At 41.0% G+C, this 106,414-nt stretch overlaps 2 protein-coding genes across 2 annotated transcripts; one reads left to right on the top strand and one right to left on the bottom strand.

Annotated features, from left to right (window-relative positions):
• The first annotated feature begins 18,450 nt into the window (after window positions 1-18,450).
• fbn2b (fibrillin 2b) lies at window positions 18,451-82,983 on the top strand. The gene is made up of 64 exons (XM_080506021.1): window positions 18,451-18,650; window positions 25,977-26,059; window positions 26,243-26,344; window positions 33,750-33,845; window positions 34,176-34,271; window positions 44,111-44,308; window positions 47,052-47,177; window positions 51,858-51,983; window positions 55,406-55,558; window positions 56,705-56,914; window positions 57,054-57,197; window positions 57,463-57,582; window positions 57,774-57,899; window positions 57,975-58,097; window positions 59,399-59,674; window positions 59,810-59,863; window positions 59,959-60,084; window positions 61,581-61,706; window positions 62,079-62,198; window positions 63,285-63,422; window positions 63,621-63,671; window positions 63,835-63,960; window positions 64,087-64,314; window positions 64,462-64,587; window positions 64,704-64,832; window positions 65,003-65,128; window positions 65,271-65,396; window positions 65,534-65,656; window positions 65,813-65,938; window positions 66,202-66,327; window positions 66,691-66,813; window positions 66,964-67,086; window positions 67,173-67,298; window positions 67,394-67,516; window positions 67,987-68,109; window positions 68,768-68,929; window positions 69,113-69,181; window positions 69,352-69,477; window positions 69,608-69,733; window positions 71,113-71,262; window positions 71,361-71,432; window positions 71,546-71,671; window positions 72,558-72,683; window positions 73,007-73,132; window positions 73,254-73,370; window positions 73,674-73,802; window positions 73,914-74,033; window positions 74,202-74,327; window positions 74,441-74,593; window positions 74,686-74,751; window positions 74,831-74,956; window positions 75,329-75,448; window positions 75,565-75,687; window positions 75,982-76,113; window positions 76,521-76,646; window positions 76,829-77,035; window positions 77,157-77,282; window positions 77,461-77,583; window positions 77,836-77,952; window positions 78,123-78,251; window positions 78,445-78,564; window positions 79,363-79,594; window positions 79,763-79,916; window positions 80,024-82,983. The coding sequence occupies exons 1-64, from the start codon at window positions 18,472-18,474 to the stop codon at window positions 80,399-80,401; spliced, it is 8,634 nt and encodes a 2,877-aa protein (XP_080362147.1). The 5' UTR covers window positions 18,451-18,471; the 3' UTR covers window positions 80,402-82,983.
• Window positions 82,984-83,582: 599 nt separating this feature from the next.
• ctxn1 (cortexin 1) lies at window positions 83,583-86,021 on the bottom strand. Its single transcript, XM_080506847.1, has 2 exons — window positions 85,963-86,021; window positions 83,583-85,097 (listed from the first exon to the last, which is right to left on the bottom strand). Exon 2 carries the CDS (start codon window positions 85,084-85,086, stop codon window positions 84,706-84,708), a length of 381 nt encoding a protein of 126 aa, XP_080362973.1. The 5' UTR covers window positions 85,087-85,097; window positions 85,963-86,021; the 3' UTR covers window positions 83,583-84,705.
• Window positions 86,022-106,414: the final 20,393 nt, after the last annotated feature.

Here is a 106,414-nt window from a genome sequence, read left to right as displayed (position 1 = left end):
GCCCTGGTATTTAGAATCGTGCCCTGGATTTCCGCCCGTTACTGAGTAATTAAAGAATGCAGGTCTTTATTTTTTTCTTTTCTTCGTCCGCTCCAATTCCAGCTTGTTACCACCTCATCTCCTCTCTCCTGTTATTACAACATCCCTCCTCTTTTCAAGGCTCCTGACCCCTGCTGGGTATGAAACTTGACTGATCCCAGTCAGGAATTTGCCCTATATCACCAGCTTTGGGGCCCGTGGCTGTAAATCACATGACCAGTATGTCGGTGTAGCCATAATGAAGATGGACAGGCTTGAAAGAGCGCTGACAGTGGGAGCTGCATTCCTCAAGCCAGTCCTCCAATTATGGTGATCGCATACACACATGTACGTGCGCACACACACACACACGAGGATCTGCATATCACCGTGCCATGCACTGTCTAACACTAAACCTATTAACCTTCATACGAATTCAAACCAAATCACAATTTACTGTAATGTGGGCTTTAAATATAACTCCCAAACCATTTCCCCATAAAATAGCGTCCGCACAAAAACCAGTCACTATGGTGGGTGTGCAATCAAAAAGATCTAAAATGTAGGGAAATGAGCTGGCACACATTTTTACACTTAGTGGGGAAATTTCCTCCTAAAGCCAAAAGGTGGCTGTGCTGTCGACAAATATGGGCTGAAATATGGGCTCACTCTCTACTAATTAGACCTCCGATATCTCTGTTGTAGCAACACTTACAGCTTTTTTGTGTTATTTGGTGACACAAAATAGGGTAAAGTATTAAGTCAAGCACTGTAATGCTGCGGCGGAGGTTTTCAAAAACTGCAGCACGCACTCAAACCGCCAGCCTTCAAGTAATACCAGATGCTGGAGACTATGATGCAGAAAGCCTTTCACACACTTCCTTGGTGAGACCACACACCTCCACTGTCATGTCTCAAGCTTTTGTTTTGTTTCTTGAAATTTTAATTGACATCATAGGGCATTTTGTGGGGAAACGCAAAACCCATATAAAAAAAGAAAAAAAAAAGAAATGTTTTTCACAGAGGATGAAGCAAGGAATTCTTGAAACTGCAAAAAAAAAAAAAAAAAGATGAACTTTCAACCAAGCGACCTCACAGACTCTGTCAGAAGTTCACCGAGTCAACCACCAACTAAACCAGATACACAAAGTGCCAAATATTGACTCTTCCAGATCCTGTGTCTCCCTTTAGTGTTGGGCTGGCAGAGCAAACAGCTGGACTGCCACAGCACCGTCTTTCATCCTCACAGCCCCTCCTCTCCCACCCCAGGCCTCTGCTGCTTGTACACCTACAGTAATGCTCCCTCCACGTGGGGGGCCCCCCAGCACTTCAAAGTCCTGCAGCGTCAGAGCTGCAAAGGGGTGGCAAGCAGCCTGAGCCACAGCTGAGCAGGACTGCACTTGTCAATGCAAAGGAAACATGTTGGAGACACCGCGTGAGAGGTTTGACTGAATGAATGACTTGCTAAAACAACTATATTATCATAAACACACTATAAATAAAGACTGTTGTGTTTACAGTCAGACCGAGGCAGAGCATGCATATACATGCGCTGTGGGTGTATTTAAGTTTTTTTTCTGGAAAGAATTATCTTCTTTGTTGTGTTATTTTCAATTACAGGCCCAATGAGGAAGCAGTGATTTGGCTGATTTGTGAACGAAGACCTGCTGACTTTTGTTGCTTTGTTGTTTTTTTAAGATAGTCGGGCTACATGCAAAAGGATTGCTAAAGATTGCTAAAATACTTACTCTCTTTGGATTAAAAAACAAAACAAAAACACTTTGGTCTTCATGTGCTTGGATGCAAGGACCTAAAATACAAAATTAAAGTTAAAAGCAGGTATTTACTTTATATAACCTAAACATAGTAAATGACAATAAAAGGTCACAAACTCTTGTAACACTACGAGTTGTAAACCAAACAAATGGCCACCTGAAAGCATAGTGATGAACCACAATAATTGGCAACATGGACTTGTACTTTTCTCTGAAAAAGCTACATTTTAAAAGTAAAACTAATAGCACATTTGTGTAAATGAGGCCATAAACACTGCCAATATAACATCACTGTGACTGACCGTGAGTGACCAATTTCGATCAATAGTGCAAGCGTGTGTCACACGTGCGACAAGCTAAAAGAGGGCAAGAAATACAGCCACAGATCTGAGGGTTTTTTCTTTTCTTCATGATGTAGAAACACAGCTGGTAGCCCGATGCTGAAGCTCTGCTTCAAAGATGCTTGAGATGCTCACTCAAGCTTTGTGTATAGGCTCGCAAATACATGTTGTGGAAACATTTGTGTACATTAACAGTTCACAGTGTGAAAATTGACTCATCTTTCCTTCAGATCTCTCTCCTTGTGACTATAAATGCTTCACTCAGTGTTTCTTGACTTAACCCTCCCCTTCCATTTTTTTGGGGGGGTTTGTGTAAAACTCCTGGGTGGTCCATTGATACCCGACTTTAATAGGCCTCACAGCATTCGCATGTCTTACACCAATGGAAGTTTGACCCTAAACAAATGTGTCACAGACAGTCGCAGGGAACAACAAGGTCTGTTTGTGTTGATAGAAATATGACGTCAGTTTCTCATAAAGAGGATAAGTGAGGCATTTCTTGATTTGTTTTATTAGAATTACAGTATGTGTTTTCTTGTAGCACAAACTAATGAGTTCATCCTCTTCGCATATCGTTGTCACCATCCCTCCTCCATTTTTCCAACCCTTGTTTTTGTTGTCTCTTCCTGTGCACATATTTAGATTACCGATGTGCCCCTCCACTGCTTTCGTCCTCACCTCTGTCACTCACAAATGAAAACAGCTGCAGTGAGCTGTGTGATGAGCAAGAGAAAGCAAATGGAAGGCCGAGAGGGTTCAGTGAACGGAGGAAGGAAGGTTGATTGGCAGCTAAGTAAGAAGGATTGTCCAAGAGTTGTTTTTTCTTTTTCTTTTTTTAAACCTTTGATGATGAAGAAAAGAGTGGGCCAGTCAGCAGGAAGGCTGCAAGCAAGCAAAGGTCCTGCTCTCGCCATTTGTCCAGTACACCTGGTTTACTAGAGTAAAGAGTTCACGAGAGTTTCACGCTCATAAAAGGATTTTTGTGGCGTTTCCAACACAGAAACGGGCAACAGTCGGGCACACATTTAGACTTGTAGTATGTACGTGTGTGTGTGTGTGTGTGTGTGTGTGTGTGTGTGTGTGTGTGTGTGTGTGTGCGTGTGTATATGCATGCACAAGTGGATGCTTGAGAGGTGAAGTATAGCAGTCCTGCTGTTAAGGTTGATTATAAGTTATAAATTGGCGCTGTGGGTGGAGGCGATGCTAAAAATGAGAACAGGCTTGTGGTGAAATCACCCAATGTTCAGTCCTTCGGCTTTAATGATCACATTTCCTGCTGCGATCTTCACCTGTACTGCAGACCCCAGGCAAACATTTATAGATAAACATTTATTTTCAGCGGACAGAGATTGAAACGTGTTTGTAATGGGAGGCGTCCAGACTCCAGATGGAGCAAATGGGTCCCTTGCAGCAGAACTTGACATAAAGGATAGCATGGTTGGAATTCAGGTTTTTTTGTTGTTTTTTTTACATTTTGATACAGTGTTTTCCTATCACTTGAGTCAAGAGTTTAAATTTTAATCAGGCAAAGACTACCTCACCGCTTCTCATTTGTTTATGATATGAATATCACAATGAGGATGCAAATAAACCAGTTCTTGCTGTGCACCACAGGCTGCATGATCTCATTGGTTAATTTTCTTTTCTCCTCTGTGTTTGTGATGACATTATGCAATATGCAACTGATTTTAAGTGATTATGTTTTTCTTTTGTTGTTGTTGTTTGTTTTTGTTTTCTGAGAGACAGAGTGAATCAGCACATGAAAACAATCTGTAAAGAGAACTCATGACGCCACTGCATCTTAAGAAGAGATGTTGCTCTGATTCATTCACTGAAGACATCACTTCACCTCGAAAAAGACGTATAAAGCAGGATATAAAATAGAAGAAACATTTTGAAGTGTGAGTGATTTCTTTTCATATCTTGTAATAAAGAAACTTTTATGGAGACTCTTTTTGTGACTATTTAGCTGACAGATACATGTCTATTGTGCAACTTTTTGTTTGAGAAGGGGAAAAGTATTGCATATCATTTATTGAGAGGTTTAGGATTCCTGATAATGTATCAGTCACAAAAGCTCCTCCCCGCCCACCCAAACAAAAATAGGCTTGTTGCCTCTGAGCAACAATATGCTAAGATAGTACAAAAATAACAAGGCTTTTCTTATTAATATGATGAAAAGTAAACAAGACAAATATCTTTAATACTAAAAGATAAACAAAAATAACGTTAAAAAAAACAAAAACAACAACCCACAAATGGATTATCACTTATATACACAAACTGGTATTTTGTATAGACCCTCAGGAAACAGTTGTTTTTAGATTTTAAGAGACTCCACAGTTCAGGCACTTGGATTTTGGTGTCCCTCTTCATCCTGGTATTTTGCATCACACTTCATCGTCAGCCACGACTATCCAGTACGCTGTGGCGCACCTCAGGGACTGGAATAGTTGTTGTTTGTCCACTTCTTTTCCTGTCTTCGTATCAAATGACTGCTCTGTTCTTTCCACTTTAACACAGAGTTTCTGTGATGTGTGACTTTAATGTGTGAACCTTCAGCTTTTCATTGTCATTGCAATATCTTCTGTACAACAACCAGACAGTCACCGTCATCGTGCCAATAAGCTGGAATGTAAGCCGATGGTACCACTTCTTTCATCTGATTGTTGCAGTACAGTGCACTGAGGGAGTCCAGAACATCCACCCCATCCATATTTTCATTGTACTTTCTCACTACGTCAGGTTAGGGGACATGGGTAGCTTTTATCTTTTTGTGTTCCCATCCATCTGCCTCACTGGCTGCATGGATATACACCAATGTAGCTACTGATTGAGAGGTTATCATACCGTTTCACCACATCCAAGTAGTTTCTCCAACCACAGCAGTCTTCCCTGCAACAGATCCTTGTCCATTTTTCTTCAGCTCAGCAACACACATCAGATTGACTCCTGGTAGTCTGTTATCACGGACAGGGAATTATTTTCTGCAAGGATGAGAGGGACACTTGTAAACCCGTTGTCAAACAACTTATAATTCTGTTGCCATAAATATACCCTGTGACATGTTAAAGAGATACAAAGACAAAAAAAAGAAATAACCTGAAATGGATAGTGTCAGGGCCAGAAAGGTTGTTTGTTGCTGGAAATCAATGCTGCGCTTTAGAGGGATAATCGAGGAAGAAAAGGCTCATCACTGACGGTTTAGATTTTTATAAAGTGTTTACATTGATTTGTGTCACACCAGCGTCAAACCCACAATATTTGTGGTGTGTATCCGGGTGAAGGTAATGTGAAATAATGCATCTGTCTATGTTGTTTGTCTGAACAATCTGGACTCCACTGCAGTCCAACAAAGCTTCACTGGGTTTATTCAAAGTACACATCACATTACGACACAGCCACTTGACGTGCCACTTTTGGACAATGGGGAGTGATTCACATTGGCTTTGTTATTGCAAGTGTTTCTCCTCTATTGGAGTGGATGGTCCTGCCTAAAACCTAAGATCCTCAGTTTGAGTCAGGGTTTTGGGGCAGTTCTAAATGTTCTTCCAGTGTGTGTGTGACTTTTTTTGGGGGGTAGCTAAAAAGGGGGTAAAGATAATTGAGCTTCATCTGTAACCTTTTTCTTTTTTTGGCATATGTCACTTGGAAGGACCACACCTCAGTGTGGGGCTGCCTGATATTAATCACAGGGAAACTGAAATTTTGCATACATTTGAAGGTGCTGGTTTTTAGATTTAATGTAGGTCTACTGTGCAAAATTGTAAATTAGTTGTTAAAATATGCTTTAAAGTAAGAACATTTAATATAGAGGCATTAATATGTTTGGATCAAAAAACAAAAGATGATTGAACATGAGTAACTTCAGTATTTGGTGGCCGTTTGCAGACAAAGATTTTATTTTTCTCAGCACATTTTCACACAGTTTCGTAGGAATCCTGCAGGAAGCACAAACATCCTGGAGAATGAACTGCAGACATTCTGTGGATGTAGGTCGACTTTCTCTTCCTGTGAACCCCAGACAGACTCCACCCTGTTGAGAAAGACCCTGTGTGGGAGGCGACACTTCCAGCACCCAATGATCTTCACACTGAAAGGTAATCCTTGATGACACTGGTTCTATGCTTGAAGATAGTGTCCTTCATTGAAGAAATGTTTTTTTAAGTCTATTGGATGTATTGCTGAGTGTTTTGCTTGGTGGATAAGTGGTACCTTTTTCCTAAACCTGCCTCAAAGTTTCATATATCACAGTATATGTATTGTTTATCTGCACCACTTTTGCATGCATAATGTTATAACTTAAAAACCGAATGGAAATGCTTTGTGGCACAGACAGGTTGAAAAGGGAATGTTATAAGGGGGAAAAAAAACAACAACTTTTTTGAAGAAATACATCTCTATGCCATAAATACAAGAAACTTGACCCTCCTGAAAATGTTATATATATATATATATATATATATATAGTTAATTAGTTTTTTTTTTTTTGAGTGAAATAAATATAGACATTTGCATTTCCACATCAATGATGCTACATTTTTCTATGTAGGTCAATGACTGTTTGAAAGGGATTTGGGAGAGACGATTGATACAGCTTACATGCCAGGGTAAATAAATATGTATCATATCTCACAGCTGGCACTGAAATAAAGCCTTTCTGTCTCCTGCTCAAACTTTGTAGGAGTTGGGACTCTGACAAGGTGAGGTCATTTCTCAGTTCCCTGGCAACGAGCAGAGATTCCAGGAAGTTCACTACTCCTAGAGAGACAAATGCTGCACTTAAATCCAAGAGAAAATAAGTTGTGATTACATTTTCATTCTTGAAGCCATCTTTTTTTCCTGCTTCATCCACACTGGGTAGTGGTGGTTGGATAGATAGCGGAGAAGCCCACACAGCATCTTGAAGCCAACAGTTGGGGGATCCTGAGTGATTTCCAGTTCTACTTTGAAGCCCCGTTTACACAACACCATTTTGAAATAATGGAAAACGGTTTGTTGTGTTTTGGGACTCTGTTTACATGACTACGGTGAAAACCACTGAATGGAGAACATTTTGAAAACGCTCCATGTTTGTCTCCATGCAAATAGGGAAAATTAAACTTTTCCACCACTGTTTCTGACCATGCAAATTACAGCTGTAGTAAATAATTATACGCATGTGCAAGATGGATTAATTCATGACAATGATCCCTTCAATTTTGAATTTAGCAGCACTTCTCCAATAAAGTGTACATTTACAACACCATCAGAGTGGGCTAAAAACAATGAAGAAAGACTTTTTCGAGGAGCTCCAAAGTTTATAGCGTACTGTTCACTGCATGCATACATAGGAGGTTTTAATACATAAAAACGGCACCGATTAGTGGCCCTGCAGCATAGTTTTCATCATTTCTGCCTTTTCCAAGTAAATTAACATAGTTTTCAAAATGTTACAGTCTAAATGTGGAACATTTCTGAAACACAAACACAAAGGCTATGCATTTTCATTGAAATGTTGTTGTTTAACTGGGGCCTGAGTCTCGAGTAATCGAGTACCTCATATTAACAGCGATTTAGTTTTTAGACTTCCCTATTCAAATCGGTCATATTTCTGAGTCACCCCTGGATTTTCTATGCACACTTATCCACTTGACATCCCATGATACACTCTGCACAAATCCACAAAGATGAAGTGCAGCTTCCTCCTGTGCTTCTCTCTATCAGCTATATTTATCTATATTTAAGCAAGCCTCCATGACACTTTCCTAAAAAATGCATCTTATAATTGATCAACTTAATTCCGCTCTAATATCTACAGCTTCTCTCTTGACGATGAGAATGACCTCACATTTTCCTCCACTCTGTCATCCTCTCACTTTCCAAGGGTTGAATAAAACACTTGTGTCAGAAACTGTACTGTGTCATCCAGGCTGACAGCCTTCACCTCCAATCACTGACGACCTCATCATTGACTCTTTTCTCCGTCTTTGTTAATCTCCTTGTTCATAAGCTCCTTGTACTTCTTCCTCAGTGTCAACACTCAACTTTAATAGCTCTCCATGACTACGCAGTCTCAATGATCTCCTGAACTCCACACAACACTTTTGCATGTTCCAGGATAACTACTTCATTTTTGGCCCTGCTTGCACTCTTTTCCTGTTTTTGGACAACGGCCTCCCGTTGTGTAGCATCTGATGCTGTATAGTCACACTATCCTCAACCACCATCATTGATCTCTTTCAGATTGCACCTCTTTCTGCATTCATCAGCTTGACACACAACTCTGGTTCACATCCTTATCACCTTCATTCCTTTCAACATGTCCGTTACATGTGTTCCAATCATGACTCTTCCTCGTGAACTCAGTGAAGAGCTGCACTTTCTCTTCTATTTCACACTCAATTTAAGAGGCATGGGCACTCGCCACATTGACTACAATACCGACCTCCAGCTACATGATTATTAATCCATTTAAAACCCTCTTCATCTTAAAAAAAAAAACAAAACTCCTTGACAAGTTCATTCTTCAGACTAATCCCAATCCCATTTCTCTTGCTGACCATTCAATGATCGTCAAGCTTATACCCACATACATTGTTCCTAGTTTTACTTCCTTCCACCAGGTAATATGAATGCACAGTAACTCTACCTTTCTTTGCTCCATCAGTTCAGCCAGCACTCTGCCTTTTCCATTCATAGCACTACATTTCAGAGTTTTACTCTCACCTCAACTTTCTTTTTCTTCTTCCTCTCCTGTTATCTCTTGACTCACTTTGCTTTCCTGGTTTGGCCTGGTTTCCATCCTGTTCTCAAAACTAATCTTTATACAGTATAACACAGACACTGCTGACTTTAGCCTCGTATCTGATTGCGAGAAGAGACAATCACTCATTTTATAGAACTCTTGGTGAGAAAGTGAAAATAGATGATTGTTGAAGTCTTAACCTTTACTGTGGTTCTCCTTCAAGTTTTGAAAGGTTTGACCTATTTCTTCATGGTACAATCATTTAAAAAAACTTGCCTGCAATACAACAATGGTGACATAAAAAGTCTGTAATTGTGCCCCTGGTCCATCACATAGCTCCCACATACTGCATGTGGATTACAACTATCACCCCTCCTTACCCTGCCCCTTTAGCAGTCTGCTTTACAGTTGGAACAAGAAATGACCTCACCTCATCCAATTCCCAGCTCCCCCAGGGATTGAACAGGAAATAAGGAGAACACCACTCCCGCTTAGCCCGCTGTACCCATTAAAGCACTCCCAAGGAGAAAGCATCAACATTTTGAAACCCCAAAATGAAAGATGATTTCAGGAAAACTAGAGGCCTGCCGGTTCTTGTAAAACATATAATACTTGAAACTTGAGCTAACATGAAATAAACATTTCGTTATAACTGCCGTTGTGAGTTTTCAGGCTGCGAATTCCAGCCGTTGTTTGGATTCCTCTGAGAGGGAATGTTTTATGCTCCTTTGAAAATACAAAAGACGCTACACACATCTGAAAGCCATTATCCCCTCAAACTGTTAGCAAGCAGTCTGAGGATTCTTTCCGCTCTCTTGGAATCTCGCTACATTTCTCTCTTTACCTCTTTTCTCTTTTCATTTTCTTCCCTTTTTCAGGGTTGAAACTTCTGTCTTTTGCCAATAAAAGGGTTATGGAATTTCACATCTCTTATCCAGAAAGTTTTACTCGATGGCCCACTGAAACCCAACCCTCAGACATTTTAGCCATATCTTACACATTGACCTTTCTCCCTTCCTCTCCCCACTATATGTTTTAACAGTCATTTAAGCGTGGCCAAGCGAGCGCTGCAGTTACAGTGTGATGTACCGCTGGGCAGCCACATCACGTGTATACCCGCCTCTTCCTCCCCTGATTCCCACAAAGCTGGCTGGGGACATGTGAGGCAGGTCTTCCCTCTTTCTCATCTTCCTCTGTACCTTCACCTTGTATAAATGGACCAATGTGTTTGTGCACTGCTTTATGAGATCACATATTCTCAACCCCCTTGAACACTGACATCTTTTGTCTGTGCCCATGCAATACTTTGAAGTTCACATTCCTCTCCCACTGCATCACTGGGGCAGCACAGCTGCACAAGGCCAGCTCTTCATGGAGACGAGAAAAGCAACGCTCCAGGTATAGTGAGGCAAGAAATGCCTGCCTTCTAAGCAAATGATGGAAACAATGACAGAACTGAAGGTGGAACGAAAGGTATAGGGGTGAAAGGGAAGGGAGACATCTGTCTTCCTATCTGTCTCGCTGTGTAACGGTTTCACTCTTTGAATGTGTTTGTGCATGTTTGTTTGTCTTCCTGTGTGTGCAGGGCAGCGATCATATTTTTCACCCACATCAGGGAAAAACCACCAATGCACCACAGAATTCCCAGCTGGGATCGTCTCTCTACAGTCCGTCACACTCCACCCTGACCCCACAGACTCCAACCACAAACCCCAACTGATGACACTCTGAAACCAACCTCGAAACCCTCGTACCTCACGTCATCTCACCTCACCTCACCTCACCTCACCGCACGCACGCACGCACGCACGCACGCACGCACGCACGCACGCACGCACGCACGCACGCACGCACGCACGCACGAACGCACCCACATCCATGCTCCCATGACCTTACAGCTGCCCTCTGCCAAAACATACAAAGAGTTGAAGAAACAGAGAAAATACATCCAGCGTGGAAAATGGGAACTATGACAATCAGTAATGCAGACAAACAAAAAGGGTTCTGGGTTCTTTGGGGGCTTTGAAAGTCAAGTGAGCTTCACCGTCGCCTCATTTGACTTTCTAAAGAAACAAAAAAAAAACTTGAATAGAAACCGTCAAAACAATCCGGTGTCTTCCCATTTTTCTTCCTTCTTCTGGGCAAATTCAAGTAACTCAAACTTTGAAGCTCTTCTCTTTTACATTTAGGTCAGTCAAAAGCATGAAGCCCTGCAAATGCTTTGCCTAGTGAACTGCCAACCTCAGAAACAGATCCAGTTCATTGACAGCTTTCCTCAAAGTCAAGCACAAAATCAAGCAGGCCCTATGCCAGATGAGGATCCATTTTGTTCCCATTTTTACTCTTCTGTAGGTAAAGACGTCAGAGCAACAAAATAATAAGGAATATGTTTCAAGCCTGAGGCATGTTCAAGTTACCGCACATTTGAACGCCTCATAAAAGTCCTATTCTATGCATTTATAGCATCGTACATCTTTTTTTCTAAAGCAGTCAAACTTCTGGTTGAATGTGTTTTCATGTGTTTGTCCAGACCGTTCCAATGGATTAAAATGCATTACACCTCTGGGAACCTCTATAAACGATGAATAATGGCTGTTTGTTATGTTTTATTCAGTCATGGAGAATATAGTCAGTATAATTCATGTTTGCTGGCCACAGAGAGACATATAGAATAACAATTACATAATATGTATATATATATATATATATATATATATATATATATATATTAAAAAAAAGTGAACAACAACGTATGGAAAGAAATTATAATCCTTTATTGCGATCTCCCCCGGCCCATCCTGCCTCCAATGACCCATGTGTGCACTGGCTAACCCCTCTGGGCAGCAGTACAGTATGACTAATTCTGGCCAGGAACCTCTCTCCTCTGAGAGGCTGTCATGAATGTGATTTGCCTCAGTGATGGATTTCCTGGCTAAGCTAAAGACAATTTGAAAACCCCCATCAAGCACTGGTGGTCTCCTCGGTACTTTTTTTTTCAGCACCAGGAGAGATCAGGCATTGCTTTAATTATTCAGCTCGAGCGATCACACGTCAGCTGCCATGTGATCACACCAGGAAAAGAAAGAAGTGCATTACAACTGACCACTTATTGATGTGTGATATTGATAAAGGAGACTTATATGGGATATGAGTTTGGGTGCGGTCTTAGGGCGAGAGAGGCTTTACGTGTGTGAATGTAAACGACTGCAACTATGTGTTCATGTGAGGACAATCCGATCCTCATCTGGTTTTTGTACCGGCTTGTCATCTTTCATACCCCAACTTCTGCACCACTGCAGTGACGGAGCCTTCTCAATCTGCCCTGATTTCGAGCCAGGCATATGTAATAACTAGGCAGTCTGCTCATTGTAAAACAAACAGCTTACTTTTGTCAACACAGGCCCATTTAGTCACCATAAAGTTCAGCGCAAATGCCAACAGGACCCTTTATTCTTTCATTCAAATTTGAAACGACAGCTCACAATCATGGATGGACATGTACTTGTTTCCTGTTTGCATCATGCAAAGTCACATCTTCGAGACTCTCATGAGCTCGATGAGAAAGATCAGTGACATCATGGGAATAGACGTATGTGGGTATTTGTGACTTTACGTGTTTATGTATGACTGTTCAAATGTATGTACTTTAGAGGAAAGAGGTAGGAAACAAGCGAGAGAGCAAGAGACTGCGAAGAGAAAGAGGGGAAGGGAGGGCAAGTAAAAGTATTTCCCTGGGCTGTGAAAGTACAATAGACTCTAGACAGTGGTGTGTTTTCACTGTAGCCAGATCACTGCTTGGCAAAATGTGGTTCTGTTTAGAGGAGAGAGAGAGGGAGGGAGAGGGAGGGAAATGAGAGAAGACACACCACACACACACACACACACACACACACACACACACACACACACACACACACACACACACACACACACACACACACACACACACACACACACACACACACACACACACACACACACACGCACGCACACACACAACTGAGATTCAAACTCCTTGTGGGTCTAATTCTTTGTTTCTATCCATCCTCGTCTTTCATGGTATCTGCGTGCGACTCAGTCTCCCTAAAAACTCCTGCCGCACTTCACAAATCATCCTGCAGAAGTCTGTTGCACGTGAATAGCTGGTCGGACATCATGTTGGATGTAAAGAGTGTTTGACTGCACTATTCGTTGTGTGTATGTTTATGTTCAAGTGCAAGGTTTAGGCTCCCAAAACTAAAACTCAAACTAATATCACCTTTAATTAAATTTTAATTACATTTTTTCCTCATTATCTGCACTGTTCTTTGACGCATCTGGTGGTAAACAAGCTCAATACCGATCTATGAACGAGCACAATCTGCACACAAGACGATTTACTACATCATCTCCTCCACGGAAATCATTGTTCCCTGTATTTAGATGGTAAATTTAGATCATGTGAAGTCCTGCAGAGACACAAAGCCCTGTGGACATGATTATCTAACTTTGTTAATCTCTTGTCTAGAAAGCTGGCCAAGGATATTGAGGAAAACAATCCACATAATGCCCCATTGTATAAAAAAAAAAACTGTCGATGACTCCGACAAAGACAAAACCTGTGTGCATGTGTTTGTGGTGCGTGCCCCTGAAATCCACAGTTAAAGGAAGCACAAAGGTGCATAATTAAACTGATATGTGATCACGTGAGCTCATGTAGGTGTTGAGGAATGATTCCCATTTATGAACACAGGGATGAACACATATATGCAAATGATTGACAAATCACTTGGAATTATGTTGAATGCACAAGTGTCCCATGAACAATTTTTTTTTTCGCAATTCACCTGTTCATTTGCATGTTCCACATCACATGCTCAATGTTTACACAATATTTGTTATGGATTCATACTTACATTTCCCCCATAATGTTATGTGTTTTTGGGGATTCACAACTACCTTGCAATGGATGCACAGAAGCCACACAACAGGTATGCGAAGTAGTCAAGACTTCATGTCCATTTATATTTGGAGTCCCAACTTGTTCAAGCCTTAATGGTCGTTTCAACACTTGAGCCATTTTAAACATGAAGGCGACACAATCAGTGCAGCAGATAGCAACATTTGAGATGTGCTCAGCTGTCCTCACTAATATACCACCCAGATGGCCAGTCTCTCAATGTTAACTTCCTATCAGCACTTGTGGCAACAAAGCACAAGGATGTGTCAATCACAAGCACCGGTGGGCTGGGGCAGTAAATAGCAGCACTATTTGAATAGCAAGCGTAGATTTGACGTGGCAGGACAAATTGTTTTTATGCTTTGGTGTTGATAAAAGCATGAGGCTGTAAAAATTGATTTTGCACAGTATAAAAAAAAAGAAAAAGAAATCAATCTATTTTCTAGTTTCTGATTGATTTTAACTCATGTTTCAGTTTCTCCAACAGTCCTGACAGATCATCAATACAAGCAAACCTCAAGTACCACTAACAAGACACACATCGACATGAGAGAATATGAAAATGCACAACTCTTTTCAAACTTTACTTGAAAACTCAGTTTTGATGCCTTCACCCTCCAGTGCATATTTATAGTTTCTGATTAAAGAGTGTTGACTTCTATTTGCTGTTGGGGTTTAATGTTGCTCCTGGGGTCTCTTATCTCATCACTGAGATGACCCGAGGCAGTGATTTGCTGCAGACTGATGATAGTGAAGCAGTGTGAAGCTGGAGCTGCTTGGCCCCTGTTATAACAACTCCAGGAGTCTTGAGGAATGTGGGTTTGTCCTGCAGTCCGTTACTACCCCCTCTTTCTCTCTCCTTCTCCCTCTCTCTCTCTCTCTCTCACTGTCCCCTCCCCTCTTCCAAACAGGGCAATTCCCTAACTTTTCTCTTTTTTCTCACAAGGCTATAGTTCAATATTGCATTCTGGGGCACATATTCTGTGTCAAACTGGGCTCCTCGACGTCAAGGCACTCCAATCGTTGCAAGGTATAGTGCGCTTTACCGATCTCCTGACAGTAAAACAGTTCAATGAAGTTATCAATGGCTTTGATCGCTACTATTGTTCCAGAGATCCCGTCGTTTCACGGAAATTAAGTGCTTTTGCATGGCTGTTGAAGGAAAATGGACAAATCCCTCGTTTCATGTGCAGATAGTCAGACAGATAGATGGATGTGAGGTAGATATAAAGTTTTTGTTGATGGATGAAGCGCGGAAGTTGTACTCTTTAAGCAAACCGGCTTCTGGGGAAACTGCCATTTGGGGGCAAATGAAGCAAGTCACGTTTTTTTAATTTTTTTTTTTATTGTTTGATTGCTTGTTTGTTTGGAAGCTTCAGCAGTTTGAGCTTCCCTGCAGGAATTAAACACGAGTGCACGGATCTGTTCTCCCATCGGGGTAATGACTGGTGTGTGAGTGAGCAGCAGGGCTGATGTTGCGTTTTTCCTCCATTCATAAAGTTGCGGTGACACGCACAGACACAATATATCGTGGAAAGAAGAAAAAAAATGCGCTTCTGTGTCAAGTCTGCTGCAAATGGCTCAAATGGCTCGGTTGCATTTTGGAACAGTTGCAGAAGAACACGTATCATCAGTTACATTTTTTTTTAAAAAGAAGAAAAAGTGCAGTTTTCATCGCTGACCTGTGTAACGGACATCTCTCTTAATATCCAGCCATTGTTGTAAAGTTGTGCTTGATGGAATTTTTTTTTTTTCTTCAATCTCGGCGCGAGTATCGTTTCCGTTTTCTCACGCAAATGATGCGTTTTCTGTGACTACAAGTTAGATTGCCCAGACACAAAGTATGTCTTACCTGTTTTAACTTTGACAGCACAGTTGGAGAAGTATTCAGCAGAGCCCCCACTTGGTTATTGATCACACACTTCTTTTGTTCGCCATTGATCCCGCCTCCATTCACTTTAGTTTAACAGCTAAAGCCATATTCTTTCTGTGGCGTCAGAATAGATAGAAGAAAATATTTCTTTAAACATACTTATTCGGTCATAGAAGTGACAGATCAGAACGTGTATCAATTCTGCTTGCATAAAAGAAACGGTAAAAATACAAGCTATGCAACTATGCACCATACTATCAATGGGATACTGGACCATCAGATATAAATCTGTTTTCTGCTCTTGTGTCCAGCCCGAATATGTAATGCAGTAGGAGACATGACTATATGGCAGGAGGTTGTGTCTGCTGAGGTTGTATATCACCAGTGACCCCTCGTTAAGCTTTTGGTGAATGCCAGAGTAAAGAGAAGAATTGAGTTGGTGGCTGACTAATGCAGTTTAACCTCTGAATGTTTTCCATTGTGATTGGAATCAATACATTTAAGACAACTTTGTACTGTTGTAGTCGTGTTTAGGCTTAGCAGAGCCAAAATAATGGCATTTTTGATTATATAAATCACTCTATGAATGAGATTAATTTAAACTGACGACTTTATGTTCTTTGAGTAATTGATCCTTGCAACAAAAAACAAAAACGTTACCAATCTTTTTTATCTGGTGGTGTAACGAGTGTGAGAAAATAAATCGTATTTGAGACCTTTTCCTATTTCTATACTCATCTTTGCATTCTCTCGAGCTCCCTCTAATCATTAGGGGGCGCTATCAATCAATCGGTCGTTGATTGATTGAATGATTTATGGTCATGCTTATCATTGCTTAACATGTTTCAGTAAAACATTAATGTATGCAACAATCACAAACATTATTTGTAACAGGATAACGTGTCATGATGTGACATGTTACCAGTGACGCCTTTTTCTTGTTTGATTCTGTGGCCTCTATTGGCCGTTGACCCATATTTTCAAATAGTCTGTATTTGGAAAAAAAATAAATCAAATTAACTAATTAGAGCGTTAGAAATAAGACACTTGATAGAGAGACAATAGGTTCCAAACATTGCTGGTGTGAGGTAGTATGTTGATGTCACAGGGTTTTTTTTTTCTGGTTGTGCAGTGGTCTAAAGAAAACTCAAAGCAAACTGAATCAGGTCAGCTGGACTTGGTCCGATGTCTTGGAAGATGTGTCGTCTATTATCCAAGTGGCTTCATCATTTCATGCTGTTCCCTGTACGAGGCCGTCTAATCTCTATAGCAAACAAATCACACCATTTTAACATGCTTAATTTTCTCACAGGTCTTTGAACTGTGTTTGTTCAAAGTCTTTGCTCCTCTTCATAATACTATTAAACCTTCTTATTGAACGTCACTTGGATTTTGTCACTAAACATGTCTTTTTAATCAGTTTGTGGCTTTGGCCTCTGTCCTCTGTAGTGCATAGAGTATTTGGTGTCTGTTGAGTGATAAGCCACTTATAAAACCGCTTTGAAGTGCTGTCTAGTGAAAACAGATTGCGAAAAGTCACGATTTTAGCCTCTTCTGTTTTCTCGAATTCACTACTTTATTCATTCTTGGACTCATATGTTTTCTCTTTTCTCTTTAATGTAACCACAAAGCATCTCACAAAAACAAAACAAAAACCCCAACACAAAAAGAAAATCAAATCAGAGACTAATTAAATTGCAAATCGTTTTACAATGTTGGAAAATATATGAGATTTACAAAAATATTTAAACTATTGGGGCAATGATCTTTAGTAGAGCTGTTTTTCAGATTACAGTGTTACACTTGCCAGAAGGTAGAATTCCAATAAATTAACAAACTGCAATCAGGAAAAGTTATACCTTCATGTGAAAGTAACACAACATGGGCTATAAATTACTTCAGATGTGTATTGATAAGGGAAGTTTAACAATAAAAAGTTATGCTAAATATTTCAGTGAGTTGATATTTCAGCTATTAAACTTAACCGTTTAACAGCCAGAGTCATTTCCTAATCCAAGAACAACCTCAATGATGAATCCATTAGGATGCGATATCTAACGAAATCTCAGCAATAGGAAAAATGTTTTTAAAAAGACCTTACCTGAGTATTTCATTGGTAAATGTTTCTGTTGATTAAAGTAACGTTTAACAAACTAAAACTATTTGCTAACATATTGAATTGGCAAAAGTGACAAAAGAGCTGGCTCAATATTTCATAGTGTCTACAGCTTATACAAGACATTGAAAAACATTGAGAAAAAAAACCCGAAAGATATTTTTACAAGGTCACAGTGTGACAGGTCATGAAAATTGATGATCAGGAGGCGATGTTCCTTCAAATAACGTCGCCTGACATTGAACGGCTCATCTCACAGACATCCTGCACAAAAAAGCATCAAAACGTGGAACATAAACCAGCAAACATTGTTGGCGACATTGATTCAGTTTTATGGGAAAAACAAAATGTTACCAAAATCCACTTCCTCATCTTGAATCATGCTGAAAACGTTTGGTTTATGATTCGTTCAAAGAAGCCATGAGGGCATATGAGGTCCCTCGTCTTGCAGAAACATTTGATTAAAAGTCTGTGCTTTGTTGGATCAATGGGAGTGACGTGTTTTATATCTTTGCTCTTTGTTCTCTTTCTGTCCAGCTCCTGCTCTGGGGTGCACGTCAAGACTTGGTCTGACTCCAGCTCCAGATCCTTCTGCTCAGTCTGGGTCCACGGGTGAACGGAGAGTCCGAGAGTGAGCGGTGGCACCGGGTGGATTCGGTTGGAGGGAAAGGAAGGCCGACCAATGGGATCAAGGAAACTGGCTCAGGTCCTACTGGGATGGGCGGCGGTGTGTCTTGGGGCAGTTCACGTTGCTTGCGCTCAAACCGGGAATGGACAATACCAAGCTAGCCGCTTCACTGGCAGTGTGGACCAGAGAGAGGTGCAGCGGGTTCGACGCCGAGGCCAGGAGACGCTGAGAGGGTGAGACTCTTTGTGTGTGTGTCTCTGTCTGTGTAAAATCTCTATGACGCAACACTCTATTTAACACGTTTTCATACTTAACTATCCATATTGTACCATACAAATATGTACATGAAGCCTGCTGAAACTCAAAAGTGTATGAAGTTTGTTTTTCATAAACAAACCTGTACTTGTATCTGGAGAAGGTTTGAAATATAAATGGCTTTCCCCGTCTGTTTTCCTGGCAGCTCTCTTTCAACTGCTGTGCTTTCTGGTCAGAGGCCAAGCTCGCCTTATACCAAATTATGCTGCTGAATACTACCACATTGTTTTCTCAAAAACAGCACATATTCGACCTTAACAGGCTGCTCACCACACCGAAATATACCCACGTTACAGTGAATTGACATTTTCATGGGAATGGGAGGGAAAGCGGCTTTCTATAGACGCCGTCTCATGAGGGGATGATGAGCGGAAAGCATGACCCAAATTCCCTCATGTGTGTTAGTTAAGCTGGACAAAGTAGTTCAGGACCGCTGTGGAGAGATGGCAGGCCCTGATCTTTTAGGTTGAGGCAGCCAGTGGGGGTGTATTTCTCTGTGTGGGGAAATACTCATGCACATGAGCGTATGTGTGTGTGTGCATGTTTTCAAAGGTGTTGTTTATGTATCTATATGTGGGGAGTATCCAGTGAAAGGAACTTCAGGGATCACATCACCTCTTGCCAGCTGCAACCACCCTCCTGCGTCTCTCGTCCGCGGCACCTCTCTTTTGCTTGGTTTCCCAAACACCATGAGTCTGGGTGTGCAATATATGTCAGTGCAGCAAAGAGTTTTCATTGTAAATTCTACCTCTTCTTAAAAAACAAAGGATGTTCTGTTGGAGGCCGTTTGCGGAGTCTGCATCAGTTATTCCAATCAGACTCCCATCTGTCCCAGCTTATAGTTCCCCCAGTGCCAAGCCACAGGAAATGAGGTATTCGTATCACCCGAGTGGGGTATGAAAAGGGGCATTTGTTTCACTGCTGTAGGTGACAAAGCAGCAGAAGAAATAAAAGTGGGCGGAAAATGGTTGCAATAGCGATTGAGAGATAAAATGATGAAGAACGTGAGAGTAATAGTGACAAAGATAGAGAGAATGGCTAAAGACTGGAGTAGAATTTATTCAATTGTAGCCTATTACTTGTGCCTGGTAAAGCTCACAACCAGTCACAAAACCGGTGTTTTCTCTGAAAACATGTCTCGCAAGAGTTTCTGCCGCATAATAATATTAGATGTGTCTGCCTTGTCACTCATTTTGCTGGATTTAGAGGGAACCTGTCCATGTTAAATAAAGAAAATCATTCTCATCTTGCATTTAGACACATTTTATAAAGAATGTTCTATGCCAGAGTTTGATCTATTTACAAGCTCTATGACAGCGTCTGACACACCAAGTGTTTACAGAGCCCCGGATTCAACCACAGGATTGGCATCAAACCAAAAACATGAAATGTGCGACATAGCTGAACAATAAATCACATTCACAGTTTGTCTAACAAGCAGTGAGCAGCCAGAGGAGGGAGTCAAAGAATCACGAGGTTCTTCACAATAGTGGATTATTTCCATCAAATCGTCTGTGGTTTCATGAGAACAAGTAACACAAGCCCGCAGACGTTTTCCATTACATGGCTAAGTTTTGGAAACTCTGCTGTCGTAGCAATGAAATGCTCACACAGTGATAGTTTTGTATGGAGAATTAAGTAGGTGATGTGATTATACAGGACATCTCTAAAACTCGGGGTAGGTTAAGGTGAAATGCTCTGTTTGCATGCTGGGCTTTGGGCTACCACAAACTCTTCATTATTTTTATGGGATTTTATAGGATTACAAGGTGTTTCCTGGTAACTGTTACTCAATATAACTTTGAAGTACGTTCAGCAGTTTGGCCTCGTGTGTTGAATCTTGTTTCCAGTTACGGTTCCAGTCGTCGACGAAAATAGATCACACGTCCTGTGAAATCCGGTAAAATTAGTCACCTACGTGTGGGCCTGTTTCATCTAACTGCCTCTGGAATGGAGCTTTGAGGATAAATGAAGCACAGTTGTGATGAATAAGTCCTTTGGATGTTTATTGCGTTGGTGTGGGCCAAAAGTTCCTCTCATAGGAGTTGTTGAATTTTATTGTAACTCATTCACGTCAGTTAACTATAATATGTGCAAAGTCACGCTTGTTTCTTACACCCGTCATGGGGAACTGTCAGCAACTCAGCGTGGGTTTTCACAGATTTTGTGGGTGGGAGATGGAGTTAGTTTAATGACGGTCATTATGCTGGCCTTGGGCTGGGGTGCAGTGTTTATTTGCTGGCTCGAACTTCATATCCCCTGGTCTGTCTTTAGTAGCATTGGGTCTGATACTGACTGACTGATTTATTGGCTACAACAGCGCACTGCCCCTGGCATTGGTCCACTCACAGGCGGTATCTGATCAGGCCTCAGGCGAGCTGGTTGGCCGTCTTGCTCACTTTACTCAATTAGTGATTGACTATCTAGTCGGTAGACGGAGAGAGGTAAAGTATGAGGCAAGGACTGGGTATTTTCCGTTCTAATGCATAGCCAACTAAAAGAGTTGACTATTTATTGTCTGATGAGATTTCATGTACATGAGAGTAAAAGAATCTTTCTTTTTTTTCTTTTCAAATAATTGAGACCTGTTTGGCACACATTTACCCACTTCTGCAAAATACATGAATGCTGGTGAACTTGGCAGACATTCAGTCTCAAATTAGGGAATTACACTCAGTCCAGACCATTCCAGGATAATGTTAGTACCACCCTTATTGTCTGGATTTGGTTCTTTATTTATAGTAGGCCTTGAAGGTTGCCTAAATTTCAAATGGAATAAAAAGGAAATTCCCCACATTGAATCCCATTGGAGAAATGGCTTCACATCAGACCTAAAGGAGCTGAGATTTGGGTAAAAGCCCATAAAATAAACCTCAGAAAGAATTTACATCAGTGGACATGTGCCAGCTTTCCTCCGTGTTTTATATGCATTGACTGCCATTTCAGGGTTTCATGGGTTTTCGCATTTTGCGTTTACTCCGTATACAGGCTAAGAGTGAAATTCACTGACGAGATTATCTGGGACAGCTGATTTACATGTTTAACATTTTTGCTCTCTCTGGCAACAAATGTTATCAGCTGTGTAACAAATCAGCTTGGTTGAGAAAGACATTTATTTCTATTCAAGTAGAAAGAAAAAAAACCTAAACAAATATCCTCTCTGGGGTTTATGTGGTAAACCACAGTACAAGTCACTTTGCTACAACTTTGTCTGTCTGTCTTGTCAGAACAGTAAGACAATCCATGTGCACACGTCACCATAATCTTTCCTGATTCTCTGTACGTCTCAATTTGACTTCATGTCAGTCGCTCACTTCACCTCAATTTCAAATCTGGTACACGAGTGCTATGGACTGCTTAAATTGTCTAACTTGTGTTCTTTGTAAAGCTCTCCCATCCATCCATCCATCCATCCATCCATCCATCTGAAAAACACATGACATTCTTGCTCTGAAGCGAAAGTACCTGTAATAAATCTTCCATCAATGATCTACATAATCTGCCTTATCTGGAAGTGCAGCTGAATTATTTATTTTTTTATACTCTACATTCCTGTATCATCTCTTCTCCTGTATTTATGGAGAGCAGGAGGCCCAGGTGTTGCTCAAGGCTTCTAACATATGAAGGCTTTATTTTGAGCAGTGGTCACGTATTGGGGAGATGATTTGTGACTTGTGCTCAGACTGAAACACACACGGGCACAGACACCTGACCTGGAGCTCCACCAACTGCAGGTTTCTAGAGGGTTAATGGAAACAAACCATAGTTGTTTTCCATGTTTTCCCAGTGCTCCACACAGGTCGGTCAAGACTGGCTGCTTTGAACTGCCTTAACCTTTGACCTTGCTTTATTCCCATGTAAAAAAAGACCTTCTGGCCAAAACTTCTCTCAAAAATCTCTCACAAAACACACATTCATCATTTGTTTCTTGGATTATTATATATTTTTGTCTGTAGACTGTTAAGGCAAGGCAAGACAAGGCAAATGTATTTATAGAGCACCATTCAAACACAAGGCAACTCACAGTGCTTTACAAAGAAATACAGAATAAAATAAATGCTTTAACTTAAAACAATCCATCGTTTCATGAACAAATATTGGTCATATAGTATCTGTTTGTTGTGGTTAGATGTATAATGTATTTTGTTAGCGCCCTACCTGATTGGAGTTTGGAGGACCCAGTTTTAAATGTGTGGTATAAGAGCAGTTTGAAGGTCAGTATGACTGGGGGATGTTGGACTTTTCTCTCTGAACAATGCAGATTGTTTCAATTCTGAACACAATACAACCAGCAGGCCTTGTCGTGCAGTATGTAAAATGCTGTTTCACTATTTTTTGTTACAGTAATTTCTTCTACTGTATTCACTTCAAATGGTAATTTCAGTGTCATTTCTCTCCCAATACTTACAGATAAGTTGGCAGCTGCTTTCCTTTTATTAGTATTAATGGGAATTATTGAGCAATCGCAGGCTGACGGAAACTTCAAAGGTTGCAACATAGCCACAAAGACCTAATCTCCTTTAGATTGAGCACTGAGAACAGTTGGACATTTCAATATTAAAGAAAGCCCTGGGGCCTAAACTCCTTCCTTATGTCTGCTTTTCATTCAGTTTGTCTTTGTTTCACTCTTCGAAGCCCCCTCTCTGTGATGGAGACCAAGAACTACCCTGAGAAAGACTGAGAGAGAAGCACCAGTGGAAGAAAAACAAACCTGGGTTTCTGACCTCAGGGTCAGACCCTTATAATCTTTCATATATTGACATCCGCAGGTATTTAGCTGGAAAATCTTCTCTGCTGCATGTAGAAATAGATCAGTGTGGATTTCGCCATTGCCTGCTCATTAAGTTTTGGAATGTCAATTTCTCAAGTTAAATTTATATTTTTTTAAACCTTTTTAAATTTGAGCGTTTTGTCCCCCAAAATCCAACCCCCTCCAAGGGTCTGGCCTCATTTCACTTGTGCGGCTTTCTGCCTCGTTTCCTTATCTCTGTTTTCCGCTCCCACTCCTCCTTCTGCTTCCGCTTTTTCGCAACATAAACTTGTCTTTGCTTTCTCTCCCACTGATCTCTAGTTCCTTTCCCACCCCACCTCCCCACCCCCACCCCCTAATCGCCTCTCACTCTTTTCACACTTTCGCTCTAAAACCAACATTCACATTTTACTGTCTGCGAGGACTCGAAAGAAGCCCCGTCTTCTCCTGTTTGCACCTTTTCTTTTTCTTTTAATCTCCCTTATATTTCTGTCTACGTGAGCACCTTCTGCCTGCCTGCCCACCTGTTTGTCTGCCCCTCCTCCCCATGCCATCTGTTAATGTGATTGGAGGTGTGCTCTGCTCTCCATCCATCAGAGATTCAAACCTCAGCTGTCATCTCGTGGGGTGGGTGACGGCCCGGGGTTACCACAGACACTTTCTAGCGAGGAGGGTCATCTGTTTCACAGGAAGAAGTTCATCTGGCAGAACACTAAAGTCCCAACTTCATGTCTTGACCTTTATTCCTAATGTTGTGCTTGAATATTCTCCCTGTGATCTACATTTGTTTTGTGTTTTGTTGGCAGAAGCAAATACAGTCATATATTATGTCAATAGCTATGTTTTCAAGACACTGGTATTTAAGTTTTAGACCAAGCCAAGCCAGCTGGTTCCTTCATTTCCTGTCTTGGTGCTAAACTAAACTTGTAGCCTTGTTCTTGTCCAACACTGAAAGACAACAAAAAACCTTTAAAAAAAAAAAAAAGTACTATTGCCTTTGAAAAAATGTTATTCAAAGAGTAAAAACGTGTAATTAGTGTTGATTCTCAATTATGCAGAACTGCTTCTTCACCTCCTTTACCTCCTTCTCCCTTGTAAATAGAAGATTGTTTTCTTTATTCTTTTTATGTGATGAGTATAATTCTCCATTTATATGTACATTTTTAGAAAAGTCATGGGACATCTATTTTTGTAAAGAAATTATCTGGTTTAGAGCAGCTGAGTAAAAGTTCCGAACATTGTAAAAGACTTTAAATTAAAGAGCCACACCACCAATATATAGTTAACTTTCTGGGCGGTGTACTTTTCTATGTGTGAGGACATTTATAAAATCACTTAGATAACCCTCATGGATCACTGAGAATAAGATCTTAGAAGGTTTTCACATGAAGACTGAATTACTGTCAGAATGTAGAAAATTATGTTGACGAGGTAGATAAAGTCTAATAATAGGTGCTGTTGAACTGCATTATGTGTTATGTAGGTATGATATTTATGATCAAGGTGTTAAAGCTCAGTTATTTTATTTTGTTTACTTTTTCTAATGAGGTTGACTTACCAGTCATTGACCACAATGAGAAAACAGCGATTTTCTAAAATGTATCATTGGAGTTTCTGTCTCCAATCCTAACATGATGAGATCCATTGACAAATTACCATGAGCACTGTGATCAGGCTGTATTCCAATTTATTCAATTGTGGTCCAACAATTGTTTGTCATGGCCTCAGAAAATACAAACATCTAAACACCAGAGTCCACATGCCATTGTTGTTATAATGCAAGAGTGTGGCACTGATATATGTTGGAGTTTTTTTCAAATAAACCCAAAGAAAATATTGGCTTGTAATTATTCATGGATGCCAAAAAAATGCAGTTTTTCATGTCAGCTTCTAAAGTAGCTGCAGACTCCAGTCCTGCTGCATGAGCCTGAGTGTGTTTGTGCATGTGTGAGCACAGTCAGTCATCTCTAGATGTGGTTTAGCCATTTCCTCTGAGGGAAACTTTGTGGCTAACCTGTCTGGCCATCGGAGCTCTCCGTACGCTGTGATGACTCTTACATCTGTCAGCCAGGGTCAAAGTTTGCTGCCAGCTTCCCACCAGTGAGCTGGCTGAGAGGACTGGGTTGTGTTGGAGTGCAATATTGGGTACTTTCCAGAAAACAGGACAGCCACAGGGGAGAACGCGAGAGTAAAGACGACTTTACGCATTCTGTAACCCCCTGAGATTAAGATTGCGCATTAAAAGAAAACAAAATGTTGTAGCCCCCCCGAGGTTTCCTCTCCTCCACTGATAATATCTCGATCCATCATCGGAAGAAGCTTTGTATCAAAGCTTGTTGTGTTTTTTTCTGAATCCATAGACCATGCATCTTGAGCAGTTCAGAAAATATCTCATACCCGTGTCTATTTGTTTAGGGATTCCACTGAATTATGTTTGGGAGGTCTGGGTGAGTTAGTGACTTTCTTTGCTCTTTCTGTTCTTCTCTTCTGTTAGGCCCAATGTGTGTGGTTCTCGCTTCCATTCATACTGCTGTCCAGGCTGGAAGACTCTGCCTGGAGGGAACCAGTGTATTGTTCGTAAGTTTCTCCATTCTTAAAGCCTCTCTTATACTTTAGTACAAAGCTCAGCGGAGGAGATAAAAAAAAAAAAAAATCATGGTGTCACATTGTGTTTGTGTAAGGTATCGATAAAAACATAGAAAAATCAAGTAAGAATATAGAATAAATTGCTCCTCTCCTCCTTCTACTTTCTCTCTTCAGCAATTTGCAGGAACTCGTGTGGCGATGGCTTCTGCTCCAGACCCAACATGTGTACCTGTTCCAATGGACAACTCTCTCCCAGCTGTGGAGCAGGAGCAGGAGGTCAGTAAGATCATTTATCAAATATCATCCCCCAACAAAAGATACTGGCACTTGAAGTCGAATTAAAGTGGTGGGGGCTGCTTGACTCTATTCAAACCATTATATTGCATTATTTTCAGTTCCCACTCAAATCAAGGACAAGTTGTGACTGTTTCCTGCACAGAGACTGTTTGATGTTTGCCTTTTGGGACCGAAACCTAACTGGTATTGAAAATTAATGAGGTCTGATCTTCCATGTCTCATTTGTTCTTATATCTTACATTTTTTCAGAGTAAATTTTCTGGCCTTAACCCCAATCATGTCTGTTCATGTGTGTACCTGTGTAGCAGAATGTGAACACAGCTTGACGACTGAAAGCGACTGAGAAAGTTGGCCTAAATCTGTCAGAACATAACAAAGGTGCTTATCAACACCTCTTTCCAAGTAAAAGTTGGAATTTCCAAACTTTCTTCTGTTTCTAGAAATAGTTCAGCATGTAACACCTGAAAAATGACAAATTACCTTTTTTCCCCCCACATTTCAGTTTCTGTGTCAATTTGGTACACAATGTAGAAAAAGTCCTTGGGGAACTTTGAGCTAGAAAGACAACAATGTGTCAAATAGCATGAAAAGGTGCAAATCAAATCCACAAAATGTTTTACCAAAATATATATATAACCTGATAGAGAAATTGATCAGAAATTCCAAAACATACTTTCTTTTTTTACTGTCACTGTAAAAGGATGATGCCGACCTGCAGTGTTGGCAAAGTTCCGTTTCAACATGAACTAGTTCAAAGTTCAGTTCACAAGTTTTAAAATGAACTCATTCAGTTCATATTTCATAATTCAGTTCCAAAGATTAACGAGTTCATCGTTCTTTTTTTTTTCTTCCAATATTCATGTTCATGTCGAGTTCATTGAACTCGTTCAGGCACAACACTGCCTACTTGAGCAGTAGCAATGGTTTGAGAGGTACATTAGAAAAAAACAAGAAACCTGAAACAAAATGACTGTACAGTGGATCAAATGAGTTCTCTTCAGATTTAAGCTTTTTTTGTTGGAGGACATTTGGCCTATTAACACCTCATTTGATTATTTTCTGTACATGAGCATTATCCACTAAGTCCAATATATTAATGTCAACATATGTTTTTCCTTCAAAAACACTTTGAGCTTTACTTCCCTCAACTCTGATCTTGCCAAGCAGCTCAAACTACTGATGACATGTTGTCTGCTACACTGAGCAGGTTCAGTGTCTTTGCCTCCAACTGCGAGGCTGTTATCCAAAAGTTGTCCCGCCTTTCTCCTCCGACAGCCAGAAAAGTACTGTAGCCATTGTAATAGTAGTGTAGTAAGTCCCAGGCCTCCGGCACAGCCGTCGGGTCACAGGGTTTGTCAGGATTAAAGTCAAGAGTCTGGCTGCCACAGCTCAGTCTACTGGGCTTAGTTGCAGAACACTCAGGATGTGTGTGTTTGGAGTGGAGCAAAGTGTTTTAGTGAGTATACACAGTGTGTGAAATCGCATTTATGTTTGTGGAGATTACTGCAGTGTGTGCAGGGTTTAAATATGCAGTTAATGTGTACAGGGCATACCAAAACCATTGTTGTTAAGCACCACTTTGAGGGCATACACTGTGAATGTCAATGTGTGTGTTAAGTAGCGTGCAATGTGTTCAGCTTCACTGCTTTAGTAGGCCAATGTCAGCTCATCAGTAACGCTTGGCCCCTGCCAGACCCTTTACACATGCTCACATTCCTCTAAATCCGCTAACACACAGATATGTTCACTTGAAGAGAGGTGTACACACACACACACACACACACACACACACACACACACACACACACACACACACACACACACACACACACACACACACACACACACACACACACACACACACACACACACACACACACACAGCGAGTATCATTTGTCGATGACCTGGAGGTGTAAAACAGGATCTGTTCCAGCCATACGTAGGACCATGGAGGTGAGGTGGGGAGAAGCTGCCTCCCCTGCAGGACACACTGAGACGTCCTGCAGAGTCAGAGCTTTGGAGAAAGCTATGAAGTCATGTTCCTTTGGGGCTTAAATGACCCCTGAAAGTGAAGTGATAAATTATTGTGAGAGCTCAGCAGAGCAAGGCTGAAGTGGTGACCACGCTCTGCAATTCTCAGCTTTCCTCAGCTGGTATTCACTTTTGCAAGTGTATAAATGGCACGGGAGCTCGAACTATGTCTGTTCATTCAGATATGATGTTAAAGTGCTACAATTGGTACTTTTATGTTTCTCTGTCGACTCTAATAAATATCTGAATGTTTACGTAAATCAATGTTGCTTTAGGATGCTCTCAGAGCTCTCATGTCGTTTCACTATTTGGTTGAATGTCCTCTATGAGTTATTGGCTTTCAACATGCAATTAAACCCTTTTGATCTGTTTGAAGTGTCTGTAAAGCGTCTCATCCTGCCAAATCTGAATATTCCCAAACTTTCATAGATGTGACTGCATGTGAATTGTCTTTGCTGCACTGGTGTTTTGTAATAAAACTTTGTTTTGAATAGAATTCCCTGAGAGTAAAATACACAATTTTAGGTGGTTTTAAACAAATTAGTTAGGCAAAAACTGTTTTCACAACATCATCAGTCTCAGAGGCTTCAAGTCCTGCCAAGGGAAGGCAAACACCACTATTGTAGATCTTGTGTTTTCAAATGCTATTACCTCCCAAAATCCGCTTTTGGCAATCCTCCACTATTTAACAGGATGATTCATTGCAGTTGGAAACAAATTGCTGCTCCATGGTGATCCATTCTGAAACACCAATTTCCTGGCCTAATTATAGAGCCTGATTTTAACACCCGGGTATGCTGGGTTATAGACAGCATCTTTATGTCTCACATCTTGCCTGTGCAATGCAGAGTTGATATAAATCACCAACAAATTTGCAACTTTCTGTATGTAATCAGTAAGCCAGTGATTATTGTTGTGTCCACACAGATGGTGGACTGATTTTTTTTTTAATGACTCGTCCTGGAATCTTTACTTTATGCCAATGAACAATTCAAGCACATGTTTCTGTTGAAAGCCTGGTGGGCTTTTGGAAGTGAACACACCCCCCCCCCCAAAAAAAAAAAGATAAACCTTTCTGTAAGCCACCTGAGTCATACTTGCTGATAAGCTGACGTTTTCCTGTCACTTCCCAGACCAAAAGGTTCACTCTGTAAGCCACCCTTGTAATAAACCACAGTTTAGGGCAGAGCAGCTGTGCTGAGAATTGTGCAGGGTCGTCTTTATTACCTTGTCTTCCCATAACCATAATTAAGAAATCATTACCAGGGATGTTCTCTCCCTAATGCCGAGAAACAGCTGTCTGTCGACTGACAGGCTTCCACTGGTGAGTGACCAGCAGCAGTAGTGAGCCCTGGGAAAGCCAGACAGGGGTCCTTTTAATTAGAAACCATGCTGCCTCAACAAAGCTCTACTCTGTCCTGTTAAGTATGAGGTAAGCAAACAAGCTAATCAAATTAATTGGTCTCATTAATCTGGAAAACAGATGATGTGAGTTATTCGTATAATTATCTTCGCTGAAAGCAGGGTAGAGGACTAACTTTCCTTGAATTAAATGTGGAGATGGGAAATAATAAAATGTATTTTCTAGTATCAATTTTGAACATTGGTCTAATTTATCAATTACCCAACAAAGCTCTGTATAGTCGACACAATGCTTGGCTTGAATACAATTCCAGCATCAGCTTAGCTGTTTCACTGTCTCCCAGTTTAAATATAATGTTGAATGTTTGGCTCATATCCTCTCAATTTCTTTCAATATATTCCCCGAGTGCTCCTTTCACTTTGAAACACAGACAAAAATGTCTACTTCTTTTTAATACATGTTTCACATAGGAGGGAAGCCTTGTGTGTGTCATATACATGGAGTTTCTGGAATGATTCCTGGAATTTAATCCCTGTTGTATGGAAAGACATTTCAAATGCAGTTTCCATCTTTTCCCCTACACAATATAAGTTCCACAGATATTTTTCTCATTTGTGAAATCAAGCCACATTTTGAGTGCATTGTCCTTCCCAAGAACCTTTACTTGTGGCATCTTTATATCTATGTAGGTGCAGAGTTTGATGTCAGGAGCTTATGATTTTGTGATTCACCACTGCCAAGAAAACATTCCAGCACAACCACTAGTTATGTTCACATCCCCTCTAGAGCCTAATGCTTGTAGCAGGTAATGCCACAATTCTGAAATCTTTTTGACTAATGAACGAATTGCGATTTGTTGAAATACCCACTGAACATTTTTGAAAATGGATTTCCACTTGAATTAAAGGATGCCTTAGAACATAGGTCTTAATTTGTTATATTTATGCAGCTTTTATTTCACCCATCCTTCCCAATCGAGGCTGAAATTGGGACCGACTTGTTACAGGTCTCTGCAGCATGTAGAAGTCAGGACAAAATACAACTATAAAGCACCTCAGTTTTCCATGAGACGCACATGCTCCGACACACTCACTCACACACACAAGCCGGCACTTCCTGTGTTTCACTCTTTCTCATAAAAAAAAAAAAAAAAAAAAAAACCCAGATGTGAACAGCTCACCGACGACACTACCAGAGTACAGAGGAGCATTGTGCTGCCACAACGCTACACCCAACTCCTTTTACTGCGGGTCTGGAAGATACCTTCAGTCAGATGCCTTTGGGAGACATTACGTTGACTTGCATTCATTTCCCTACTGACTTATTCAGACCTTAGCTGTCCTTATGTTTACTTCAATGTAACACAAGGCCTAAAACATGTTTTCCTTATGGCGACTTGTTCATTTCATATATTTATTCAAAAGGGACCGTGTACAATTTAAACATAAATGTTGCCATTTGATACATCGTACCAGATGTAGCCGGAGGCTAATTTGCATCTGCAGTCCTTTGGCACCTTAAAGACAATCCAGACATAACAAAGACATTCATAGAACAATGTTTAACACACGGAGATGCATACTAAGACATGAAACAACAGCAAAACATAAAATTACCCCAACTTATTCCTGCCCACCTCGTGGCCTTTAGGATGACAGGTCCACATTATATGAGGAACAGTAGTAAATACAGGTCGACACACACATTTGCTTCACTTGTCGACGTTGTTCTGAGTCATCCTGGGTCATCCATGAGAGAGAGAGAGAGAGAGAGAGAGAGAGAGAGAGAGAGAGAGAGAGAGAGAGAGAGAGAGAGAGAGAGAGAGAGAGAGAGAGAGAGAGAGAGAGAGAGAGAGAGAGAGAGAGAGAGAGAGAGAGAGAGAGAGAGAGAGAGATGCATATTCCCCCTACCTGTTGCTTTACTCATGCAGCTTTCCAGGCATAGGTCGCCGAGGCAAAATGTCTCTCTCCACCTGAAGGTGATGGAGTGTCATTGGGGGGCGGGGGTGGAGAAGAGGGAGGAGATCGAGTGAGCTCATCTTCTTCCTCTCTGTCTAAATGTGCCTGTTTTCTTCTTTATCCTCGTCTTTCTTCCTTCAAAATACTTCATGTCAGAGAGAAACCACGACATTCAATAAATCTCAGTGACTTTCACCCTCAATGTCTTTCTATCCGTCTTTTCTCACCTGACTCTTCATCCTCCGGTTTTGTTTCAGAGAACTCGCTGCCGTGTTTCTCATCTCTCGCCAAAGCCTTTTGCCTTGACCTATTTAGAAATAGTTTTCTGGGGAGGGGGTATTTGTTGAAATATGGTTGAGCTAACTCAAGTTGCCCTCTTTGTGGGAGTGTTAGTTGTAGCTGCCTGGAATAGCTTTTTTTTTTCTTAGGAAAAAATAATCATTCACTGCAGTCCTTCGCCGTGTTTCACACCACAGCTCGTATTATTGGCTTATGTGAAAAAAAGAAAGTAAAGAGTGTGCTGCGTGGACCTTTTTCTCACTCAAAGCTTCATTTGAAATTGCCTGACGCATGTCTCCTCGGAGTGAGCTGGAAATAGTGAGAAGAGTGAGACGAACTTGTAAACCCAATTGCCCTCGAGACCAAAACGTTTTTCTTTTAATTTATGACCATATGTCGCCAGGAGGCACAATCCAGACCAAAGCATTTTCTGCCAAATCTGTAGCTGTGGACTTGCCAAGTGTTGCTGCAGAATGAGAAAGTTAACTGGAATTCCTTCTAGACTTCTAGATGCAATAAATATGTGGAAGAAATCAAAGCTTGGTTGACCATTTTAGTCAATTTCACCTTTGCCTTGCATTCATTAAACAACACTAGATTAAGTTCCAAGATAAATGTAAGTCAGTTTTTGTGCAATCGTCCTGTAAGACAGACGTGGATAATCACAATGAAAGCTAACTTCTCGTACTTTCACTCAAGATGACTCACACAAGTTGTATTTAGTGTGTTTATGTACAGTCAAAATTAGTGAGTGGATTACAGTGACTGAAATGCCTCCTGTTGGCAAGTGTGCAAACTCAGAAAGTCTCGTTAAACAAACTCAGCTACAGGGAAGCGCAGTCATTTCCCCTGTGCTGCACAGTCCTGCATGCCATAAATGTTAAATAGAGAAAGAGACATAAACAGGCAGATGGAGAAGAAAGAGACAGGCAGCTATAGAGGAAATTAATATTGAACTTGCGATTAAGATATAGACAGAAGAGCTGGAAGGGTACAGAGGTTAGAGGAAAAAGTGGAAGAAGGAAGCGATGAAAGCAGGAGACCCAAGGTCAATAACAAAAACTTTTAAGCTGCAGTGAAAAAAAAAAAATACGCGTATAGATCTTTCACACCAAGTTCTGTAGGGTCTTTTGTTCCTCTAATGTGTAGTTTAAAGCTGGCTCGGCTGAAAGTCACCTGACTGCCAGGAAGGTCACTTAGCCAGTCAGAAGATGCATCTACACGTTTAAGATCATCATATTGACTCTGTCATTGTCACAAAACAGTCTTCCAGGCAATGAATGCCTTGCTTCTCATGACAGAGGTTTCACTCCTTCAGCTCGACACTTCAATGAAAAATGACTCACCTTCCTCCTCCGTGCACCTTATTATATATCACTTTTATTTTTCCTGTTGTACCTGGCTTCTATTCTTCCTCGTCCTCAGACTTCCTCACCCAGCTTTCCTCTACTTTCAGCAAATTCCTGACTGATTAACTGTAGCATACAGCTGGCTCAACTTATTGTCTGCCTCTAGTCTGCACGATTAACCCTCGCTCTGTGGCCTGTGGGCTCCAGTTCTGTCTGTCGGGCTCAAATTTAGAAAAATGAATAAATAAATAAATAAATAAATAAAGACATTGTACAAACCCTGGAAGAAGCACACAAAGTACCACTTTAGGAGTGAGGCTGCTTTTACTCATTTAAATGTTATGACTTCTAATGTTCTTTCTGAGTCATCATGAACTGAACAATGTTCTTGTCTTTTTTACAGTTCAGTCCTGCAACGTCAGGTGTATGAATGGAGGCAGCTGTGCAGAGGATGCCTGCTCGTGTACGAAGGGATACACTGGCAGCCACTGTGGACAACGTGAGTAAAAACTACAGGGAAATGGACTTAAAATCAGCGACAATACCATATTCAAACATTGAGGGAAAAAAAAATTCACACTGCATCCATATAACACTCCTACTCTGGAACCATGAGAAAAAAAAAGTTATTTAAAAAACAAAAAACAAAAAAAAAGTCAAAGTTTCATTGAGCTTAGTTACACGATTAGACTATTCAAGGTGTTTTGCTATTTCAATCTCTAAGTGACTAATAGAGGAGTTTAATAACACATTTTGAGTGACTCATGTTCTTTTTCTTTTTCTCTCTCTCTCTCTTTCTCTCTCTCTTCCTCCAATCTTTCTCTGATAGCTGTGTGTGAGAACGGCTGCCAGAACGGTGGGCGCTGCATCGGCCCGAACAGATGTGCCTGTGTCTATGGTTTCACTGGCCCGCAGTGCGAGAGAGGTGAGAGCTCTTCCACGTTATGATGCCTCTACTGCCTGTTAAGATGCGGCACAAGATTTTGTGCACAGGTGTACAAAATGCCCTCTGGTACAAGTCACAGAGCAGAATATCAGAAGTAAAACTGAAAATGCTTGAGTCATTGTACTGATAAAAAAACAAAACAAAAAAAAAACCACAACTGTGAGTCGTGTTTTTGTCATTTTGACTTGACAGGAATTAGTACGGGACTGTTTATTCCTGCAGGTGGAAGTTTTACTCCCCCGCTAGCTGTTGAGTGTGGCTCATCATTAATCATAGTGTTGAATCAGTATCGAGTCCAACAAGGAGATGATATGAGTCACAAGATCAAAGTCCACTTTGGTAATTTAATTATTATGCTTTTTAAAACACTCACTTTGGTTTTGCAAACCAGTTTCACAATTCAACTTTGACCTGCTATTGATTTTAGGGTTTATATTTGATATGTCATACTTAATTGGTCTTTCTCTGAGAAATTGAACCCATCTTATTCATAGTTAACTTTAACCACACATACCAGGAACTTTGGGCTGACACAGTGTGGCACCCAGGGAGCTGCAAATATTTTGCACTCTGAAATGAGAGCAGAGAACAAACAAAACAATTTGAGTTAAAAAAAAAACAAAAACCAAAAAGAAATCATGGAATCAATTTATGAATCACAGTGCACTCTATTCTTTTGAGTCATCAAAGTAGCTACTTGGCAGATATAACAGCTGGATATACTCAAGGCTTTCTTTCTCCAATAGAAATAAGATATTCTTTATATCGTTCTTCACAACTCTGTTGGAGAGCTTTGCTAAATTGTGTGGCATTTGGAGGTTGATTTCCATTCACTCTTCTTCATCCCAGAGCAGCTCGATGGGGTTTCAGTCTGGAGACTGTTCTGGCAGCTCCATATTTTCAAACTTACCATCCGACTTTTTTCTTTCCAGATGTTCTTTTGGCATAGCTTGGACTTGTGTTCTGGGTCATTGTCTTGCTTTAAGACAAACACTTGACCAACTCGGCTCATACCAGAGGGTATTGCATGGCTGTTTTGGTTCAGGGTGCCTCTCACCCTGTTCAAATCGGTGACTTGTACAGGGAGAGACAAAACAGCCACAGACCATCACACTTCCTCCTCAGTGTTTGACACTGTTTGTCATAACCCCTTCTTCCAGTCATCACTTGTTCGATTGAGATGTCTCGTGGCCCAGACAAGCTGCCGTGTTTTATTCTGACATCTTAGCAATGCATTTCCTGCTGCAACTCCTCTGTCAAACTAGCAGCTCCAACTGTGACTTGCTTACTACATCTACAGTGTAGCTCCGCTTGAGGCTTTTCTGTGAGACGTCTATCACACAGGCTGCTAACTTTCAGGCATTTGTCTTCTGATTCCATCATGTCCTTGTGTCTGTCAGACCTCTTCATGTCAGAGTTTCAGTTTCTGAATGCCTCTCAATGGTGAAGGAAATTGTATTCTCTGACACCTTAACAATTTCTCTGTAGGAGAATTGTTTTATTTTGATGATGATCTGTCTCTCTTCTATTATTATGTTCCCTTTTCTTACTATTTTCAGAGGAACACACTACTTTCCGCAGTACAATGCGGTTCATGTGATACTCATGAGGGTCTGGTACCACAGTGTGTTCCAACACTGCTTTTATGCAAACGGAAGGGGTTATAAGTAATCCAGAAAAGCCGGAACAACTGTAGGAATTAGTAGCACCAACTTTCAAAGGCTTGTTGCTCCAGAATTAGTTGTTTACACATTTCTTTAACCTAAACTCTCCAACCACTGGCAGTTCACCACTTACGTTTGTAACATTCCAAGCTATTTGTTGGACTTTAAAAAAAAACTTGAATTGCAAAAAAGAACTGGAAAGATTGAGGTGCTTTAAAACTTTTGATAATGTGTGTCCATATCGAATCTGATGCTGGAAATATGCTTTATTTCAAAATGATGTTTATTTTCACTTTTGTTTTTCTGAATGGCGTGGCCTAGATTACAGTGTTGACGTGAGAGTTGCTTAGCGTGTCCGTCCTCACCAATGACTAAATCATAGTGAAGGAAATGTTGTGTTAACTCACTTTGTTTATATTGTGACTAAAATACTTAAGTATTATATTGGTGGGGAGTCAACCCAGATAAGACCAGATTAGATAGGAGATGGACACCAAGCGGTCAGACTGGGGGAGTGGTAGACTGTGACGTGACCTTGCCTTATATCAGTGGACGACCCACCCACACAGTCACTTTCATGTCAGGAAAGATATCGAACCGGGGAAGCTTTGATGCTGTTGTGTGGTTAGAAGTGTTGTTTCTGTCAGGCGAGACAAGCTCCTGATTCAGTATTTCAGCACTTGGTGAGGATTCAGAGTGTGCAGGCTCCTCTAATGCTGATGACTTCATACACTTAGCTCAGACAGACAGTGGGTGGTTGTCTCCTGCACTTTGAACAGTAGTCTGTGGTATGTGTGTGGTGGGAAGTGATGGCAGGGTGTTGGAAATAGGATGGGCCAGTCCCCTGGTAAATAAGAAATGCCTGAATCTTTGATGGAACTAAAAAGAACGAAACTTAATATTTACAGATACTTTTATCAACTTTGCCTTTACTTGACCGCTGCCTTCAGCTCCCATCCTCTCTTTCTTTCTCTGCCCTGCTGTTACCCTCACCAAGGTAACCTTGTTGGCCTAGCTCTTTATGTTAACCTCTTTACTGATGTGCATTTATATCAGTGTATCTGTGTAAATAAACACCATATGCACTCACGTTCACAATGAACACAACTCCTGATGTCAGTTACGACAGCTAGTCCCACAAGATTGACCAAATAGACTTTCTTTGTGGAGTTGTTGTGGACATTTCCTGATGAGGAGTGGAACAAGGTAAAGAAGCAGAAGAAGGCAGAGAGAGTGACAGAGGGGGATGGAAAGGAGGAAGATGGGAGGGCCAGGCCAGGCTAAAAATGAAAATGGACTCCCCAGCTGTGCACACAAAGACTCTCAGAGGGGTGTGCAAATTCTCCATGTTAGATGAGCAGAGGGACCTAAGTACTTCTGAGGTTTTCACAAGCGAAATGGATCTAAACTTTTTTGTTTGTAGTGGACAAGATAGATTATGTGCAAAGGCTTAAGCTTTGGGACCAAATGTTGGTCCTTGAACTATTTAGTTTTTGGCTTGTGACAAAGTATTTCTACTAATTTTGGTGACCAGAACGATAGCTATCTCGCAAGCCAATTATCCGATTAGCTTCAGAGATGTCAAGAACTGAAAATTACCAGTAACTTTTTTAAATTTTTTTTAATAGGGGGATTCAGTTTACAGTATTCCCAGTGTAACTGTTGGCGCTCTTGCTGTATTTTGTGGTTTCAGAGTTTGTGCAATTGAGGTCATGATTCAATAAATTTATTGTGTGATTCAGCCAGAAGAATGCTGATGGACTGTGATTATGAAGGCAGTGAAAGTCAACCAGCAAAGCTGGGCTAGATATGTGAGATGAGGGTTTGGGAAACCCCTAGTGTGTTTGCATGTGCTATGATGGCTGAAAAAGTAATGACACTGCCATCAGACATGTGCAAATCTGTTCTCGCAATATATGAGAGTATGACATGATGGAAACACAAACATGTTGACACAGATCAGTCTCTCACCTAAAGTATCGTGGCAATGCCAACTTGGCTTGAAGCCCCACAGACTTGTGAACATCCCTGCTGGCTATATTTGGATGATATACAAAGTTAACTGTGTGTTTCATGCATCTGTATAGTTCTTTTTTGTGCTTTTGTGTTGGCATGGCTTTTCAACATCTCACATGCATCGTTGGGGTTTTCTCTTTTCTCTGTTAAAAGCACCAAGAGATGACTGTGTTGTATTTGGTGCTATATACATAAATAAAGTTGAATTGAATTGAATTGAATTGAATGCACAAACAAAATTAGGGAGCCTTATTGAAGTCTGTCTGCAGAGCTATGGTTTATAAAGCCAACTATGTTCTTGAACAGCCCAGTTTAGTGTGTCTCAGTTGACTAATACAGTCAATGGGGCCAATTGCAGTTTCAGTCCAGAACAAATAAATCAAAACTCGCAAAGGAACAGTTTTGGACCCCAGCAAGCAGTGACGTCAAAGGTATTTCGAGTTGCTGGAAGAATAGGAAGTTGTGCTATTTTTGCTCTCTTTACTCTGGATAAGACTGGACAGAACATGGCTGGACAGGATGGCTACACAAGTGAGTGGGTGGGACTCCTGGGCAGGCAAAGGTCACTTGGTGGAAAAAATTGCCTGTGACAATTTAGTTAGAGTCAGTGAATCTGGAGCCACATTAATGGGATTTACAGCATCTTTGTATTGCTTTTTAATGGTGACCACATATGTGTCTTTTCCATATGCAGACATTTCTGAAGAGAGATATGCAATAAACCCAATTGAGCCATAAAGAAGTGAATATTAACTGAAAATCTTGAGACTGGCTGAGGGTCTTTAAATACCTGCAGTACTGTACTTCTAATCCATGTCTGAAAATGTGTCTCTCGAGACTCTGTTAACATAATGAGACCAATGCTTCATCCAGATACTGTGTCTGATTTTGTGTCCTGAATTAAATCATTGTGTTCGGCATTAAGTGTAATTTGGAGAGCATATTTTCTCAAACTGTTCTTAGTGTCTGCTTTTCACTGGAGTACAACATTTGGTGATCCATCTCTAACAAAGAGTGGAGGACCACAGCCACCACCTCACTGGCAGAATTGCAGGCTTTGGTTCATATATATATTTATTTTTAATTATTCAAGTATCCTCAGGGGATGGTGATGTAAGTCTTTGTTCTAACTTGATGAAAAATGAACCAAATGACAGCTTCATCAGTTAACAAGGAACTACAAAGACTTCCCCTCTATGCAGTAAGTAAAATGTCCCGTGACTGGTAGTTGTTGATGGAAACTGGAGCCCACTTGCCCAACTGTGTTTTTTATTTTTTTTGCTTGGTATTGTCTGCGGTCAGCAGAGTTTACATTATTGTTTCACAGTTGAACAGTGTTGAGGAAGTTTCCCTAAACAGACAAATATAGCTGCAGAAGTCAACACAGTACAATAGATGGCATAAAGAAACAATGACCCAGGGGGATCCAGCCTGATAGCCATAAATCCCAGTATTGATAAGCAAAATGATTGAAAATTTGTCATATACATATAACTGAAGCTTTGTTTGCAAGTAGTTATTTGTGTGTTCAGAAAGAGCTTGGATCTTTTTGCTTATCTCCTCCCAACCCAGTTCTCACACAGTTATTGTCCCTGGATGTGTCTGTTTGTGCTGCTTGTAGTGTTTTGAACAGTTATTCATAGTTGAGTGACTGCGTTTGGTGTGGCAGAAATGAAAAGAGCAGACTGTTTCAGGACTGATTAGAGCTAAAGGAAAAGAGTGATTTCAAGCCTCTTGATAATGGTGGCTGATAAGACTAACAGAGCCTGCTATGGTCGTATGGTTGGGTAGTGTGCAGATAAACTTTCTCTCTCTCTACACACACACACACACACACACACACACACACACACACACACACACACACACACACACACACACACACACACACACACACACACACACACACACACACACACGCAAGGAGGCCCACACATGTGATTCATTTATTTATATCCACATAAGCAGAAATACACGTGGACACAAACATTTCACTGTAATCCGTAATTCCACATGTCTCGCCAGGCATGTGCTCAGTCTCTGCGCGGTCGCATGCTCGCACGCACGCACGCACGCACGCACGCACGCACGCACGCACGCACGCGATAACTGTTGAATTTCTCAACAGGTGAGCAACAGCATTACATTGGGTCTCAGAGTAAATCTTCCAGCTGTGTAAATGTCTAGAAACAACATCTGGTTCAAAGCACATGCATGTTCACACAAACACTCAGTCACAAGCCGAGGGACACATACAACCAAGGGACTTTCATATATATATATACACATATATATATATGTATACATATATATACATATATATATATATATATATATATATATATATATATATATATATATATATATATATATATATATATATATATATATATATATATATATATATAAAATTTGACTTATTCAACTCTTGTCATACTAAACTGTTTATCAATACAAAGTGCCTGATTACTTTGGAATAAAGTCATATTTCAGGCCTCTTATCTTCACAGACCTTTCCTCATGGGAGTTTTTATAAATACTTCAACAGTTATTAATGAGCCTGAAATGAGATTTCTCCTCTTCCGCTCTGTCATTTCTCTTCCCTTGTTTTTAACTCCCAGTGCTCAGGTCAGAGCCCCGTCCCACCACTGTGATCCAAAAGCTGAATAGAGTTGATGGGAAAATGTTTTTCCACTTAGGCTCCAGACAGGATGGAATATTTTCTTACATTAGCCTTTGACATGTCTTACTTCATCCAACTTTGAATGGATCAAAGACTAATAGTGTTGATGAAGAGTTCAGATTTGTTTTTTTCTTAACATGTATTTCACATGAGTATTTAACTTTACAGTAAAACCACCATCTAATCTGAAACGCTAGTGGAGCCTTTCAAAATTGTCCGGTCGACTTATCGAGGGGGGCTGATCTGGGTGAAAGTGCATCTGTGACTTTAAGCAAACCCTGAGCTGAGTTACAACTGGCAGCACTTCCTTGGAACCTTTATCAAAAGCCCTGGTGTTTATGAAATTGAAGTATTATGAACATAAATTAGCCAGTTGTCATTATCAGAGAAAAATGACCTCATTCATTCATTGAGATGTGGACAATGCAGATGGAGTCTGCAGCATTGGGGTTATGAATGAAACTGGAGATGTCTGGAGGAGAGGCATGGGAGAGGTCATGAGCAGTGGATTCAGTGCGAAGGATCTGAGCAGGAATAGCTGGATGTCTTTGAAGTTTTGAACAATTTGAGCTCTAATTAGACCAAATTACTTCCGAATGTTGTCAGTCACACCAAGTCAGGATGTTGAATTGCTCTCCTGTTCTGGACCGCTAGTGCTTGTGCTTCCATATGTCCAGCAAATTTATATGTGTAGCACACAGATGTGATTACTGTTGTGTTCTGACACCTTGGACTGAAACCTATCTGCATGAAACTTTCTTTATTTCCACTCTCAAAATCAAATCAAAATCAGCAACACAAACACACACAAAAAAAAAGAACACATGTGGCACACAGACTCATATATTTATTAGAGGCAAAGAGGCTTCATTCACTGTTTGTTATTTTTTTGCTTTTATAGAAAGCCGTGCTTTCTGCTCCAATCTTTTGTTTGGCCCTTCTCTGGAGCTCAAACAGATGTAGAGTTTTCCTTCAGGCATGTGTACGTACACAGACAAGTATGTGCATTCTTGTGTGTACATGTGTGTATAACATACTGACAAGAGCGGGGCAGCATTTGAGAAAAATGGCTATGCATATATATTTAATTTAGCCCACATGGACACGCTGCTGAACTTGGCTGCTCTGAGGGGCTGTGTAGTGATGTTAGACAAGCCGAGCGTGGGAGAGTTCATAAATTCCTGGTAATGGGACAAAACGCGATGCGAGAACAGTCATGTTTTTCTGTCACTTTTTCCTACTCATTATTACATTGTCTCTTTTTCCTTTACTCGTTACACGATTTTGTTTTAAACTATAAAAACACTTTGGGTTTTGTCTCGCTGTCAACAAAATCCCATTTGTCTTTCATTAAAAGTCCAAACCACGAACGGGGTGGCCAAAAGGCATTTCCAGTTTGTAACTGATTCCTCGCAATTCCTCCTGTCCAAAAACCACTCGTAACACATCAATAAGCCTTTTGTTGCACGGAGTGACAAGTCCTAGCATCCTAATGAAAGAAAGCATTGTTCATTACCACAACAATGTGCTGCTGCAAAAACTCACTATTCTACAAAATGTTTCTTAACAGGGACATGCCAAACTTTGTTTTTTTCTAAAAGTATATATATTCAACCAAAGACTTTACTTTGAATGCAACATCTATTAAGGAAAGTTTATTAAGGTTATTTGAACCCCATTGTCTTTTCTTTTGTACTACTAATAGATACTAGATACTAGGCTTATTGTTTTAAATGTAAAACAAGTCAATATAAATTAGTTTGACAGTGCACAAGCTTTTTGTGTGTTTGTGAACAGATGAGTTTGGAGGTCTTGTGTTGTTTGGGGGCTCAGAACATGAATAAATGCATGCGGGGTTGTAGTCCGAGCCAAACAGGTCACATGAAGATGAGAGATCAAAGAGCAGCTGATAGGCAGGCAAGGACAGACTGAAGGAGAGACTGACAGGAGGACTTAAAGTGGGCAAAGAGAAATGAAGCCAGATGGAGGAGAGCAGAGAACTGGCTTGAGCCCCGACCTGCACACGGCATGCTCAGTTTGACCTACTTTTTTTCTCTCTCTTTTTTATTTTTTTTTTCCTCCTTTGGTTTGTTCTCCTCTTTGCCCCAATCTCACTGAGACTCTTTCATGTTGCACAAGGAACTAATAAGGGCAGTACTTCTAGAGAGTGACTCCCAACAGCCACCAGTGCTGATTCCTATCTTTCCATCTCATTCTGTCCTTCAGAGCGAAGCCATCTCCGTATCTCCCAGTCACGGCCTTGGCTGGCCAGCCATGCAGTTTACCTTTCATCTCCACTGTGACAATCTAACAATCTACTTTTTTTTTTTTTAATGAATGCTTTATTAAGTTTGGCGCCACTGCATAGAACTTAATAAGGGTTTCTTCCACAAGGGAAACCATCATTAGGCTGCGTGTGATTGAGAGGTCGAACATCGTGTTGCTGTTGTGGTTTCAGCATGAGGTCATTGTGTCTGATTTGTGAAGTGCATTTAACAAGATTATGATTTTTTTTTCTTTTTAGTAAAAAGGCAGTATGGAGCCAAGGGTGCTTTCGTCCTAGATTATATCTATTTGAGTGAATTTTGAGTTTTATTTTCACGGCTGTTACGATGTTCTTTCAAATGATGACGATGCATCGTGTCCCAGGACATACTTGTGTCATGTTACATTGATGAGTTTGTCATTGGCTAATATGCCGTTGCAAAGTCAGCAAAAAGTTAATAGTGAAAAAAGTCAATATACAATGCATTTTTATAATCGTATTCATTTACCAGATGATTATCACACAGCATCATGAAGGTGTAACACAAACTAGGGCTGGTAAACACACTATTTACTTCATTTAAAAGATTGGCGTGAACCTCAGCATGTGAACTCACTGGATTAACGACACTTAATAAGTACGATAATTTCCTCTTGAAAGAAATAGATTTGTTTTGAGGTTTAACCTGAGCATATTTAAAAGGATGTCTGCAATCAAATGTCTGAAATTTTAATTCTATATTTTTTTCATGAACCTCAGCAAAACATAGTACTTGTAAGTACTCTTTTTTTTTTTTGTTTTTTTTTTTGGAAGCTGGTTGTTTAACGAAAGACGTAAGTCAGTCAAATTACACATTACAGTGTTTCATGGCCAAATGAGTCATCTCTCTAAATATATAATCTAATCTTAAGCCAGTCTTTTTTAATGACATCTTTTCTTCCTTTTGTTTGTTGTAAAAAATTTGGTAAATTTAAATTAGAAAGCAACCCTCGCTGGCTTATTTACACCGTGCTGTAAATATGCTTTCACCAATTAAAAGAAACCTGTCATCTCTGCTTTTGATCTGGTTTCATTTACTGCTACACCAGATGTGCTTGAGGAAATGAATCACCACTGGAAAATGTATTCAATCAAAATGTTAAATCGGTCACTGACTAACGAGAGGTTCGTGTCATTGCTTCAACAACAGACTACAGGACGGGGCCGTGCTTCACCCAGGTGAACAACCAGATGTGTCAGGGCCAGCTTAGTGGAATCGTCTGCACCAAAACCCTCTGCTGCGCAACCATTGGCCGAGCCTGGGGCCACCCCTGTGAGCAGTGTCCCGCCCAGCCACACCCCTGCAGACGAGGCTTCATCCCCAACATCCGCACCGGAGCTTGCCAAGGTGAGATTGTTGTAATTCTCTTCTTGTGTACACACCTGGTGAAGCTTTGTTTCAACTTTATTTTAACCTTGACGAAGAACTCCGCAGGTTCAGGTCCCACAAGCGTACACACACAGCTACAGCAGTAAACAGTATAACCATTACTTAATCCATCATCAGCTCAGCTGCAGTTCCTGCAAACAACTTCCTCAAACTAGTGTTAACAACTACCAGAGTATTTACATGTACATAGCAGGCCAGATACACACTTGTATATTCCTGTTGAGGCTTATTTAGCAGAAGCTCTACACATGAGTTGATAGTCTGTATAGATACATATTTAAAAGGGATTTAAAAAAACCCAATGGTATTTCAAATCAACCAGACTAACAATAAAGTCTTTATAGGAGCTAAAGGACGTATTTGCACATCTGTAAGTGCATACTAGTCAGCTTTATGTTGCTTTGAGACAATATGTATATTTTTCTTCCCCAGATAATTATTGACAGCACTTGAAGGGCACAAAAACACTCATTGTACAGCAAAAATCCATCTACAGAGCAGCTTTTTAATTTGTAGCCCAGCATAAAAGCACCAGTGCTCCTCCAGCTTTGCCTCACTTCACTTTAGGGGCTTCCTCACTTTGGCAGTTGATGCAAATGAAGCCAAGGTTTAGAGGGCGTGGTCAGCGCTGCAGCCAGACTCGCTGTAACTTCCATTGCGACACTTACCATGGGTGGATGGGCAATCTTCCAGTGCACACAGAAACTTCCAGCATATCCCCAGGGTTTGTGAGTGGTTAATGACATCTGTGCCTCACTTTGATTTTGGGCACTCATTTTTAGGTCGCCATTCCAAGTTTGTGAACCTTATGAAAAGGCTATTATAAATCCTTGTAAGTATCTAAATACACACAGTCTTCCCTCACAGAATACGTCATGCTTTTGTGAATTTAAAGGGTGTAGACATAACAGATCCCAGAAATTGGACCTCAGAAAATGAGGTAAATATAAACAAAACTTCACCTCACTTTATCAACATCCCTGCTGCTGGTGTCCCACAAACCCCTCAGACTAGACCAGACTCCCCCTGCATACCTCTCCAATAACCTGTGGCTGTGAGCAGACTAAGCAATAAGCTTGCATCAATATATGACACATGTTGAGGTCATGTCCCCTATTAACTGGGCCCAGCCAGTTCCCCCATTTCTGCATAACCCTCTCACTTGGTTACGCCCAACCATCACCTCAGGCAGACCAAGATGGCTGACGTCTTTATGTAGTCATGGAGGAATACGCTTTTTGTCTGTGGCTTTTATGTTACATACCTCTGCCTGTTGTAGCGGATTATTATTATTGTTATTATTATTATTATTATTATTAGTAGTAGTAGTAGTAGTAGTAGTATCATCATCATCATTATCATCATCATCAATTCCTTCTTTATGTACCTGATACTTGCCGAGTGTTGTTGCAGTTAACATGTGTGTTGTTTGTGGCATTAATCGTGGTAACGCTGCACATGTGTGAAAATCAACTGCCTATTTTATCCCAGTGATGTTTTTCTCTACTGAAATCTATTAATGATATATATTGAGAACAATTATGGATTGTAATAGTGACAAATATAACAAAAGCATTCATTTATAAAGCTCAATGTTTGGCAACCACCGCATGTCTCAGAAATAAACATATGCTCTTACAAATTGCCAAAATATAAACGAGTCGGCGTTCTAGGGATTACCCACAATCTATGCTGCTCCTTGTATGAGTCTCCATACATTATTTATAGAGGAAAATTAATAATAATAAAAAAAATACATCTGGGTTCAGTAAATGTTATGGGTTTGATTCCAAAACTTCCTCTCTTTTTGTTGCTGCTGCCAGTTTGCTCATATGTTTAACTGTAAGTGTGTCGGTGTGAGACAGTAACTCATCCTTATGTATCTCACATCCCTCCTCTCCCATTCTCTTTTTTGTCTGTGCTGCTCCTTTTTGAATATCTGTTTCCCTCTTATCTTCAAGTCTCTCTCTCTCTCTCTCTCTCTCTCTCTCTCTCTCTCTCTCTCTCTCTCTCTCTCTCTCTCCATCCACACACACACACACACACTGAAAACACTTAATAGTCAGGAAGCCTAGAGCAACGTCTAGTTGGCAGTAGTACAAAGCACACATGACCGTGAATCTAAATGTAAGGACTGCACTCCAGGCTCCACATCAGGATGTTGGCCAGTAGTTCCCTTTTTTTCCTTCTCTCTGCCTTCCTCAGAACCAACCTCAATGCTATTCACGAAGCTTTAGCTTTTTACTAAACAGAGCAGCAATTGCACGTTTACAGATCCTCAAGAAACTCTAATATAAGTATTACAGGTATTATTATTAAATATACAGGTATCTGCCTACAAACATATTCACAATACTGGTATAAGTTACTCATTTGGAATTCTGGGGGGTGGGGGGGTACATTTTGAGAGTAATTTCCTGTCAAAGCAAGAACTTAAGTTGGTCTAAGCACATGGTGCTAATTTCCTGCTCATTTTCACCTCATTACAATTGCAAATATATGAGGAGTACAAAAGACAAACAAAGGTGAATGAAGGATAACATTGTTTCAGCAACAAATTATGTACCAAAAATAAACTGAGTTGCCTTGAAGCATTTTAAACTAATATTAATGCGAAGATTAATAAAGTTGTTTAGGCTCAGAGGATTTTTGTTTTGATGACAAGAATGTGAAGCTCTAATGCCTTTCTTTCCTCTCCTAGATGTGGATGAGTGCCAGGCAGTGCCAGGTCTGTGCGCTGGAGGAAACTGTATCAACACTGTGGGATCCTATGAATGTAAATGTCCCGCTGGTCACCGTCAGAGTGAAACCAATCACAAATGTGAAGGTGAGTCTGATCAGAAGAAAAACAAAAATGCTATAAACCACAGATAAGCTCTCGTAATGAAGACTGACAAATGAATGGACACCATGATGATAATGCAGTCCTGCTATCTTATACAGAGGCCATCTTTGTCTTGTGTTTGTCATATTGCTGTCAGTAATAAAGTGGGCAAAAGCAGTGCAGCAGGAGCTTCAAACACACTCCTTACAAAAACAGATTCCTTTAGAGAAAGTCACAGGTCGCTTCCCACGTCTCTCCGCTAACGTGTCTTTGAACAAGACATTAATTTTCTGCTCACTTCAGTCGCTTATCTGCACCTCATGTTTTAATGTTCGCACAGACAGAGAAGGAAAAAATAAAAGTCACCCAGATTCAAGAAAAAAATTGTGTCCAACTGTCACAATAGTATTTTCCAGACCAGATCGCAATTTACTACATGTTTATGTTGCATTGAATATTCCAATTGCAATAATTGTATTAAGAAATTCTTGTTTCAATCTGCTCTTTTTCTTTATTCAAAGTTAGATTTGGGTTTTTAAGAGTAATGAGCAGACAAACCCACATTACAACCATTGATGCGAGGCAAAGTGAGAAAAACTTTAACAGGCTTTCAATATTCTGGACAGAGAAGCTTTATTTTATTGTATTGAAATAATGATTACTTTAAGTGATTTTCATGTATTTGCTTCATACAAATAGACTCACTGTGACTCCAGAAGAATTCAGACAGAATTTAATCACACATTCCCGAATCAATAAACTATAGGTTTGCCACTGTCAGTCTGATATACGTCAACGGTCGCTTAAAGAGCAGCGATGTGTTCGTAGTTAAACTGGTCTGGACATGTGCACATGAACACAAACATGCACATGACAGAGGGGACTCACATTACCATGTGTTGATTGGGTGGAATTTAAACAATTCCCGAGCTAAACAGTTGGATAATTTACCAGGCAGGGCTTGTTTCTCTGAGACTGGAGCCGATGTGTTCCCTGTCTTCTGAGGCCATTAAAGAAACCTCTTAAAGTGTTTCTGCCGGATGACATTTATTTTATTGAACAAAAGCTCCACTGCACAGTCTGTTATGGTGCATCAGTGTGTGAATTATTATCTAAATCCCACTTCTATTAGCTTGTAACAGGGTTAACAGCCGCACAAGATACAGTGAGGCGACAGCAGTTTATATTTGTTAAAAGTTGCTTTTATCACTTCAGATTTATGAGTAACAATCACAACGATAAGACACCAGAGTATGATTTATATGTCTCAGAATAACAGAGGAAATCGGGGGAACACTTCACTAAATTCACCAGAATCTATGTTTCTGTTGTGGGTTTTTTTTTTGGTGAAGTGCCACCTCAGTCCAGGATTTGCAGTTCAGTGAGGAAAGAGCCTTTCCAGAGATGCTGGCCTCTGCTTGCAGAGATTTAGGTGGGGATTGTGGTACAGCCCAGCAGACAGACGGCGAACCAGTTACTACACAACCCCAAGGACACACTGAGGTTCAAGAAAAATAAACAGTTAATGGAATTGGGGTTGACTGAGCAACAAAGAAATATCTTCTGTAATAAACAAATCAGTGTCAGGAATACCTTGTAAAATATGATATTACAAATTTACTACATGATCATTTGACTATGATTGTAATAAACCTATAAAAATCCAGTTATCCTGGCCAGCAATCAGCTATTATGCTAGATATGAAAATATATCCTGATTTTGATGTGATGTCAATGTCAAAATATTATACAGGCAACAATAAATCAATAGTCGACCTCATGATGTTTAATTTAATCATGAAATTGACATTTTCTCCTCTCGTTGGGGAACTATAGAAACCCCATAATTTTGGGGGGAAGCATCTTTGCTTTCTTTTTAGTTTGTGCAGTAGAAAGAGGAATTCATGTTCGCTCTGGTGTTGATGATTTTAAGATGGTATTTACTCATTTGACTCTTGCGGCGCATGCAGTGAAACACCACATTGTTTGTAAGGCTCGTAAAAACAGAAGAGCAATTGTGACGTGCATCTTGAGTCATGGACCTGCAGGAAACCCATGTTTAGTGAAACATTACAAACAATCACAGAAAGTCCTTTGGGGACATTCTTTTTTAGTTTTCTTTTTCTTTTTCTTTTTTCCTGAAACGTCGTCCTTGCTAACACAAAGAGCCTCACAGAGAGCTTTCAGAGTAAAAGTACTGAGGTTTTGGAGCAGTTAAGATTATGTGCACTTAAGATATTATCAGTGTCTGATCATTTTGGGAACAACAAGGCACCTGGTTGTATGTCTGGCTTTTACTTCAAACTATCCTTAACGGTCTTTCCTTTTTTTTTTTTTTTACCCGCCTCCTCCTCCTCCTGTTTCAGCTTTTTCTGCATCGCCTTCCATTTTCCTTCCATAAATACAGTGCTTATGCTCCAAACCAGCTGTGTGTGTGTGTGTGTGTGTGTGTGTGTGTGTGTGTGTGTGTGTGTGTGTGTGTGTGTGTGTGTGTGTGTGTGTGTGTGTGTGTGCGTGCGCGCGTGTACACACACACACACACACACACGCACACACACACACACACACACACACACACACACCGGTTGAATTATATCCATAATCATTTTTATAAAAAAATAAATAAAACTTTCCCAGAGTGATGAGTGTTATGTGTGCACAGTTTTAAACGAGGGAGATTTGATGCTCGATTGTAGACATTTATCCAGGTGACACACATTTCCCCTCCACACTTACAGGCGGTCCCTCAGCGCTCCATCTGTGTGGAGTAATGTCTGGCATGCTGCTGCCGCTGCTGACACAAGGTTTATTTGGCTGGGCTTTTAACAGCCTCACCTAGGCCTTCTGCCACTGCTGTCAGACAGGAGTCAGCAGGAAAAGAACAGCCCCTCTTAACTCGCAACGCTGGGTGTTACTACCACTGAGGTGCAGACACATACAGGCAGACACTGGATATAAGTTACACACTCTTGATTCTGAGAAAGACACAAGCCTTAAACTATCCCAGCTAAGCATACAAGCACATGCACCTCACACACACACGCGCACATCAGCGCCTGTGCCATGCCGGCCCTAATGCCGTAATTATACCCCGAAGTGGTGCAGTAATTACATGAACGTATAAATAAGTGTGACACATCATAAAAAACGGAATACCTTCTGGTACTCTACTTTGGGCTACCCCTGTCATGGAGCTGAGAGGCCCCCTTCTCACAAAATGATATGACTTAATGCCGTCATAAAGTGGACCGCACTGAGGTGGGCCCTGCCAAGCACCATGCCCAACTCCTCTCGGGCCTCAGTGACGTGTGTGATTTACGCCACGGGAAGCTTGAGTCAGGTCGGCCTATTACCCTCCACCTCTTAAGATATCCGGGTACACTTGTAGATTAGAAGAAATCTCTAACATCTTGATTAAACTTTGTCCTTTTAGCTCAAAGGTTAAAGACGAAGGCTTGGATCGGAAGTTCACAGGTTTGAATCCCATAACTGATGTGCCTCCAGTGTAGCTCCTCTGCAGCCTAGAAATAGGAACGACTTTGATCACAACAGTAAAAACTGCTGCTTTATTTCTTCAAGCTGTTTTTCAAGCACACAGTCAGTTCACGGTTTTCAAATGAAAAATGCAATGGATCTCTTTATGTATTTCTGTGAAATATTGTCGTCTGACTCTCATGTCTTAATGTTCCTCGATGTGATGTTTGCAGCAAATGATATAAATATGACTAACAAGATGCGTTGAATGTTTTAAAGTCAATTTGCTAGTCTATAATACCAAAGCAGTTAAGAGAGTAGTAAACATAATAGTATAAAAGTACAAGTTAAAGATAATGAGCAACATAAAATACATTTTGTTTTTATTGAAAGGCAAACAGAAAAGTCTTCAATGTGGTTGGAAAAATAAAAAAGAACTCACTCAGCATTTAAGCCAGCCTGCAGTTTGTTGTGTCCTGCGGTACGTTAAATCCAGATGACCTCAGAGGTGTGGACGGCTCATGAGATAGCAGAAGACGTGAGGTATATTTTATAACTATTCAGAGATTGGTAGACAAGTAGTAATGTTTTTAAATCTATTGTTTGTATGACAGGAAACCAGTGCAACGACCTGACATTTGGACAGGTGTGGTAAACTTTCTTGGTGTTTGTCGGGACTTCAGCAGCAGTGCTTTGAATCAGTTGCAGCTGCCTGACAGATTGTTTAGGAAGTCCAGTGAAGACAATCAAGTCAATTGAAGACAAATGCATAGATTAATCTCTATAAATCCTGCTGCGACGTCAGTCCTTTAACCCTTGCTATATTCTTAAGCTGTCTCTTTGATCGTTTTAGTATCACTAGTCAGACTCAGGTCAGAGCATGTAGATGTAGAAGTGGGCCCAGGATGGAGCCTTGAGGAACTCCACATGTCCTTTTGTTGAGCTTAGACTTGAAATTACCTGTTGACACATAGAAGTTCCTGCCCATTAAATAGGATTTAAACCAGTTGTTGTGCCGGAGTGAAGCAATTCCATTTTAGTGAGCTGCTGATTCATTTGGTTTGTTTATTTTTGACTTGAGGGCGAACTGTTCAGCCAGTGCAATAAACTTTTACTGCGGCGCGCTACTGTATGTTTCAAAACAAAGAAATATGGAGCATTTGTATCCAATGACGCGACGTACGGAACTATTTATGATGTGTGTTTCAGATATCGACGAATGCAGCACCATTCCAGGTGTGTGCGACGGAGGAGAGTGCACCAACACTGCCGGGAGCTACGTCTGCACCTGTCCACGAGGATACATCTCCAGCACAGACGGCTCCAGATGTGTGGGTGAGTCATACACACGTTTTCTCTCGTTCAGTTGTGTGTTTCCTTACCCCATGGCTAGCCGAAAGCTTCACATCTGGCTGGTAACTCCTTTCTTTCCATCACCGTTTCCTGTTCCTGGAGTTCTGATGAGTCAACCTGGCCTGCAGATCTTTGGTCACCATGTGCAGGGAAAGAAACTTGCACGCACTATTTGGTCTTGACAGCATTAATCTACTGTAGTGTTAGTGACCCCGTGACCCATTGAGCACAAATAGACACAAATACAGTGCATGCCAAACTGACATGTCCAATGAGACGTTGCCAGCTGTTATTGCGTTGCTGAAACCTTGTCTTTTTCCCTCCTCATGACAATCACAGTCAAACACAGCCAGGTGTTAATATGTCATTTCAATATATGAATCCAAAATGTGTGGCCCATCATATGCTTTATCTTTTCAGTATACATACATATCATTCTCAAGTAAACACATGTATCTTTGGTCATCTGTTAAAAGTAACACAAATTCATTCACACATGCAATTTAGTGACACCAAATTCACTTTATGCACGTGTCTTTCGACCGCGGGAGGAAGCTATGGCACCCAGAGAAAACATACACTGGCTCCAGTTAAGTCATGCAAACTCCACGTAAATTCCCAATCCGTGAACTATTCCCCCCAATTTTTTTTTTTGCTGTAAGGCAAGATACACTGAGTATACCACATGAAGAGATTGAGCAGATTTCACAGTCAAGTCGATTCATCCATCCATATATCTGGCATATGGTGATGTTTAATTGGAAAATGGTGAAGAAAGAAGAACAACCAAATTTGGAACCCATTTTAAAAATATCTTGCATTTACAATGTGCAGCCAAAATTACGAATAACATATATGAAGAATACACATGTATGGAACCAGGTGTGCTTCAATACATTCAGCCAAAGGGGAAAAAAATGACATAGTTGATGCAAATGGATGACTGAACAAAAAAAAAAAAAAAATAATAATAATAATAATGTCAAAAACTAAAGTAGGATGAGTGAAGATGCTAATGATCTGCTTTGTATTTTCTTTCAATAATGTGAGGCAATGCTGTAAAGAGTAGTAAAAGACAAAAGAGCATAAAAGAGTGTCTGTCTATCATGTTTGCTTGTGCTGGTGAGTTTTAGAGAACCTGGATTAAAAGCTGATGCAATACTCCAGTTACTAAAGTCGAAGCCTCTCCTTCTGTGTGTTTTTATGTATGTTCATACTCCTGCTCATGCTTTTTCCATTTTTAGACTATTATTCTCTTTTCTCTCACTCCTTCTGAAGTGATGTATGACTCTATTGTATTTCTATTATTCTCACTTTATCTTTCTTGGATATAAATCACATCAAAGTTCATTTGTCTAGTTTCCAGCTGTGTGATTTACAGGACAATATCTCACAGTGTACATTCACATTTGGTTTTGTTCTGTCGCCTGCTGTTTTTCAGGCTTTTTTTAAAGTTTAATCACCAAAACTGAAGTTTTCCCGCACTCTGATCCTCCTTATCTTTGTCAGTGCTTCCTCTAGATCTTTTTTCCTCACAACTTGTGACATCTGGTTCCTGCACCTTGCTTCTTTCAGCTGTGATTTCCAATCACTCCAGTACAGCCAGATTAAGAAAAAGTAAAATACTAAAGAAGAATATATAGAAAAAGAGTTCATATATACAACAGCTGCCATATAAAATGGTGGTATATTCCTTTCCACCTCTGCCAAACTCCCAAATTACAGGACACACACACACACACACACACACACACACACCACACACACACACACACACACACACACACACACACACACACACACACACACACACACACACACACACACACACACACACATAGGATAGCTGTTGAATGTGATCAGGTTTGAGAGTTCTATCCACGGTACCACCCCAGCTTCTGCATATTCAAGAGAAGAGTTAAACAATTAGCTATTTCTTCCACTGGAATGTGATTAATCCACTCTTGATTTGATGTCCTGTATGGTATTTTTCTCTCAGGGTGTTTATCCAGAGAACACAAATTAAATGAAAGAAAAAATTAAATCTGTTTTTATATTGCTATTTTTTTTTTTTGTTTGCTCGACCTTGTTTTAAAAGCAGGACATTTGCTGTGATATGGCATTTGTTTTGTTGGAATTGCTGTACTGGGATGGACTAAGCCAGTGGGACTTGTTGGGGAGGGGGTCTGACAGTAATCAAAGCCTAATGTCCTGTCACATGGTAGAAACATTAAAAAAAAAGAAAAAAAGAGGGAGACCTGTCCAGTAAGTCAGTCTGTGAAAACACCTCACCAAATGAAAGCATATGCTCGCCGAGTGAAGCAACACTGGAGAGCAAACCACAATCTGGATCTAATTTAAATCATCATTGTATTCATCAGCAACCCCCCCACACCAACACCATGCATTCAACATGATCTTGGGAAGCTTATGTATGTGTGTGCGTGTATGTGTACTGGTACAGTTTGTGCTCGTAGACACAGCGCAGTTCCTAATGTCCTGTCTAATTGGTAAGAATTGCTCCACATGGAACTGATTAATTCCAGACTGCTGGCTCATTAGTGACTTAATCGACTCATGCTCCTCTATGCACCCCCCCCCCCCCCCCCCCCCCACACACACACACACACACACACACCCCTCACTGCTCTTCATTTTCCATAGTTACACTTAAAACCTTCACATATGCTGTTTAACTTTCTCAAATGATGTTTCTACACCCTGTTGTTCTATTTTTTTAGTCTTCTGTGTATTTTTCTCAAATACCCAGAAATCCAAAGTCTTCCCCTCCATTTACTCTTTACAAACACACGCTATTTGAACCTGAACCCTCTTTCTGGCCCATTGACCCGGTCCTGGCACACTGTAACAAATAAGACCCCTCCTTTTTAGAGGCCGTTAAGATGCCTGCAGTTAACAAACACCACAGGCAACTTTTCCCCCTGGTAGCCAATGAAGAAACTTCCTTTCCTGCGACTGTAGAGAGGCAGCCAAGTCATTTGACTTACAGCTCTGCGATGCAAGTTTTAAATAGTAACTCAATACCCGGTAGTAAAGTTGTTCTTTGTGGTACGTTTTTGTGTGAAATCATGAGACATTTGATACTTGCAGCTTCCTCCCACAATGGGATTGTAGTGAAGTGACACACTCTGAGGTACACAGAAGGTAAATGAGAAACAACCCGAGGAAAAAAACAAAAAAAAACTGAAACAGAGATTGTGTCTTGCTTCTGATTAATTTATGTGAAGGTTCATCAAAAATAAAATAACATAGGCTATTAAAAAAAAAAACAAATAATTTTCACTGGGAGATTTTTTTAGATGGGTTGTAATATTTTTAGATTATGTATTTTATGTCACTGGGATTTCTGCAGTCATTATGTTGTGCATTTCCTCTCCCTTCAGACCAGCGTGTGGGCACTTGTTTCTCTGCTCTGACCAACGGCCGCTGTGCTGCCGAGCTGAGTGGCCAGTACACCAAGATGCAGTGTTGCTGTGACACAGGACGGTGCTGGGCTCTGGGGCAGATCCCTGAGATGTGCCCTGTCAGAGGGTCTGGTGAGTATGCGTGACACACGGGAGACACACCCCCTGTTTTTACACTGAGAAGTTGTTTTACATGCATGCGTTTAACGCAATAGATTATAGAAAAGACCAGCGAGAGCCTAAAGTTCACAACCATTGAAAAAAACCTGGCCGTCTCCACAGGACATTGTCTTGAACACACGGCATTCTGAATGCTTCACAAGCAAGTTACATTTAATGCAATGTGAAAGTCCCAGAGGGAGAGAAGCTGCTTTGAATTTATGCTTCTCGGTATGACATAGAGGCAAGAGAATCCACCGAATCTGGTGAGCATGATGTCATGAGAAAGCCCAAACAATAAAAATATGGAAAAGATTTGTTTGAAGGTAATTAACAATCATCCCATCTCTCAAGCTGGAATTTAGAAAAATATTCGTCTGCGTGAGATTGTGTGATCCGTCTCTCATCTGTTACAAAATGATGTGTGAGATGTGTGTGTACATCTGTGTCTGCATTTCAAGTTTCAGTGACTGTGGAGAAACTGATATCCTGGTCTTTACTATAGCTTATATATGTATGCCTATTAAACATGAATGTATGATGAAGCAACAAGGCAATTTTCATGATTGGATATTGAACCCAAGCTCAGGTTTGATCACCCAGTAGCATACCACCTTTGATGAGGGCGTCTCGTGTTAACAAAGCCGAAACACCCCCTGATTCACAGCTACTGATGTGTCCCAACATTTCCATCCTTCCAATATCTGAGACAAGGTCACTCTCAAATGGTAAATCTGACTACCATCTTATTGGCTCAGAGGACAGTTTAACATCACGTCCCGTGTTTAATGCGTACATTTATTACAAACAAAACTGTTATACATTTTGAGAAAGACGTACAACATAAGAGACCAGATCAAACCGTTATATGTTCATTTACATATCTTGGAAAAAAACTGTTTTCTTATCATTACAACTTCATGTCAACTGTTTTTCAGGGCAAAAAGAAAAAAAACGAAGTCATTTTTAAGTACACCCATGCTACAGCATCAAGTGGTCCGTCTGATTTATTGTAATAGTTTATATAAGCTGTTTTTCCTGGCTCACAGCACATGAAACATAACCTGCAGTTGTTTGCATCCAATAATTTGTTCCCTGTGGTTTTCTTGTCTCTTGCAGATGAGTTCAGGCGTCTGTGTATTGTCGGTGTTCCTCAAGGACACGGTCTCCCTCATGTTTACCCTAATGGCCACTTTCCCAACAACAACGGCAATGGGTTCAACTATGGATACAAGTTCCCCAGTGTACCAAATGGGAATGGGAATGGAGGCATCGGTGGCAACGGAGGAGGCTTTGGGGGAAATGGAGGACATACACCCCAACACATAGGTCAGTCAATGTCCGAACCTGGATGAGTCGGAAACAACACAAAACTCAAGCACTTACATGGTTAAAGCTCCTGTGAAATGGTAAAAAGTAATCCGGTGTCGTTTGCTTTGTTTTGACTGTCTTTGCTGTGTGTCCGTAGGCACAGTTTCTGTGAATGACACCATTGACGTGTGCAAACATTTTACCAACCTGTGTCTGAATGGACGCTGCATCCCAACACCAACAAGCTACCGCTGTGAATGTAACATGGGTTACAGGCAGGACGTTCGTGGGGAATGCATCGGTAAGTCATGCACTCACACGCAGGGCACCGTGTCAGTGTGCTTCCTTTGCTCGCTCTCAGACAGTTCTCCACATGCAGGGGACACGGTGACTATGTCACAGTGCTGTGGTTAATTGCATGCACTGTACTGCCATCTTCTGCCACTATAGGGAACTTTGTGAATGTTGGGTGACGCTTTCAAGGAGATAGTTGGTGTTTGACATGTATATCTTTTCACTGTGGCAGTACAATCACACTTATTCTCTTTATTTTTTTTTGTTTTCAGATGTGGATGAGTGTGTGAGTAACCCGTGTATCAATGGAGATTGTGTGAACACACCTGGCTCATACCACTGCAAGTGTCACGAAGGATACCAGGGAACTCCTACCAAACAGGCCTGCATTGGTATGTCTGACTGAGCTATCAATCTACATGTAATTTAAGAAGGAAGCTGTTCCTTTTGACTTGTTAGGTGAATACATTTAACTTCACTTAACGTGAAGTCAAAGAAAAATAAATATTCAAACTTTTGGGTCTCCAAGGTTAGTATTCTTATGGCCTGAAAGACAATTTAACAGGTTCTTTGCTGTTTTCAGATATTGACGAGTGCATTGTGAATGGAGTGATGTGTCGCAATGGCCGCTGTGTCAACACTGAAGGAAGCTTTCAGTGCATCTGCAATGCTGGATTTGAGCTCAGTCCCGATGGAAAGAATTGCATTGGTAATTTGCAAAGCGAAAAAGTTCAGTTTTCACCAGCATAGCACATAGATAACCTCTACTAATGGCTCCCCGCAGATCACGATGAGTGCGCCACGACCAACATGTGTCTGAACGGCATGTGTATCAATGAGGACGGCAGCTTTAAGTGTATCTGCAAGCCTGGTTTTGCACTTGCACCCAATGGACGTTACTGCACCGGTATGTGTGATTTATGAAGTACAAACTCAAAGCTCTGACCTTGTACGGGTGATCAAACAGGCAGCTTCTAAACTATGTTTGCAGTTTTTGCTTTCCTTACATATTTTCTGAACCCATTTGTTCCTAGAGTCTAACTATTTGAAACTCCCCGGGGTGGTATTATGCACATTCCACATGAATTGATTATTTATGAGCCTCTGCTGAGTTATTTTCTGGAAGCATTAAGAGAACCGCCTTTCCACTTCAGTCACCCGATAACTCTGACAACGCAGGTGTATTCTCAAAACACCCACATCTCAAGTAGATTATGTTGACTCTCCTTCAGCTGATAGTATATTGACAACTATGTGGTTTGCTATGTTGTCTTTGTATTATGATGGATGTTTACCTAGAGTGGCAGTTACAATATACAAGTACTCGTATTACTGAAATTGAGTATTTTTCTCGGTACAATTGCACTATTTGATCTACTTTACTATCAACTTTTCAATCTCAAGTTACTGCAGAGTATGCCCACAATTTTAAATAATATTTGAATATTTCATTTGCATTTCTGAAGCCAGCAGATTTCACAATTGATTTGTTTACAAAACAACTTGCCAATGTATAGTTTTTCTATACTTTGTTTGTTTGAGGAATATTTTATACATATACATTGAATCATATGCTTTTGGCAACATAATTAAATATGGTCAAAAGTAACAAATTCTTTGAAAAACCTCCAGAAGTACATTTCATATTTACAGGAGTATTCTTATTTAGATGCCTTTACTTGTAACTGCAATTTGAGTGATGCAACAGTACTTCTACTTGAGTACAGGTTTTCAGTATTCTGTTTATGAAGTTATAATTAGAAATACAGAATACACGAAACGAAAGCATTTGCTGAATAGAAATGATGGACAAAGTGTTGTGGAGGTGTGGCTTATTAGGCAGTAGCATTGAAAAAGCACAGAAGATTCATGGATGTTAAGAAGGACAACATAAAGATGTTTGATTTAAATGTTCAGGATGGAGGAGATGTAATGATAGAGGCAGATGATCCACTATGAAATGACCCCTGTGACTCCCCCTGAGAGTCTTAAACATAAAGAAAATTATACAACAAATAACTCAATGCCTTTTGTTTTAGTTAGTTAGTTAGTTAGTTATCCTGAACATAAAAACAATCCACCTTTATTAATTCACTGTTTATACAACACAGTACAGACATATCTTTCTAATCCCCTTATAGGACACTCATTTATGGGGACTAATGTGTGCATGCTATCGGATGATTTTGCAAAACATCTCTCCCTCAGACATCGATGAGTGTCAGACGCCTGGCATTTGTATGAACGGACGCTGCATCAACTCAGAAGGCTCGTTCCGCTGCGAGTGCCCCCCGGGTCTGGCTATTGGTGTGGACGGGAGAGTCTGTGTGGACACACACATGAGGACCACCTGCTATGGTGCCATAAAGATGGGAACTTGCTCCCGTCCGTTTCCTGGTGCCGTCACCAAGTCAGAGTGTTGCTGTGCCAATCCTGAGCATGGTTTTGGAGAGCCTTGCAATCCCTGCCCCTCCAGAAACTCAGGTGACCTCTTTGTTTCAGCAGATGCTGTTTATTTAAGTCTGTGTTAAGTGTCCCCGCTACTCTAAGAATACATTGTCTGCAAACAAAGAAACGTTAAACAAAGTAATTGACAAAAGCTTGTCATGTGTTTTCCAGCTGAGTTCCAGGCAGTGTGCAGCAGTGGAATTGGGATCACAGCTGATGGCAGAGGTGAGCGTGTTCTGCATGACCGGGAATAACAGAATAAACAATTTGATCCAGTCTTTCCCATCAACAACTCCTGGACAACATCTGATTTCTGCTAGACATCAACGAGTGCGCCTTGGACCCAGACATTTGCCAAAATGGCATATGTGAGAACCTGAGAGGAAGTTACCGTTGCATCTGTAACATTGGCTATGAGTCTGATACGAGTGGCAAGAACTGTGTTGGTGAGTCGCTATTACTTTTCAATTCTTTTCCATTTAGTTAAATTTTTAATGAAATTCTATTTTATTTATATAGACCAATAACAGCGTAATCATGTCAAGTTAATTTTACAGGGGAAAAAAAATCACAACAATCCCTAATGAACCAACATAGGCGACAGTGGAAAGGGAAAAAAACTCTCTTTTGACAGGATGAAACCTTTGCAGAGTCAGAGATGGAGGATTTCTGCTGTTTCCGGGTTGGGGTGGGGGGATAGAAAGAGATAAACGGATGAGACAGAAACCAACAAGTAACGAGATGGGACGCTAATCCACTTGCTGCTGACTTGATTGGGGCAGGAGGCTCCAATCACAAACTTCAGCCCACTGTCAGAGATCCAGCAGGGAGACACAGAGAGAGAGAATAATTGTTAGATAGGATAGTTTTAAGGCTAATCTTAAAGGTAGAGACTGTGTCAGTCTCCTTAACTGAAACTGGGAGCTGGTTCCACATGAGAGGAGCCTGCGACCTGAAACCTCTGCTTCCCATTCTACTAAGCCATCACTCTGAGAACGAAGTGTTCTTCTGGGGAAATATGGCACGAACAGCTATTTCAGCTGCATTTTGTTTTCTGGTGCATATTGAGTCAAGGTTGCAAGCACAGAATGGAAATTACTGAAATATTATTCTTTTGACACTTATTTGATACAGATCTGAAGATAATGAGAAAATGAGCCAGATAACAAGTTGAAAATAAAATCATTTCATGAGGACTTTAAGTAGGATATCTGTTCCTCACTGGACAACGTCGCACTACTCTTTTGAGTTTCATCCTAAAAATATTCTAATAGAAATATATGCTATGTTCACATTTTATATGTTTTATTTGAAAAGAATGTTGGATACTATGCCTTACCAATATCAATATTGATTTTAACCCAACCGAATGAAACAGCCACAGAGAAAAGTCTGATAGATCCATAAGTACAAGAAGAGACAAGAAGGAGATCTTGACCACAAGGAAGATGAGGCTGTTAAATGTGATCGCTGTGACATGGCGAACTAGCAACCATATGGCTGTGGTTGGACCACATAACAAATGATAAAATAGACTCAGGACTACAACATATTTCTAATCAAGGCTTTATTTTAGAAAATTGTTTGTAGTTATTTGGTATAAATTGTCAAATCAGTCATTTAAGAGTGAGTGTCCTAAATCGTGAAAGTAAAAGATAACATCTCCCAACTTCTATGTTTTTATTGGGTATCGCTACATCTGGATTCCTCACACTGGCTCATGGCTCTTTCAGAAGTTTGTTATCGGAAAGATTTCACTAGTTGTATCTGTACAAGTTTGGATAGGTGTGCAAAAAATTCAAAAGTTAGTTTTATTGGTTCTGAGTTCAACTTTTTTTAGGATTATTGTTAAGAAGCGTAAGGATACCTTGTGTCAACCTTACTCCCAGTGATACAAATATTGTTGCTCATTGCCAGAGTGTTTCCTCTACTTTACTTGCAGATATCAATGAGTGTCTGGTGAACCGTCTGCTCTGTGATAACGGACTATGCAGAAACACTCCAGGATCCTACACATGCTCCTGTCCTAAAGGATTCGTCTTCAAACCAGACTCTGAAACCTGCGAAGGTGACACACGCACGCACGCACGCACACACACACACACACACACACACACACACACACACACACACACACACACACACACACACACACACACACACACACACACACACACACACACACACACACACACACACACACACACACACACACACGCGGAATGTGTCACCACATGCTCCACAAGTTTTAGTCATTTGTACCCATAATAAAGACAATTTTGAGGGCACATCATTACCAGATGTATTTCATTTAGTTTCCAGTAAACATGCGGATCATAGACAAAGTATTCAAACACGGTGTCTGTAATTGCCAAATCGTGATGATGAATTTGAATGATCCTCTCAATCCTGACCTCTGGTGTATGTTTATCGGTTTCAGATATTAATGAGTGCGAGTCCAGCCCGTGCATCAATGGAGTGTGTCGTAATGTGGCCGGGTCCTTCAACTGCGAGTGCTCCCATGGCAGCAAGCTGGACTCCACCAACACCATCTGCGTGGGTAAGACATGAGTCCTCTCAAAAGCTTGAATTAGATCAGGGCAGCATTGTGGAGTCCAAGGAACACCGAGACACGAATGTCAGTGGGAAATAATTGGCATAATCATCTCCTAATCATTTTAATCCAGGTTTACTCTCCACCTCTGTAAATAAACACTGAGGTTGTTCAGGTTTCCAGAAGCCGTCCAAAAAGCATTATCATTCTCAGATGATCTCACAGGCAAAATGGCACACAAGGAAGATTTGTTCGATGAATACTTGCATGCATGGCCTTGCTTCACATGGAGATGATTTTACTTGTTAGAGGTCTGCCATGGATTCAAAATGACATGTGGTATGTGAGACTCTGTGGGGGCAAAACATTTTCACTTGTTTAGGGCTTTGTTTGTTTTGGGGAGTCACTCCAACAAAGCTACATGTTAAGTCAGAATGCAGATGTTTTTTGTAATGAGGAAAGAAAATGACTCATTAGGTAAATACTCACACATACTGCATGAGTGTCTCTGTCTTCTGGTTTTCTTAATTTCTGATTCACCACTTCGAAACCATCACTTAGTGGAAGGGGATGGGGAAAGTAAAGTTGTGGTTTAGTGTTTGGGGGGGTTGTGCTGTAGCCATAAAGGTGTGATTGTTATGAGAGTCTTCCGCGTCATTAGGAATGCACTTGCCTGGGATTAAATGCAACAATGCATGGGTGTTCGTCACCTCATCTTGAAGCCACACATTCAGGTTTTATGGTAGGATGAGGAATTGATGATGACATGTTCACTGCTTTTGTGATTTATTTTGTTTCCAGAGTTAAAAATATGCCTCATTTGAATTAGGGAATTTAGACCACTAGAGGTGCTGTTGAGCAATGTTTAATGAGGGGAACAGTGGTTTCTTTGTATTATCTGTCCTACTGTCTTGTTTGCACTGTGGCTTTGCAGATGATTTAATGGGAAGAAAATATAGTCAACACATTGCTGTTTGGGCTGTTTTGGTGGGAAACACTGAACGTCAACGTGAACAGACCTGTGTATTTTTACAAGAACGCTCCACAACATACCTTCAATCATGTCTTTTCAATTGTTTCTTGACTGTGCAGATAGCATGAAGAGTACTTGCTGGCTCACAATACAGGACAACCGGTGTGAGGTCAACATCAACGGAGCCACACTAAAGTCTGAATGCTGCTCTACGCTGGGAGCTGCCTGGGGCAGCCCCTGTGAACCTTGCGAGATTGGTCAGTGCACAAATATGCATATATACAATCATGTCATGCAAGATTTTAATTGAAGCCTCATATGTTCTGAATCGAGTTGTGATTGATGATGCTGTCGTATTGTAAACATCCTGGTTGAGTGAAAAACCTCATTTTCATTAAAGATGCATGCACTCGTAAAATGGTTTAACCAACTCTTCCAACTTTCTTCCTCCTTAGATACTGCTTGTTCTCGAGGATTTGCTCGTATGAAAGGCGTTGTCTGTGAAGGTAAATCTATTGCAAGAACTGACTTTGCATTGACAAATCTCCATCTCGCATTGACTATCATTGTCATTTAGTTTTAAACTTCTCTGTGCACGTTTCTTTTTCTTGAGAAGATTGGGATTGTTTCTGTTTCTGTGTCACCTCATTATAATGTCCTGCTCCCTAGATATAAATGAGTGTGAGGTTTTCCCCGGAGTGTGCGCAAATGGCCGATGTGTGAACACCCAGGGCTCTTTCCGCTGCGAGTGTGCTGAGGGTCTCACCTTGGACAGTACGGGCCGAACATGTGTTGGTAAGATCTTAGCAGAGTAATCGCAAATCAGCTAATGGAAAAAAAAATGTAAAACAACCGAAGCCAAAATCCAGAGAGATCGATGACTTTGTGTTTTGTGGGTGTTTCTGTGATGAATTTCTCCAGACATGCGTAGTGAGCAGTGCTACATGAAGTGGCATGAGGACGAGTGTGGTGCACCACTGCCAGGAAGATACCGTGTGGACATGTGCTGCTGCTCAGTGGGTGCTGCCTGGGGTATCGACTGTGAAGAGTGTCCCAAATCAGGCACACCTGAGTACAGGTCCATCTGCCCCAGAGGACATGGCTTTGCAAACAGAGGAGACATCTTGACCGGCAGGCCTTTCTACAAAGGTACCATTTGAGACAAAATTCTTTGTTCTGATCTTTTCTGAAGGTCAATTTTACAAATATGTAAAACAAATGTTGGCTTTTTGTTTTTGTTTTTTTCTATAATGATAAAATGATGCATCTTTACTAATGTATTCTGCTTTTCTCCAGATGTGAACGAGTGTAAGGTCTTCCAGGGTTTGTGTACATATGGAACTTGCAGAAACACCATTGGCAGTTTCAAGTGTCGATGCAACAACGGCTTTGCACTCACTGCTGAGGAGAGGAACTGCACAGGTATTAAAGAAAAGGCCGACCGAGTGACAGTGACTACAAATAAATATAAATGGTTATTTTTGCACATCACCAAAACTTAAGTGAGTTGTAACTTGTCTTTTGTCCTCGTGCTTCAGATATTGATGAGTGCCGTATCTCCCCTGATCTTTGTGGTCATGGTACATGTGTCAACACGCCTGGCAGTTTTGAGTGCGAATGCTTCGACGGTTATGAAAGCGGGTTCATGATGATGAAAAACTGCATGGGTAAGCCTGACGTACCGACATGCGCCCATAAAAAGAATATTAAAACACACAAAGTCAGTGTAGTTTATTTTGGTAGTTTACCAACTCTTTGAATCCGTCTTAAATGTGTTTACTTTTTCTATACTTTTAAAAACGTACCTTCTCTTCACTCATTCCTTCATGGTGAACAGACATTGACGAGTGTGAGAGGAACCCCTTATTGTGTCGTGGAGGAATCTGCCTGAACACAGAGGGGAGTTACGAGTGCGAATGTCCGACTGGGCACTCACTGAGCAGCGACGGATCAGCTTGCGAAGGTGGGTAATGCAGTATATCTCAACACACGCTGCATGTACATTCACACAGCGGTAAACTGGCAGTTACTATAGTGTATCTCTATGTTTAGAGCGTAATTTAATGTTCATTGTGTTTTGTTTTGGGGGTTTTTTTGCGGGTCAGATGTGAATGAGTGCCAGTTGAGCGACAACTTGTGCAAGAATGGGCAGTGTGTCAACATGCCGGGAACCTACCAGTGCTCCTGTGACACTGGTTACCAGGCCACACCAGACCGACAGGGTTGTGTAGGTAAGTAACGTCTTGCGTTGGTGCAAAGAAATACTCGATCCCATAGTATTTTTCTTTTTCATGCATTCGGAGTGTTAACATTTACATTTTCCTTTGTTATTTATCCAAATACATACATTTGTGACCTCTTCTTGCAGATATTGATGAGTGTACCATTATGAATGGAGGCTGTGAGACCCACTGCACTAACTCGGAGGGGAGTTACGAATGCAGTTGTAGTGAGGGCTATGCACTCATGCCTGATCTCAGGACCTGTTCAGGTAAAAAAAAAAAAAAAAAAAACTTTCAATATGGTTGGTATTCTGAAAATTTGGGGGGGGGAAATCAATGTGATGAATTTGATTACATTTGGATGGATTTGTAGATTGTTTTGTCAAATCTTCTCAATGTTACTGCTGTTTCTGTTGTATCATTAGATATTGATGAGTGTGAAGAGACTCCAGACATCTGCGATGGAGGTCAATGTACCAACATTCCCGGGGAATACCGCTGTCTGTGTTATGATGGATTCATGGCTTCCATGGACATGAGGACCTGTATTGGTAAATGCAAATACCAACACTCATTATTATATTTTGAAACATATGCTAACATTTTTAAACCTGATTCCCTCGTGAGATTTTGGTATTTTTACCTGTCTGCCACATTAATTTATTAATTCAGTGTCTGATTTAAATTTAGATGTTTTTGTGTCCCTCTAGTCATCTCTGGGATTTGGTCTGTCAGACCCATTTAATATCATTTTAATCTCCATGGTGAGAAGATTCTCATGCAATCTGTGTATTTCTCTCCATCATCTGTCCAGATGTGAATGAATGTGATCTGAACCCAAACATCTGTCTCCATGGTGACTGTGAAAACACCAAAGGCTCCTTCATCTGCCACTGTCAACTGGGATACTTTGTCAAAAAGGGATCCACAGGCTGCACAGGTTCGGCGCACACACACACACGCGCATGCACACACGAATCAGAGGGTCAAGCTGTTCTCTGAAGAGTCTTGGCCATGTCCATAAATAAGTTGCGTATTCAGACAGCTCAGTCATGCATACAGTAGCTGGAGGCCCATATGTAAGACATCATTAATTAATTAATTTTTTGAATACCATGAATACAGAATACTTCCTGTGGTCTGTAATGATAAGAAATTACATTGAGGCTCTTTTCAACTTTGTAAAACATCGCAAAATTAACTATGACACATACAGTAAATTACTGCTACTGCTACTGTTACTTCTTTTTCTCCTTGTCTCACCCACTGTTAACCGGCTAACTGGTGCTGTTTAATTTTTCAGATATTGATGAGTGTGAGATCGGAGCTCACAACTGTGACATGCATGCTGCCTGCATCAACGTGCCTGGAAGCTTCAAATGTCGCTGTCGAGATGGCTGGCTGGGAGATGGTATCAAATGTGTGGGTGAGTACACATTCAGATTGTCGCAAGTCCAGTTCCATGTTGTGACATGAGTTTTGATGAGAAAGTAGAAAATTTTACCTTCTGATTGTGTTGAAATGCTTGTATATTTTTCCAGAATAAAGTTTAACCTTTCTACCTCCCATCCTGCAGATCAAGATGAGTGCTCTGCAGAGGATCACAACTGCAACCCTAATGCAGACTGTGTCAACACACCAGGATCCTACAGGTGTGCATGCAAAGAGGGCTTCAATGGAGATGGCTTTTCATGCTCTGGTAAGACTCCTAGAATGGCCCTGGATGAATGTTTATCTCTGAATTGAAACCAAGCTGATAAAATGCATTGGTGTGGTTGGTTTTAGACATGGATGAGTGTGCAGACAACGTGAACCTGTGTGAGAACGGCCAGTGCCTTAACGCTCCTGGAGGCTACCGCTGTGAGTGTGAGATGGGCTTCACTCCGACAGAAGACAGCAAGGCTTGTCAAGGTGAGATGTTTAATCTTCTTCATGTTATTGTCGTTCAATTATTCGATTCAAGTTGTTCACCTAACATCCACTCCCTCTTTGTTGTTTACCTTCAGACATCGACGAGTGTAATTTCCAGAACATCTGTGTGTTTGGAACTTGCCAGAACCTTCCAGGGATGTTCCGTTGTGTATGCGATGATGGCTATGAACTGGACCGCAGTGGAGGAAACTGCACTGGTTAGTGCACTATTTTAGTAATGGTATCTTTGAAATCGAGAGCAGTCCTCCATAGTTCAGTTAAGGTTCCTTGAGTTCTGGGACCTCTGTTTACAGATCATGTTACTTCTGGATTTCATTCACCAAACCCAAATAAAACTGCAACAAATGTTTATATAATTAGCTAGAATGAAAGAAGAATAAAATACCTATTGAAATATTTCTAAGAAACCATAAACAGTTTCAGCTATTTGCATTAATTTAAATTGCCAAATGGAATTCAGCTATAACTTTTAGTTTGAGTATTTAGATTTTTGTTATGGAAATGTTCTGTCAATCGTGTGGCTATTGCTTGAAAATGTGTTTATTTAGTAATGTATTTCTCTACTATTTATTGTTTCACAATGATTTTTCATTTGTTATCTGCATATTTTTGAACAATACACTAAAACCTTCATACAATTCAAAACATGTTTCACTGTATTCTGCAGATATCAACGAGTGTGCGGACCCTGTGAATTGCATCAATGGACTTTGTGTGAACACACCAGGAAGCTACGTCTGTAACTGTCCAGCTGACTTTGAGCTCAACCCGACTGGTGTAGGCTGTGTTGGTGAGTCACACACAAAAAGCATTAACATCCAAGTGTGATACCACATGGGAGAAATCATTATTGATTGACTAAAAGCATACAGTGCTCACATTCGTCCAACATTCACACATGCTGTGAAAGTCAAGTGTAGCACAGACACTTATTTTAATTAACACAACAATCAATGATTTCACAGTTCTAATCGCCAATAAGTGACCAATTATTAAGCTCTGAGTTTTGTATATCAAAAAGACTTTAACGTAACAGTTGACTGAGGAAATCTCTGATGTGTTAGTTAATGATTCATTATTCATATTGGAAATTAAAGTAAAAATAATGTTGTGGTGTTATACTTTTCCAAAAATGTGACTCAGCAGACTTAATCACTTTCATGTACATGGCATGTTTGACATCAACACATGTTTTAATATAGGGAATAATGGGGAAAGAACATTAAAAATAATAATTATATTATTATTACAAGCACTTGTACCATTTCTTATGTGATAATTAGCTTTGAGCTCACACACAACAATGACATTAGCTATTAACTCAAAAGATGTCCTCTGAAAGTAAAGCTGGTAAATGGTACCCAGCATGATATAATTTGTAAATCATGTACAGTGCATATCTTGTTCATTTCACTTCTGACTCACACACAATTCTGCATCATCTTCAGACACCCGTGTTGGAAACTGTTTCCTGGACATCCTTGCTCGAGGTGACGGAGGAATCTCCTGCAGTGCAGAGATCGGAGTGGGTGTGACTAGAGCTTCCTGTTGTTGCTCCCTGGGAGGAGCCTGGGGAAACCCTTGTGAACTCTGCCCTGCTGCCAACTCCAGTATGTATCACATATCACCTTTACTTGTGATATTTTCCCAAAAGATGACTTAGACGTATAATAATTGAGATATTCAATTTGATTTCCAAGTTGTTTTATAGAGAAAAAAAATATCACTGTTGGCCCTTCTCCCTCTGCAATAAAGCTTGCTGATAACTTTTTATGTGCTTATATTGTTTATAGCGGAATACAAGACTCTGTGTCCAGGAGGAGAAGGGTTCAGACCAAACCCCATTACCGTTATCCTGGAAGGTAAACCTCTGATATCCTCTCCTGTGCTAAATCATTTGTAGCTCAACATAAGTTGGCCAGCAAAGCACTAGAAGTTTGGCCGCTCTTCAGTATTATAAAAGTGCAACCTTACAAAGAAAATCAATATGTCAGTGACATTGATGGATCTATTAATTTCAATTATATTTCAGATATTGACGAGTGCCAGGAGCTACCTGGTCTCTGTCAGGGTGGGAACTGTGTTAACACATTTGGCAGCTTCCAGTGTGAGTGTCCAGCAGGCTACTATCTTAATGAAGAGACTCGCATCTGTGAGGGTAAGAACTGATATATGAAGTCTGTTCAGTCTTCTTAATGCATTATAACGATTACTTATTAGAGAGACGACACTATCCTGGTGTTACTCCATATTTTAGATATATTGTGTTGCTGTGTCTTTATTTGCAGATATTGATGAGTGCACAACTCACATTGGGATCTGCGGACCTGGGACTTGCTATAACACTCTGGGCAACTATACCTGTGTCTGTCCTCCTGAGTACATGCAAGTCAATGGAGGAAACAACTGCATGGGTGAGTCAGAACTGTCTTGAAGAAGAAAGTAAAAAAAGGTCATCTCAAAGCCGGAGGAGGAAAGAGCCAGAAAACAGGGTGGAAGTTAACAGATTATAAACAGACAATCCGACAAGACTGACGACTACACAATAACTGTATATACAGACATGTACTGAGGGACAATGTTACATAATACAATTGGGATAACAAAACAGGTGAGACTCACAGCAAAGGCAAAGGCTTTTGCCTTTGGCCCCCAGAGGGAAAAACTCCATTCGGGCAGAGCTGAGAAGGGAGGAAAAGGTTACGAAACGCCTCAGAGGGCCAAGCAGGGAGCTCCCCTTGGGATTGGGCCGAGCAGTGGAACAGGGCAAAGAAACCTTTCCAGGGGGTCAAGTTGGAGACCAAAAGGTGAAAAAGCTCCTCCAGGGCTAGGTGGGGAGGACAAAGGTAACAAAAGTACTCCAGGAGCCAAAAGTGATTTTGCCCCTCTTAAACAGGGTCAAAGCTGACAGTGCAAGGCCAATCAGAGGGCTGAGCAGGTGCAAAAAGTGCCAATATTTGGGGGGGGACAAAGCTCCCTGTATGTTCTTTGAGGTGACAAAGCCTTTCCAACAGCCAACTGGGTGTCAAAAGCAAGAGGCTTGTTCACCTTTCGCAGGTGTCAAAGGCAACAAAGCCTCTCTGAAGCCTGAGCAGGTGGACGATGCCGACAAATCCTGTAAAAGAGTAGGGAAATGGGCCAGTGGCGAACTCTTCGAGGGGAACTCCTCCAGGGTGCTTCCAATGGTCAATGAGGTGCAAATGAGAAAGTCCCTAGGGGGGCCGAGCTGACATTCAAAGGTGTCAAAGCTCTTTTTTGGGCCAAGCAGGTGGCCAGAAGTGATAAAACCCTCTCAGGGGTTCAAGTAATTTGGTGAAAAGGGACCACTGTTTTCTGCAAGCTTCCATTGGAGGTCAAAGCACCAGAGTTGCATTTCAAAAAATTGTATCCGCTGTATTCATATTTTGTGGTTTGTTTTGTTGGGGACACGGGCTTGAAAAAAATGGCCTAATTGTTGTCAAATTGATTCCTCAAAAATATATGTACAGTGCCAGTGCCAGATTAGATAAATAGACTAAGACCACAGACCAACTGAGAAGACTGAGGACTGCACTCATACAATCACTGGGATTTGAGAGGCAACATGGGACAATCACAAGAGTAACAACACAACACACTTGAGACAGTTGTACACGAGACACGAACTAAAACATGAACTAATTAATGAATGTACCACAAGGAACCATGAAGGGAAACAAGGAAACACAAAGTGTATCTCAGTGATATACCCAGAAGCCGAGTACTGTCGGATGAAATATGACTGAATCTCTTTTTTTTCTTGGCTATAATGTAGACATGAGGAAGAGTGTGTGTTACCGCAACTTCAACGACACGTGTGAGAATGAACTATCATTCAACATGACCAAGAAGATGTGTTGTTGCGCCTACAATGTGGGAAAAGCCTGGAACAAGCCATGCGAAGCCTGTCCTACTCCTGCAACATGTGAGTTTTAATTTAAAGAAGAAAAAAAACGTGGAGCATCTGTTGAAACATTACATTGTTTATATATTTAATTGACTACCCTTGGTCTTTCTTTTCAGCTGAGTATCAGTTACTGTGTGGTAACCAGGCACCTGGCTTCATCATTGACATCCACACTGGCAAGCCAATTGGTAAGATGGTTACAAGGTCAAGACTGGCAGTCAGTCCAAGATTCATCTGTCAGATTTCAACAAATTCATTTTTGCCATTTGCGTGATACCATCTGGTGGTGCTCTCTTCGCAGATATTGATGAGTGTAGGGAGATTCCGGGTATCTGTGCTAATGGCGTCTGCATCAACCAGATCGGCAGCTTCCGTTGTGAATGCCCAATGGGTTTCAGCTACAACAACATACTCCTCATTTGTGAAGGTAACCCTCAATCTTCATTCAGCCTTTCTTTTCTTTTTGTCAAGGTTGTGTTATATAATATAAAGGACATCAACTTATTCCTCTCAGTTTACTTACTCAAAACTGCTTTTAGGTTATTTTTTTCCTTCTTCTTCTTCTGAAGTTGCACCAGTCCATTGGAGCAAGTAACGAATTACAAATAATAAAAAAAATCAATGTCAGTAAGTAGTGTTATTGGACATTTGCAGTTTCAAGTACTTTTACAATTTACTCTAAAAACCACAAGTGGCGACTGAGTACACATTCAATTTGAATTCATATTGAAATTATGTATTCTGTAGTATGCTAGTCAGAACATTAGTTATCTTAACAAAAACAATTCCTGCTTTGTTTCTCCATTTGTTTTCCATTATGTAATTTATATTTATTTATTTTTTTGTGAAAATTTGCTTTTTACAGGTAACATGAAGCAAATGTCATACTGTGAGATAGTTTTACATTTATTTAAGTCTTTTTTTGAAACAATAGTGCTTTTAAATTAAACCTGAATACAGATTCGAAAATAGTTGATACAGTATGTCTTCACTGCACCACACTAACAGATGCAGGTCCATATTTTGAAATGCACACTATGGCACAGTGGAACAAGTACTGCACTCAGTAGAGATAATGCTGTTTTTGTCTGTGTGAAATATTGTATGTCCTTGTGAAGTGAAGAATAGCTGCTCTGAATGGGCTCACCTGTCAAAATCATCATTCATCCAGAACCTGCCACCGACTACCTGAACTGTATTGGAGCCAAACTGGTTTTCTCTTGCCTGTTGTCCACATGCTGACAGCCTGCGCTGACCTGACAGATATCCAGTCTGAGATTGACGTCTACTGTTCCTTTCCTCCTCTGGCATAGATATCGATGAATGTAACAGTGGGGACAACCTGTGCCAACGCAACGCCAACTGTATTAACATCCCAGGCAGCTACCGCTGCGAGTGCTCGCCGGGCTTCAAGCTGTCTCCCAGTGGGGCTTGTGTGGGTGAGTCCGGCCTATCTGAAGGGCCTTACTGCGGTTTCCCATTGTAGGATACCAGGCAGGATGTCGGTACAATAATGCTGTAAATGTGAGAAAAATAGAGTGGGAAACCAAATAACATTTAGAGGACATTTGTTAACCTACAAAGCCATGCGAATTCTTGCTTTCTAGATTTTAATTGAACAATAGTTTTGCCAAGTCTCATCATTAGTAATAGCCATCCTCCTCATAACGTTTAAAAGTTTAGCATTCAGACTGATGTCTGCAGTTGTTTGTGGTATTATAATTTTTTTTAACTAACCTGTATTTCTTTATTCTCCTCTAAGATCGTAATGAGTGCCAAGAGATTCCTAACGTGTGCAGCCATGGAGAGTGCATTGATACACAGGGCAGCTATCGCTGTCTCTGCCATAATGGCTTCAAAGCTACTGCTGATCAGACCATGTGCATGGGTGAGAACCACAGTCAAATTTCGAAAACCCTGCATTGTGTGTAAACTAACAGATAATCACTGGGAATATTATAATGCATTAGATATAAAATAATTTTCCTTCTTCCTTGTCTGCTTTCTAGACATTGATGAGTGTGACAGGCAGCCATGTGGCAACGGTACCTGTAAAAATACAGTGGGATCCTACAACTGCCTTTGCTTCCCCGGCTTTGAGCTCACACACAACAACGACTGCATGGGTATGACTCTCTTACGGGTTACTATCCAGCAAGCCAAAACCATTGAGCTTTTTGTTTTGTTATGCACATATTTTTTGGGATATCTTCTATTGTTGTACTGACTTTGGATATAAAATAAATAAACATTTTGTATTGTTCACTGAAAAAAAAATGTAACCACAGTAATACTTATGTCTTAGAACTTCTTATGCACTTACAGTTTTTCATTTTCTGTCTACCATTCTGTTGTGATTGCTGGAATCGTCCCGTATCTAGAATAAGATTGTCTGCTAAACTAAAGTGATCTGAACATTTGTCTAACAGACATAGACGAGTGCAGTGCCCTCCAGGGGCAGGTGTGCAGGAATGGACAGTGCATCAATGGGCTCGGTTCCTTCCAGTGTCTCTGCCATGAGGGCTACGAGAATACACCCGATGGGAAGAACTGTGTTGGTAAGTCAGAAATAAGAATAAATGTAAACGCAAGCTTTGAGCTATTATTTGTTTTTTTAGTCACACAGGATGCTTGATAACAATGGATTTGTTTTTGTTTTATTATTACAGATATCAATGAATGTGTGAGTCTGCCTGGGACCTGCTCTCCAGGAACATGTCAGAATCTGGATGGATCCTTCAGATGCATTTGCCCTCCTGGTTACGAGGTGCAAAATGACCAGTGCATAGGTAAGGACAATAAGATACACATCGAGTGACAGAATCACTTCACTACACACGAACCGCTCCCCACTTAAACCGTCTTGTTCAGTCTTCATAAACACTCATAACTGAACATTAGAAAAGACACGCTTCCTTTCCTCTTCCTTATTCATTCTTTTTTTTTTCACCTTGAAGATATCAACGAGTGTGAGGTGGAGCCCAACATCTGCCAGTTTGGCACCTGTACCAACACTGCCGGCAGTTTCCAGTGCTCGTGCCAACCAGGCTTTGTTCTGTCTGACAACAAACGGCGCTGCTACGGTGAGACAGGCTTAGTTAACATTTGGACTCAGTCATTCATGTGACCAAGAATGAATTTAAATATAACTCTGCCACGCATTAAACTCATGCCCATTTCACATTTGTTTTCCCAGACACCCGAGAGAGCTTCTGTTTCACCAAATTCGAGGCGGGCAAGTGCTCCGTTCCCAAAGCCTTCAATACCACCAAGGCAAAGTGCTGCTGCAGCAATATGCCTGGAGAGGGTTGGGGACTTCCCTGTGAGCTGTGCCCGCGGTTGAGTGATGGTGTGTAACGCAGTTAGTCTCATTTTTATTAATGCATTCACACAATAGCATTATTTTGTGAAAACTAAAACTCTCTCTTCATCTGCTTGCAGCTGCTTTTGACACTCTCTGTCCTTATGGTCATGGAGCTCTGCCCGGTCTCGGTGATGCTCGTCAAGGTATGTTCTGCAACACTGATCTATTTCTTTTATCCATATTGTTGTAATTGGCGGCTGACTATATTTTGTTTTCATGTAGATATGAATGAGTGTCTGGATAACCCGGGCATCTGTCAGAATGGTATCTGCATCAACACAGACGGCTCTTTCCGCTGCGAATGCCCCTTCGGTTACAACCTGGATTACACCGGAGTCAACTGTGTCGGTGAGATAGTTGTTGCTGCTTCACAGTGAAGAATGGACAGAGTTTTCATTGTTGACCAGTGTCGCTTCATACCAGGCTCATAGTTTTGTAGTTGCAGAATACATTTATATGTCGAGAATCTATCATGAAACAACAACATTGTGCTCATTCAAGAAGTATCAATGGCAGGAGGTGTAATATCTCTAATATAAGTCCAATCATTAGGAACAATCAGTTCAAAGTTTTGTGTCTTCTGACTGTTTACTTCCTGACAAAACTGATCAGCTGCAGAGATGCTAATAAAGGTCTTTAAAGTCTAAAGGCAGTATCAAGGCCTAGTTTGAACAATTGACTTCTTTGTGTGTCATTCATTTTTCACTCTGGACTCTGTAGACACTGATGAGTGTTCCATTGGAAATCCATGTGGAAATGGAACCTGCACCAATGTGGTGGGAGGTTTTGAGTGCTCGTGTCAAGAAGGCTTCGAGCCAGGACCCATGATGACTTGTGAAGGTCAGTTGTTTTTTTCCAACAGTAGCAATTATCCATATTTCTGCAGGAAAACCTTCTTCAAGCCAATATAAATTCAATTTAAACCACCCTGAGGTTTTTTTTTCTTCACTTCACAGATATCAATGAGTGTTCCCAGAATCCTCTGCTTTGTGCCTTCCGCTGTGTCAACACTTTTGGATCCTATGAGTGTATGTGTCCTGCTGGCTACGTACTGCGAGATGACCAGCGCATGTGCAGAGGTGAGAGACCAAAGAATAATCTCATTTTTATCATATTCACATCAGTTAAGTTTCGTTTGTTCAGCATCTATTCACCAGATGATTCATCTTGTGAAAATAGTGAGGTCATAGTGAGAAAATCCCATCAGATCATAATGGGTACCATTACTTATTCTGCTAATCTCTGGTATTTGTCTTTTTTTGCTTCATTTCTGTGCACCCTACAGTAAGTAATGACACTTTATTGTACTCAAAGCAGAATATTGTTGCCTTTGTATTCTCACACTTTGACCTTTCCTTGCAATGTCTCATCAGACCAGGATGAGTGCTCAGAGGGTCTGGATGACTGTGACTCCAAAGGCATGACCTGCAAGAACCTGATTGGTACCTTCATGTGTATCTGCCCTCCTGGCATGCAGCGCCGACCAGATGGAGAAGGTTGTATGGGTGAGTGAAAGCTTTTATTTGAAAGAGAGAGAGTGAAAGAGAGAGAGAGCTTGCCTCAACATGGCCTTTTCACATATATTGTACGCCAACTTCTCCTATATAGTGCATTTTCAGTACATGAGCCATCTCAAAGTCCTTTACTCACTTATCCATACGCACACACGCACACACGCACACACGCACACGCGCACAAACACGTGCACATTGTAGTTACAAGAGCCCCAACCTGGAAGTCAGCATCTAACCCATGTGCTCTTCGGGACATAACGAGCCAAAGCTGCGGCTTGAACTACCGACCTTTGAGACACCACAAATTCGACCACCTCCTCCATATATGTTGTTGTAACTGTATTATACCTCCATTTTACTCTTCTCATCCTTGTGACTTTTTTTATGCACACTTTCAGACCTGAACGAGTGCCGGGCCAAACCTGGCATCTGCAAGAATGGGCGTTGTGTCAACACAGTGGGAAGCTACCGCTGCGAGTGCAATGATGGCTTCGAGCCAAGCTCCACTGGAACTGAGTGTTTAGGTAAGAGTGTTACTGCTTAAAAGGCTGTTGTCACAGACTGTAAAAATTAAAACTGCAGGAGTTAACATTGTATTCACGGCGGTCTCTATTTTCCAACAACCCGAAGACGCTTTAGAAAACAAGATGGAACATGATGTTCTTCAGTTCATAACTCAATACACTCTCGTTTGACCCTTCTTCAGACAATAGAAAGGGCTATTGTTTCAGTGAGGTTCTTCAGACCATGTGCCAGCAGTCATCCACCAACAGGAACAGTGTGACCAAGTCGGAGTGCTGCTGCAACACAGGTCGAGGCTGGGGGTCACAGTGTGAGCTCTGCCCTCTCCCTGGCACTGTTCAGTACAAGAAGATGTGCCCACTGGGCCCCGGCTACACCACTGACGGTAGAGGTAAGAAGTTTAGTAACAATACCAAGGCTTTGTAAAGATGTGCGTGCATGCATCTGTGCCTATGTGTGTGTGTGTGTGTGTGTGTGTGTGTGTGTACTTTAAAAATGTGCTCTTCGTTCAGATATCAACGAGTGCCAGGTAATGCCTGATCTGTGTCGCAACGGTCAGTGCATCAACACCATTGGATCTTTCCGCTGTCATTGTAACATCGGATACAAAACCGACTTCACTGCAACTTCCTGTGTTGGTACGTTGACTTCTGTCTTGCTAATGCTCATTATCATTATATTACTTTTTTTTTCTTTTTCTTGAATTCATAAATGTTCAATATTTAAAGGATTTTAGGTTGGATATTATACAATATTTTAAAACATTTGCGCTAGTTTACGCCTCATAATACTTCTCTCCCTGTGTGCACGTTTCAGACATGGATGAGTGTGCTCTGTCGCCGAAGCCCTGTAACTTCCTGTGTAAAAACACAGAGGGTAGCTATCTCTGCTCATGCCCCAGAGGGTACAGCCTACAGCCGGATGGAAAGACCTGCAAAGGTCTGTTGCTCTTTGATGATCATTGTTGTGTGAACTTATCTTAGTATCATGTTGCTTTCTCCACACTTTAAGTATTTGCTCCTCTAATAATTGATTAATACATAATTGATAATAAATGATTTCATAAATTGATAATGAATTCTCCCCCCAAATGCAATAATGACTTCATGTCAGTGTGATTTTAATGCTTCATTGATTCAAGCGAATAAGTCAGTTGTCATTGTAATGTCTGCTTCCCTGTCTCTCTCTAAGATCTGGATGAGTGCTCAACAAAGCAGCACAACTGTCAGTTCCTCTGTGTCAACACCATCGGAGGTTTTACCTGCAAGTGTCCACCTGGATTTACTCAGCACCAAACCGCCTGCATTGGTGAGTGCAAGACAGAAAACCACAGACACTCCTCGCTTACTTTGATTTTGATTTTTTTTTTTTTTTAAAGAGAGATGAAACAGAAAATATAGTTTTTAGCATATAATAAATCTTTTAAAAGGTAACAGTAGAAAATAAGCTCTCTTTTTTTGTTCATCTTAACTTTGCAGATAACAACGAGTGTTCAGGTCAGACTACTGCCTGCGGTTCCCGTGCATCTTGTGTCAACACACCTGGTAGCTTCAACTGTGAATGCACAAAGGGTTTCTCCTTGGACACTTCAGGCATGGAGTGTGAGGGTGAGCAGACATCCTTTACAGTCCATTCGCTGTATGGAAGAGAGTGATGTGGGACATGTGGAAGACTGTCTGATGAGGGGTTTTTCATCAAAAGGGATGGAGATGTATGGTCTCGACATGCATAAGTTGTAACTACCGATGCCTTGCACATGTAAAAGGTCTGTGTGTAAGTATTTATTTTGATTTTGTTCAGACGTGGATGAATGCACCAGTAACCACCGCTGTCAACATGGCTGCCAGAACATGCTGGGAGGTTTCCGCTGCGGTTGTCCTCAAGGTTACGTGCAGCACTACCAGTGGAACCAGTGTGTGGGTAAGTTACTGTGACTCAATCAGTGGGCAGATCAGAGGCTTCACTGGGCGTATTACCACACATACTGTACATAAAAAAGACTTATTTGGAGGCTACTTTGTTAAACTTTGTCATTTACAAATCTGTAAACAATCCTAATTTAGGATGTTTTGTGAAAGTAAATCAAAACTCCTGCTCACAGGTATTCATAAAATTGTCTAAATTAAAGCAACCTGGACTAATATATAAGTGGATATTAGAATTAACTACAAGCAAACTAAACCAACATTTGCTTCAGTCAAGGTTTAATGACACTTTTTGTTAAATATGTTTATAATGGGCCTTTAACAAAGCTCAATACCAATGTTACTGTCTCCCTCCAAATCCAGTTATTAGTCAGTCAATGGTTCTAAGTTGTGGGAAAAAATGTGTTTATTAACATATTTATTTTAATTTATCTGGATTTATCACTACGTTCAGATTTTGATAGGCTATAACCATTGTTTGTGACTTTTCAGTACATAGACTTTGAGGTTTTTCTTGTAATGTATTGTATGTGAATGGCGACAAGCTGCAGTTACATATATACTTTATTTACAATATCACTCAACTCTCAATACACTCAACGACTAATGTACAGCCTTTTTTCCCCTTAAGTTAATTCAAGTATTTATATTTGTAAGATATCTTTCTATGATTTGATGTCAGTATTCATTATTTTGATGAAATGTAATGCACTCAGGTAGTTAAATTGTTATATGTTTTTTTTTAGTGTTGAATATGCATCATGTGGTGATACATACTTCGTTCTGTCTGCAGATGAAAACGAGTGTCAGGGAGGATCCGTTTGTGGCGGGGCCTCATGTTACAACACACTGGGCAGTTTCAAGTGTGTGTGTCCCTCCGGCTTTGACTTTGAGCAGACCGCTGGAGGCTGCCAAGACGTGAACGAATGTTCCACAGGCACAAACCCCTGCATCTATGGCTGTTCCAATACCGATGGAGGCTACCTGTGTGGCTGCCCTGGAGGTTTCTATAGAGCAGGACAGGGGTGAGTTGACATTAAATTTGGCAGGGAATGTTTCTAGAAATAACATGGTGTCACATCTTATCAAAGAAAAACGTTTTTTTTTGTTTTTTTTACCATGTACTAATGGCGATGAGTTTAGAAGGATTTGCCTCTCATCCCTCTGGCCTCTGTTGCTTTGTCTCTTCTCAGACATTGCTTAACAGGCTCAGGCTTCCCTGGCCAGTTTGCAGAAGGCGAGGAAGATGACAGTCTGTCTCCTGAGGCTTGCTACGAATGTAAGATCAACGGGGGAGGAAAGAACGCCCGACACAAGCGCAATGCTGATGGAAATGAACTCAACCAGGTCAGTTTGTTAATAAATTGAATCTCGGTGTGTGTCATAGTGCCTGCCACTTTCAGTCAAACAGAGTCATTCTTTTTTTTTTTTTTTTCCCCTTGTCCTCTCTGCAGGAGCACACAGTGAGTATGGCCAGTGTGGACATCCAGGACTCTCTCCCCTTGAACATCTCACGGGCCTCATTGCTCAACAAGGAGCCTCTGCTGGAGCTCCGTCCCGCTCTGCAGCCCCTGCTGCACCACGTGCGTTATGTCATAACCCACGGCAACGCCAACGAACAATTCCGCCTGCTGGAGCGCCGTGACGGAAAGAGCGTGCTCCGTCTCGGCAAGAGGCCACCTCCACCAGGATCTTACCGGCTGGATATTACCAGTCTGCCGCTGTTCGGGCCACGAAAACTACACCAGCTGGAGGAACAGCATGACAGTGACTACCGACAAGGAGAAATAGGAGAAGCCCTGCGCATCAAGCTCCTCATCCACCTGCACTGAGCTCAGAGTGTGCTTACAGTCCTGCTCTGGAATGTCTCCTGAGGCCTTTGAGTTTTATTCTTTTATCCAGTAACTCCTCAACCGGTCGCCCCACAGGACCATCTCACAAGCAAGGGGACGGTCATCAAGGGCTATGAAAGACTGACTCCATCAGCCCGACACTACCACCACTTTGTTACTGTTCAAGTTATTATATGTTCATGTTTTGTGTTTTTTTGTTTTTTTTTACCCTGACTCTTATTCCCTTTTTCTATTACTTGACCCAGCACTCATTCTCCACTGAGAGCATCAGTGGAGGAGATAACAGAGAGGTGTCTTTGGGCTTGGACTACAGCGAGCTCCTTTAATAAATGTGACTCATTGAAGCACTTTTGCAAACAAACCTCACAAGAAATACACAAACAGGTATTTCAGAGGACGCAAAGAATGTCCAGAATAACTGGATGCAGATGTGGTTGTATTTAAATGGAAAATTGTGATCTAAATTGTGAAACCATAAGGATATTAGGAAAAGGTTGTCACCACAGTGGTCTAAGAACTCTCTCACCTCTCTGTGATCTTGTTTGAAATGACAACACTGGGAATCAAGAATTGTCACGTTTGCCCTTCTCAATATAGTATGTCATTTTATGTATTTGTGCTGTTTGAAAAAGAAATGTAAACACGAAGGACTGCAACATTTACACAGCATGGTTCAGGTTTGATAGTCTATAGCACTCTGTTATGAAGCTGCATGCCAACTTTTTTTTTTTTTCTACAAGAGAAAACACCAAGCTGTGTTCTGCTATACGTGACAGATTTTGATCCTGTCCTTGGGCAGCAGGAAGCAGGGATTAGTGTGTTTGCATGTGTGTGCTGTCACGTTTGGTTACCTCAGTACCATACTGTGATGCTGTCTTCCACACAAAAGAGGGTGCTAGTGTCCCTCAGCATCCACCATGAGCAGGGAACCCACCTGTGAGTATCTCCTCGGCTTTTTACAATCAGGTCAAGATTATATTCGTCCTTTAAGGGATCATGACTTCAGGTGCACTGATTCTGAACCTGAGACCCAGCCTTTTTCAATTAAGTCCATTTTTTTTTTCTTCTTTGCCATTTGTCAAAGTCTTTTAGCCTATTCTAGTTTCTACTCTTAAAGATTAATGCTTCGGGAGAATAAAGCTTTAACCAAGAGCCAGATTTTGGTGGCTGAAGTGACACAAAGCTGACGATCTGACTTCTCTGACTTCAATGTAAGCTAGATGTCTGAGGGCCGAGCCCAGTTTACAACACAATGAGACACAGGGCTGAATACAGTAGCACTCTCAAAGGTACATGACATGATACGCTGTAACGAGAAGAATTGCTCTGGAGTGACCATGCACAAGTAAACACAAAACCTCACATTTCAAGCACACACACACACACACACACACACACACACACACACACACACACACACACACACACACACACACACACACACACACACACACACACACACAGAAAAATACACACAAATATCCATCAGGTCATGTTTCATCTCTCAGATTTTTTTTCTCTCAAAGAGTAAAAAAAGGTGCTACAATATACCGACTTTTACGCTGTACAAAGAAAGTGCAGTCTTGAATCCTGATTGCAAAAGTGATTTTTTTTTTTTTTTTTTTTTTTTGCTAGGTTTTATTGTTGTTGTGTATGTCTTTTGTATTGTGTCAATGCTGAAAAACCAATATTACCAAACTTGCTTCCTCAAATTTAAATTGTATATTTTTTAAGTGAAATGTAGATGTGGCTTAATGTCAAGGCAAAACAAAAACAGTAAATCCAGGAATGAAGGCTTTAAGTGCTCCTGACTTTGTTTTGTTGAGGCAGAAACCAAAAAAAAAGCTAATATGTTGATTACTGGCCTTTTATCTCTCTGTTCACCATGCAAATCAACAAAAACATTTAACTTGTCATGACAATCAACATCACCATGATGTCTTAACTAACATGTGGGGAAACTTACACTGTCTGAACATTTGCCATGAGAAACTTGCAAACATTGCTATGATCTATGGTGCTAGGTAATGATAATGCTTCTCTTTGAACAGTCAAGGCTGCTGCACCGTCTCCAGCCCAGACAATGTTACATAATCATTTTCTAACCCGGGACCCTTTGTATACTTTATGTATCTTTATTGCCTGTTTGCATTTTTTTGTTTTTGTTTGTCACTTAAACAAGACAGTTGTGTGTGCTTACTGTAACTCAGCTTCTATGACAAACTTGAATCAACATAACCTGTTTGCATCAATGCATCCATGCACTTCACAACACAGACAGGAATGGGCTTCAGTTTTCCAGGTGTTTACTGTGGGCCTGACACCTGGAGCTGGAGTCTTACCAGAAAGCTGATATGACAATCATCCAGCCACACGTATTCCAACTCCTAGCTGAAAATCTATAAAATGATCAGACATGATGGAACATCTTGTGCAAAGACAAAAAACCAAAGATTTCTGACACAAATTGGCAGTCTGAAAAATCTAAGTGATTCGCATTAATATTATAAACTTTTGTCCTATGACATAAATGACAATAAAGTATTGTGGGTTATATTTTTCATCTTTGTCTTCTTGTTTATTTCGATCCTTGTTTTGTCAATGGCAGGGGTAGGGAGCAACCTTCTTAGGAGAGCGTGACACTTTTTGCCTTTGAGTATAGTATGACTGATGTTTTGGGATTTACCACTGCTGCAGTGCGTAAAGCCATGCCGTAACCCAACCCTAACTTTTGGCATTTCCCATGGTGAAAGTCTAAATGAGCTTTTTATACTTCACTGCAATTCCTTTAGCTTTGTCATTTAGTCAGCTCTTCCTTTCAAATAACATGCAGTCTTATATTTGGACTTTCCAAACCAGTTCACAAAAGTCCAGTATGTATTATCATACATTCCAGACAGATTCTTCTGTAACTGTAGGCCGTAACATGGAAGTATTCAGCCTCATGTATGTTTAAGTTGGTTTATATGTTAAACCGTGTTATTTCCCCCCTGATTTACATTCCTTGTCTTTCCACACTTTTAAGTTCCTCCATTGCAGTATGACTCACAAAATCAAAGCCAACACAGAAAGGTTAGAGAAGTAAATAGCAGACTTTTTATTTAATTCCCAACATAAATAATTTCAACCCTTTTCACAGTCGAGATATCAGTGGAAATTAGAGAAGAATTTAGTTTTTACAGTTTCAATTAAGTGTATTAAAAAACAAAGCAGATAGTCAGAAAAATATGCAGTTACAAAACAGAAACAAGCAAAGTGATCCGCTTTGCCTCTTTCTAAGACTTGAGCTGCATGACTACTTCAAAAATCCACAATCTAAAGATTGATACAGAAAAAGGAAGAGAAAAGATTGCAAAAAGGAGACTCCAAAACGTGAGCCCAGAATAGAAAAATAAAGTTTTTGCCTACAGGTTGCTGTTTGCTTCATCACGACACTTGGCAGGCTGGCTAAGGCAAAGGACACAACCAGGTAACGTAAACTCTACTTGCAGTAATAATGGATCATTTTTTTTTTTTTTTTTTTAAATATGGCTTATCAGTTATAGATACAGCAATACACAAAAAACGTACACAGAAAAATGTCTCATGGTGACACAAACTACCTGCATGGTCTTTAAAAAGCATTTGAAACTGCAGTGCGGCTCAAGGATCAGTGTCACAATCAGAATCAGCTTAAAAAAATAAAGAGTGTTTGTGCTCCTTGAGCAGCACTTGAAACTTAGATGGTTTCTCATGGGCCTTGCTTCATTAAAGGGGCAACTGCCGAACTGTAAACTCTCTGATTTCAGTTTTGCCTGCGTCATACACATGGGGTGCTTTGAGGTCATGACTCATGAGCTATGTTGTGTGTGTGAGTAGTCCCGAAATCATATTGTGTTTTGTAACCGATGAGCTTTGGAGTTTGGAAAACCTAGCCCTAAAGTGATGCTGCTGTGTTTTAGCATATTTGACTACTAGGTCAGGTTAAGGCAGCTGTGCAGCTCATTATTTCTGTCCGTTGCAGTCATACATCTGGGGTTAAGTGAGTGTTTTGCCTGCAAGGTGAGCCTCTATTTGAACCACAGTTTTCATGGTTGTGTATGTCCTGCAGTCACATATGTATGTACATCATTACACAGTGATATGAACCAGGATTATTCTAAATATAGGTAAACCCCACTTGTACAGTGCATTCACAATATGACTTACTGTCTCCATTCTTAAGTTCTAAACGAGCCCATGCTTTCAAATAGTCTCAATGTGCAAACAAAAATCCCCCATCCATGCCAAATTTACATTTCACCCTACACCAGTGCATAATCAAACTGACCCCTCTCCAGTCCCTCCTTGTGGTCAGTCCAGGATGATGCAGGCATGCGGCTGTAGGGGTCCAGCAGGATCCTGAAGCACCTGACCAGCAGGAAGACCAGGAAGAGCATGAGGAGCCCTACAAAAGCCAAGGCGGTACGCTGCTCAGTGTCCACCCCAACCAGGGCCAGAGGGGGGCTGCTGCTGCCACCGCCAGGACTGCCGGGGAGGGAGGAGCTGGCCGGGGACAGCAGCAACTCATAGTCAAATGTGGGAACATTGTTCATCCTCCACGGAGCCCGAAGACAGGGCTTACACACTGACTGGATTGTTGGTGTGCTGGGTGGAGGTGTGGAAAAGGAAGGGAACGTGTTCATGAGGGTCAACGCTGAAGGGAAGGCAAAAGTCGAGAAGTTGGTTTACAAGATTTATATTGCAGACAGTGTTTGATTTGTGAAGGTCAGTATAAAGTAAGAAGGATACAGAGCAACCCTCGGGTCCTGGAGTAAGATCGATGGATCTAAGATGTGTATATGGTGATCATGGCAGGTCCTGAAAACACATTTTTCTCTTCTCTGGTGACCTGTTTATTTTATCAAATGTAGGTCAGTCAATGTGACATGACTTAGTCAGTTCTGGCTATAATCTCCTCTGACACAAACATACACACAAGCGTGCACACGCCTTCCAATTAATATGGACTACTCTGTGTGACACATTTGAGAAAGTGACGAAGAAAGTCCAATGACGCTCAGCGGTTTTCTTATTTCAGCGTCTGACCTCAGGCGGTAATTCTTTTTCAGTGTATTTATCAGAGCCACTCTGCCACATCAGCTCTCATTCTCACTCTCAATCAGACCAGACAGGACGTGACATTGCTTGCTGCTAATGCAAACACACACACACCCAAATGTCTGTGATCACAGTGAAGGTCACTGTTCTCAAAGGCAGTTAACAGCAGACAGACTTCTAACACAGTTGATTTCAGCTGTTTCAGCTGGGTATTGTGTCACTGCACAAGGAGTCAGGTACAAGTGTTACAAACACCAGAGCTAATTAGAGCATTTGCAGATGCCAGGAACCGTGTGTGTGTGGTGTGTGTGCGTGTGTGTGTGTGTGTGTGCGTGTGCGTGTGCGTGTGTGTGTGTGTGTGTGTGTGTGTGTGTGTGTGTGTGTGTGTGTGTGTGTGTGTAGTGCTGATTAGACCAGGAGGTCAGTCAATCAATGGCCCTGAATATAAAACAGTGAACCACCTTTTCAGATGCTGCCACCCAGTTTTCCATTCACCCGGGTAGTTGGAGTGTGATAAGTGGGTCAGAGCTGTCAAATGTTGAAAAAAAAAATCCCTTCTTCCATCTCCCTCCAGGAACAGGCAAACTCAAAGAGTTAGAAAACAGTTTGCAGCTTGAACTGAGTGAAGCATCTGTTCATGACTCTTTTCCAGCAGCCTTCAGTGGATGTGACGGAGCGATGTTACCGAACTTATTATCAGCTGAGCCGCCATTCACCACCTGGAAGAAACAGACACAGCGGATTAGAAACTTGCCCAAGGAATCCCTGACAACGCTCTAAATTAATTTACACTACCGTACATAAACTACAGAATAGAATTGTTCAAAATTAAACTCGGAACATTTTGTCTGTAGGTAACAGACAGTAACAATTGACGTCTGTGTTGAGAACACAGCACCACATCATCCCCTGTAGTGACGCTCAATGAGAAAGTTGATTATGTTGTCATTACGGCAACATTAGCAGCAATGAATGCATGGATATAAACACTGATACCACATTACCGCAACCCCATTTATCAGTGCATGGTTACAAGGCCATTTGTTCACGTGTTGGCCCTCTTCATTCATTTGCTCACATGATGGAAGGAAAGACAAAGTGTTGCAGAGCCTCATCAATAATCTAAAATAAGGTCTCCTGCAGCAGACAGGATTTCAAATCATTGAGGAAAGGTGATACAGAAACCATTTTTACCTGCTAACCAGCATCAATGGAGTGGTGACTGGACTACTTATGAACCAAATGTGATACCAAGAGACAGAGACAGAAGTGAGTGCATGGGGGAGATTCTTTAGAGCGGTAGTGTCCAGCACAAGGCCGGTGGGCCAAAACCTTCCCACCAGAAAGTTTGATCTGGTAAAGTGTAAAGAAAGAATAAACTTTTTTCTTTTTTAAGGAAACTAATTGCTATTCCTAGTTTGTTCAGTCTGTTCTAATCACAGTACTGGAGGTAACTCAGCTGAGCTGAACCAAGAGGCCACTGATGCAGCAATGAAACCTATAGCTAGCACTTTGTTAGTGAAGTAGCATTAGCATCAAAGCCACAGCGTCAGGGAGAATTTTGATAATCCTGCTGAGGCAGCAGAAATAGTGTGTCCTCAGAAGTAAACATTGGCCTTAAGAGGAAGACCAGCAGACATGATTTATTGAGACACACTTGCAAATTAAAGCTAAAAGTTGAGCAATTTGTTACATTTTGGAATGCTGCAAAATTCAAAATGAAAGTAAGAGCAACAAAGAAATGACATGGTTGTTCAACATCTCAATGTATTTTGCACTGGAGGCATTATCAAAAATGGCATAATGACCAAAATGCATTTACTTTTCAAGATTAATTGTTTTATATGCTTTACACATAAGAAAAATAGTTTCTCAGGACCAAAAGTGTACTTAGGCATACAGTTCTTTGGATATGTTAACTGGGCCGGGTTTTGTAAATAAATAGTGTTCCTAATAGAATAGAATAGAATAGAATAGAACAGACACACTTTATTGATCCCAGAGGGAAATTCCTTTAAGCATTGCCCTACACAGAATAAAACACACAAATAAATAGAAAAGACAGTTCAATATCAAATAACACAGGATAAAATGTGTACAATGTACAAGCCCTAATGGTGAGAAGTAAAGAAAGGATAGAATTAACAAAAACACAGCAAAAGCTATTCACAGGGAGGAGTTATAGAGTCTTAATGCCACGGAAAGCCTGCCGCCCCAGCATGCAACAGCAAAGAGGAGACTCAAAGAATACCATCAGCATAGTGCGGCAGATGTTGAACGACCTCAGCCACCTCAAAAAAAAAAGAAAAAGGGATGGCTTTTGGCCCTTTTTGTAAAAGGCTTCAATGTTCTTAACCCAGTCCAGGTTATTGCCTATATACACCCCCAAATATTTATAGTCCTCCACAATGTCCACACTGTCCTCCTGGATGGAAACAGGGGACAAGGACAACATATTTCTCCTCAGGTCCACAACCAGCGCCATTGGACTTTGTCACATTGAGCTGCAGATAGTTCTGCTCACACCAAGTGACAAAGTTGTCCACATCTTTCTCTGTACTCAGTCTCATCACCCAGCTGATACATCCAGCTGCTGCAGAATCATCTGATGACAGGTAACATAATACTATGAGCTTTTTCACTAAGTACTCGTGCCTCTTTGCACCCAGACAAAGAGAGGAAATCTGAATTGTGGTTATCTTAAGGTTTTTCGTCATTATACTGATTTGGCCCACTTCAAACAAAGAAAAAGTGGTGAAGTGTGAACAAGAGAAATTTGAGTGATTTTCTATACAATATATGGAGAGGGTACAGAGTGACTGTCTATGTAGGGAACAAAGCATCTATGTGAGGTTAAAGAAAAAATGGACAAGTGCCTCGGAGTCTCAAGAAATGTGTGAGAACGGAAAACAGATAAAAAGGAGATTAGGAAGATTAATTAAGGAACTAAAGATGGAAAAACAAAACAAAACAGAAGTTCCTATGGAGACCAGCGCATTATCTCTCTCTCTCTCTCTCTCTCTCTCTCTCTCTCTCTTGTCTCCGGGGTGTTTTGGTGCACCAAACTGACAGCAGGAGGACACACCTGGGAGGTGTCCCTCACACTGTGAATGAACGTTACAAAATAGACCTGCTGCGTACGTGGAGGAAATTGCAGGTTTTTTATTTTCTATGAACGACTTGAGCTGCAAGACTCCGAAAAAAATAAGTTAGAAAACCTTGAAACTGGTTTCAAAGACACTCCAGCAATGAACCATGTCACACATCTGCGGTTGAACATCACAAAAGCTTTAATCCTGTTATCAATTGGGACTTTCAGGCAGTTTGAAAACAAAGTTTAGAGAAAAAACAAATTGCTTGCCCTGAAGCGATAATGTTATTCACAGTTTTTTATCTTTTTTTCCCTCCAACTCTGTGCTCAGGTTTCAGGGTGAAGCAGGACTGGCAGTATCCGGAATGTTGTGCAACATCTTGATAAAATAGTAAAGTGATTTAAAGTGATTTTGCTGGACTATTTTTCATTGTTCACCATAACATGCCGCAGATGTTGGCAAAGAGCTTCCCAGTATTATGCCAGAAACCACAAAGCATGCTCGGGGCAACATTTTCAACAACCACACTGTAAAGGCTTTGATTGCATTAATCTGTTGTTATACATATTTTTGTATTGTATCACAAGAGTTGGATGGTATCCATATTTTGACATCACTGAAGTTTCCCCACATTTTCCTGGGATATACGGTATTACCATCACTAATTAAAAATCACTTTAGGTCCACATGTTTCCTCATTCAAACCTAACTATAAATTACAGCCTTTATGCCTAACAGATTAAAAAAGAATTTGAACACACCCATGGTGAAGTGCATCTGATCAAACTATGGAGTATAGGCTGATAATGTGATGTGATTTAACTTATTATTTATAAAGTATTTATACACTCCACTAACAATATGTGGTCACTGTGTGGCAGTCCTTTCAAAATATGAGGTGGGAAGAAGTAGAATAGAAATCCGGGAGCGAATGAAGTCTTTTGGACTTTTGTGAATTTTGAGAAGAAAAAAAATCACGAGAGTAAAACTATTAATTGTTTCATCAAAAAAGGCCATTTTAGCACTTATATTGTTCAATCAAAACCATCAAACTTGCACAAGTAGAGTCGTGCTTTTTATCACATTTGGATCTTAGCTGCATTTAATAAACACGAAAAAGATTTTGGAAAGCTGACCCTTCAACCAAACCTTCCCACTTGGTGTGAAACAAAACATCCTCCTACATTTTGAAAAATCCTCTGCCGTGGGGGTAAAATATCTGACAAAAGCCGTGCAGAGAACCAGCCTGATGCTGTTTTTGGACTGTCTACTCCTGCTCACACACATCCACACACACATGCAGTTGCATTCATCAAATACTGTGAGGTAGTTATTCAAAGTCATACTTGACATCCAAATTGGAACAGAAACACAGGAGAATTAACATTGCTGGTGAAATGTACGTGGTGCAATCATTTCTACTTTCAATGTGGGAGGGAAGGCTATAAAGTACAAACATAACCTCCTCGTCTGATCTTATCCACCCTGTAATTACTCAGTGGCAGCTTTTCTCCATTATCTCTCACTAAACTCAACACTAAGAGCCCTAAAAGAGAAGATGATGAATAGACTGAGGGGGATGACAAATGGAATTAAGGATGACAGAAAATAATGGATTTACATTATTCGAAACAGTTGAAATTCATCATAAAAAGGAGCAGGTATACCATTACTGCTACAGACATTATATTGATTTATTCAAGCAATGAACTGGAGTCTTGGCTAAACCAAAACATATTAGACGTACAAGTAACGTACAAGTCAATAGGAAGTAGCAGTGGCTTAGAGGTTAGAGGAACGGACTTGTGATTGGGATTATGCCGGTTCGATACCCAAAGCTTACATGTCACCACTGCGGGTAGCAGATCAACCTACACGTCTTACAAATAGGATTGGTCAATATGGAAAGAGAAGGAATTTCCCCTGAGGGGATTAATAAAGCATGATTATTTCAGTGGCAGGACAGACAAGAGATTGCTCAGCTCATTTTTCTCATCATTAAGTCTCTCTTCCGCCATCACCCTTCATCAGGCTCACACACGTATCCACAACTTCACATGCACATACACATGGTGTCGTCCACCATCATCGCCTCGCATTAGGTCTCACCCATTCCATGGGTAACTTTTCAAAGCACGGATGAGACACCTGACATAAAGGGAAGTGAAGCGGATACTCGGTCTTCTTTAAAAAGCCCTTAACTGAACATCTCTCTTGCACACGCAAATACAAACACACAAACTAAATGCACCACAGGGAGCACAGTCATATTCAGAAGCACTTTGCCAAGTCCAAATGCCCATAAATTAACATGGGCAAAACATACAGATACACCGTAATCTACACATATGAATGCAGGCCCGGCGGGTGACCCTCCTACGCAAAAGGAACAAAGAGGCGAGGACACAATTTAATTCACTACGAAACACAATCACAAACAATCACTCAACTGCTTTTTGTCTCCGCAATTAACCTGTGTGTCATCGGCTCCTCCCTTCCTTAAAATTTTAAATAATTTTGTTGCCTTTCGGGTGATTAGCAGGTGACACCTTTTCCTTCCATCCAATATTTACATTTGTCCAATTTACAGTCTTAAACACAGATTGCAACCAGAAGCAGAAACACCTGGAGAAAACCAGAGCACAGGGAGAAAATGCAATCTCAACACAGGAAGGCTTTAAGCCTGGAATGAAAAGGCAAAGGTACTAACTACTATACCACTCTCAATATAGGGAGTTTGACAAGTTTTAGATTGGAACTTTGCTTACATCTAAAAGGAAACTTCCTTCCTTGGGGGCCATCATGTATTATAATAGAAGGTAGAAGGTCATTCTTAGAAAAGTTACCAGCCCACAAAATCTCTCAAAGTATTTTCAGGGTTCTCCCTCCAAGCTCAGATCCCAACAATGACATGTTTCCAACCAAGCATTTAACAGGACATTTACAAACCACAATGATTTCCTTCTCAGGCAAATAGATGACCAACCAAGCCAGCCTCTATATAGTGAAATGCAGAGACAGCCTTGATTTGTCATTATTTATAGCCTGAGTAAAGCCACTCTCCAAAAGTAATTACACTTTGGAGACAAAGAGAAAAGCAGAAAAGAGCACTGTGGAGCCAGTGGCCAGTGCACAAGGGGGGAATTGAATTAACCCCTTCCAATTTGCTGCTTATAAAGATAAAGTAGACCGCAGGAACACGAGAAGTGAGGCTGCATGAGATCTACCGGCTAAGGTGGGTATCGTCACCACAATCATCGCCATAACAGAATTTCCATTGGCAAGACAAAGGCGCAGCATTCGCAGTGTCCAGCTGCAAACCCAATGCAAACGCATGCATATGGTAAAAGTACGGTGAGGCCTCTGAGAAAATGGATTGGTATCATTTATCTTTAGGCGTTATTGATGTGCTTGGTTTTATTTTTTGGGGGCGATACGTGCACACTCATCTTGATTTATTTGTCACCTCGGGGAGCTGGCCCCAACTTTGTGTCTGTAGTTAATGTGGACGGTGGGGAGCAGGTCACCTTGAGCTGTGTACAAAAACAACAGCCATTCTTCAAAGACTCCATGACGAGGACTCAAACTACCATGCACAGTTGAACCTGTGGCTCACAGCGGTGCAGAGGGAAAGGAGTCACGCACATTTAAACGCACACAAGCACACTTAAATTTACAGACCCAAACATGACTGTTTTACAGGTATTTATAGCACTTCAGGGAGGAAAACTGTCTGTGGAGTCGATTTCTCAACACTTGGCTGAGCCTCAGCTCACTAACCAGCCAGCTCCTCAGATAGCCCTTCACATAATTAGGCTGGCAGACATTCTGCAGCCACAATAATGGTGATAAAGTTGGGCAATTAAATATTATGCTGTTTCAATGCCGACAAGTATTCGGCTGTGCGCACACACTTACACACAAACGCGTGAAAAGATGCAGAATTGTGTGTGAGAGACAGTGTGTCGAGCACATTGAGTGACAGATATGAAAGACAGGAAAGGGGGTGTGAGAGTGAGAGAGAGAGAGAGAGAGAGAGAGAGAGAGAGAGAGAGAGAGAGAGAGAGAGGAGAGAGAGAAAGAGCACTCTGTGCTTTTACGGAGTGTACATGCAAATTAGAAAGGAGGTTGTGAGAGAAAAGCACTCAGGATTGCTGACCTTTTAAAACAAAAGAACTGTGACTTAACACAGAGAGGGCAATGTACTTCATACTGAGGAGCCTGTCTATCAACGAGAATGCATTAGTTCCTTCCTGTCAGTCACTCCTCACTAGTTTGAATATCACTCAGGTAAAAAAAATACAAAATAAAGGTCATCTAAACTGTCAAAAAAATCACCTAACAAAGAAACCTGAACCCAGCCAAATGAACAAGGAATAGAAAAGAGAAAAAGACAAATGGAGCTGTGCACAGATGAAAGAGCAAAGAGGGGGAAAAAAACAAGCCCTCTGTGATTCTCCTCTGCAGCAAAGCAGCTGAACAATTTCATCTACAAAGCTTCCTACAATCTATCATTTTATCACCAGCCCAGATGAACACAAAGTCTATTTTCTCTATCAGCATATTTAGGGCTTTCCAAGGTCACCTCTGCACCAATAGTGAAATAATTCAATATTCAACATCAGTTTTCATTTTGTCCAAGATGAGATTTGTGTGTTACCCTCAATCTATTCAGTCTTCAGCCTGTACTGTCCTCTGTCCTGGATGTTTGTGTCACTCTTCCTGACAGCCTGAAGCAACGGTGTGTCTGCCTGCCACTGGGGAACAACTTTGATGAAGTCGACCCCGTATCTCTGTGAAGGAATGGGACTGGATGCTGATGTCCCCTGCTGATAATTACTATTAAAACTGGGAAATGCATTTTGTAAATTGTCAAGAGGTGGAGCTGAACAGAAAGATACGACATGCGGACAAGCAGGGCAACAACTGACTCATGCGGTGCATAGGAAGACGTGCATACACAAATAGTAAACGTTTGTGTGAGCCCATTGGTTAGGAGAACATGTTAATATGTAGAATTCCACAGGGGGCCACAATATCAGCATCGTACAATCTACCCTTCATTCTCAATAATCTGTGCTCAATTAGTCTTGTATGGGTAATTTCAAGCTTGAGCCATTTTGCTATAATTGATGTCTCAGAATTAAAGGCATTTTTACCACCAATGAACAACATGTACTTAAAGTTTACTGCAAGAACAACAATCGTAAAATACTTCCTGATTGCTTGTGAGTGCTCAAATATTCATTTAATTACAGCACTGTACAGTACGTGTTATTCTGAGAAGTTCACAGGAGGGGTGCAATGGCACATAGCCCACTAAAACCCCCTCTGTTCAGTGTGAATAAATGTAACCTCAGTCATTTGCACCGGGATCCTACATTAAATTCACAAACCAGAGGCATGAAATATTCAAACAACGATGAGGATGAAACGTGGTTGGTTCACGAGCGACAGCAGGTCAGTGGTGAATAAAAGAAGTGTGTGAATAGACAATTTTATATCACTTCACAATAAAGATTCAGAACAGGCTTGGATTGCGGAACAAAAAGGTCAAAGACAGCAGCTGACGTAGCCAATCTATCCATATAGATCACCATAAAAGGCCCCCTGATGCTTTGACTGCAGCAATCACGAAAGGTGACGGTGCAGCTCACCACCAAGAAAGACCTGGCAGTGAGGTGAGCAGTGGTCAGATGAAGTATGGAGGAATAGAAGATGGAGTGCAGACATAAGTTAAGTGGAAACAAACCAAGAAAAGGGACAGAGGCATGCAGGAGAGACGGCGAGCAGAATGCTAATCCCTATGATTCACGTCTGCATTCAGACAGAGCGGAGATCTGCAGCTACCCGGGGAGCACAAGGGTCGGGTGGCATCAATCAGATAAACCTAGCGGTAGGTGGAAGAGAAAGAAAAATTGTGAGGTGAAGAAACAAGAGTGAATACCAGAGATTAGATTTAGGCAGAATGAAAGTGGTGTGTGCGTGTGTGTGTGTGTGTGTGTGTGTGTGTGTGTGTGTGTGTGTGTGTGTGTGTGTGTGTGTGTGTGTGTGTGTGTGTGTGTGTGTGTGTGTGCATGGGTGAGTGTACGAGGGGCAATATGGAGATGTCAGCACTCTTAAAGTCAGCAGACAGCACTTTCCTTCCATCAGGCAGCCATTCTGTCATGTCCTCTGGGACCGAATGAAGCCAGTGCCAGCCAGTCAAGCGGCCCACGGCAAAGGCCATATATATTACATGCCCTGCCCACACAACTCGTCAAGACCAAGGGTGAAGTCAGGTGAGAGCGAACACCAAAAGGGAAGGAAAAAAAAGTCACACAAAAAAACTTTCTTGTACATCATGAAGGGGGAACTACTGGAAATATTTGCAAGGTACTTACTGCAAGGTAAGATGCTTTTGGACTGTGGGAGGAAACAAGAGACCCAGAGAGAACCTCACACACATAAAGAGAACTTGCAAATGACACTCCTCACTCTAACCGGTGAGGTTAAAAACCCGCTAGTATTTGAAACAGGTGGCTTCATCACATGAATGTGAAAATATGAGTTCGGGGCGAAATGCCTGGTGAATCTGTTCTAACTGTAAAAGGGAAAAAAAAAAAAAAAAAAGTTTGAATACTCAACAATGGCAAAGTGCTGATTCGAACAGTCGAGCTAAAAAAAAATTCACTCAGCAGGAGGGGGCACTGACTGCTCTCAACCCCTGAGACAAAAGAAGCCACCAACAAGAGAAGTGAAGCACGTATTAAACACAAAGGAAAAGTCATCGCGAAAGCTTGGACATGTCACCCTGCTGAATTGAAGGTAGTCATTTGATTACCGAGCCTACAGTGGGGTGTCCAAGCAGAGGACAGGAGAGCTTATCTGCACACTTAAGTCAGTGGCCCCATCAGCAGATTTCATTCCAATAATAGAAAAACTGTCTGCACCTCTCTTTCTTCTTGTGATATTTCCAGACGAGTCAATGGACTCGAATTAGTTCTGAGAGTGTTCCTCTCAGCAGAGACAAAAAAAAATCCGGGGACTGTGTGTCAGACACCAAAGGCAGATAGATTATGGTGCTGATGAATATTTGATGGCTGATCTTCAAAACGAAATCAAAACCAGCACCTCTTGTGGGATTGCCTCACTCATACTTGTCAAGGTTGAAGACCCATGATGGCTTTGCTATGTCTCCTCTGTACCAACCAAGAACCCATTTTCTTTACAACTATTCAATCCCCCTGCTGGTTTTGCAGCAGGTGGCTCTGAGAAACAGCAAATGGGATGTTTATGACCCCATGTGCCACAGAGCCACAGAATATACTGTCAAATTGAATCGCGCAGTGTCTAACACTGCTATTATCCGTGGGGCATTACATACAGCGGTGTCAAAATGTACAGATGAAGTCCTTCCTGCGCCGTACTACAGCATCAAGGCAGGGCAAACCTGTTTATATGGCAGTGCTTTAAAAGGAAATAAAGAAAATATAGTAAAACAAGGTGATTAGGAATCTTCATGTTAATCCATTAAGATGATGAAAAACAGTAAAACAAGGTGATTAAGAAGACATAAAAAACAAGAAATAAAGTAAAAGCTTTATTGTTAAGCTTTATTTATTATTATTGTTACAATAATCCAGTCTGCTGAAAATAAATACATAAACAGGTTTCTCTGAACTCTTGAAATACCTTTAACCTTTTCTCTTTGAGGCCAAAAAATCCTTTCCTCTGTTTTTTTTTTGTTAAAAATGTAAAACGTTCTGACACATACACTTGTTAATTTCATTCATGCACGTCGAAGGATGGAGCCTTGAGGAACCCCACAAGTGATATTCATATACTCACATCCGTATTTACCTATTGGCGTAGAATAAATAGTCCCTATGTTGCTTGCAAGTAAGATTTAAACCAATTAAGTGCGGTGCCAGAAGTTCCCAGCCATTTTACAAGTCTGTCAACGGGTATGTTATGGTCCGCTGTGTGGAAAGCAGCACTAAGATCCAGTAACACTAAGACTGAAGCTCTTGATGTGTCACTGCTCGCGTAGAACCACACGTATCAAACCACAGCCTTTACAGAGCAAAATCTAAAGACACTTTAGAGACTTTACCATCTCACTCAACTGCTTTTAAACGACAGGGGAATGTAATAAAGCCACCTCATTGTAATGCAAAGTAAACGGTATAAGATATCAATGCCAATAACGGAGATTGGCAGTGGCACAGTGAGACAGCGGAGCGGTGGAGAACCTGTTTCACTAATGTGCCCTGTGTAATACTGTATATCCTGACAGCAGCGTGAAGAGGGCTTGTGGGTAAACCCACTTAGGTTTTCTCTTTCCTCCACATGCCTTCTCTCATTACAGGTCATTACACGATGACACTCTCAGCTTCCTGCCAATTAGCATTACCACGCAGGCTGTGTATTTACCGGAATTGGTAAGCCGAGAGTTGTCAGTGAAGTAAAGTAGTAGATAATGTGCTCATTTTCTGAACTATTAGAACAGTGAACCGGTTCGTTTATTTTCTCTTGCTACAAGATGTTACAATGATCAGATTCCAGTGTGACGTTGCAAAAAAAAAACATGTTTCGACTCTTCACTCTATAACTCTATGATTTACAATGATTAAAACATTGAACCCATACAACCAAATATATCATGTTTTTAACAGTGTCAAATTTACTAGAAATCATCAAGCATCCTGGCTTGTGTCTCATGTTGGCAGGTATCAGCAGTAAAACAATGCAAACAAAGTCTGGATGGATCAGCCAAATGGATACATTGATGGATACATGGATTTTAATTATTTCTGAGAGTGCGAATATAGTATTTGTCTAAACTATTAGACATTGTAGAATATTTTCCTGCAGCTGGTCCTGCTGCTGGGAAAAGGGTCGGACCACCTTGAGCAAACGCGTTTATATGGGTGAAGTGAAAGCAATCTAAAAAGACGTTAATTCATCATGATCGCTTAAGAAGTATGTCTGGAGCATCGCTGAAAGCCAGCTGATGGAAATGACTGATATGTTACTGTCAGCAGTATGCTGTGCACACCTGGGCGAGCATTCTTATTAATCTCAATTAAACTGGGACCGCCGAGTGCCTCTGGGCTTTGGGTATTTTTCAAGTTCTTAATCTGAAGGTTCAAACTGGATTAAGGACGGCACTGAACCTCTGTCCTTTGCTCACCGACCTTCCTTAGATTCGAGATAGCAAAACTTGAATGACTCAGGACAGCAAACAAGTTGTGGTGAATAATTTAGCAGTTGTCATTGTAATGTGAAACAATGCAGATGGAAGGAGCCTGGGAAGCTGTGGTTCAGTGCCTTACACTGATTTTAAAGATTCCTGTGGGTGAATAATGAGGCGTGCTATGGGCCATAGCCCACACCTTTGTGACTGGGCACTAGATCCAATTACACCTTGACTGTCAGATGTTGATCACAGATAAGAGTGTAAATGGACTGACAACACAGTTTTCATACCGGCATAAAATGAATCCTGCAAGTGAGAATAAATGATATTCAAGTTACATTATGAGGGAAATTACATTTTAACTCTGAGTGACAGATCGAAATTAAATTCAGCAGTCGAGGATGGGATGCACGTGTCTGTACTATACCATATTGGTGGTGGTGGTGGTGGGGGGTTCATGGAGGAAAACCTCATCATGATAATCCAATCCATTTCTCTTTAAGGTGCCTTGCTCCAGGCTAATAAAATAGGAGGGGGTGGTGAAATCTGTCCTTCCGGACAAAAACCGTGGCGCATTGGTTCATGGTGGTGTAACCTTGTTTGTGTGGTTTCAAATGTGCCCAAGAGGGCAACCTTGCTTGAGGATTGCAAGAAGAATGACATTCAATATTATAAATCATAATAAAACCATTAATATGTAGTTCAATTTGCGACATTTGCTAAATAAAACTATGAATGTTTTATCATTCTGTGTGCGTGCGTTCATCTGTTTTCCTCTATTTATCTCCAAACCGGTGGAATCAATTGCCACTCTGTGGCATCCAGACGGTGATCAGCTGGTACTGTTGGACTGGGTCTTCAAAAGACATCCGACATGACAACTTCCAAACTTTGGCTCACGTACAAATCCCGTACAAACCGCCTTTTTGACTTTTTAACATCCAGAATAAAAGGAAAACAACATGCGCAGCCTCTATTCACGTCGGATCGCCTCATAAAGTCCTGCTTGGGGATTTTTTTGGTTTGTTTTTTTTTTCTTTTTAAACATTGTCGTGCGTTGCACTTGTTCCTTAAAAAAAACAAAAAAAACAAAAGAAGACAGGTTTGTCCGTCGCATCCCACCAACCTGATCCAGGTGTCCAGTCCCCCCCGCGAGCCTCCGCTGCGTCCGGACAGGTGCAGACTCAAACTTTGGGACGTGGCTGCCGTTTCTCCTCCTCCTCCTCCAGCACCTCCTGCACCTCCGCCTCTGCTGCCGCCGAGCGCCGCTTTGCTCCGAGACACGACTGCAAGCAGGCGACTGACTGTTGAAGCTCCCCACCCACTTTGCTGGCCTCCCCCGAGGAGTCACACAGCCAATCACAGAGTGGGGCTCCACACAATAAAACATACATAATACATACATAACACATCTGGACTGATGGACAACAAGCTCGTGGAACATGGATGGAGTGATTTAATGATTTGATGACTGAAAATAAATTGAAATACTAAGGTTACAGGTTCTTATCGAATAGCCAGTCAGCTAAATTTGTGAATAAGTGACAGTCTCACGTCAAAACAATCAACCATTTTACACGTGATAAAATGCACAAATAACCTATATGGCAATTTTTTTTATTGTAGATTCAATGGTTGTGCCAACACTTCTTCCCATGCCGTTTCCATCAGAGGCCCCTCATGAAAAAAGCAAATAGTATTCTTCACCCGAAAACTACTGCTGCAACTTGAAAACTCTTTGTCTCCTTGACTGAGATCGGATGGAACTCACCAGAAAACCAGACCTCCCTGTCTCTTCTAGAAAACCAATGCCAGCAGGTTGTCTTCCAATCATAGGTTTGATCCCACAAATGTTGGAAGTGTTATTGAACAGGACATCCATCCCCTGTGTGTGCAAGTGTGAATGTGATTAAAAATGCAAAGTGTGAATGCATCATTACCACCCATCATCTATCCCGCTTTATCAAACCCGGTCATGATGCACTGAAGCTGATCTCAGTCGACTGTTATTGTGTGCAAAGGCAGGAACCAACCTTTGCAGGATTTCTGTTTTTGTATTTCATTTTAAATCCTCTACAGCTATTTAAAGGATTTCCGTGTGTTGTACATCTGCCGGAAAACTCGCAATAGTTTACTATTATTTAATATTTCATCAGCTTTGTCATCACATCTCATCATATTTCATCTGTTTTGGGGTGATTCCTTCTGAGTTGTCATCGATTTTTGTTCAGTAACCAGTTGCAGAAAATATAATAAATCAAGACTACTGTCTTGATGTATCATTATAATTAGTGGAAATCAGCACCGCATAATGATTTGGTTATTATTGCATTTGAATAAAAATGTGAGTAAATGAGTGATAAAAAGACCACAATGGCATTTTACAATTAACAGCAAAATAATTGTGAAATTTGATTTATTGATTTATTTGTTTATTTGGTTTGGGGTTTTTTTGTTTGTCTGTCAAAAAGTAACTGTTAAAGTCTTGAAAAGTCCTTTTTTCAACCACCTTCCCTATTTCTAATTATGATTAGTCAGAAGATGCCAGATCTCTTAGTGGAAAATCATTTAAATCATTTAATTCAAGAAATGTCTACTGCTTTCTAACCCTTCATCAAACCACTCAATAAATCAATTTTTTTTTAATGAAAACCAAAATAATTGTACCATATATAGTCTGTCCTTCACTCACGTTCATCTTGTTAATCCTTATATCTCAAAACATTTTTCCCTCCATTCCTTAATGTGTCAAACCTGGCCAGCCTGCTCCATGCTCCTCTTGCTCTTCCAATCGGAGGCTTCCAAGTCGGGAAGCCACTGACATCTGTGCAGTCTGTGCTGCCTGCTGCCGTCCCTCCTGCCAGGTGCTCATGCTGCCAGTCGCCGTGCCCGAGCCTTGAACCGGTTCAAGGCTCCACTGCTGTGGCAGGTGGGAAACGGGAGCGAGACGCAGGCAGCAGATGTGTCCTTTGAGTAGAGACACTTTAGTTAGATTTATTGCTGGGGGTTCCTCCAGTCCTCAGAGATCCACCGTCAGAGTAGTTATATAAGGGAGTGGCATGTCTATCAACCTGCTTCCTTCAATCATATTTCATAAAGAATTAAAAAAAACGTGGGACTTTCGTTCTCACTTCCCTGATAGATGTTCATACATAAATAATTTTCAAAAATTGATAAAAGAATGAATCTGACAGATTATTAACTTTAATGACAGAAAATAAACCAACAAACACTATGTTTAATGGCTCTTATATTTAAATTCCATTTCTTCTGTACGGGTGCCAGGAGAACATAGGAAGGACATGCTATGGAACAATGTCTCCTAATGCTGAGGCTGACACAGAGGAGCGTTTAAACCTTTTGAAAACCTACCTGAGTGCACATGTATGTATCACCATGCTATTCTTAATTAAAGCAATTTTCTTGTGGAACAAAACAGCCCCTCCACAGTGAGGCTGAAAATGCCTGTGTAGTTTGAAGAGGCTTTTGAGTGTCCGTTTGTGTGAACGCTTCTTTCTCATTGAGTGGCTGTGTGGGTGTGAGCAAGTGCATTACCGAGTGTGTCATTTTCCCAGGTGTTATTGTCGAAAAGTGTGAGCATGCATACACGTGAGTAGGAGGAGGCTTTGATTAGAGCGCAATGGCCCATATCTGGCAACTTAATAATGATCTCTTGGTTTGTTAATCTGACATGGAGACATGTTGAAATGACTCTGTCCTGCCTCAATGTGAGCCAAAATGTATTCTTTACCATTTATTTGCCCGTGGACGAGGGTCCGTGCACGTGGGCGGAGGTGCAGCTGGCCATGACCAATCAATAATCCTGATAATTAGATCTGAAGGGTGTCGTTATGGAGGCCCATCGGCCAAGTAACACCTCCTCTTCCATAAAGAGCATCGTTGTCTCTCCTCCTCTGAGTGAACACACACCTCATTAACCTTTAGAGCCGGCGCAACACTGGCCAGACGGCATTTATGTTTCCCCAACATGTCCCGTTGTTTGCTTTCAGTATTAAGCCATTAAACCTTCTTGCTTTTCGAAGACATAATGTCATTCTCAACTAAAAAAGTTTCTGTCTAGTTTCATTGTGTTTTTTTCAGAAACCTCAAGTGACGGTTTTGTTTTGTGTGAGTTGGGCTGTATAAAATGTTAAAGTGATGAATCAAGATAAATCAGATTTTGTGGATTTATTGTAAGCGTTCATCAAATCAGTGGGTCAGACCGTTTAGATAACCCGCTGCAGTGATGCTTTATGTCGAGCAGAGCCTTGTGAAAAAAAATATTCTGTCTGACTGACAGGGATGGAAATTACTTTCAGAAAACGTTCCAAAATAACTCAAGGGTATTCTCGCAAGCCATTCCACAAGAATAAAATTGACACTCTCATATTTACAGTGGAAACAGAAGTAAGCATTACAACGATACAGCGATGAAGGATGTTTGCAGGTGTGTGTGTGTGTGTGTGTGTCGGTGTCGGTGTTGTGGTCGTGGTATTCGTGTTGATGGTGATGTGGGGTGCAGGCTCGGCTGTCTCCACCCCCCTGAAGCCAAACGTCCCTTGTGGCAGGAATCTCTCCCATGCTACACACCAGCACAGTAATATGCAGAAAACCCAAATGGCCACTGTTTTCAAAGTGAAAGTGTGAAAGAGAATGAGATGCCTCAAAGTCCTTAAAACCTCTGGGAATTATTTCATCACCATTAACCTTCAGAGCCATGTCAGTCCCCCAGTGGTGTGTGTGTGTGTGTGTGTGTGTGTGTGTGTGTGTGTGTGTGTGTGTGTGTGTGTGTGTGTGTGTGTGTGTGTGTGTGTGTGTGTGTGTGTGTGTGTGTGTGTGTGTGTGTGTGTGTGTGTCTCCACATCACATCACATGTAAATACGTTTAAGACTTAAAAGATGAAGACCACCTTGGACCCCATAATACTAAGGTTCCTTATGATCTGTGTCCACGAACTGCAGCTGTTTGAAATCATCTATCATAAGCTGTTGAATACAGACTTCAAACATAAATGAAATTCAGCAAAGATACTTTACTGGCTGGAGCACAGTGTTGTATCAGCACATTTCCAGAGCCAGTGTGGACACGCCTTTATGAAGAAGCAGGGGATTACATTTCTAATTACATGTATGTAGACATTTGTAAATGTTTGACATGAAATAAATAAAGATCAGTTGCGAGAAAAATTACTATTTGAACGTGTGCGTGTGTGTGTGTGTGTGTGTGTGCGCGTGTGTATGTGTGTGTGTGTGTGTGTGTGTGTGTGTGTGTGTGTGTGTGTGTGTGTGTGTGTGTGTGTGTGTGTGTGTGTGTGTGTGTGTGTGTGTGTGTGTGTGTGTGTGTGTGTGTGTGTGTCCTCTGCCGTCAGGGCTGCTGAGAGCAGAGAATCTGTTCCCGCGGTGGTTTTGTTGCGGCTCCAGGGAGGTGATTGGTGGAAAGGATTTAATCATTCCCCTTCAGTCCTGGTTATAGAACGACATTCATCACACAGTACAGCTCTTCAACTTCACCCTGGATTGTCCCGGTGCCAATAATGTGCAACCGTACAAGTTTGTGCTAACACACACACACACACACACACACACACACACACACACACACACACACACACACACACACACACACACACACACACACACACACACACACACACACACACACACACACACACACACACACACACACACACACACTCACACACACACACACACACACACACACACACACACACACACACACACACACACACACACACACACACACACACACACACACGCCTATCGTCTCCCAGCTGGCTCCATCTCACTGATCCACACTTCACGGTCCATTTACTATTCTATTTTTACTTAATTACTCTAAAATGTCTGACCAGGTGGAGTCAAGGTTTCACTGTGTGCGTCCCTGTTGTGGCTCAGAATAATTAAATTACTCAGATGTAAACATGACACGATGAGGGGGAGCTATACTCCCCTGAAACTGAACTTGACCTTTTCACCCACATATATCAGTGCAAGATGTAAATCTAAAATTAGATGATACAAAGATAGGTTTACCAATAAGTTGTATATATTTATTTTTCTTAATATGAAGAGTCATATTGAAACAGACACATAAACTCTAAATAAAGCCTTAATTGTGTTGTTGACCGTTGCTTAGATTAGCCAGATAATACTGGATCATGCTCATTTTGTTTTATCAGAGTGTAAGATACACAGAATTTAAAAAAAAAATGTTTTTTAAAGTTCACCTCGTAAGTTTTGCTACTTCGCCATTGTTTTAAAATGATTTTGATTACTGTCACTCCATGAGCCTGACTGACCAAAGACTTTACCCTTCAACACTGTTCTCTTTCTCTGAGATCAAGATTTAGAACAATAATGGTGCAATAATTGTTTTCCATTACTGAACATTTCAGTTACTGAAAAGGTTTATGTCTCTCTTTTGTTTAAGTTTTGGGGTTGAGAAGCTGTTAAGAATTAAGAGGCTACATTGTCTGTGCAAACCATGTCTAAAGTCCAAAATGTAATATTTTTTTCTTTTTCAATTCCAAAAACGACAACAATTTAAAACATTTCATTTAGTTTCTACATTACTCTCCTCGGAGCTACACAATGACTCCTAATCTACATAGGTTACTACAAGGAGTATTCCCCAAGGCACAACAACTGTAGATCAATACTTTGAGGGTGTCCATCACTCCCCATTCACCCATCAGGATGAGATGGGAAAATGAGTTTTTAATGAGAAATCAGCACAACCTCTGACCTTGGTAAGACCATTCCGAGGATTTATTTGGTGTCTCTAGGGAGAGTGTTGCACAGTTAAAGGCACAGTTTTAGTTATTCATAGGGGCTTTAATTATGCATGGATGTTCAATAGTAGTAAACAATCCCTGTACACGGTGAGACAACAAGTTCCCCATGAAAGACTTTTCAACTTAATGCAAACCTGAACCCCGGGTTATTTATTACGGCTAAACCTTCAACTCAGTGATTGATGGGTGTTTGATATCACTTTTGGAAATTATGTGTAAAGTTGTAAAGGTCTGATCACACTTAAAATGTAGACAGTGATTGGAGGAGTTTGTCAAAGCAAGCTGCCAAAATCCTTTTGTAGTGCTACTCGCTGTGTAATTTTCTTTCACTGAGAACAAGCAGGAGCAAGAGAGAGAGAGAGAGAGAGAGAGAGAGAGAGAGAGAGAGAGAGGGAGAGAGAGGGGGACACTGAATTAAATTAAAATGAGAGGACACTTGGTTCAGATAACATAGTCTGATGGAGCAAGTTGACTGATGATGCACCGTTTCAAATTTTCTCCACGCGATTAACATCGCCAGAGGATTAATTCAGTCTGCATTTAAAGTGATTGATCATTTCAATAAATTAATGAAACAAATAATAAATATATTAGTAATGAATGAGGGATAAACCTTGCCAGAAAGGCAACCAGCCATGTTGCTGCAATGCATCACTTTCAAATTTATAATTTGAATCTTTCACACACACACACACACACACACACACACACACACACACACACACACACACACACACACACACACACACACACACACACACACACACACACACACACACACACACACACACGATTCCTTTCGGCACTTAGTTTAGGCTCTCGTCGGAACTCGAGGCGATGTGACCTGTGTAAGTCTTCACCACTCCACTTCAGAGGGATCCTCAGCCGATAGCATCTCTGCACCTGTGATTAGATGACAAAGACCAAGGATCAACCTCCTCTGATCCACAAGACAACGTGAAACACAGGAATGCACGTCACACAACGTGTGTCAGGTATTTGATAGGATGAGTGACTGACTCATCGATTCGCTGAATGCCGCTGACAGTCATTAAAGAAACTCACAGTGACACAGGAGTGCAGAACAGGATTCCCCAGGATCAGAGAGGGCATCGGGTCAATGAAATGTATAGACAGGCCTCCTTCAGCATCTGGTTGGCCTCATTGTTAATATGCATCCCATCAGCTTGAAACTCAAGCTTCTCTCATCAAAAATGCCGTCACAACATTATCACGAGTGTAAACTGATTTTTAACAAATTACTGGACTGCGCAACCAATGATTTATTCAGACATGTTCATGATATGCAAATAAGAGAATGACAAATGTATTAAATCTCTGGTCATTCACATCAAAAACCTTTCATGTTTCACCATGGGACTGATCTGTGCCACCATCAATTACATAAGGTGTGAGGAAAATATAGTTAGTTATCATTTAATATAGCCATTTGCCTTTGGAAACACAGCTTCAAATGCAGACAGAAGGAGAAATAAATAATGCCATTTTGACAAATAGCCCAGCTGCTATTATCCGTCAACATTTACCTTAAACATAGTATTGATAATATATATATCATTCAGGAAACAAGCAGATTTCATTTCATTGTGTAATAAACAAGAAAGGACTGTGAAAACAGTGAGAATCAAGACGAAACCCATACAAAGTCTACATGAAAGATAACTGAAGATTTCGGTTTAAGTGATTCTACATTTGAGATGTTGGTGGTACGTACAGCTCGGTCTCATAGCACCACATTCAAACGGTGCGCGGTTCCCTGGGGCAAAGTGTGAATGAGAAGCAGCCATTGAGAGAGATGTGTAGGT

The sequence above is a fragment of the Blennius ocellaris genome, assembly GCF_963422515.1.
Source record: "Blennius ocellaris genome assembly, chromosome: 12".
NCBI lineage: Eukaryota > Metazoa > Chordata > Actinopteri > Blenniiformes > Blenniidae > Blennius > Blennius ocellaris.
The sequence above is the reverse complement of the archived record's forward strand: the minus strand, read 5'-3'. Positions and strand labels throughout refer to the sequence as shown.

Coding starts and splice junctions, on each gene's coding strand:
- fbn2b (XM_080506021.1), top strand. CDS start 18,472: ATGGGATCAAGGAAACTGGCTCAGGTCCTACTGGGATGGGCGGCGGTG. Junction 65,397..65,533: donor AGACCGACAGGGTTGTGTAG/GTAAGTAACGTC, acceptor CTCTTCTTGCAG/ATATTGATGAGTGTACCATT. Junction 71,672..72,557: donor CATACTCCTCATTTGTGAAG/GTAACCCTCAAT, acceptor CCTCTGGCATAG/ATATCGATGAATGTAACAGT.
- ctxn1 (XM_080506847.1), bottom strand. CDS start 85,086: ATGAACACGTTCCCTTCCTTTTCCACACCTCCACCCAGCACACCAACA.